This window comes from Budorcas taxicolor, chromosome X, assembly GCF_023091745.1.
Source record: "Budorcas taxicolor isolate Tak-1 chromosome X, Takin1.1, whole genome shotgun sequence".
Lineage (NCBI taxonomy): Eukaryota > Metazoa > Chordata > Mammalia > Artiodactyla > Bovidae > Budorcas > Budorcas taxicolor.
Window position 1 is genome coordinate 85,948,687 of NC_068935.1, and position 139,104 is coordinate 86,087,790.

Below are 139,104 nucleotides of genomic sequence, written 5' to 3' on the forward strand. Positions count from 1 at the left end.
CTCTCTCTTTCCTGAACCTGGGCAGGGCCAGACCATCTGCCCTGCCCTCATTTCCCACTATCCAGAGTTTTGTTTAGAAACTTTAGAATAACAAGAGATTTTAATATCTCCTGGTAGTTCGTAAGCCAGTCTCTGTGTCCACAAACCCAATTCCAAACCTCCGATGGTGGTGGGTGACAATGCAGCTTTACTTGGGGGTCGGGCTGCAGTACCCATTTGGAGTTGGTTGTGAAATAATGCACAGCGTGCTCGGTGGGTCCTCCTCTCTCAAGGGAGATATGACCTTGTGAAAGGGGTGCCAGCGACCCTGAGTCCTTCATCCAAGGCCATCAGATATATCGTTGTCACTTGCTTAGTACACTTTGACCAACTTCTGTATAATTATTGGTATCCTCCAGGCCAGAGGTGCTGCAAAAATGTTGCAATGAGGGAAATAGGTGATGTTTCCACTTTGGGACACTGAGGAGAGTTCAAGATGTCATGGCAATTATGCCCTTGCCCCTGCCCATCTTGTCCCACCCCTTACCATACCATGAGGTCCCAGCCCTTTCTGTCAGCCTTGGCTCCTGTCAGTGGATTCCTGGTCTACGTCTCCTGGCACCCCTCACCCCCCCAGACCTCCCATCCTGTCTCGTTTCCCTCCTCCCACTACCCTGCTCTGGGGATACCCTTTCCACCTGGCTCTGCCCACTGAATACCTGTAGGGTTGCCAGAAGAGGATTGAGACCTCTGCCACACCTGCCTTTGCCAGCCCTGGCCAGGCTAGTGGAGGTATGTCCAGTAAGGCTGTCTGTGGGCAATGGTATGCCTCAAATGAGAGAATTGAATTACTCTTCCTGTTCTTTTTATATTCACTAGTCCCTTAGAGTTTTGTTTTGTTTTAGTATTTTCCACTATTTTTTACCCAGGGACTCACACATTTCACCTAAATGTTTCAGGATGTGCTCTAGACTTACACCTCGTATTCTACCATAACTAGTATATTAGTTATCTAATGCACTACTTATCTGGTGCCATATCTCCTTTTTTATTCCTAGTATTGTTTTTTTTCTTTTTTTAACTTGATCATATTTTCCAGGAGCTAATCCCTATAAATAATTATAAGACTAGCTTTTAGTTTTATTTATACTCCCTAAGTTTATATTTATGTGAACTTTCATTTTATTAATTACCACCTTGATTTCTTTGTTTTCTGTTTCATTTTCTTTGTGTTTGCTTCTATTTGTTCTTTTTCTGACTTCTTGAATTGAATTCCTAACTTAAAGATTATGTTTTGGTTTTCCAGTCTTTTATAATAGTAAAGGAATTGAAACTATACACTTTTTTCTAATGTAGCTGTATCTCATAAATTCTAGTCTGAAAAGTGCAAGTTCACAATTGATTTCTCACTCTGATTCTAGCTATTGGGGAATGTTTCTTAGTTTCTAACTGGTTACAGTAGTTTTGGCTATCTTTTCTTTCTACTATTATAATTATGGTTTTACTGTGATCAGAGAATGTAGCTTGTTGAATCTGAACTCAAAATATTACTCAAGATTTTCTTTGTGGCCCAGATGACTCAAGTGAGTTTTGTAAAACTTTCATGGATGTAAGAAAATATATTTTCTGTTAGGTGCAGATTACTCATTAGGACTTTTCAATCTAGTTTGATGATTAACACTTCTTTGCTCTGACTTTTTGTCTTTTTGTCTGCTCCAGCTGTTACGTTATCAAAACATAGAATAAATGTTATAATAATTTATTTATTAATTTCTAAATATTTTTTAAATTAAATTTTTATTTTTACTTTATTTTACTTTACAATACTGTATTGGTTTTGCCATACATTGACATGAATCCACCACAGGTGTACATGCAATCCCAAACATGAACCCCCCTCCCACCTCCCTCCCCACAACATCTCTCTGGGTCATCCCCGTGCACCAGCCCCAAGCATGCTGTATCCTGCATTGGACATAGACTGGTGATTCGATTCTTACATGATAGTATACATGTTTCAATGCCATTCTCCCAAATCATCCCACCCTCTCCCTCTCCCTCTGAGTCCAAAAGTCCGCTATACACATCTGTGTCTTTTTTGCTGTCTTGCATACAGGGTCATCATTGCCATCTCTCTAAATTCCATATATATGTGTTAGTATACTGTATTGGTGTTTATCTTTCTGGCTTACTTCACTCTGTATAATCGGCTCCAGTTTCATCCATCTCATCAGAACTGATTCAAATGTATTCTTTTTAACGGCTGAGGAATACTCCATTGTGTATATGTACCACAGCTTTCTTATCCATTCATCTGCTGATGGACATCTAGGTTGTTTCCATGTCCTGGCTATTATAAACAGACAAATTTGTCCTTGTAGTTCTCTTTTTGCCTGGTAGAGGTGGGAAATCCTAAAATACGTATCTTAAACTATTTTGCACAATGCCACTATGTGTTTGTTTGTTTGTTTGTTTTCCTTGTTGAGTCCTTTTGACTTTGAATTTACTTTTCCCAAGTACATCACTGCTTCTTTTATTTTGCAGCCACTAACCTTATGTGTGGGTTTCCCAGGTGACTCAGTGGTAAAGAATCCACCTGCAATGCAAGAGAGATGGGTTCGATCCCTGGGTAGGGAAGATCCCCTGGAGTAGGAAATGGCACTCCACTCCAGTATTCTTGCCTGAAAAATTCCATGGACAGAGGAGCCAGGTGGGCTACCATCCATGGACCCTCAAAGAGTCAGACACGACTGAGCAACTGAGGATGCACAACCTTGTGTATCCTCGCCTAAACCTTATTTTGTATTTTTCTCTTTGTTTAAGATATGCTTCTTTCAACTATATATAAGTATATGTTTTTTTGCTCTCATCTCACACTGTGTCTTGAGATTCAGTCCATTTAAATTTGTATAAATATGATAATCTTATCTTTTGTATTCTATTCTCCTTATTATCAATTTTACTGTTTCCTAAATGCAACATTTTTTCTTTTCTTCTTCCTAATAACTTAATGATGTTTCTGTTCATTTTTGTCCCTCCCCCTTACCTCACTAATACTTTTTATGTTTACTAATTGTGCAATTATGTATTTTGTTATTTCTAATAGGTGTTATTTATGTTTTCTCTATTATTTGATCAGAATATAATTAACCTTACTTTGTAGAGAAGGATACTCTGTCTTCCATATTTGCATCAGGAAGATGAACAGTATTAATTTTGGGATTTTTCTAGAAACATTTAAACTCCTATTTGGAAGACTGTATTTTTCTTCAGTTCAGTTCAGTTCAGTTCAGTCACTCAGTTGTGTCTGACTCTTTGCAACCCCATGAATCGCAGCACGCCAGGCCTCCCTGTCCATCACCAACTCCCAGTGTTCACTCAAACTCAAGTCCATCAATTCTGTGATGCCATCCAGCCATCTCATCCTCTTCAACCCCTTTTCCTCCTACCCCCAATCCCTCCCAGCATCAGAGTCTTTTCCCATGAGTCAACTCTTTGCATGAGGTGGCCAAAGTACTGGAGTTTCAGCTTTAGTATGGTTAAGTCAATTCTGCTTTAAAAAACTTACTTAGTATTTGTACTCAAAGTTCCCAGTCATTTTATTTATCATAATTTGACTCTAGCTATATGAATGTGAACTTGAGGGTGTGTGTTTTACCACAACAGTTATTGCTAACCATTTTTTCACTCTCTTATCTTGAGATTTATCTTCTAATTCAGTATTCAATTATTTAGAAGACTTCCTTTAGTGTTAAAATCAAATAGAATAAATTGATGGAATAGTCTTCAAATTATTTAATGTCTGAACCTGTTGTTCCTTTGCTCTAAGGAATGTTGTCTTGGGAGGAGGTATAGGATCTCTGCATTAGAGTCCTTGTTTTTAATTACACTTTTTATTTTGTATTGGAATGTAGCAGATTAACAATCGGAGAAGGCAATGGCAACCCACTCCAGTACTCTTGCCTGGAAAATCCCATGGGTGGAGGAGCCTGGTAGGCTGCAGTCCATGGGGTCGCTAACAGTCGGACACCACTGAGTGACTTCACTTTCACTTTTCATTTTCACGCATTGGAGAAGGAAATGGCAACCCACTCCAGTGTTCTTGCCTGGAGAATCCCAGGGACGGGGGAGCCTGGTGGGCTGCCACCTATGGGGTCGCACAGAGTCAAACACGACTGAAGTGACTTAGCAGCAGATTAACAAGTTGTGATAGTTTCAGGTGGAAAACAAATGGACTCAGCCATACATATATATATGTATCCAAGAGTCCTTCTTTGTTGATGGCCTATGAGAAGTGGCTTCTAAGATGGCTCCCAATGATCCCGGACTCCTGGTATTCAAGGCTTTGTGTAATTCCTTCCATTTGTATAACTCACTTCTAAGCAGTAACATACCTTTGACATTGAGGAGATGCCACCTTCGTGATTAGCTGACAAGAGATTGTAGGTTCTGTCTTGCTAACAGGCTCTCTTCCGTGTGGACTTAGTGAACCAACCTGCCATGTTGGGGAGGCCTGTATAGCAAGGAACTCAGGATTGCTTTTGCAAATAGTATGAAACTGAGGCTGTCAGTCCAACAGCCCAAATGAACTGGATCCTGCAAACAACCACATAAATGAGCTTGGAAGAATATCCTTCCCCAGGTGAGCCTTCGGATGAGGCCCCAAGACTAGCTGAGACCTTGATTGCAGCCACATGAGAGACCCTGAAACAGAGGATCAAGCTATGCTGTGCCTAGGATTTTGACCCACATAAACACTGAGATAATCAGTGCATGTTGTTTTAGACAACTAAGTTTATAGGAATGTGGAGACAGGCAGATAGGGACTGTGGGGTCAGTAATTTTGTGAAAGATACTAGGTTGGTTTCTGAAATGAAAACCGTAGCATCCATCAGGCAAGTTCAGTGTTTGGCTGCTCCAGGAGTCAGTTTTAGAAACCCTGTGGGTCATCAATTGGCAGTCTGGGAAGACGGATAATTGGAAACCTGCATGGGATGTGGCACTGCTGTACTTGTGTTGGTTATTATTCAGTGTTGTCATAGTCATCACTGTGGATTAATAATATGAGAAGCCTGGCCATGCTAATGACTAGGGGACTTTGAAATGTCCTCTGGTAGTCCCTGTAGTCTAGCCATGGGTGGCTTCTGCTGGTCAGTGAATAGTTTGCAACCCTGGACATAGTCCCAGGGACCTGTGGGAAGCAGAGACCAACTTTTGTTGAGTTGGTCAGTCACTGGGGGACTTGGTGCACACCTAGTTTCCAGTGTCTAAGAAAGGAGTGGGGAGGGTTAGTTTGAATTTTCACCTCTGTCAGAAGAGGGAAGGCAAGGCAGGTTGTTGTGGATGTGCACTGAAATATGGAGAAGCTCAGTTTATGCCCACAAAATTTTGTCTTCCTTCAGCCTGAGCATTTTGAAGATGATGGAAAATAGGAATCTTGTTTACTGGGAGCTGACCCAGTATGGGGTTCAGAATCACAGACTGACTTTGGAGTCAACTGACTTGGCTTAAGTATTTCCTTGTTCTTCTACTGGCTAGCAGTGTAACCTTGGAGTACCTGACTTAGCCTCACTGTGCTTCGATAGCTTCTGCTGTCAAATGGTCCAAATGATAATCATTGTCATATAGCTGGGATGGAAGGGTGAGCACCACAGACTGTGTGACGGGGGGAGGTCCAGGGTATTTGCAGGCAGCAATGTCCAGGTAGGGGTGACCACCAGCCCCAGCTGGGGAGACATTGCCCCCTGATGTCCAGCACTCCCTACTGGCTCTGTGCATGCATTCAGCTGATTGCCACCAGTTTCATTTTTCCTGATCCTTGGGGATTTGCTGATTTCCCGTCTATCCTGATCTAGGCAGAAAAGTCCCTTTTTTTGGAACTTAGAGGATGGCAGGTTAGTACAGTCTCTAGAGTGAGCACAGTCTCTAGGGCCCTTCTAGTTCTTCTTCTTCCTCTAAAAGATGAATAAAGTGGCCTGAGAAGGTACATGACTTGCCCAGGCTCCTGGGGTTGTGAGTGACAGCGGTAGACTGGAGCCAGCCAAGACCAGCGTTCCCACTAAAAGTTCCCTGCAAATTCTGTAAACAGAGGAAGATGAGGGAGCCAGATGTTGCCCCACATTTCCCTCTTTCTGACTGTCCTGAATCTGCTGTCAACTCTGGAGACCGTCTGGTTGTCACAGCAGCTCAGTATGACAGTATGCATTAGAAAAGTGCATTGTTTTATTTTTGTTTATTATACAGATAGGGAGTAGTTATCTGTATTTTATATTTATATATATAAATACATATTTTTATAATTAAATATGTATAAATATATATTTATATATAAACATATTAAATAGTTTTATATTTGTAACAGGAAGTTATTGACTGTAAGTAGAAAGAATAAAATTGAAATGCCCTCTAACTCTATTATCTCCTATAATCAGTTCTATTGATTGATTATAACTCTATTATCTCCTAACTATCAATTCTATTAACATGTTGATGTTTTTGCTTTCAGACATTTTTTTCTGGGTATGTGCTTTAGTGTTTATGTTCATGAGTTTTCAATATATTAATACATGCACACTTAGTTTAAATGAAAACTAGAATTGTTTGGTTACCTTCTCTTTTTGCCTTGTACTCTAACTTAAATATTTTTTCATGCCAGAAAATATTTTGTACACAATTTTAACAGTTTTGTAATATTGAGTCTTAGGATATATCATAATTATTGTAAATAATATGATCATTGAAAAAGCAAGAGAGTTCCAGAAAAACATCTACTTCTGCTTTATTGATTATGCCAAAGCCTTTGACTGTGTGGATCACAACAAACTGTGGAAAATTCTCAAAGAGATGGGAATAGCAGACCACCTGATCTGCTTTCTGAGAAATCTGTATGCAGGTCGAGAAGCAACAGTTAGAACTGAACATGGAACAACAGACTGGTTCCAAATAGGAAAAGGAGTACATCAAGGCTGTAGATGTCACCCTGCTTATTTAACATATATGCAGAGTACATCATGTGAAATGCCAGGCTGGATGAAGCACAAGCTGGAATCAAGATTTCCAGGAGAAATATCAATAACCTCAGATATACAGATGACACCACCCTTATGGCAGAAAGTGAAGAACTAAAGAGCCTCTTGATGAAAGTGAAAGAGGAGAGTGAAAAAGTTGGCTTAAAACTCAACATTCAGAAAACTAAGACCATGGCTATCCCATCACTTCATGGCAAATAAATGGGGGAATAATGGAAACAGTGAGAGACTTTATTTTGGGGGGCTCCAAAATCACTACGGATGGTGACTGCAGCCACGAAATTCAAATTCACTTGCTCCTTGGAAGAAAAGATACGACCAACTTAGACAGAATATTAAAAAAGCAGAGGCACTACTTTGCCAACAAAGGTCCGTCTAGTCAAAGCTATGGTTTTTCCAGTAGTCATGTATGGATGTGAGAGTTGGACCATAAAGAATGCTGAATGCTGAAAAAATGATGCTTTTGAACTGTGGTGTTGGAGAAGATTTTTGGGAGTCCCTTGGACTACAAGAAGATCCAACCAGTCAATCCTAAAGGAAATCAGTCCTGAATATTCATTGGAAGGACTGATGCTGAAGCTGAAACTCCAATACTTTGGCCACCTGATGCGAAGAACTGATGCATTGGAAAAGACCCTGATGGTGGGAAAGATTGAAGGCAGGAGGAGAAGGGGATCACAGAGGATGAGGTGGTTGGATGGCACTGCTGACTCAGTGAACATGAGTTTGAGTAAGCTCCGGGAGTTGGTGATGGACAGGGAAGCCTGGCATGCTGCAGTCCATGGGGTTGCAAAGAGTTGGACATGACTGAGCGACTGAACTGAATAATGTTAGCAAACATGTATGAGAGAGTTTCGGTTTTGACAACACCACTGTAGTGAAATATCTGCATTTAAATCTTTGTGCATATACATGACTGTTTTCTAGAAATTGAAATCTTGCATCAGGATGTAAGGACAGATATTAAACAACTTAAGGAGGAAATAGTTGTACACTTCACTTGGTCCCAGTGAGAAACCTGCTTTTTCTAAGTGACACGAAGTCATATCAGTTACAGATGTATAGCTGTGGCCACAGAAGTGCGATGCTCCTTGGGTCTCCCCCAGGGTGGGACCCGCAGCTGAAGTGTGGGTCTTTCCAGACTGGTGGATCTGATCTCTACAACATTCTTGACTTCACAGACCTAAGCCCCTTCCCAATAAAAGCAGGAAGTAACCAAATTTTTAATGAGTTATCATTAATTCATGTATTTGTTTTTTTTGCACCCATTGCTTTCCCAGTGTCTTCCAGGAGCATTTAAGAATCCCTGTAGCAAAATGTCAAAATATGCTCTATAAATTTAGGTCAGAGAAGATATAGAGAGAATGAACAAAGTCAGCACCAGGATCTATTTTGACTGTAGGCATTTGTGCCTGATAGTCCTGCAGAGTAATTAAAATTGAGCTAAAAGTTTCTTTCTTACCTTCCTATCAGATGTAGCTGGAAAAGATATGCAGTCATTTGCAAGATTTACATTGGTCACAGGTCAAAAATATGTCGATTCTTCCAGGATAAATGTTTCCTGATAATCGAATTTCAAAAACAAGTTTGGTCTCCTTGTGGAGTGTAGATGAGTTAACTTTATACTTTATCATCTAATCAGGACATTTTAGAATGGGAAAGAGGCATCATTAATAATTATGCTGGGGGACTTCCTTCCTGGTGGTCCAGTGGTTAGGACTCTGTGGTCTCACTGCTGAGGATCTGGGTTCAGTCCCTGGGCAGGGAACTAAGACCTTGCAAGCTGTGTAATGCAGCCATTAATAATAGTAATATGGTTATACTGAACAACAGGTGTAAACTGGACAAGGGGTCAGCCTGATGAAAAAGACAGAGTGCTGTCTTTAGTAATCTTGTCATAAGTGTATTATGATATGGTTTGCTACAGTCATCCTCTAGGACAGTGGTTCTCACAGTATGTTCCTTGGACTAGCAGCAGCAGCAGCATTTCAGAGATTGGCAGAAATGCAAATTCTCAGGTCTTACACCTGACTTTTGAGTATGAAGTTCAGCAATATGTTTGCTGATAAGCCCTCTAGGTGTTCGGATACATGTTCAAGTTTGAGAACTGCTGGTTTAGAACCATCTAAAAGAAGCTGAGGGCATAGGGCCAAAGCAGAACTCAGAGGATATGGTTCTTCATGTGCACAACTCATCGACAATTTCATTTCATATAGGTGCAAACCATCCTACATTTGAATTTTTCTCTGGGACTTTTGATAGACACTACTTGGGCCTTAGGTAGGCCAAAGTGAAAAGACTATATCAAAACACCACACTGTATACCTTCAGTTCAGTTCAGTTCTGTCACTCAGTTGTGTCCGACTCTTTGCGACCCCATGAATTGCACCACGTCAGGCCTCCCTGTCCATCACCAGCTCCCGGAGTTCACTCAGACTCACATCCATCAAGTCGGTGATGCCATCCAGCCATCTCATCCTCTGTCGTCCCCTTTTCCTCCTGCCCCCAATCCCTCCCAGCATCAGAGTCTTTTCCAATGAGTCAACTCTTTGCATGAGGTGGCCAAAGTACTGGAGTTTCAGCTTTAGCATCATTCCTTCCAAAGAAATCCCAGGGCTGATCTCCTTTAGAATGGACTAGTTGGATCTCCCTGCAGTCCAAGGGACTCTCAAGAGTCTTCTCCAACACCACAGTTCAAAAGCATCAATTCTTCGGCGCTCAGCTTTCTTCACAGTCCAACTCTCACATCCATACATGACTACTGGAAAAACCACAGCCTTGACTAGACAGACCTTTGTGGACAAAGTAATGTCTCTGCTTTTCAGTATGCCATCTAGATTGGTCATAACTTTTCTTCCAAGGAGTAAGCGTCTTAATTTCATGGCTGCAATCACCATCTTCAGTGATTTTGGAGCCCCCGAAAATAAAGTCTGACACTGTTTCCACTGTTTCCACTGTTTCCCCATCTATTTCCCATGAAGTGATGGGACCGGATGCCAGGATCTTAGTTTTCTGAATGTTGAGTTTTAAGCCAACTTTTTCACTCTCCTCTTTCACTTTCATCAAGAGGCTTTTTAGTTCCTCTTCACTTTCTGCCATAAGGGTGGTGTCATCTGCATATCTGAGGTTATTGGCATTTCTCCTGGCAATCTTGATTCCAGCTTGTGCTTCTTCCAGCCCAGCATTTCTCATGATGTACTCTGCATATAAGTTAAATAAGCAGGGTGACAATATACAGCCTTGACGTACTCCTTTTCCTATTTGGAACCAGTCTGTTGTTCCATGTCCAGTTCTAACTGTTGTTTCCTGACCTGCATATAGGTTTCTCAAGAAGCAGGTCAGGTGGTCTGGTATTCCCATCTCTCTCAGAATTTTCCACAGTTTATTGTGATCCACACAGTCAAAGGCTTTGGCATAGTCAATAAAGCAGAAGTAGATGTTTTTCTGGAACTCTCTTGATTTTTCGATGATCCAGCAGATGTTTGCAATTTGATCTCTGGTTCCTCTGCCTTTTCTAAAACCAGCTTGAACATCAGGAAGTTCACGGTTCACGTATTGCTGAAGCCTGGCTTGGAGAAGTTTGAGCATTACTTTACTAGCGTGTGAGATGAGTGCAATTGTGTGGTAGTTTGAGCATTCTTTGGCATTGCCTTTCTTTGGGATTGGAATGAAAACTGACCTTTTCCAGTCCTGTGGCCACTGCTGAGTTTTCCAAATGTGCTGGCATATTGAGTGCAGCACTTTCACAGCATCATCTTTCAGGATTTGAAACAGCTTAACTGGAATTCCATCACCCATACCTTAAGTGTATATATAATTTTTAATTTGTCAGCCATTCCTCCATAAAACTGGAAAAAAAATTTAATGTTAAAAATTGGTCATAGAATATGCCATTTTCAGTCTGGACTTAAAATTCTGTGCAAGGACTCTGTGGTCAGTTCTTCTTTTAATTTTTTTAAAATCTCCATTTAAAATATGTTATCCTAAAATATAAAATACAATTGCAATAGTGAGTAGAATTCTTCCAGGATATAAAACTTAGTTCATATATTTTCCCTCCATATATAATCCCTCCATGGTGAGCCATTAGATCAAGGAAAAAAAATGCTTACTTTTTCTATGATGGAGTCCAGCTTTTGACCTCAGATTTTTAATTCATTTTGCTTCCCTAAATGTCACAAATACCCTTCTTTGAAATAGAGGTATGTGACATCAGGTTTTCTTTTTGTTTTTTTACCTTCTACACCTTTGCACTTTTCATCACATTACTTGTTATCCAGCTTAAGCTTCTCCAACACTGGCAGGTAAACTTACCCCGCCATGAGAATTTACCTTTCCTACCTACCTGTTTTTGTTTTTCACATTTTAGTGTTGCTACTGGGCGAGAGGTGTGTATAATATATTTCTCCCTACTCAGTTCCTAGCATAACATCTGGTACTCAACTGCGTAAGAAAGGTGTTTCTGGCAGTTCTCAAATTACCTGGAGGACTTGAGGGCTTAGTTTAGTTCTAATTTTTATCAATATTTTTTATTGAATTATAGTTGATTTATTAATACAATATTGTGTTAATTTCTGCTGTATGGTAAAGTGTTTCAGTTAAACAGATACATACATTTTAAAGAATTCTTTTCCATTATGGTTTATCACAGGATATTTGAATATTGTTCCCCATACTATGCAGCACGACTTTGTTGGTTGTCCATTTGATATAAAAATAAGTTTGCATCTGCTAATCCTAAATTCCAATCCATCCCTCCCCCTTCCCCTCTCTCTTGCCTAAGACAAGTCTGTTGTCTTATGTCTCTATGTGGGTCTGTTTCTATTTTGTTGGTAAGTTGATTTGTGTCATGTTCTAGATCCCACATATAAGTGACATCATTTGGTATTTGTCCTTCTATGTCTATTTCATTTAGCATAATAATCTATAGTTCCCTCCATGTTGCTACAAATGGCATTATTTCATTCTTTTTTGATGGCTGAGTACTATTCCATTTGGTATATATTTATATATCTCACATCTTCTCTCTTCATTCATCTGTCTGCATAGTCCTCATTTTTAGTAAATAATACAGTGAACATGGTGAACTGCAGAAACTTCAATTATATTTTCTCCTACAAAATGTTATATTATGTATTTGGCAATATGCATACTGTTTTATACTAGGATTTATTAAGGACTTCACTGGTGGCACAGTGGATAAGAATCCACTTGCCAATGCAGGGAACACAGGTTTGATCCCTGATCCAGAAAGATTCCTGGTGTAGGAGTAGGGGAATGTTGGATCTGAGCTATAGAGATCTGTGGTATGTATAGTGCCACAGTGATGCCCTCAGTTTGTGGCTTGGGAGCAAGACAGCGAAATTATCTCCTAAGTGACACAACTGTGGGAAAGGGTAAAAATTCAGGGTGGAAGAGTCCTCTTCTGAGATATACCACTGGAGGAATGGGTAAGTCAGGGAGATTCATAAGCTACCAATGATAAAAGAGCATTAGAGAAGAATGTGTGGTGTCAGACTGGTCATGAGGGAGTTCAGGATGTTTCAACACTCAGTACATACAGAGGGCTTCTCTCCAGTATGAACATTCAGGTGTACAATGAAGTGAGACTTCTGAGTAAAGATTTTCCCACAGTCACTGCATTCATATGGTTTTTCACCAGTATGAATTCTCTAATGTGTAATCAAGACTGACTTGTAAGTGAAGTCCTTTCCACATTCAGTATAAACATAATCTCTTTGTCCAGTCCAAGTCTTCTGGTGTATAAGGAGATCTGATCTTTAGGGAAGACCTTCCCTTGTGGCTCATTGGTAAAGAATCTGCCTGCAACGTGGGACACCTGGGTTTGATCCCTGGGTTGGGAAGATCCCCTGGAGAAGAAAGGCTACCCGCTCCAGTATTCTGGCCTAGAGAATCCCACGGACCGTATAGTCCATGGGGTCACAGAGTCGGACACGACTGTGTGACTTTCACTTTCCCACATCTTGTGTAGGTATGGGTTTTTTCCCTGTGTGAGTTTTGCTATGCTCATGCATTTGTGATTTGGAAGGGAAAGATGTCCCATAGTCACTGCATTCATATGGTTTCTCTCCACTATGAATTCTTTAATGTGCAATCAAGTGGGTCTTCTGGATAAAAGCCTGCCTACATTCAGTGCATATGCAGTGTTTCTCTCCTGTATGAATTCTGATGCAACCTCACTATTGACTGATGAGTGAAAGTTTCATCACATTCATTGCATTCATAGGGTTTTCCCACAGAATGACTAATCTGATGGACAAAGAGGTGTGGCTTCTGAGTGAGGACCTTTCCACATTCACTGCATACATAGGCTATCTTCCCAGTAAGAAATTTTCAATGAGGAATGTGTTCTTGTTTCTGGCTGAGGGCTTTCCCACACTGACTAGGTTCACAGAATTTCTCATTTAGATGAGAATTAACATAGTTAGTATAAGTAAAATTTGACTATAACCAATAATCTTCTCAAGGTTTTACTCATGGTACTTCTATTAGGACTTGTAAGTTTAACCTATACTTCAAACCATTTCCAAATGAATCACATTTAAGGCATTGTTCTTATGAACTAACTGTGGGCTCATGTAAGTTATTTTTCCAGTGTACTTATGTTCACAATCTCTATTATTCAATATGTTCTTATTTATCAAAGCAACATGACACAGAGATCTATTTTGGTTTTCTTTATGTTTACCTGGTCATCATATGACCAGTTTTTGTAAATTAAAAATGATTAATCATTTTAATTAAAATGAAACAAGGAATAATTCCTCTCGAATCTCATTGTGAAATGAAGCTTTTACAATAATTATAAACTGTAAGATTTCAATCCCATGCTTCTCTCCTAAAAGGAGAAAAAGAAGGCAAAATTCAAAAGTAAAACAGTTGTCAAATATAGAGGAGCTACATGCAACTTATCCAGGTTGTACACAGGGAATCCAGATGATGATAATGACAGAAAACACTCCTATGGTTCTTATTATATGCTATGTACTTATAGCTTTTAAGATATGCCAGGCACTGTTCTAAGTGACACTTAGCTATGTACATACATATAAATTCATTTAATTCTCACAGAAAACATATAAGATAGATACTATTATGCATATTTTTAAAAGAGGAAACTAAAGCCCAGAACAGGTAAATAATTTTTCCAAGGTGACAGAGGTCATATGCAGGAGAGATTAAAACAATGCAGCATGTCTCCACTTACATAGACTATCTGGTACCCATTTAGTCCTTCCAGCAGCTCAGCTTTACCCTAAATAATGTGCCAACTCACCTGGAAGGGGAAGTCTGGTGATTTGTAGAAGATGAAATACAATAGGTTTTTAACATTAAATAGAATGAATAAGTTATGCTATTAACCATATGCCAAATTTTAAAATACTGAGACTGATTGGATCATGAAATCCAGTCTGTGTTCCTCTTTTGGTTAGGCCAATATAGTGAAATCTAGAACTTGGTCTTATCCCTGCTAAACTTCACTATTCTTTCATTCCTATGCTGTACTCTTTATATCCACAAGCCTCACTTCATTTACTCTATAGATAGTAAGCATCCCAATTCATAGGCATGGATTGAGAACTTTTTCCAACTTTGTACTTCATTTAGTATATATGTACAAAACTCACCAGAGCCAAAAATATTTAATTATAGCTACCACTATTCAACGTAAAAAGTTAATACCTGTGCTGAAAATAATTATCTTTAACATTCTGAGCCCATAGAATTACTTATGAGCACATAAATAGAGTCATAAGTCTGGAAACATAGCTATGACTGTGAGTTTGCATTCTGCTAGTCATGAACATGCCTTCAAAATATCCAGTTTATTTCCCAATCCAATAATTATTCACATACACTTCTTCCATTAATTTGGCTCTTTGTGCTGTTTGTGCCAGTTCAAAATATATATGTGATTCATAGATCAGTTAAGAGCACAGTGCTCTGAAAATAGTCCACAGTCTCACCACAACTTTAGGGAGACATAATTTTCTCTGAATTTTAAAAGTGGACACTATCTATGTGGCCCACCTTGATGCATTTTGAGTACGAGTTGTCTGCTTCACTAGAGTGACTAATGAACAAGGCTGAATTCTTTTTTGTTTTCAAGCCATTTCCCTCCTTCCTACTAACAATCTGTTTCTTTGAACTCTTTTTGACACACTTAAAAAAATAAACCCACTGAAACATCTCCATAAAACTATTAATGGCAGTACTTGAACTGGTTTCTCCATTTTTCCACTAGAAAATTTAAGAATAAAATATATTACTGTTCTTATTCTTAAAGATTTTTCATAGATATGGGATGGAAAATAATCATATACCACCAATCTAAAAACATTTGTAGAGAAATATTTCTGGAAGGAAATTAATAAATGATTAACATTGGTAGTCCCTGGGGAAGAGAACTGGGGGCCAGAGGTGAGAGTGAGATATTTTACTGTGTACTCTTTCACAATTTTTGATCTTCAAAGTTTGTGAATGTATTATCTCTCAAAAATTTTTTAAATTAAAAATTAAAGGGGGAAAGTTTTTATTTGTTCTGAGTTTCTTGGGATGGTGGGGGTTAGAAAAGGAAAAGAATATTAGATATTGGAATGAATAAAGGCCCAATTTTGTTCTGAGTTTCTTGGGATGGTGGGAGTGAGAAAAGGAAAAGAATATTAGATATTGGAATGAATAAAGGCCCAATTTCATGGTACAGGTGAAGCCTGTGTCTAAATAGAGCTCTAAATAATCAAGAGCCTAGACACAGAGAGAAATTTCCTATGTAGGAAACAATAAGAAAGCTGGAGTTAAACATGAGTTGTGGAAGATATACAGATATGAATTTGAGTTGGAAATAAGGGGCCTGCTGTCATTAAGAGGAAAGTTTAATTATCATGTACTACATAATAGGGAATAACTGCAATTTTATTTCATAAGGCTAGTACAAGATAAATGTCATGGTTTAGGTGATGAAATCTGTCAGTAGCACCTAAAATGAACTTGTTAAAAAATGGAATCAGTTAATCCCATTAAGAACAGAATAATCCAAACATGATAAAATACGAATTTGCTTTTAGGTGACATATATGGAACTTGAAAAAAAAAAGGGCATTTAAATAATATTTTAAAGAGGAAAAAAATAGGATTGCAGAGTGAAGAATATTGAAGAGGAGAACAATATCTGATTTGGGCAGTGATGATTCCAGTTAATAATATATTAATATATTAAGAATGAAGGAACAGCACAGCTTTGAGAAATGTCACTCTACATAGGTAAAATATGGTACTAGGGTACAGTTATAATGTAAGGACTAAAGGTATCACTATATGCAGCAGTAAAATAGGGGGAAAAAAGTGTTCAGAATGGATGGAACATCCCCTTAAGGAAGGGAAGAGCAGAGGACAGTAGACAGGGCCTTTCAGTTAGAGGGAATGAAAGGAAAAAGGTTTGTAAAAAGAAAACAAGGTACTCATCAACAAGGAAAACACAAAATATCTACAGTTACAAATGGATAGAACAATAAGAACAAGCACTTCAAAGAATGGAATCCCATATGGATAACAAATACAATTAACATGCAAAGTAGCTGATTATAAGAGAAATTGAAACACAAACACCACAAAGTTAGCAGCTGAGGATGAGACAGGGTGATGAGCAACAGTATAGGATCTGATGTCAGTGTTGTCATTTGTGAAACGAAATGAATCTGGTTCTAGATGACAGCTGAGAAGCTGGAGAGGAAATGGAAAGGGATTGGCAGGAGCAAGAGCAGGACTTGGTGGTTTTGAAAGGAGGCAGATCCATGAAATCTGAGTACATAAGGACAAAAAGTATGCTGGGAGTGTGGCAGGACAGAAGAAGCACAAAATAGCAGGGAAGGAAAAAGTAACTAAGAAATCAAGGTGTTTGAGAAGGAAGCGTGGCAAATAATCTAAAGTACAGGAATAGGGGGAGAAGGGCAGATAGCTCTCCTGCCAAAAAGCCAAGCAAAGAAGACAGTGGATATTGGCAAGGGTCATACTAGGAGATCATGTTTAAATATTAAAGGGGTTTCTGTCAACTTTGTCTAAGCAACTGTAAAAGTTTAGAGAATTTTTTTTACAGAAGCAATTTGCAGTTTTTAATGAATCTGTAAATCAAAAAGCTCCCATTTCAAAATAAAAACAAATTCCAGATCATGTAGATGTTTACAGTGACTACGTTTATCTAAACATATATACATGTTCAGTTGTAAGATGTTAACTAAACTTCTGTGACAAATATGCTTTTTATTAATACCAAGAACATTATATAATTAATACAGAGTCCTAAGGATAATCTAGTCATCACTAAGTTTTATTTAAGTCTTCACTTAAGATGCTGTTATTTCTAGCACAAGTAAGCAGGCACAATCTTTCATATGCTCAAACACTGGAATTTTTGATTGCCACCATATCAGCTGGCTTGCAAACAAGAAGCCAACCATTTTAAGAATGTTTTAAGTGAACAACTTGCAAACCCCAGGGATGGATAAACCCTCAGGATGCATTTACAACCATCACAACTGTGGCTGAAGACTGTGCATGCCCTTCTTCTGATATGAGATCTCAAAGCAGTATAGTTCAAAATAAAAGATTTTAATGAAAAATTCTCATATGCACAATTTCTCCACCAATTTGTATGTGTCAACCATTTAGTGAACTTTTCCACTTGAAAAAAAGGAATAGAAAACTGGACACCATGTTTCACTATCTCAGTTAATATTCACAATTAGAGTGGCTACAGTTCAGGACATAACATCATCAATGCTGACCAGAGCCAGTTTATAGTGAAATTAAGTCCTTTACACCAAGTAAATGGTTGTCAACAAGCACAGGCTAGTGTACATATGAACTCAAATTTCTAGATTTGGGGAGAAACAAATGCTGATCCAATTATCTGCTCTGCTTCTTCTGTTCCTTGAATCATGCTTGGAAACCTGTCACTTTGCTTTTGGTTTTGTCAGTTTGCTTGCCTTTGGGGGTTTGGGCCTGCTGACCCTGCCCACTTGAAGAGGCTGCCTGCTGTGCTGCTTTCTGCTTTAACACTGTCCAATCAAATGCATAGTCATGTTGGTGATTCAGGGTCCTGAAAAGAAGGCGGAATAGCAGCCTCAAGTACATGTAGTCCGGGGCTTCCTCAAAGCACAGCCCACAACAATACTTTAAGTACATGGCAAATTCTACAGGAAATCGCTTACATAAAACATCAACAGGTGTGGCCATCTTCTTTTCGCAAATCTTTTCATATTTTTGTTTCATTGTTGCAGCCTTTACTTCTTGCCATGGCAGGCTGGCTCTATTAAAATACATCAAAACATACCCTAATGATTTCATGTCATCTCGCCAACTCTGTTCAATACCAAGATGTGTATTGATGCTAGCATAAGAACAGTGCCAGTGAGATTTTTACCTATTCTGTATGGTATGTGCTGTCTTGTACTGTTATCTAAGTACTTTTTGGCCAAACCAAAATCAATAAGGAATAACTTCTTCCACGATTGCCCAGTACCCATCAGGAAGTTACCTGGTTTAATGTCTCTGTGTATCAGATTTTTTGTATGCACATATTTGATTCTACTGATCATCTGGTCAGCTAACATAAGTACAGTTTTCGTTCTGAGGCTTCTTGAACAGAAATTGAAAAGATCTTCGAAGCTGGCTCCAAGAAGATCCATGATTAGCACATTATAGTCCGTTCCCTGACCATAGCACCGTATCTGGGGGATGCCAACCCCACCTTGAAGAATGTTATAGAGTTCGCTCTCATACAGTAACTGGGATTGCATCACCCTCTGAGATTCTAACTTCACTGCCACTTCCTCGCAGTTGGTAATGTTGATGGCCAAATAAATGTCCCCGACAGAGCCAGACCCAATCTTCTGTACCAGTTTATATCTCCCTCTGATGATGAAATCGGCCTTGGAGCCGCTGCAGCTTGCCATCCTGAGAGACAAAGATGGCGCTGGGGCTAAGTCCCGACACCTCTAAGGGGAGGATGGAGGCCTCTAGGTCTCGTCCACGGAGCAAGGCTGCGAAGGGCAGAAGGAAACAGAAAATGCTGGCTGTTTCTCAGCGTTACAGGACTCAGAATCAGCCAAGGGGAACATAGCCACGGCTACAGTCAGGTTTCTTTTCACTAGGCCACAAATTGTTGAGGGGGTTCTCACCGTTAGCAGGCTGAGCGACTTGTTTCTGGCGGTCGCCTTGGCCTCGCTTTCACGGCGACTTCGGGGGCTGGTAAAGGGGAGCCGTGAAATTAGGCTGGCGATACCACTGTCACAACTGCCACTGGCACCCGTCAGGAGGGACCCTGGTCACTCTGCCGACACCGCCGTCTTGTTACTCCAGCTCCAGCCAACACAAAATGCTCCCAGTTCCCAGAAGCCGCTTCATGGCACAGAACACTCTGGGAAAGAAATCATGGGCGCTCATAGAACCTTTAAGACAGGTTATCTTCACAGCCTTTAAAGGCATCAGCCTGTCCTAGAAAAAACAGATCTGCTCAGGTCATACTCACTCACCTAGCCAGCTGTGATGTGGGGTTTCCTCCTCCAATGTCCATGGGCCCTCTTCTTGCTCCAGCTTGAAGATGACCTCTGGTTTGGGAACTTGGTTCCCTGTGAACAGGACACGTTATAGAATTGGGTCCAGTTAACTGGGTTTCAGGGCCTTTCAATGACACTTCTATTGGCTCTTCAGGAAAGTAATCCCATTTCCCTGGGAATAGAGTAATAATCACAGAAGGGTAAAAGGACTGAAGTATCTCGGGCAAATCAAAGATGACACCATTACACACTTCAGATGCCCCAGAGCATTCAGCAGCTGAGAATGGAAGCAGCCTCTCTGAGGCCCCTGGCAGGTGCACGGGGCAGCTGTGCTTACTTACCCACTGCGCACAGGTGGCTGTAGGTCTCCAGTGTCACATCCTGGTACAGGCACCTCTGTACAGGGTCCACGTGCTGCTACTCCTCCCTGCTTAAGCCCATGGTGATGTCCTTGAATGACCCCTATAACAACACAGTCCTATTCAAGGTGACATGGTCAGCACTGGGGGATTGAGCAAAGAGGACTAGGAAGTTAGTTGTTTTAAATAATTTTCAACATGATATGGTATGCTTATCAAATACCTAGTTATACCTAATATTTTTCAGGATACAAATATCTGATAAATATTAATTTCTCTTATTCATCATGTGTTAAATTCAATCAGTAACTCATTATTCAGAAATTAAGATTAAATTCGCTTTTCTAAATCTTCTAGTTCTTTTAGGAAATACCTAGAATTTATTTCTTAAACAGGTAGGTACCAGACATGCTGGATTCTTTGGTCAGCGCTGTGTCCTGCTTTGCTTCAGTGGTGTCTGTTTGTGACCCCATGGACCGTAGCCTACCAGGCTCCTCTGTCCGTTAGAGTCTTCAGGTAAGAATACTGGAGTGGGTTGCCATTTCCTTCTCCAGGGGATCTTCCTGACCAGGGATCAGACCTGCATCTCCTGTATTGGCAGGCAGATTCTTATCACTAGCACCACCTAGGAAGCCCTTCTGAGACCTCAGCAAAAACACAGTTAACATTCCTATTTCTTCCACTGGTTTCTCTGAGGCAATCTAGACTTTTTCTATCAAGCACCTACAAATCTTTACAGCCTCTACCTGCTGCCCAATTCCAAAGCCCCTTCCACGTTTTTAGGTGTTTCTTATAGCACTCCACTTCCCAGTACAGAAAGCTGCAGTTTCCTAGGGCTGTTGTAACAAAGTACCACCAATAGGGTGGCTCCTAACAAGAGGAATTTCTTGTCTTGCAGTTCTAGAACCCAGGAGTCCAAAATCAAGATGTCAGCCAGGCCATGCTCTTTTTGAAGGTGGTAGGGAGGGGAGTGTTCCATGTCTGCTCACCTGTGGTGGCCTCAGGTATGTCTTGTCCTATAGAAGCATCACTCCAGTTACATGGTCATCTTTTCCTTGTGTGCCTCTGCATGGTCTCTCTTGTGTGTTTTTGTGTCTCTGTGTCTAAACTTCCCCTTTTTATAAGAATGCCAGTCATATTGGTTTAGGGCCCACCTAATGACCTTGTTTTAGCTTGATTACTTCTGGAAAGACCCTATTTCTAATTAAGGTCACATTCAGCTGATGGGGTTTATGTATGGATAAGTGTGAAAAGAAGGCTAAAGTGGCCCTGTTAAGCCAATTCAATGTACACTTGATCCTTGAACAACATGGTTTTGAGTCGTGTTGGTCCACTTTTATATGTCTTTAAAAAAAATCTATTGAAAAATTCTGAGGATTTATAATTTATTTGAAAAATTTGCAGATGAACCTAGAAATATTTAAAAACTTAAGAAAATGTAAGGTATGTTCTGAATTCATAAAATATGTGTAGATAATGGTCTCTTTTGCCATTTACTACCATAAAATATACACAAATCTGTTATAAAAAGTTAAAATTTATCAAAACTTAAGCACCTGCTTACTATACACGGCACTGTTCACAGTCAAGAGAAATGTAAGCACAAGGAAAAAGTCAGTAATATATTATAACTGCATAAATTTAACTGTGGCCCATACCATAAATGTCGTCATTTCATAGCTACCTCCTTTTGTAATTGCAATGAGCTCAAGAGATGCAGGTATCCACTTGAAACACCATGTGATATTAATCATCTCTGTGTGAGCAGTTTGTCTTTCCTAAATTGTGTATTGGAGTAATAAGCCAGTTCCTGTGGCTCTCATGTATTTTTCATCATGCTTAGTGCAATATTGTAAACTTGAATAACACCATGAACCAAACCAAACCACTAGTGACGCTGGAAGTGCTCCCAAGAAGCAAAGAAAAGCCGTGGTGTTACAATAAAAAATTGAATTCCTTGATATTTGCTATAGGTTGAGGCCTGCAGCTGTGGTTTCCCACCATTTCATGACAAATGAATCCATCATAAGGACTATTGCTTTAAAAAAAAAAGAAGATTGATGAAGCTGTCACTGCAGCTACACCAACAGGTGTGAAAACCTGGCACTTTTTGTGAAATACCATATCTCATTCTGAAAATGCAGCTTTAAGGTAGATGCAGGATTGTTCTGAGAAAGGCATACTAAAAAACTCTCATATGATTAAAGCAAAAGCAAAGTCTTTATACAACAACCTAAAGCAAACGGAAAGTGAAGAATCTAAAGCTGGAGAATGTAAGGTCAGCAAAGAATGGTCTGATAATTTTAAGAAAGAGGTTTGGCTTTTAAAATGTCTATTATACAAACTGAAGTAGTCAGAAAGAAAAACACCAATACAGTATATTAACACATATATATGAAATTTAGAAAGATGGTAACGATGACCCTATATGAAAGACAGCAAAAGAGACACAGATATAAAGAATAGACTTTTGGACTCTGTGGGAGAAGGCGAGGGTGGGAGGATTTGAAAGAATATCATTGAAACATGTGTATTACCATATGTGAAATATATCACCAGTCCAAGTTCAGTGCATGAAACAGGGCACTCAAAACCCGGGCACTGGGACAACCCAGAGATTTGAGATGGGGAGGGAGGTGGGAGGTGGGTTTGGGATGGGGGACACATGTACACCCATGGCTGATTCATGTCAATGTATGGCAAAACCCACCACAATATTGTAAAGTAATTAGCCTCCAATTAAAATAAATAAATAATTTTTTTTTAAAAAGTGATAGAGCAAGGCTTAAAAACTAAACAAAAAATTGTCAAGATAAGAGGAGAAGCAGCTTGTACCCACCAGGGGGCAGCAGATGAGTTCCAGATACCATGTAGAAAATATCACTGAGGAGAGGGGTATCTGCCTGAACAGGTTTCACTGAGGAGAGGGGTATCTGCCTAAACAGGTTTTGAATACAGACAAAAGTGCCTTATTCCGCTGGAAAAATGCCAGAAAGGACATTTATCAGTAAGGAAGAAAAGCAAGCACCAGGATTTAAGGCAGGGATGGATAGGCTAACTCTACAGTTTTCTTCAAACGCAGTTGATTTTATATCTATATAGCATCTATAAAGATGCTAACTCCTGAGCCCTGAGTGTGTTAGTTGCTCAGTTGCGTTTGACTCTTTGTGACACTATGGATTGTAGCCCTCCAGGTTCCTCTGTCCTTGGGATTCACCATGCAAGAATACTGGGGTGGGTTGCCACCTCCTTCTCCAGGGGATATTTGGGACCCAAGGATCAGACATGGGTCTCCTGCATTGCAGACAGATTCTTTGCCATCTGAGGCACAAGGCAAGCCTTGAAGGGAAAAGATAAACCAGCTGCTGGTCTTTTGACTGTACAACAAGAAGGCCTGAAGAACCAGAATTCTTTTCCTGGATTGGTTCCATTGAGGTCAGAAAGTACTTTGCCAGTAAAGGACTGCCTTTTAAAGTTGTTTTGACCTTGGACAATATCCCCTGGCCACTTGGAACCCAAGTGTTCAACCGGGAAGGAGTTAAAGTGATTTAAGTGCCCCCAAACAATATATCTCTAGGTCAGCCTCTAGATCAGGTTGCCATAAGGTCCTTTAAGGTTCATTACACCCAGTCCTCTATGGAAAGGATTGTCAGCACTATGGAAGAGAACTCCAACAGAGAGGACATCGTTAAAGTCTGAAAGGATTACACTATTGAAGATGACGTTGTTATAGAAAAAGCCATGAAAATCATCAAGCCTGAAACAATAAACTTCTGCCAGAGCAAACTCTCCAGATGTTGTGTATGACTTCACAGGATTTATGACAGAGCCCATCAAGGAAAGAGATTGTGGATGCCACACATACAAAAAAAAAGGCAGGTGATAAAGGTTTCAAGATACAGATCTTGGAGAAATTCAAGTGCTAATAGACACCACACCAGAGGAATTCACAGAAGACTACTTGATGGAGATGAGAGCTTCCCAACCAGTGCCTGACAAAGAGGAGGAAGAAGAAGCAGAGTCAGAAAACAGACTGACATTAGACAATCTGGCAGAAGTGTTCTGACTCCTCTAGACTACTTTTGACTTCTTTTATAACAGGGCTTCTTCTATGATACAGGCACTGAAACTAAAGCAAATGGTGGAAGAAGGGTTGGTACAGTATACAAACATTTTTGGAAAAATGAAAAAGCAAAAAAGTCAGATAGAGATCATGATGTGTTTCCATAAAGTTACACCATGTGTGCCTACCTCTCCTGCCTTCCCTTCCCCTTCCTTCACCTCTGCTGCCCTGGAGACAGAGACCAACTCCTCCTTTTCCTCCTCCTCCCCAACGTACTCAACACAAAGATGAGCATGAAAATCTTCATGATGATCCACATCCACTTAAGCAAAGAATCATCACTGAGCGACTTCACTTTCACTTTTCACTTTCATGCATTGGAGAAGGAAATGGCAACCCACTCCAGTGTTCTTGCCTGGAGAATCCCAGGGACGGGAAGCCTGGTGGGCTGCCGTCTATGGGGTTGCACAGAGTCGGGCACGACTGAAGTGACTTAGCAGCAGCAGCATCATGACTTATGGTTATGAAACATCTGATGTGTATGTGTTTTAAGTGTCTTCATGTGAAAATCTAATGACTGTATGACAAGACACATTTGGAGATGTTTCTGTGCGATTCTCATCTCCTAAGTATGCATCATATAGAATATTGTGGGCAAGATGTAGTGCAGTGGACAGCCTATCCTTACATATGCATAAGATGAGTGATATTTAATACAACATAATTAGTGTGTTAGCTTTCTTACTGTTTCACAACTTTGCTCTCAAAGAATTACATTATTGTATAGTATGCCTCCCTCACTCTCTTGTAAATGGAGAAACTGCATATGAGCTTGTCACCAGAGGTGTTTTTTAAAGTAAAAATGCTCCCAATACTGTATTAAGAATATGACTGTAATACTGTATGCCACAAAATTTTTATAACAATTCATTCGTGTATAGGCTAAGCTACCATGAAGCAATCATATGGATTACACGAGGCTACCATAAAGCAATCTTATTGCTGCTTCTTCATTATCAAGGCATGAATCATAACTGTAAAAAATATGAACTTTTTTACATTATCTTTTCATTTTTGATATCTAGTGTTAATAAAATATAAAACATCTATAGTGTTTTGGATCATATAAAACAATATAGATGTAGGTACTGACAGATAATTCCTCTTGTAAACAGATGACATAAATTACAGTATCAATAAATACAGGACAGTACTGTGAATGTATTTTCTCTTCCTTATGGATTTTTTTTGGATACTGCCTCGTTTCTTTATTCCAGGTTTCTGGAGGGACAGTGATGGCATTCCCTGCCTTGACAGAAGGCAACACCTGATCTTACAAATAAAGACTGTGCTAACTAACACTGCAAATCTAGAGGGACAGAACATCCAGGCACCCACTGTTGCTTCTGGAGGCTTCTCTGTAGCTACCCCAAGACAAGGCTGGAGGAGAGGCACAAGGTGGGAACAGCCTCTTTCCTGAGCTGTGTGGGTGGCGGCTCCAGTCCCCTTCTGCTCTTTACTGCTTTCCCAAGATGCCAAAACCACTCTCCTGCTGGCGGCCAGGGCACATGGAGGATACCCCCCCACACCAGACAGTCTCACAGGGGCGGGTTCTCCAGTTGGAGCACTTGATCGCCCTCCCCACCCCCAGTGATGGGAGACCACGATTTTGTACTACCTTATTCAACAACCTGTTCTACACATCCACCATCTTATCTGGCTGACTCGGTGGATTAATAGTGTATCAATACTTGGAATTGTCTCAGTGTGATGTGGATCCTAGTTTCCAAGCATCTAAAAAACACTACAGACACTTGGGTTGTTCGCCACACATCTGTGTCCTTGTGCATAATTTGTGAGGCAGAGATGACCTGCAATTTGAACTCAGAAACTGTGAAAATCAAGCTCCAAAGCAACCAAGCTATGAATAGCTCTTGTTGAGTGGGAAGCGGCTGGCAAGCCCAGACCTTCATATTTGACCTGCTACTTGTTTGGAAAATGACTTGTCTTTCTAGTGAGAATGGGAAGTCAGGTGGCCCAAGGAGAAGGCGAATGAGTCACGTGTTCAGAAAGGTCACCCTTCTTTATTTGGGGGACTGTTACCTCCTGAACTCATCACAAAATATAACTGACTGTTGCTGGCTGTGGCCATCTCAGGAAAGATAAAACTCTTGCTGCATGAAATGAACTTAGGGAGTCTGACACCAAAATCTCTTTTAAAAAGTGTAGGGCAGCAAAACCTCCTGCACCACAGCTGTAAGCTGCGTGTGCCTGAGCTTGCACAGTCGCATCTAACTCTTTGTGATTCCATGGACTGTAGCCCACCAGGCTCCTCTGTCCATGGGATTCTCCAGGCAAGAATACTGGAGTGAGTTGCCATTCCCTTCTCCAGGGGATCTTTCCAACACAGGGATCGAACCCACATCTCCTATGTCTCTTGCATTGCAGGTGGGTTCTTTACCTGAGCCTCCTGGTAAGCACCAACTCCTCTCCCCCAGGTAAATAAACAGCACCAAACCACAAAAGCTACCCAAGGGGCTGGTGGCTTGGGGTCAGAGAGTCAGACTCACAGTAGGGCAGAAGGAGCAGGTGTGAATGTGCTGGAAGGGTTGATTCTCCCACTTTGCCCCCTCAGGGCCTCCAGTTATAACACTGCCCTGGGTGGGTGTATCTATCCTCCCTGATACATAAGAGGTAGCGGCCGAACCCAACTCTCAGCTTCTTCTTGTGTTTCTCGTAGGGGAGGAAGGTGATGGCTTCAATCCCTCTGCCCCAGGTAAGAGGCAAAATTCTCTGAAACTCAGGCAGATGGGACATGTGGGAGGCGGAGCATCTTCTCTTTGTGGAGGATGAGTGCATGAACTCCTACAGAAAGTCAGTTCTCTGAGCACATGGTCCTGAAGCTTCTATCACCAACAGCTCACTGATTCTTGTCCCCTCTCCCTGATGAGGGGAGGGGGCCATGGAGGCCCATGAGCCCTTTCTGGCTTCCAGCCACCAGAAGTGTTCCCGGGAGAGGACGGGGACAGGTGTGGGCCCCACCCTTCTCAGGTTCTCTTCTCCAACCCCTGTCAGTGCAGCTGGATGAAAGCCTTCAGCTTTTAGGGAATGAAGCCCTTGTAGGGGATCTTGTTCTTATCCAGGTTGCAGGCCACAAGGCACTGTGGGCTCACATAGTTGAAGGGCTGAATGGTCCTCTTGGCCAGCAGCTTCTCATGTAGCAACTCATAAGCTGTCTTCTTTAAGGCACTCGTGGTGTCCACATGGGCCCCTGCCTCTATCAGGGTGTTCATGATCCCCAGGCAGTTGTTCTGCTTTGTGATGCACACTGGGGTGTTTGTTGTCAAATTCCTGACTGCCTGGGTCAACCCCACAGTCGAGAGCACCTTCACCACCTGGAGGGAGGGGAATCTGCCCACCTAGAAGTGGCCCAAGTTCGTGGTCAGTGGCCACTGTCATGTGCAGGAGTGAAGCCATTCTTCCTGCAAGGGGAGCAGTTGAGCAGACCGTCAGGTGCTTCATGTCCTCCTGGTGGGCCTGCACTCCACTTTCTCCAGCAGGTAGAGCAGGTGGAGAGTAATGGCCAGGGCTTTGGTGAACTGGGCTAAGTCCCTGGGCTCCTTCGGCCCACTCCACTTCCTAGACCCCTTTGCACAGCACCCACATTAGATCTGCAAAGATGATTGGCAAGCCCAGACTGCCCTTGGCCAAGCGATTCTGTAGCACTAAGGAAAAGAGTTTATCAAAGAATAGGAAGCTTCTGGAGGTCAGAGGCTTCAAGTTGTTCTGCTGCATGTCCAAGGCATTCTTCCACTAGTGGATATAGCGCTAGAAGCTGTCCAGGTTGGCCCAGTAACACATATAGTAGGAAGTGTCCAGATGGGAGGGACCCAGGACCACTCTCAGATCAACAGTGCCTGCATGCCTATCTCATACTGTTGAGTGATGAGCGCCTCTAATTCCTCAGCGGTGTTCACCTTCCTGGAAGAGTCAGAGGCGAGGACCAGCTGGGGACTCGGGTTTAGGCAGATACGTGCCCCCTGGTGATGTAGCTGCATGGCCCCTACCAAGAGTTTCAGGACTCTGAGCAGATCCTGCTTCTTAGCCATGTAGGTGGCTCCCAGCAACTCCAAGGCTGTCAGACGGCTTCCCGACTGGTGCTCAGGGGTTCCTCTACAGAGGAGCTGCAGCAGCAGGCACCCTGGGGCTGCACACATGCCTGGCTGGTGGAGGGGCCTTTTTGGATCAGTCCTGGCTGTGAGTCTTCACCAGCAGGCTGCTCCTGGCTGAGGTCCTCCACAATGCTGGTGTGGTCTGCTACGTGGGCCACCAGCAGCAGGGTCATGCCACAGCTGTCCCATTCCCTGTGGGCCTAGCACCTGAACAGCAGCTTCTGGACACCTGGGCTGCTGGCCTTAGTGCAGTCACACAGGGCCATGTTATGCTCGACGCTGCACAGGTGCACCTGGGTGCCCTGCAGTAATAGGTAGCGGGCGATCTGGCGGTGGCCTGTGTAACAGGAGATCATGAGGCACGTGTGCCCACACTGATTGGCCACCTCCAGGTCCACCTGGTGTTCGCTCGCTGAGTAGCACACCACCTCCAGGTGTCTACAGAAGCAGAGCACAGGGGCTTCGAGTAGCTGCACGTAGTGCAGCTCACCATGGCTCCACAGTGCAGCAGGCTCTGCGCCAGGTCCAGGTGGTCAGTGGCCGAGGTGGCTCAGGGCGGCTGTGCTCCCTCGATGGTCTCATCATTGTAAAGTGTACCAAGTTGCCCGCTTCCATGCTGGTGCCGCGCTTGTCCACTGGGTACTTGGCCACATCTAGGTGGCTGTAATGGGAGGTAATGACAAGTGGCATCCCCGCCTTAACCCCCCACCCCAGTCCTCTGCTCGCCAACTAGCCCATGAGCTCGTCTAGCTCCTCCCGGCTCCAGCCACTAAGCAGCATCTGAAGCATCTGAGACTTGTCACTGCGGACTGTGCTGTATATGGCAGTGTGGTGGTCCACCATTTGGGACTCCGCCAGGACATGAGCTGGCTGCTGGAAGGGTTGGGGGGACAGGGGATTGAGGACTAGAGCCCAGAGGGGCAGGCTGCAAATTTCACCATCTCTCCTGCTGCCATCCTAGGTGTGTCTCCTTATGAATTTTCTTAATAACATTTTTTTCTCTGGCTTACTTTAAGAATACAGTATTTAGGGCCTTCCTGGGTGGCTCTCTTCTTTTCACAGCTATTTGTAAGGCCTCCCCAGACAGCCATTGTGCTTTTTTGCATTTCTTTTCCATAGGGATGGTCTTGATCCCTGTCTCCTATACAATGTCACGAACCTCTGTCCATAGTTTATCAGGCACTCTGTCTATCAGATCTAGTCCCTTAAATCTATTTCTCACTTCCACTGTATAATCATAAGGGATTTGATTTAGGTCATACCTAAATGGTCTAATGGTTTTCCCCACTTTCTTCGATTTAAGTCTGAATTTGGCAATAAGGAGTTCATGATCTGAGCCACAGTCAGCTCCCGGTCTTGTTTTTGCTGACTGTATAGAGCTTCTCCATCTTTGGCTGCAAAGAATATAATCAATCTGATTTCGATGTTGACCATCTGGTGATGTCCATGTGTAGAGTCTTCTCTTGTGTTGTTGGAAGAGAGTGTTTGTTATGACCAGTGGGTTCTCTTGGCAAAACTCTATTAGTCTTTGCCCTGCTTCATTCCGCATTCCAAGGCCAAATTTGCCTTTTACTCCAGGTGTTTCTTGACTTCCTACTTTTGCATTCCAGTCCCCTATAATGAAAAGGACATTTTTGGGGGGTGTTAGTTCTACAGGGTCTTGTAGGTCTTCATAGAACCGTTCAACTTCAGCTTCTTCAGCATTACTGGTTGGGGCATAGACTTGGATTACGGTGATATTGAATGGTTTGCCTTGGAAACGAACAGAGATCATTCTGTCCTTTTTGAGACTGCATCCAAGTACTGCATTTCAGACTCTTTTGTTGACCATGATGGCTACTCCATTTCTTCTGAGGGATTCCTGCCCACAGTAGTAGATATAATGGTAATCTGATTTAAATTCACCCATTCCAGTCCATTTTAGTTCACTGATTCCTAGAATGTTGATGTTCACTCTTGCCATCTCGTTTGACCACTTCCAATTTGCCTTGATTCATGGACCTGACATTCCAGATTCCCATGCAATATTGCTCCTTTTGCATTGGACCTTGTTTCTATCACCAGTCACATCCACAGCTGGGTATTGTCTCTGCTTTGGCTCCATCCCTTCATTCTTTCTGGAGTTATTTTTCCACTGATCTCCAGTAGCATACTGGGTACCTACCGACCTGGGGAGTTCCTCGTTCAGTATCCTATTATTTTGCCTTTTCATACTGTTCATGGGGTTCTCAAGGCAAGAATACTGAAGTGGTTTGCCATTCCCTTCTCCAGTGGACCACATTCTGTCAGACCTTTCCACCATGACCCGCCCAACTTGGGTTGCCCTGCGGGCATGGCTTAGTTTCATTGAGTTAGACAAGACTGTGGTCCTAGTGTGATTAGATTGACTAGTTTTCTGTGAATATGGTTTCAGTGTGTCTGCCCTCTGATGCCCTATTGCAACACCTACTGTCTTACTTGGGTTCTCTTACCTTGGGCGTGGGGTATCTCCTCACGGCTGCTCCAGCAAATCGCAGCCGCTGCTCCTTACCTTGGACGAAGGGTATCTCCTCACTGCTACCCTTCCTGACCTTCAATGTGGGATAGCGCCTCTAGGCCCTCCTGCGCCAGTGCAGCCACCACTCCTTGGACGTTTGTTGCTCTTCCCGGCCGCCGCCCCTGGCCTCGGGTGTGGGGTTGCTCCTCCCGGCTGCCGCCCCTGGCCTCAGGCACAGGGTGGCTCCTCCAGACCATCGCCCCTGACCTTGGACGTGGGTTGGCTCCTCTGGGCCGCGCTTAGTCAGCCACCTGCGCTTAGTGTGCGGCTGTCACAGCTGTTTGCGCTTAGTGTGCCGGCCGTCGCAGCCTAGATAGCATATTCAAAAGCAGAGATATAACTTTGTAAACAAATGTCCATCTAGTCAAGGCTATGGTTTTTCTGGTGGTCATGTATGGATGTGAGAGTTGGACTGTGAAGAAAGCTGAGTGCAGAAGAATTGATGCTTTTGAACTGTGTTGTTGGAGAAGACTCTTGAGAGTCCCTTGGACTGCAAGGAGATCCAATCTGTCCATCCTAAAGGAGATCAGTCCTGGGTGTTCATTGGAAGGACTGATGCTGAAGCTGAAACCAATACTTTGGCCACCTCATGCGAAGAGTTGACTCATTGGAAAAGACCCTGATTCTGGGAGGGATTGGGGGCAGGAGGAGAAGGGGACGACAGAGGATGAGATGGCTGGATGGCATCACCAACTCGATGGACATGAGTTTGAGTGAACTCTGGGAGTTGGTGATGGACAGGAGGCCTGGCGTGCTGTGATTCATGGCGTTGCAAAGAGTTGGATATGACTGAACGACTGAACTGAACTGAACTGACTGGTGGCTCAGTCGTAAAGAATCTGCGTGGCAATTCAGGGGTGACTGGTTCCATCCCTGATCTGAGAATATCCCATGTGTTTTGGAGCAAATAAACCCACGTGTGCCACAACTATTGAGACAGTGTTCTAGAGCCTCAGAGCTTCAATGACTGAGCCCACACACCCTAGAAGCTGTGATCCACAACAGAAGCCACCACAATGAGAAGGGTGTGGCTCGCCACTAGAGAGTAGACCCCACACATCGCAACTAGAGAATACCCCCACGCAGCAACAAAGACTTAGCACAGCACCCCCCAACATAAAACAAATACAATTATTTTTTTAAAAGAATACAGTATATAAGGCATGAGTGGGTGTGCATTGTCAGTTGTGTCTGACTCTTTGTGGTCCCATGGAGTGTAGCCTGCCAGGCTCCTCTGTCCATGGGATTTCCCAGGCAAGAATACTGGAGTGGGTTGCCATTTCCTCCTCCAGGGGATCTTCCCCACCCAAGGATCAAACCCACATATCTTGTTCGTCTCCTGCCGCGGCAGTCGGATTCTTTACCTCTAGCGCCCAGGTAACGGATATAACATACAAAATATGTGTTAATCAACTGTTTATGTTAACCATAAGGCTGCCAGTCAACAATAAACTATTAGTAGTTAAGTTTTGGAAGAGTCTAAAGTTATACTTGGATTCTTGACTCAGACGGGTGTTGGTGCCCCTAACCCCTACATTGTTCAAGGGTCAACAGAACTGTCCTTGTTGCTTCCACGACCTAATACTTCCCTGGGACAGTGTTTTGCATGCTTGTTCTAGGAATGCTGGATAAAGACCAAAGGGAATTCTCCGACTGAGGGACTGCCGCGTGCAGAGAGACAACAGCAGAGTGTGCAATTCACTCCCTAACCCATCTCCCTATCCTCTCCCAGGTGTCTGAAGGGAAACAGCAGAGACTCCCTGGAGGACAAAGAGAAGTCACGGCCTTGACTAAGACTAAAATGCGGCAGGTAGATTACGACAGTAAAGCATCAGTATAATGGCCCAGTATGGCCGGTGGAAAAAACTAGCAGGGGGTACAGGCTCACGGTGGACTTCCGCCAATGGAATGTGTGTCGCTCCGGTGGCCCTGGCCATTCGAGACTCTGTGGCTGTAAATGAACACACAGCACAGACTGATGGCACTGCCTAGGCCTTCTTTACTGTCCCACTGGACTTGAAGACACTCCTCTATGGGTCTCTTGTGCTCCTACACATCTTGCTGAGTGTGACAGGAAAGCAAGGCCCCAAGTGCTCTTTCCCTGGCATTTCTCAGGCTTGTGCTTACAGCAAATGACTCCAAGGCTGGTTTCCAGGCTGCTCTTAGGCAGCAGGTTGCTCATGCTCAGGGTCCTTTCCTGTAAGGCAACTCGGTGCACATGCAGGCATTTGTCGAGGATGATCTGCGACACCTCTGTGGGAACTCAGGCTTAGGAAACTCACAGCCTTTTAAAACTCACAGCCATTTTTTAAAAAAATGGAATCTTCTCTGTTGCTATAAGAGAAAGAGACCTTTTCCTCCTTCCCTTTTCTTAGAATATTTCCTGGAGAAAACTGGTATTTGTAAACCCTTCCTCTGCCCCTTGGATACATATGTAAATCTTATAAGGGTAAATAAGCCTTCTGTCAGCAAAACAACCCAGAGTAATTTTCTTTGGGACTAGGAGCCATCTCCTTGAAATATAAACACCAAAGAAGATGGTGATCTATCACCCTGGGAGCTTAGCCTCAGGGCCTGGCTCTAAGCTGGAACTCAGTTCAGTCCCTCAGTCCTGTCTGACTGCTTGTAACCCCATGGGTTGCAGCATGCCAGGCTTCCCTGTCCATCACCAACTCCCGGGGCTTGCTCAAACTCATGTCCATCGAGTCAGTGATGCCATCCAACCATCTCATCCTCTGTTGTCCCCTTCTCCTACAGCCTTCAATCTTTCCCAGCAACAGAGTCTTTTCTAATGAGTCAGTTATTCGCATCAGGTGGCCAAAGTATTGGAGCTTCAGCTGCAGCTTCAGTCCTTCCAATGAATGTTCAGGATTCATTTCCTTTAGGATTGACTAGTTGGATCTCCTGGCAGTTCAAGGGACTCTCAAGAGTCTTCTCCAACACCAGAGTTCAAAAGCATTCATTCCCTGCCCTTCGGCTCTCTTTATGGTCCAACTCTCACATCCATACATGACTACTGGAAAAACCATAGCTTTGACTAGATGGACCTTTGTGGGCAAAGTAATGTCTCTGATATTTAATATGGTCTCTTGGATTGTCATAGCTTTTCTTCCAAGGAGCAAGCATCTTTGAATTTTGTGGCTACAGTCACCATCTTCAGTGATTTTGGATCCTAAGAAAATAAAATCATTCACCGTATTCATTGTTTCTCCATCTATTTGCCATGAACTGATAGGACCAGATGCCATAATCTTCATTTTTCGAATGTGGAGTTTTAAGCCAGATTTTCACTCTCCTTTTCCACTTTCATCAAGAGTCTCTTTAGTTTTTCTTTGATTTCTGCCAAAAGGGTAGTGTAATTTCCACATCTGAAGTTACTGATACTTCTCCCGACAATCTTGATTCCAGCTTATGCTTCTTCCAGCCCAGCGTTTCTCACGATGTACTCTGCATATAAGCTAAATGAGCAGGGTGACAATATACAGCCTTGACATACTCCTTTTCCTATTTGGAACCAGTCTGTTGTTCCATGTCCAGTTCTAACTGTTGCTTCTTGACCTGCATGTAGCTTTCTCAAGAGGCAGATCAGGTGGTCTGGTATTCCCATCTCTTTCAGAATTTTCCACAGTTTATTGTGATCCACACAGTCAAAGGCTTTGGCATAGTCCATAAAGCAGAAATAGATGATTTTCTGGAACTCTCTTGCTTTTTCAATGATCCAGCAGATGTTGGCAATTTGATCTCTGGTTCCTCTGCCTTTTCTAAAACCATCTTGAACATCCAGAAGTTCATGGTTCACATATTGCTGAAGCCTGGTTTGGAGAATTTTGAGCATTACTTTACTAGCGTGTGAGATGAGTGCAATTGTGTGTTGTTCGAGCATTCTTTGGCATTGCCTTTCTTTGGGATTGGAATGAAAACTGACCTCTTCCATTCCTGTGGCCACTGCTGAGTTTTCCGTATTTGCTGGCATAACGAGTGCAGCACTTTCACAGCATCATCTTTCAGGATTTGAATTAGCTCAGCTGGAATCCATCACCTCCACTAGCTTTGTTCGTAGTGATGCTGTCTAAGGCCCACTTGACTTCACATTCCAGGATGTCTGGCTCTAGGTGAGTGATCACACCATCGTGATTATCTTGGTCATGGAGCTCTTTTTAAAATAGTTCTTCTGTGTATTCTTGCCACCTCTTCTTAATATCTTCTGCTTCTGTTAGGTCCATACGATTTCTGTTCTTTATCAACTCCATCTTTGCATGAAATGTTCCCTTGGTATCTCTAATTTTCTTGAAGAGATCTCTAGTCTTTCCCATTCTGTTGTTTTCCTCTATGTTTGCATTAATCACTGAAGAAGGCTTTCTTATCTCTCCTTGCTATTGTTTGGAACTCTGCATTCAGATGCGAACATCTTTCCTTTTCTCCTTTGCTTTTCACTTCTCTTCTTTTCACAGCTATTTGTAAGGCCTCCTCAGACAGCCATTTTGCTTTTTTGCATTTCTTTTCCATGGGGATGGTCTTGATCCCTGTCTCCTGTGCAATGTCACGAACCTCTGTCCATAGTTCATCAGGCACTCTATCGGATCTAGTCCCTTAAATCTATTTCTCACTTCCTCTATATAACCATAAGGGATTTGATTTAGGTCATACCTGAATAGTCTAGTGGTTTTCCCCACTTTCTTCAATTTAAGTCTGAATATGGCAATAAGGAGTTCATGATCTGAGCCACAGTCAGCTCCCGGTCTTGTTTTCGCTGACTGTATAGAGCTTCTCCATCTTTGGCTGCAAAGAATATAATCAGTCTGATTTTGGTGTTGACCATCTGGTGATGTCCATGTGTAGAGTCTTCTCTTGTGTTGTTGGAAGAGAGTGTTTGTTATGACCAGTGGGTTCTCTTGGCAAAACTCTATTAGCCTTTGCCTTGCTTCATTCCGTACTCCAAGGCCAAATTTGCCTGTTACTCCAGGTGTTTCTGGGCTTCCTACTTTTTGCATTCCAGGACCTATAATGAAAAGGACATCTTTCTGGGGTGTTAGTTCTAAAAGGTCTTGTAGGTCTTCATAGAACTGTTCAACTTCAGCTTCTTCAGTGCTACTGGTTGGGACATAGGCTTGGATTATCGTGATATTGAATGGTTTGCCTTGGAAACGAACAGAGATCATTCTGTCGTTTTCGAGATTGCATCCAAGTACTGCATTTTGGACTCTTTTGTTGACCATGATGGCTACTCCATTTCTTCTGAGGGATTCCTGCCTGCAGTAGTAGATATAATGGTCATCTGATTTAAATTCACCCATTCCAGTCCATTTTAGTTTGCTGATTCTTAGAATGTTGACGTTCACTCTTGCCACCTCTTGTTTGACCACTTCCAACTTGCCTTGATTCTTGGACCTGACATTCCAGGTTCCTATGCAACACTGCTGTTTACAGCATCGGACCTTGCTTCGATCACCAGTCACATCCACAACTGGGTATTGTTTTTGCTTTGGCTCCATCCTTTCATTCTTTCTGGAGTTATTTCTCCACTGATCTCCAGTATCATATTGGGCACCTACCGACCCGGGGAGTTCCCCTTTCAGTATCCTATCATTTTGCCTCTTCATACTGTTCATGGGGTTCTCAAGGCAAGAATACTGAAGTGGTTCACCATTCCCTTCTCCAGTGGACCACATTCTGTCAGACCTCTCCACCATGACCCTCCTGTCTTGGGGGCCACACACGGCATGGCTTAGTTTCATTGAGTTAGACAAGGCTGTGCTCCGTGTGATCAGATTGGTTACAACTACTTTTTAAGGGAAGAACCCCTCCTCTGGACAACATGTGAAGGGAGCCAAGTTAAGTGGGAAAACTGTATGTCATTATTACATTATGCCAAGACACTGAAAGCCGGACTGGAGAAAGAGACTCCTGAGAATGCAGACCCTGCAGGAACAAGGGCATCAGGAAAGCCCAGGATGAAACCCTCAGCTAGGGAATAATAGGCAAAAGTCTCAAAGTCAACTGACTGAGGGAATCCTGGAGGTGGAAACTGATGAACCACAAGTTTCAACAACTTGCCCGGAGGCTAATCTATGCTTGCCTTTTCTGGTAAATATTCATACTGCAGAAGACTCTTGAGAGCCCCTTGGTCTACAAGGAGATCAGACCAGTGAATCCTAAAGGAAATCATCCCTGAATATTCATTGGAAGGACTGGTGATGGAGCTGAAGCTTCAGAGGCATGATGTGGACAGGATCAGGGGCAGGGTGGGCAAGATCAACGGCAGGATGTGGGTGGGCTCAGAGGCAAAAGTGGGTGAATTTGGGGCAGGGTTTGTATGAGGCACCACCAGAGAAGCCCACTTGGGTGGGATTGGGAGAAAGTGTGGCCTGAGTTCAGGGTGAAACCACCCTCCTCTTCATCTTTAGCACCTCACTTTCAATCTCTCCCCAGAGCCACAAGGCTCTTCTGTGATGTTTACAACCCACAGAGTAACAGGTACTGTAAGCAACTCCCGCCCCGAGCACTCAATGGACCCCAAGGTGAGACTTTTTCTTCTCTATCTCATGAGCTTTCAGTCCCAGCCCCCCTCCTCCCTACCTGACCACCTTCTTTGTCTGGTTCTCCGTGCTTGAATTGCCTCCTATTCCTTCTTCCCTCTGCCTGACTGCTTTCATACCTACTGACCAATCTCAGTGGGTCCCCTCCTCTCTTTCTGACCTCCCCTACACTCCCCCACCTTATTACTCAGTCATCTTCTAGTCTCACTTTTCTTTCTGTGTGGCTGCTGTTTATTGATAAGCTCCTTGCCTGACCACACCCCCCAACATTTCTCTTTCTGCCTGTCTCTCTCCTTCTGCCTGTCTAGCCTCCATTCCTCTGCTCCTCAGTATAATCATCCCCTGTTCCTCCTGTCTTCTTGCTGGCCCATCTGCTTTCTTCTCCCAGCCCCTGCCTGACATTCCACCCCAACCATCCCTGAAAGGACACCCTCAATTCCTCTCTTTTGAATTTCTGACTTCCCTTCATTTCTTTTTTATTCTTCCTGCCTCACTTCCCCAGTCATTCTCCCTGCTTCTCATCTCCAAAATCCCTCCTTCTTTGTTTGATCAGCCCTCATCCCTCCACACTCCTGACCCCATTCCTCACCTCCTTTATGTTTTACCAACCTCCATTCATCTACTGTGGTCCAGCTAGTAAAGAATCCACCCGCAATGCAAGAGACCTGGGTTCAATCCCTGGTTTGGGAAGATCCCCTGGAGAAGGGAAAGGCTACTTATTCCACTCTTCTGGCCTAGAAAATTCTGTGGGATCGCAAAGTGTTGGACATGACTGGGCGACTGTCACTCACGTTCATGTACTTCTCCCTGTCAGACCTCCCCTCCATCCCTCCTCTCTTTCCTGTTTGATCTCTTTCTATTCTTCCATCCATCCTACCCGATCACACTCTTTCCTACATCCCAGCTTAACTTCTTCCTCCATCCTCCATGCTTGATCATACCCCCTTTGACCCCTTCTTCTTTACCTAGTAATTACTGAATTCCTCTCTTCTTTCCTGCTAGTTCACTTCCCATCCCTCTCCTTCTGCCTGACTGCCCTCCAATCCCCCTCTTTCTCTCATTTTACCTGCCTGATCCCCCTCCATAGCCACCCCCTCCATACCTCATCATCATTCTTTCTGCCCACAGGTTCCAGATGATGAGGTGTGCAGTTGTCCACTAGTGCACAATGTCATTGAGGTCACTGATGATTTCTGTCATCTCTCCCAAAGGCCTTTGCAAACTCCACTATTGCTGGGAGAAGCTGAGGCGTGCTGAGGTGGACCTAGAGCATGTTCGTGCGGTTGGTTACAAGGCTGAGTGTGGCTGAGAGGCAGCATGGGATCCTAGAAGCCCCTTCTCACACTTACCCTCCACAGTTGCATGAGCTGGTTGAGCAGGCGCACAAGGTGTGCAAAGCCACGATGAATCGGACAGGGCTGCTGACCCTGATGCTTCACCAAGCAGTCCAGCATGATCCACTCAGCACTGACCGACGCTTCAGAGTAGACAGCTGAGCTCTGCTCAACTGAGGTCCTATGCCCAATACTTGGTGCAAGGGAGACACTACGAATTTCTCACACACCTATTCCTCTAACCATGTCTTTCTCAGGGCATCTCAAAGTTTCTCTGTGCTTCTCTGTTCCCCATTTAGTATCCTATCTCTACGCCTCCTTAAGGTGGACTGGTCTTTAAAATTTCCCCACTTCTGTCCTTTCTCTTATCCCCTGTCTCTCTCTTTCCTGAATCTGAGCAGGGCCAAAGGATCTGCCCTGTGCTCATCTCCCACTGGCCTGAGTTTTGTTTAGAAACTTGAGATTAGCAAGACATTTTAATATCTCCTGGTGGCCCCTAATCCAGTCTCTGTGCCCACAAACCCAATTCCAAACCTCCAATGGTGGTGGGGGACAGTGCAGCTTTACTTGGCTGGCAGGCCCATTTGCAGTTGGCTGAGAAGTGCTGCACACTCAGCTCAGTTTGTCCTTTTCTGTCAAGGGAGAGGTGAGGTTACAAAGTGGGTACCAGTGACCCTGAGTCCCCCCTCCCGGGCCATCAGGTCTGTCATTGTCACCTGATTAGTGCACTTTGACCAACTTCTGTATAATTGTTGGCATTCCCCGGGCCAGAGATGCTGGAAAAATGTTGCAATGGAGGGAAAAGGTGATGAGTCCATGTTGGGACACTGAGGAGAGTTCAAGGTTCAATGCAATCGGGCCCTTGCCCCTGCCCATCTTGTCCCACCCCTCAACATACCATGAGGTCCCAGCCCTTCCGTCAGCCTTGGCCCCTGTCAGTGCAGTCCTGGTCTATGCACATCCCCCCCCCCCAGCCCCCACCTCTGATCTTGTCTTGTTCTCCTATTCCCACTACCCTTCTCTGGGTCTACTCTTCCCAGCTGGCTCTGTCTACCTAATGCCTGTAGGGTTGCCAGAAGAGGATTGGGACCTCTGCTATATCTGCCTTTGCAAGGCCCTGCCAGGCCAGTGGAGGTGTATCCAGTAAGGCTGCCTGTGGGAACTCGTATGACTCAAATGAGAGACTTCAACCACTCTTCCTGTTCTTTTTATATTCACTAGACCCTCAGAGATTTTGTTGTTGTTGTTGTAATTTTCACTATTGTTTTTTCTGAATGGACTCAGATATTTCACCTAAATTTTTCAGGATGTTGCTCTAGACTTACACCTCGTATTCCACCATAACTAGTGTATCAGTTATCTAATGCACTACCTTGGAGAAGGAAATGGCAACCCACTCCAGTCTTCTTGCCTGGAGAATTCCATGGACAGAGGAGCTTGGCAGGTTGCAGTCCATGGAGTCACAAGAGTCGGGCATGACTTAGCGACTAAACCACCACCACCACCAATGCCCTACCTATCTGGTGCCATATCTCCTTTCTTTATTCCCAGTATTGTGTGTTTTTTTTTTTCTTTAACTTGATCATATTTTCCAGGAGCTAATCCATATAAATAATTATAAGATTAAATTTTAGTTTTAATTATACTCCCTATGTTTATATTTATGTAAACTTTCATTTTATTAATTGCCACTTTTTTTGTTTTGTTTCCTTTTTTGTGTTTGCTCCATTTTGTTCTTTCTTGAATTGAATTCCTAGCTTTATTAATTTTGTTTTCCAGTCTATTATAGTAGTAAAGCATTTGAAAATATACACTTTTTTCTAATGCAGCTGTATCTGATAAACTCTGGTCTGAAAAGTGCAAGTTCAGAATTGATTTCTCACTCTGATTCTACCTATTGAGGAATGTTTCTTAGTTTCTAACTGGTTAAGCAGTTTTGCTATCTTTCTTTTCTATATTTGTAATTATGCTTTTACTGTGATCAGAGAATATAGCTTGTTGAATCTGAACTCAAAATATTACTCAGGATTTTCTTTGTGGGCCAGATTACTCAAGTGAGTTTCATAAACTTTCATGGATGTAAGAAAATATATCTTCTGTTAGGTTCAGATTACTCATTAGGACTTTTCTGTCCCGTTTGACAGTTACTGCTTCTTTAGTCTGGAGAAGGCAATGGCAACCCACTCCGGTACTCTTGCCTGAAAACTCCCATGGACTGAGGAGCCTAGTAGGCTGCAGTCCATGGGGTCGCTACGAGTCAGACACAACTGAGCGACTTCACTTTCACTTTTCACTCTCATGCATTGGAGAAGGAAATGGCAACCCACTCCAGCATTCTTGCCTGGTAGGCTGCCGTCTATGGGGTCGCACAGAGTCGGACACGACTGAAGCGACTTAGCAGCAGCTTCTTTACTCTGACTTTTGTCTTTTTGTCTGCTCCAGCTGTTATGCTATCAAAAGATAGAATAAATGTTGTAATATTTTAAAACAAGTTTCTCTTTGCAGTTGTGTTTTTGGCAGGTAGAGGTGGAAAATCCTAAAGTACGTATCTTAGGCTGTTTTGCGCAATGCCCACTATGTGTTTTCTTTGTTTTGCTTGTTTAGTCCTTTTGACCTTGAATTTATTTTCCCAAGTACATCATCACTGCTTCTTTTATTTTGCAGCCACTAACCTGGTGTGTGGGTTTCCCAGGTGACTCAGTGGTAAAGAATCCACTCGCAGTGCAGGAGAGATGGGTTTGATCCCTGGGTTGGGAAGATTCCCTGGAGTAGGAAATGGCACTCCAAGCCAGTACTCATGCCTGAAAAATTCCATGGACAGAAGAGCCTTGGGGCTACAGTCCAGGACTTGCAAAGAGTCAGACACGATTGAGCAACTGAGCATGCACAACCTTGTGTATCTTTGCCTAAACCTTATTTTTCTCACTGTTTAACGTATACTTCTTTTCAAATATATATATATATATATATATATATATATTTTGCTCTCATTGCACACTTGTGTCTTCAGATTTAGTCCATCTGAATATGTATAAATATGATCATCTTGTCTTTTGTATTAAAATTTCCTTATCAATTTTACTGTTTCCTAAATGCTAAAATTTCCTTATTTCAATTTTACTGTTTCCTAAATGCAACCTTTTCTTTTCTTCTTCCTAATACTTTGATGCTTCTCTTCATTTCTGTGCCTCCTCCTTACATCATTAATGCTTTTTATGTTTACTAATGGTACAATTATATATTGTGCCACTTCCAACAGGCAAGATTGATGTTTTCTCTATTATTTGATCAGAATACAATTAACTGTTCTTTGTAGAGAAAGATATTTATCACCCATATTTGCCTCTGGAAGAGGAACAGTATTATTTTTGTGTTTTTCTAGAAATATTAAAGCTGCTCTTTGGAAGACTGTATTTTTCTTAGGTTAAGTCCATTCTGCTTCAAGAAAACTTACTTAGTATTTGTATTCAAAGTTCCCAGTTACTTTATTTGTCATAATTTAACTCTAGCTATGCTGCTGCTGCTGCTGCTGCTGCTGCTGCTAAGTCGCTTCAGTCGTCTTCGACTCTGTGTGACCCCATAGACGGTAGCCCACCAGGCTCCCCCGTCCCTGGGATTCTCCAGGCAAGAACACTGGAATGGGTTGCCATTTCCTTCTCCAATGCGTGAAAGGGAAAAGTGAAAGTGAAGTCGCTCAGTCGTGTCCGACTCTTAGCGAACCCTGCAATTGCAAGCGTATGTTTTACCACAACAGTTATTGCTAACCATTGTTTTGCTCCCTTATTTTGAGATCTATCTTCTCATTCACTGTTCATTTATCTACAATACTTCCTTTAGTGTTTCATCAAATAGAGTAAACTGGTGGGATAGTCTTCAAATTATTTAATGTCTGAACCTGTTGTTCTTTTGCTCTAAGGAGTGTTTTCTTGGGAGTGGGTATAGGATCTCTGCATTAGAGTCCTCCTTTTTAACTACACTTTTTATTTTTGTATTGGAGTATAGCAGATTAACAATCGGAGAAGGCAATGGCAACCCACTCCAGTACTCTTGCCTGGAAAATCCCATGGGCGGAGGAGCCCGGTAGGCTGCAGTCCATGGGGTCGCTAACAGTCGGACACCACTGAGTGACTTCACTTTCACTTTTCACTTTCATGCATTGGAGAAGGAAATGGCAACCCACTCCAGTGTTCTTGCCTGGAGAATCCCAGGGACGGGGGAGCCTGGTGGGCTGGCGTCTATGGGGTCACACAGAGTTGGACACGACTTAAGTGACTTAGCAGCAGCAGTAGCAGCAGCAGCAGCAGCAGATTAACAATGTTGTGATAGTTTCAGGTGGAAAACAAATGGACTCAGCCATACAAATACATGTATCCAAGAGTCCTTCTTTGTTGATGGCCTACGAGAAGTGGCTTCTAAGATGGCTCCCAATGAGCCCAGACTCCTGGTATCCAAGGCTTTGTGTAATTCCTTCCATTTGCATAACTCACTTCTAAGCAGTAACATACCTTTAACATTGAGGAGATGCCACCTTCGTGATTAGCTGACAAGAGATTGTAGGTTCTGTCTTGCTAACAGGCTCTCTTCCGTGTGGACTTAGTGAACCAACCTGCCATGTTGGGGAGGCCTATATAGCAGGGAACTCAGGATTGCCTTTGACAAATAGTATGAAACTGAGGCTGTCAGTCCAACAGCCCAAATGAACTGGATCCTGCAAACAACCACATAAATGAGCTTGGAAGAACATCCTTCCCCAGGTGAGCCTTCGGATGAGGCCCCAAGACTAGCTGAGACCTTGATTGCAGCCACATGAGAGACCCTGAAACAGAGGATCAAGCTACGCTGTGCCTAGGATTTTGACCCACATAAACACTGAGATAATCAGTGCATGTTGTTTTAGACAACTAAGTTTATGGGAATGTGGAGACAGGCAGATAGGGACTGGGGGCGGGGGATGGTCAGTGATTTTGTGAAAGATACTAGGTTGGTTTCTGAAATGAAAACCATAGCATCCAGCAGGCAAGTTCAGTGGTTGGCTGCTCCAGGAGTCAGTTTTAGAAACCCTGTGGGTCATCAATTGGCAGTCTGGGAAGACGGATAATTGGAAACCTGCATGGGATGTGGCACTGCTGTGCTTGTGTTGGTTATTATTCAGTGTTGTCATAGTCATCACTGTGGATTAATAATATGAGGAGCCTGGCCATTCAAGTGATTAGGGGACTTTGAAGTGTCCTCTGCCAGTCCCTATAGTCCATCCATGGGTGGATTCTGCTCGTCAGTGATTGATTGGCAGCGAGAGCAATCAGGGGTTATAGTGCCAGGGATGTGAGGTGTGCAGAGACCAATTTTTTTGAGTTGGTCAGTCACTGGGGGACTTGGTGCACACCTGGATTCCAGTGTCTAAGAAAGGAGGGAGGATGAGTTTGAGTTTTCACCTCTATCAGAAGAGGGAAATTTAGGCAGATTGCTGTGGATGTGCACTGAAATATGCAGAAGCTCAGTTTATGCCCACAAGATGGCCTCCTCCAGCCCGAGCATTTTGAGGACAATGGATAACAGGAATATTGTTTACTGGGAGCGGACCCAGTATGGGGTTCAGAATCACAGACCGACTTTGAAGTCACCTGATCTTGGCTTCAGTATTTCCTGGTCTTTTACTTGCTAGTAGTGTGACCTTAGGATAACTGACTTAGCCTCACTGTGCTTCAACAGCTTCTGCTGTCAAATGGTGCTAATGATAATCATTGTCGTGTAGCTGGCAAGGTTACAGTGAAAATTAAATGAGGTACCTGATATTGATCAGCAGGGCCTCAGGGCAGGGCAGGTGTGTCACAGGAGGGGCAGATTCCAGCCTTGTTGCCCCTGAGGTGAATCACCATTCCACTGTTGAGCATGAGTACCACCTGGATGGTGTCCCACGTCCAGAGCCCTGCCTATTTTAGTGAAAAATGTGATGTAGTTGATGGAGGAACAGTGGGATGAAGGGTGAGCCCCATAGCCTGGGAGAGGGGGAGGTCCAGGGTGTCTGCAGGCAGCAGTGTCCAGGTAGGGGTGACCACCAGCCCCAGCCTGGGAGACATTCCCCCCTGATGTCCAGCACTCCCCACTGGCTCTGCGCAAATGCTCAGCTGATCACCACCAGATCTTCCGTTTTCCTGATCCTTGGGGATTTGCTAATTTCCCCTCTACGCTGATCTAGGGCAGAAAATTCCCCTCCCTTTTTCGTTTTTTTTTTTTTTTTTGGAACTTAGAGGATGGCCAGGTAGTAGGGTGAGCACAGTCTCTAGGGCCCTTGTAGTTCTTCGTCCTCTTCTCAAAGATGAATAAAGTGGCCTGAGAAGGTACATGAGTTGGCCAGGTTCCTGGGGTTGTGACAGTAATGGACTGGAGCCAGGTCTCCTGACTGTGTCCTCCACCCTCCCCACACCCCAGCCAAGACCAGCTTTCCCACTAAAAGTTCCCCTTGAAATTCGCAAACAGAGGAGGATGAGGGAGCCAGACCCTGCCCCACAGCTCCCTTCTGACAGTCCTGAGTCTGCTGTCAACACGGGGACAGGCTGGTTGTCACAGGGGCTCAGTGAGACAGTATATATGATAAAACTGCATAACTTTATTTTATTATATGGATATGAAATAGTTAAATGTATTTTATGTTGTTATATAAATTCATATATGTATATAAAAATGTTAAAATGTATATTTTTATATATGGTTATATAAAAATAGTTTTATTTTTGTAACAAGAAGTCATATACTCTAAGTAGAAAAAAGAAAATTAAAGTGACCTCTAAGTCTATTATCACCTAACTATCAATTCTATTAACATTTTGATGTTTATGGTTTCAGACATTTTCTCTGGTATGTGCATGTGTGGCTATTCATGAGTGTTTCAGTTCAGTTCAGTCGCTCAGTTGTGTCCGACTCTTTGCGACCCCATGAATCGCAGCACGCCAGGCCTCCCTGTCCATCACCAACTCCCGGAGTTCACTCAGATTCTTGTCCATCGAGCCGGTGATGCCATCCAGCCATCTCATCCTCGGTCGCCCCTTTCTCTTGCCCCCAATCCCTCCCAGCATCAAAGTCTTTTCCAATGAGTCAACTCTTCGCATGAGGTGGCCAAAGTACTGGAGTTTCAGCTTTAGCATCATTCCTTCCAAAGAAATCCCAGGGCTGATCTCCTTCAGAATGGACTGTTGGATCTCCTTGCAGTCCAAGGGACTCTCAAGAGTCTTCTCCAACACCACAGTTCAAAAGCATCCATTCTTCAGCGCTCAGCCTTCTTCACAGTCCGACTCTCACATCCATACATGACTACTGCAAAAACCATAGCCTTGACTAGACGGACCTTAGTCGGCAAAGTAATGTCTCTGCTTTTGAATATGCTATCTAGGTTGGTCATAGCTTTTCTTCCAAGGAGTAAGCGTCTTTTAATTTCATGGCTGCAGTCACCATCTGCAGTGATTTTGGAGCCCCCCAAAATAAAGTTTGACACTGTTTCCACTGTTTCCCCATCTATTTCCCATGAAGTGATGGGACCGGATGCCATGATCTTCGTTTTCTGAATGTTGAGCTTTAGGCCAACTTTTTCATTCTCCACTTTCACTTTCATCAAGAGGCTTTTTAGTTCCTCTTCACTTTCTGCCATAAGGGTGGTGTCATCTGCATATCTGAGGTGATTGACATTTCTCCCGGCAATCTTGATTCCAGCTTGTGTTTCTTCCAGTCCAGCGTTTCTCATGATGTACTCTGCATGGAAGTTAGATAAGCAGGGTGACAATATCCAGCCTTGACGTACTCCTTTTCCTATTGGGAACCAGTCTGTTGTTCCATGTCCAGTTCTAACTGTTGCTTCCTGACCTGCATACAGATTTCTCAAGAGGCAGGTCAGGTGGTCTGGTATCCCCATCTCTTGAAGAATTTTCCACAGTTTCTTGTGATCCACACAGGCAAAGGCTTTGGCATAGTCAATAATGCAGAAACAGATGATTTTCTGGAACTCTCTTGCTTTTTGCATGATCCAGAGGATGTTTGCAATTTGATCTCTGGTTCCTCCGCCTTTTCTAAAACCAGCCTGAACATCAGGAAGTTCACGGTTCACGTATTGCTGAAGCCTGGCTTGGAGCATTTTGAGCATTACTCTACTAGCATGTGAGATGAGTGCAATTGTGCGGTAGTTTGAGCATTCTTTGGCATTGCCTTTCTTTGGGATTGGAATGAAAACTGACCTTTTCCAGTCCTGTGGCCACTGCTGAGTTTTCCAAATGTGCTGGCATGTTGAGTGCAGCACTGTCACAGCATCATCTTTATATTATTAATATATGCACACTTGGTTTATATGGAAACTAGAATTGTTTACCTTCATTTTTTGCTCTTTACACTAACTTAAACATATCTCCATGTCGGCAAATATTTTTGTATACAATTTTAACAGTTGGATAATATTGAGTTTTTGCACGTATCATCATTTTTGTAACCAACATACTGTTAATATAGGAATCATTTTAGGAATCAGTGAACCAGAACAGACTGGAATGGGTGAAGTTATCTCAGATGACCATTATATCTAACACTGTGGGCAGGAATCCTTTAGAAGAAATGGAGTAGCCCTCATAGTCAATGAAAGAGTCTGATGTGCAGTACGTGGATGCAGTCTCAAAAATGACAGAATCATCTCCGTTCGTTTCAAGGCAAACCAGTCAGTATCACAGTAATTCAAGTCTATGCCCCAACCAGTAATGCTGAAGAAGCTGAAGTCGAACAGCTCTATGAAGACCTACAAGACCTTCTAGAACTAATACCTGAGAAAGATGTCCTTCTCATTATAGGAAACTAGAACGCAAAAGCAGGAAGTCAAGAGATACCTGGAGTAACAGGCAAATTTGGCCGTGAAGGACAAAACAAAGCAGGGCAAAGCCTAGTAGAGTTTTGCCAAGAAAACTCACTGCTCATAGCAAACACACTCTTCCAACAACACAAGAGAGGACTTTACACATAGATATCACCGAATGGTCAATACCAAAATCAGATTGATTATATTCTTTGCAGCCAAAGATGAAGAAGCTCTATACAGTCAGCAAAAACAAGACCGGGAGCTGACTGTGGCTCAGATCATGAACTCCTTATTGCCAAATTCAGACTTATACGGAAGAAAGTAGGGAAAACCACTAGACCATTCGGGTATGACCTAAATCAAATCCCTTACGATTATAGAGTGGTAGTGACAAATAGACTCAAGGGATTAGATTCGATAGACAGAGTGCCTGAAGAACTATGGACAGAGGTTCGTGACATTGTACAGGAGGCACTGATCAAGACCATCCCCACGTAAAAGAAATGCAAAAAGGCAAAATGGTAGTCTGAGGAGAAAAGAAAAGAAGCTAAAGGCAAAGGAGAAAAGGAAAGATATACCCATTTGAATGCAGTATTCCAAAGAATAGCAAGGAGAGATAAGAAAGCCTTCCTCAGTGATCAACGCAAAGAAATAGAGGAAAACAAGAGAATGGGAAAGACTTGGGATCTCGTCAAGAAAATTAGAGATACCAAGAGAACATTTCATGCAAAGATGGGCACAATAAAGGACAGAAATGGTATGGACCTAAGAGAAGCAGAAGATATCAAGAAGAGGTGGCAAGAATACACAGAAGAACTATACAAAAAAAAAAAAGATCTTCATGAACCAGATAACCACGGTGGTATGGTCACTCACCTAGAGCCAGACATCCTGGAGTGTGAAGTCAAGTGGGCCTTGGGAAGCATCACTATGAACAAAGCTAGTGGAGGTGATGGAGTTCCAGTTGAGCTATTTCAAATCCTAAAAGATGATGCTGTGAAAGTGCTGCACTCAATATGCCAGCAAATTTGGAAAACTCAGTAGTGGCCACAGGACTGGGAAAGGTCAGTTTTCATTCCAATCCCAAAGAAAAGCAATGCCAAAGAATGTTTAAACCACTGCACAACTGCACTCATCTCCCATGCTAGCAAAGTTATGCTCGAAATTCTCCAAGCCAGGCTTCAACTGTACGTGAACTGTGAACTTCCAGATGTTCCAGCTGGATTTAGAAAAGGCAGACGAAGCAGAGATCATATTGCAACATCCGTTGGATCACAGAAAAAGCAAAAGAGTCCCAGGAAAACATCTACTTCTGCTTTATTGACTACGCTAAAGCCTTTGACTGTGTGGATCACAGCTAACTGGAAAATTCCTCAAGAGATGGGAATAGCAGACCACCTGACCTGCTCTCTGAGAAACCTATATGCAGGTCGAGATGCAACAGTTAGAACTGGACATGGAAGAACAGACTGGTTCCAAATCGGGAAAGGAGTACGTCAAGGCTGTATATTGTCACCCTGCTTATTTAACTTCTGTGCAGAGCACATCATGGGAAATGCCTGGCTGGCTGAAGCACAAACTAGAATCAAGATTGCCGGGAGAAATATCAATAACTTCAGATGCGCAAATTACACCACCCTTACGACAGAGGACGAGATGGCTGGATGGCATCACTGACTCGATGGACGTGAGTCTGAGTGAACTCCGGGAGTGGGTGATGGACAGGGAGGCCTGGCGTGCTGCAACTCATGGGGTCGCAAACAGTCGGACACGACTGAGCGACTGAACTGAACTGAACTGAGGCAGAAACCAAAGAGAAACTAAAGAGCCTCTTGATGAAAGTGGAAAAGGAGAGTGAAAAAGCTGGCTTAAAACTCAACATCTGAAAAATGAAGTTCATGGCATCCTGTCCCATCACTTCATGGCAAATAGATGGGGAAACAGTGGAAACAGCGAGAGACTCTCTTTTCTTGGGCTCCAAAATCACAGCCGATGGTGACTGAAGCCATAAAATTCAACGACGTTTGCTCCTTGGAAGAAAAGCGATGTCAATCCAAGAGAGCACATTAAAAATCAGAGACATTGCTTTGCCTACAAAGGTCCGTCTAGTCAAAGCTATGGTTTTTCCAGTAGTCAGTCATGTATGGATGTGAGAGTTGGACCATAAAGAGAGCTGAGGGGCAGAGAATTGATGCTTTTGAACTGTGGTGTTGGAAAAGACTCTTGAGAGTCCCTTGGACTGCCAGGAGATCCAACCAGTCAATCCTAAAGGAGATGAGTCCTGAATATTCATTGGAAGGACTGATGCTGCAGCTGAAACTCCAATACTTTGGCCACCTGATGTGAATAACTGACTCATTAGAAAAGACCCCGTTGCTGGGAAAGATTGAAGGCTGTAGGAGAAGGGGACAACAGAGGATGAGATGGTTGGATGGCATCACCAACTTGATGGACACGAGTTGGAGCAAGCCCCGGGAGTGGGCGATGGACGGGGAAGCCTGGTGTGCTGTGGTCCATGGGCTCACAGAAGTCGGACATGACTAGCAAATGAACTATACTGATACTGTTAGTAAGCATGTATGAAGGATAGTCTTGGTTTTGACAACTAATACCACTGTAGTTACATTTCTGCATTTAAATCTTTGTGCATATACATGACTGATTTCTAGAAACTGAAGTCTTGGGTCAGGGTGTAAGGAAAGATATCTAATGACTTAGGAGGGGACAGTTGGTACACTTGGTCCCAGTGAGAAACCTGCCTTTTCTAGGTGTCACACAATCATATCAGTTACAGATACACAGCTTGTGGCCATAGAAAGGTGGTGCTCCTTGGGTCTCCCACAGGGTGCGACCCCCAGCTGAAGTGTGGGTGTTTTCAGGCTGGTGGATCTGATCTCTACAATGCTTCTGACTTCACAGACCAAGCTCCTTCCCAATAAAAGCAGGAAATAATCAAGTTTTTAATGAGTCATCATTAATTCTTGTATTTGTTTGTTTGTTTGTTTGTTTTTGCACCCATTGCTTTCCCAGTGTCCTTAGGGGGCCTTTAAGAATCCCTGAAGCAAAATGTCCAGGTATGACTCTATAAATTTGGGTCAGAGCAGACATAGAGAGAATGAACAAAGTCAGCGCCAGGATCTATTTTGACTGTAGACATTTGTGCCTGATAGTCCTGCAGAACAAATAAAATTGAGCTATAAGTTTCTTTCTTACCTTCCTTTTAGATGCAGCTGGAAAAGAAATACAGTCATTTGCAGGATTTACATTGGTCACAGGTAGAAAATATGCCAATTCTTCCAGGGTAAATGTTTCCTGATAACTGAATTTCAAAAACATGTTTGATCTTCTTATGGAGTGTAGCTGAGTTATCCTTATACTTTATCATCTAAATCAGGACACTTTAAAATGGGAAAGGGGCATCATTAATAATTGTGGTGGGGGACTTCCTTCCTGGTGGTCCGGTAGTTAGGACTCTGTCTCACTGCTGAGGATCTGGGTTCAATCCCTGGTCAGGGAACTAAGACCTCACAAGCTGTGCAATGCAGCCATTAATAATAGTAATAATGGTTATACCAAACAACAGGTGTAAACCAGACAAGGGGTCGCCCTAATGAAAAAGACAGAGTGTTATCGATAGTAATCTTGTCGTAAGTGTGTTATAGTAAGATCTGCCACAGCCGTCTTCTAGAAAATGGTTCTCACATATATATGTATCTCACATATTCTCTATCCATTCATTTGCCTATGTAGTCCTCATTTTTAGTAAAGAACAACTGTTACTGCATGAACACTGAATTTCAGAAATTTCAATTATATTTTCTCCTACAAAATGTTACTTTAAATCCGATGTCAGAGTTGACATATGTAAAACAAAATGAGGTTGGTTTTGGATGACATTGAGAAGCTGGAGAGGAAATGGAAAGGGACTGGCAGGAGCAGGGGCGGAATTGGTACTTTTGAAAGGAAGCAGATCCATGAAATCCGAATACATAAGGACAAAAACTATGGTGGGGGCGGGGCAGGACAAAGGAAGCACAAAATAGTAGGGAAGGAAATAAATAACTAAGAAAGCAAGCTGCCTGAGACGGTAGTGTGGCATATGATCTAGAGTACAGGGATAGGGGGAGAAGGGCAGATAGCTCTCCTGCCAAATAGCCAAGCAAAGAAGACAATGGATACTGGCAAGGGCCATACTAGGAGATGGCATTGAAGCATTAAAGGGGCTTCTGTCAACTCTGCCTAAGCAACTCTAAAAGTTTAGAGACTTTTGTTGTTGTTGTTGACAAGCTCTCATTTCCAAATAAAAACAAATTCCAGATCATGTAGATGTTTATAGTGACTAGTTTATCTAAACATATATACAGGTTCAGTTGTAAGATGTTAACTAAAATTCTGTGACAAATATGCTTTTTCTTAAATACCAAGAACATTAGAGAATTAATGCAGAGTCCTAAGGATAATCTAGTAGTCACTAAGGTTTTCTTAAGTCTTCACTTGAGATGCTGTTATTTCTAGCACAGGTAAGCAGGCACAGTCTTTCATATGATCAAACACTGGAATCTTTGATTGCTACCATAACAGCTGGCTTGCAAACAAGTAGCCAACCATTTGAAGAATGTTTTACGTGAACAACTTGCAAACCCCACGGATGGATAAACCCTCAGAATGCATTAACAACCATAGCAACTGCACAGGCTATTCTTCTGAAATGAGATCTCTCAAAGCAGTATAGTTCAAAATAAAAGATTTTAATTAAAATGGGCATAGGCACAATTTTCCCACCAATTTGTGTGTGTCAAGCATTTAGTGACCTTTTCCACTTGAAACAGTGAAACAGAAAACCGGATGCCATGTTTCACTAATTACAGAGCCTTTAACTCAGGAGACAAGATCTCTGCTGACCAGAGCCAGTTGACAGGGAACTGAACTTGCTGCTCCGGTCTCCTGCTCTGTCTTTTGCTCCTTGATTCAAGTTTAAGAATGTTTCATTTCACTTTTGGTTTTGTCACGTTTGCCTGTGGGGGTTTGGGCCTGCTGACCCTGCCCACTTGAAGAGGCAGCCTGCTGTTCTGCTTTCTGCTTTAACACTATCCAATCAAATGCATAGTCATGTTGGTAATTCAGGGTCCTGAAAAGAAGGCGGAATAGCTGCCTCAGGTACGTGTAATCCGGGGCTTCCTCAAAGGACAGCCCGAGACAATACTTTAAGTACATGGCAAATTCTACAGGAAATCCCTGGCATAAGACATCAACAGGTGTGGTCATCTTCATTTCGCTAATCTTTTCACATTTTTGCTTCATTGTTGCACCCTTTAGTCCTTGCCATGGCAGGCTGGCTCTGTTAAAATACATCAAAACATATCCTAATGATTCCATGTCATCTCGGCGACTCTGTTCCGTACCAAGATGGGCACTGAGGCTAGCATAGGAAGGCGTGCCAGTGAAACCTTTACCGGATCTGTAGGGTATGTGTTGCCCTGTCTTCTTGTCTCTGTACCTCTTGGCCAAACCAAAATCAACAAGGAATAACTTCTTCCACTGCTGCCCAGTACCTATCAGGAAGTTATCTGGTTTAATGTCTCTGTGTATAAGATTCTGCCTGTGCACATATTCGATTCTACTGATCATCTGATCAGCTAACATAAGTACAGTTTTCATTGTGAACCTTCTTGAACAGAAATTGAAGAGGTCTTCAAGGCTGGGTCCCAGAAGATCCATGACTAGCACATTATAGTCCGTTTCCTGACCATACCACCGTATCTGGGGGATGCCAACCCCACCTTGAAGGATATTATAGCGTTCCCTCTCGCGTAACAACTGGGGATGCCTCACATTCTGTGGTTCTAGTTTTACGGCTACCTCCTCGTGGTTGGTGAGGTCTATCGCCAAATAAACGTGCCCAAAAGAGCCACACCCGATCTCCCGTACCAGTTTATATCTCCCTCCGACAAGGAAATCGGCCTCGGGTCCACTGCTGCTCGCCATCCTGAGAGACAAAGATGGGGGTGGGTTAAGGTCCGACACCTCTAAGGGGACGATGGACGCCCCTAGGGCTCGTCCACGGAGCAAGGCTGGGAAGACAGGCAGGAAACAGAAAACGCTGGCTGTTTCTCAGCGTTACAGGGCCCAGAATCGGCCAAGGGGAATCTGACCACCGCTACTGTCAGGTTTCTTTTCACCAGGCCACAGACTGTTGAGGGGGTTCTTACCGTTAGCAGGCTGAGCCTCTGGCTTCTGGCGGCCGAGGCCTCGCCTTCGCAGCGACTTCGGGGGCTGGTTCAGGGGAGCCGTGAAGTTATGGCGGCGATACCGCTGCCGCCACTGCCGCGGGCTCCCGCCAGGAGGGGCCCCCGGTCACTCCGCCGACGCTGCCATCTTGTTACAACGGCTGCAGCCAACGCAGAATGCCCCGCGTTCCAGGAAGGCGCTTCATGGCGCAGAGAACTCTGGGAAAGGAATCACGCGCGCTCTTAGAACCTTCAAGACAGATTATCTTCAGAGCCTTTCAAAGGCATCAGCCTGTCCTAGAAAAACAGATCTACTCCACGTCCCGCATCTACTCAGGTCACACGTCTGAGCAGCTGTGACGTGGGGTTTCCTCCTCCAATGTCCATGGGCCCTCTCCTTGCTCCAGCTTGAAGATGACCTCTGGTTTGGGAACTTGGTTCCCTGTGAACAGGACACGATACAGATTGGGTCCAGTTAATTGGGTTTCAGGGCCTTTCAACCACACTTCTGTTTGCTCTTCAGGAAAGCAATCCCATTTCCCTGGGAATAGAGTAATAATCACAGAAGGGTAAAAGGACTGAAGTATCTCGGGCAAATCAAAGATGACACCATTACACACTTCAGATGCCCCAGAGCATTCAGCAGCTGAGAATGGAAGCAGCCTCTCTGAGGCCCCTGGCAGGTGCACGGGGCAGCTGTGCTTACTTACCCACTGCGCACAGGTGGCTGTAGGTCTCCAGTGTCACATCCTGGTACAGGCACCTCTGTACAGGGTCCACGTGCTGCTACTCCTCCCTGCTGAGGTCCACACGGACGTCCTCAAATGACCCCTGTTACAATACAGTCCCATTCAAGGTGACACGGTCAGCACCGGGGGTTGGATGGAAGAGAACTAGGAAGTTAGTTGTCTTTCATGATTTTCGCCGTGATATGCTATGCTTGTCAAATACCTAGTTATACCTAACATTGTGCAGGGTGAGAATATCTAAAGCTGTGAATTTCTCTTACTCATCATGTGTTAAATTCAATCAGTAACTCATTATTCAGAAATTAAGATTAAATTCGCTTTTCTAAATCTTCTAGTTCTTTTAGGAAATACCTAGAATTTATTTCTTAAACAGGTAGGTAGCAGACATGCTAGGTTCTTTGGCCAGTGCTGTGTGCTAGTTCGCTTCGGTCCTGTCCGACTCTTTGTAACCCCATGAACTGGAGCCCGCCAGGCTCCTCTGCCCGTGAGATTCTCCAGGCAAGAAAACTGGAGTGGGTTGCCCTTTCCTTCTCTGGGGGATCTTCTTGACCCGGGGATGGAACCCGAGTCTCCAGCATCGGCAGGAGGAATCTTTACCACTAGCGTCACCTGGAAAGCCTATCTGAGACCTCAGCAAAAACACAGTTATTCCTATTTCTCCCACCAGTTTCTTCGAGGCAATCTAGACTTCTTCTATCAAGCACCTACAAATTTCTCCAGCCTCTACCCGCTGCCCAATTCCAAAGCCACTTCATCTCTTTTTAGGTGTTTCTTATAATAGCACTCCACCCCCAAATACAGAAAGCGGTAGTTTCCTAGGACTGTTGTAACAAAGTATCACAAACCGTGTGACTCAGAACAATAAGAATTTCTTGCCTTGCAGTTCTGAGGGCCAGAAGTCTAAAATCAAGGCGTCAGCCAGGTCATGCTCTTGTTGAAGGTGCTAGGGAGGGGTGTGTTCCACGTCCCTCTCCTGGTTTCTGGTGGCCTCAGGCACCTCTTGTCCTACAGAAGCATCACTCCAACCACACGGTCATCTACTCCTTGTGTGCCTCCACACGGTCTCTCTTGTGTGTTTGTGTGTCTCTGTGTCTACACTTCCCCTGTTTGTAAGAATGCCAGGCATATTGGAGTAGGGCCCACCTAACGACCTCGTTGTAGATTGATTACTTCTGGAAAGACCTGACAGGTTACTGCTGTGAGCCGTGTGCTACGCTGGGATTCGTGGTCTCTGGAGGAGAGACAGGAATTCGATCCAGGGCAAGACACGAGGCTTGCCCACTGGAACCTTTTGGGTAACAGAATTTTATTAAAGTATGAGAGAGAGAGAGAGAAAGCTGCTGACACGGACATCAGAAAGGGGCAGAAAGAATGCCCCCTTGCTACTTTCTGGCAAGGTGTTTTATGTCTGTTAGCAAGCTTATTAATCAGATAAGAGTGTCACCTCAAGGCTGAGGGGGTTTCACCAAGGCCCTCTCCCACAATATGCATTTTTGAGATAGGATGGCCCAAGGTGTGTCATCCCCCGGCCATAAAACTATTGGCATGAATACTGGTTTCTTGAGCCATTATCAGCCCGAGGGTTGAGAAAAGAAAAAAAAAAAAGTTATTCTTAGGCAGAACCATTTTGAAGAAAGGCAGGTTGCAAAGCAACTACATGGTTTCATTAACATAGCTGAAGAAAAACTTTTCCATAAGAAAGACATATTGGTTAGCTCATGGTAGAGCTAGGTGTCGTCAACACATATAGAGAAGGAGAGAAAAAGCGTCTGCCACTTACAGTTTATTGTCTCCTGCCGCTCTGAGACTTCTGGCCTTCCTCCCTGTTACCGTCTCAGGCCCTATTTTTAATTAAGGGCACATTCAGAAGTAGTGGGGGTTAGGACGTGGACACAATTTTACTCATAACAGAGTCCTCAAGAAGGAGGAAACAGACAGAACAGGCTCCATCTGGAAAGCAGGACTCCATCTTGGGCCGGACTGTGGACTTTGAGCTCTATGCCCAGTATCTATGGAAATGACATACCAACTGGAAAACCAGGCCCCCGGGATGGAAGAGCCCCAGGGCTCGTACCTAGACTCTCTGTTGCCTGAAAGAATACCCTAATTATCTGTGTAACCGAATAGAATCATAAATTCTATTATGCTTATTGGGGTATGACCACAGGCCTATTGACAATTGTCCACTGTTAACTACCTAGGCTTAAGGCATATGAACCACGGGTTAACTCTGAGTGTATCTTTCCTTCCCTTTCTTCAGACTAGTTTCAGGGAATTTGGGGAGGTGGGTTTGGGCACGTACACTTAGGGTATATAAGGTTTTCAGAAAAACTGGTCAGGGTCCTTGGCTAAGAGGAGACTCTGCCTTGGGCCCGCCGATGTAATAAACTGCACTCCACCATCTGCATTGTCCTTCTGAATGAGTGTGTTTCCCAGAACGCGTGGCTACAACACTCATAGATTCACAGGGTAGCTGTGCATACCCAGTGAGATGAGGTGGCTGTGGTTTTCGGCATCATGTCCTGGTACAGGAACCTCTGAGCAGAATCCAGGCCCTGCCACTCCTCTCTGCTGAAGTCCACGGTCATGCCCTCAAAGGACACTGACACCTGTAACAAACACCAAGGACACTGACACCTGTCAACACAGCCCCATTTGGGGTGACCAGGTCAGCACAGGGGGATAAGGGAAAGTTAGGAAATTGTTTTTAGTGATTTTTACCATAATGCCCCCCCTTTTTTTTAAAGTCACTCAGTCGTGTCCAACTCTTTGTGACCCCATGGACTGCAGCCCACCAGGCTCCTCAATCCATGGGATTCTCCAGGCAAGAATACTGGAGTGGGTTGCCATTTCCTTCTCCAGGGGATCTTCCCGACCCAGGGATCGAACCTGGGTCTCCTGCATTGGAGGCAGATGCTTTAACCTCTGAGCCACCAGGGAAGCTCATAATGCCCCATAGGCTATGCCTTTAAAGGCCTACTTACATGTAATGTATAAAATAAAAATATCTTGTCATAAATTTCTGCCACCCATTGTACATAACAGTCTTTCATTTTTGAAAATAATAATTTTTATTTGCTATCTATTTTATACATAGTAGTGTGCATACCTGACTCAGTTTGCTGTAGAGCAGAAACTAACACAGCAGTGCAAACCATCTATACTCCAATAATAAATAAATAAATGTGTGATTGAAAGGGGGGAAAATAATAATTTTGTCCAGGATTTGAAGTTTGTTCTACTTTGTTGCTCATGTTCATGGGAAATTTGTGTTTTATTCCTTTTTGAAAGAGGCACGTATACTTTATTAAAATTTATCTATGTATATATCTTTGTCTGTGCTGGGGCTTTGTTCCTGTGCGTGGGCTTTCTCTAGTTGTGGCAAGCAGGGGCTACCGTCTAGGTGTGGTGCGAGGGCGTCTCATTGCAGTGGCTTCTCTCGTTGCAGAACACAGGCTCTGGAGCACACAGGCTTCAGTGGTTGGGGAGCGCAGGCTCAGCAGTTTGGCTCCCGGGCTCGAGAGTGCAGCCTCAGTAGTTTTAACGCGCAGGGTCACTTGAACCAGCGGCCCCTGCCTTGACAAGCAGACTCTTAACCATTGGACCAGCAAGAAAACCCAGCATCTACACTTTTTTTTCTCAATAGCTCCCTCTACTGCTGCTTTCATTTAGTCTTCAAAAATACAGGCATTTTCTCTTGATGCCTTCTTTCTGGGTCAATTTTAACTTAATTCCATAGTTGTCGGAAAACGTACTCTGTCTGATTTCAACACATGGTCTATCTAGAAGAATGTTTCATGTGTCCCCAGAGAGAATGTATGTTCAGAAGGATGGGTGCAGTGTTCTCTAATATATAAGTCAACTTGATTGAGTGTTGTTGAACTTTTATATCACTTTACTCATTTGTCTTCTACTTGTACAACCAGTTCTTTGTCGACTTTTTGGTGAAAACTGAAACAGAGATGTTAGAAATTTATATTGCTATGCAAAGGAACTAGAATAAACAAAGCAGGGATTAGCACGGAGGATTTCTATTATGAAATGTTAGGACTTACTGTAACGCTACAATAATTCAGATAGTGTGGTATGGATGTAAGTACGGACACAGATATTAATGAAACAGAATCAGTTCAGTTCAGTTGCTCAGTTGTGTCCGACTCTTTGCGACCCCATGAATCACAGCACGCCAGGCCTCCCTGTCTATCACCAACTCCCGGAGTTCAATCAGACTCACGTCCACCGAGTCAGTGATGCCATCCAGTCATCTCATCCTCTGTCGTCCCCTTCTCCTCCTGCCCCGAATCCCTCCCAGCATCAGAGTCTTTTCCAAGGAGTCAACTCTTTGCATGATTTGGCCAAAGTATTGGAATTTCAGCTTCAGTATCACTCCTTCCAAAGAAATCCCAGGGCAGGTCTCCTTCAGAATGGACTGGTTGGATCTCCTTGCAGTCCAAGGGACTCTCAAGAGTCTTCTCCAACACCACAGTTCAAAAACATCAATTCTTCGGTGCTCAACTTTCTTCACAGTCCAACTCCACATCCATACATGACCACTGGAAAAACCATAGCCTTGACTAGACGGACCTTAGTCGGCAAAGTAATGTCTCTGCTTTTGAATATGCTATCTAGGTTGGTCATAACTTTTCTTCCAAGGAGTAAGCGTCTTTTAATTTCATGGCTGCAGTCACCATCTGCAGTGATTTTGGAGCCCCCCAAAATAAAGTCTGACACTGTTTCCACTGTTTCCCCATCTATTTCCCATGAAGTGATGGGACTGGATGCCATGATCTTTGTTTTCTGAATGTTGGGCTTTAAGCCAACTTTTTCATTCTCCACTCTCACTTTCATCAAGAGGCTTTTTAGTTCCTCTTCACTTTCTGCCATAAGGGTGGTGTCATCTGCATATCTGAGGTTATTGATATTTCTCCCGGCAATCTTGATTCCAGCTTGTGTTTCTTCCAGTCCAGCGTTTCTCATGATGTACTCTGCATATAAGTTAAATAAGCAGGGTGACAATATCCAGCCTTGATGTACTCCTTTTCCTATTGGGGACCAGTCTGTTGTTCCATGTCCAGTTCTAACTGTTGCTTCCTGACCTGCATACAGATTTCTCAAGAGGCAGGACAGGTAGTCTGGTATTCCCATCTCTTGAAGAATATTCCACAGTTTCTTGTGATCCACACAGTCAAAGGCTTTGGCATAGTCAATAAAGCAGAAATAAATGTTTTTCTGGAACTCTCTTGCTTTTTCCATGATCCAGCGGATGTTGGCAATTTGATCTCTGGTTCCTCTGCCTTTTCTAAAACCAGCTTGAACATCAGGAAGTTCACGGTTCACATATTGCTGAGGCCTGGCTTGGAGAATTTTGAGCATTACTTTGCTAGCATGTGAGATGAGTGCAATTGTTCGGTAGTTTGAGCATTCTTTGGCATTGTGTTTCTTTGGGATTGGAGTGAAAACTGACCTTTTCCAGTCCTGTGGCCACTGCTGAGTTTTCCAAATTTGCTGGCATATTGAGTGCAACACTTTCACAGCATCATCTTTCAGGATTTGAAATAGCTCCACTGGAATTCCATCACCTCCACTAGCTTTGTTCATAGTGATGCTTTCTAAGGCCCACTTGACTTCACATTCAAGAGCCCATTATATCAGTTCTGGATTAAAAAGGACTTGAGAGATTATTGGGAGACTATTCTCCACAAATCTCATATTTCTGTGTATCTTTCAAGCAGACTGAAGATTGCCTTTTTTCCAAACACTCTTTTTGAATATTTCTATAGTGAACAGCCTCAAAAGATAGAGTCTCCCTCTCCAGAGCAAAGGGCAAGTTATACTGGAAATTATGCTCAAGACATTTCTTCCTCAAGGCAAGGATCGGGCAAAGACTCAAGTCCCATAAGCTAGGAGTGCTTCTCCTGTAATGGAGCCTACTGCACACGCAGGATTTATCTGGTCTTCTGCAACACCCTGTGGGGACTGAGGCTTAGGGAACTCGTGGAAATGTTGATACTCTCACTGCCACTAACGCTGTGGGTGTTCAAGTCTTTGTCTCTGACCCAGGAGTCTCATGTTCTCCAACAGCAGCCATAACACCACGGCCAGCCAACTTGTTAGCTTTCACGGAGGAGAAAATATTAGACCCTATGCCTCAACTACGGAAGCCCACACACCTAGAGCCTGTTTTGGCAACAGAAGAAGCCTCCACAGTAAGTCCGCACACAACAACGAAGAGACGCCCCTGCTCGCTAAAACTAGAGAAAAGCCTACACACCAATGAACACCCAGCACAGACAAAATTAATAAAATAAATAAATAAATAAACGGACCCATACCTGCCAACATCTTGACTTTAGCCCAATGGGAGCCATTTAGGTCTTCAGAACTACAAGACTAACATTTTCTGTGGTTTTAAGCCAACGAGTTTATGGCAGTTTGCTACAGGAATGATAGAAAACGCACAGAGGCAAATTCAGGAGATCTGAGAGAAGTCTCTGGAATCAGGAGTGGAAATGTTGATCAAATTGTATGGTCAATAAACGGTCCTCCACTTTACTGCCAGTCAGTGAGGAGGAACTGAAGAAGTTATTGCATGCAAAGTACCCTGAAGTAGGTTTAAAGACAGCTGCCTCGACAGTGTTACAGTTGGTCTTAACTCTTCCAGGTGGGGGACTTCCTCACCAAACTGTGGTCAGTCTCAAGTGTAACTTATTGTACACACTCTCAAGCCTCTTATTGCAACAACTAGTACAGGCATACCTCAGGGATATTGTGGGCATGGCACACCACCACAACAAAGTGAATATTGCAATACAGTGAGACACAAATTTTTGGTTTCCCAATGCATGTAAAAGTAACCTTTATATCATATTGTAGTCTACTAAGTGTTCAACAGCACTGTATCTTAAAAACAATGTAAATTAATTAATTAAAAAACTTTATTCTTTCAGTGCTCCACAGGTGGCTGAATGGTAAAGAATCCACCTGCCAGCAGAGGAGACCCGAAAGACGGCGTGTCGATCCCTGGGTCAGGAAGATCCTCTGGAGGAGGAAATGGTAACCCTCTCCAGTGTTCTTGCCTGGAACATCGCATGTACGGAGGAGCCTGGCAGGTTACAGTTCATAGTGTTGCAAAGAGTCAAACACGACTGAGCACAGCACAGCACTTATGCCTAAATGAGGCTAACCATCATCTGAGTCTTAGGTGAGTCGTAATCATTTTGCTGATGGAGGGTCTTGCCTTGATGATGATGGCTACTGGTTGATCAGGATGGTTTTTGCTGAAGGTTGAGGTGGCTGTGGCAATTTCTTAAAATGAGACACAAATGAAGTTTGCCTCACCCACTCTTCTTTTCACAAACGACTTCTCTGCAGCATCTGATACTCTTTTGGAAAATATATTTTTGTATTGAAGGATGATTGCTTTACAGAATTTTGCTGTTTTCTGTGCTGACCTGCACTACCAAAAGAGTTCCTTAAGACAGAAGGCAAATGATACCAGATGGAAATCTACATCTACACAAAGGAATGAAGAGCATCAGAAATGGTAACTACATGGGTAACTATAAGTATTGTTCTCATTGTTTGGATCTCTTTAAAAGATCATCAGCTGTTTAAAATTAGAATATCAATGAATCATGCCACTTATAATATACTCAGATTTAAATATATGACAACAATAGCACAAAACGTGGGAGGGGCATGGAAGTATGTTGTTGTAAGGTTCTCGAATTATACATAAGATGGCATAATGGCACGACGTTAAATTGTAATAAGCGAATGATATCAACACTATAAACCCTAAAACAACCACTAAAATAAAACAAGGAAGTATTAAAGCTCTTAAACATAACAAAGAATATAAAATGGAAGCATAAAGAATAATTAATTCAAAATAAGACAGAAATAAAGGGGGAAAGGCCAAGGAATTGATAGAACAAATAGAAAACCAATAGCCATATGGTAGATTTAAACACAACCGCATCTGTAATCTTATTATATGTAAGTGGAAAATAGATTTTCAAGTGGGTAAAAAAAGCAAGAAATCCACTTTAAATATAAAGACAAGATTAGGTTAAAAGTAGAAGGATGGCAAAAACATGTACCAGGCTTTGCCAGGGGAAAGGGATATTTAGGGAGTTCAGTATGGACAGGTACACACTATTCTATTTAAAATAAATGATCAGTAAGGGCCTACTGTAGAGCACATGGAACTCTGCTCATTACGTGGCAGCTTGGATGGGAGGGGAGTTTGGGGGAGAATGGATACATGTATATGTATGGCTGAGTCCCTCTGCCGTTCACTTGAAACTATCACAGGATGGTTAATCAGGTATACCTCAATACAAAATAAAAAGGATTTTTTAAAAAAAACTTTGAATTTCCATACAAATTTTAGAATCCTCTTAGTCAATTTCTACAAAAAAAAAAAAAGCAAAAAAAAACATAGTGCACCATGCTAACACTAATCTGAAGAATCCAAACTAATCCTTAGTGCTTATGCATGTGATAATAGAGCTTCAAAATACATGAAGCAGAATTCAGGAAGCAATAAATGTTTTTCTTATTATTTGGATCTCTTATGTCAATGTATGGCAAAACCAATACAGTATTGTAAAGTAAAATAAAGTAAAAATAAAAATTAAAAAATAAAAAGATAATCAACTGTTTAAAACTGCAAGAATTAGAGAAGTCAACATTTATAATTGGAGATTTCAACAATACTCTAAGTAATTGATAGAAAAGTGGACAGAAAATCAATAAAGATACATAAGATCTGATCAACACTATTAAGCAAGTTGGCCTAATTGGCTTTTATAGAACACTCCACTAAATAACAGTAGAATACACATTCCTTTCCTTTTAAGTGCACACAGAACTTTTACAAAGCAGACTATAATCTTGCCCGTAAAAATACATCTCAATCAGTCTAGGTTCGATGCAGGATACAAGATGCTTGGGGCTGGTGCACTGGGATGACCCAGAGAGATGGTATGGGGAGGGAGGTTCAGGACTGGGAACTCATGTACACCCGTGGTGGATTCATGTTGATGTATCTCAAAACCAATATAGCATTGTAAAGTAAAATAAAGTAAAAAATATATATACATCTCAATAAGTATTAAGACATTCAAGTTATACAAACCACGTTCTCTAGCCACAGTAGAACTGAGTTAGAAACCAATAGAAAGGTAATTTCAAAATCCCTAAGTAACTGAAAACTGAATAACACACATCTAGATAACCCATGCATTAAAGAATAAATCGAAAGGGAAATTTAAAAAGTATTTTGAACTAGATGAAAATGAAAACACAATGTATTAAGTGTTGTTAGGGGCTTCCCTGGTGGTACAGTAGATAGGAATCTGCCTGTCAATGTAGGGAAATGGGTTCAGTTTCTAGTCTGGGAGGATTCCACATGCCCCAGAGCAGCTAAGACCATGTGCCACAACTCCTGAGCCCATGCTCTAGAGCCGGTGTGCCTCAACCACTAAGGCCTGCTCACCTGGAGCCTGTGCTCAGCAACAAGAAGCCATCGCAATGCGAAGCCCATGCACTGCAGCTAAGAGTAGTCCCCACTCGCTGCAACTAGAGAAAGTCAGTACACTAATTAAAAAAAATAAAACAAAACAAAACTCAGTATACTAGGAATAGAAGGGGATGTCCCCAACTTGGTAAAGGGCATCTATGAAAAACCTATAGCTAACATCATATTTAAGGGTGAAAAATGGAATGTTTTCCCCTTAGGATCAAGAACAAGTCAAGGATGTCCTCTTGGCACGTGTATTCAACATTGTATTAGAGATTCTAGCCAGTGCAGCAAGAACAAAAAAGAAAGAAAATGCATGCAGATTAGAAAGGGTGAAGTAAAACATGGTTGTCTCCATTGAAAATCCTTATTTATTTAAAAGCTACTCAAATTAATCAATAAGCTTAGTAAGGTTTCAAGACTCACAGTCAATTTATCAAAAATTGATTGCATTTCTATATACTTATATAATACCATTTATAACTGCATTAAAAATATCAAATACTTATGGAGAAACCTGACAAGAGACATGTAAGACTTATATACTGAAAACAGAAAACTTGCTGAGAGAACTTAGGGAATCCAAAGACTCTTAAAGATGTAAATAAATGGAGAGATGTATACTGTGTTCATGGATCAGCAAACACAGTATTGTTAAGATGTCAGTTCATCCCCAACTGATCTAGGCATTTAGCACATTGCCAATCATAGCGCCACCAAGCCTTTCTTGTCGAAATTGACTAAGATGACTCTAAAATTTAAATGGAAATTCAAAGGACCCAAATAGCCTAAACAGCTTTGAATAAAAAGACAGAGTTTTGCCTGACTTACACTCCCTGACTTTAAGACTTATTATTCAGTTCAGTTCAGTCGCTCAGTCGTGTCTGATTCTTTGTGATCCCATGGACTGCAGCACGCCAGGCCTCCCTGTCCATCACCAACTCCTGGAGTACACTCAAACTCATGTCCATTGAGTCGGTGATGCCATCCAACCGTCTCATCTTCTGTCGTCCCCTTCTCCTCCTGCCTTCAATCTTTTCCAGCATCAGGGTCTTTTCAAATGAGTCAGCTCTTTGCATCAGGTGGTCAAAGTATTGGAGTTTCAGCTTCATCAGTCCTTCCAATGAATATTCAAGATTGATTTCCTTTATGATGGACTGGTTGGATCTCCATGCAGTCCAAGGGACTCTCAAGAGTCTTCTCCAACAACACAGTTCAAAAGTATCAATACTTTGGCGCTCAGCTTTCTTTATAGTCCAACTCTCACATCCATACACGACTACTGGAAAAACAATAGCCTTGACTAGATGGGCTTTTGTTGGCAAAGTAATGTCTCTGCTTTTTAATATGCTGTCTAGGTCGGTCATATCTTTTCTTCCAAGAAGTAAGTGTCTTTTAATTTCATGGCTGTAGTCACCATCTGCAGTGATTTTGGAGCCCCCCAAAATAGTCTCTCACTGTTTCCACTGCTTCCCCATCTATTTCCCATGAAGTGATGGGACTGGATACCATGATCTTTGTTTTCTGAACGTTGAGCTTTAAGCCAACTTTTTCACTCTCCTCTTTCACTTGCCTCAAGAGGCTCTTTAGTTCTTCTTCACTTTTTGCCTTAAGGGTGGTGTCATCTGCATATCTGAGGTTTTTGATATTTCTCCCAGCAGTCTTGATTACAGCTGGTGCTTCCTCCAGCCCAATGTTTCTCATGATGTATAACTCTCATGAAGACTTATTATAAAGGTGCAGTAATAAAGACAGGGGTTTCCCTTGTAGCTTAGTCGGTAAGAATCTTCCTGCCATGCCAGAGACCTGGGTTCAATTCCTGGGTCAGGAAGATCCCCTGGAGAAGGAAATACTGGCAACTCACTCCAGTATTCTTGCCTGGAGAGTCCCATGGACAGAGGAGCCTGGCAGGCTACAGTCCGTGGGGTCGCAAGACAGTGCAATATTGAGATCAAGACAATTAAGTAGAGGGTGGATAAATAGCCCCATAGATGCAAAAGTACTGTGTTGTATTTTCTGTCCATTTTGTACTCTTCTGTCCAAAAGGTACATTCTTTTCAAAAATTGGAAATGCATGTACAAAAAAATTACATGAACTTGGATCTATATCTCATACAATATATGAATATTAGTTCAAAATGAATCATTGGCTTAAGTGTAAAATTATAAAACTTCTACAAGAAAACATAAGGGAAATTATTTGTGACCCTGAGTTAGGCAAAGAGTTGTTAGGTATGACACCAAAAAACATGGTCCATTAAAGGAACAAATTGATAGATTCTGGCTCATAAAATTAAGAACTTCTGTTTTTCAGAAGACAAGTTACAGACTAGGAGAAACTGTTTGCAAAGTACATTAATGATAATGGGCTTGTATCCAGAATATATGACAGTCTCTCAAAAATGCTACAAATAAGAAAACTACCTACCCAATTAATGGCCAAAGTGTATGCACAGATGCTTTATCAAAGATTATCTACAGATAGCAAAGAAGCACATGAAAAGATGTGCACAAGTCCTCTCCCCACTTCTCTTCCCTGAGGACAACCAATATTAATCATTTTTTGCTTTCTTTGCAGAAATATTTCTTTACAAATAATGCTTTTAGATTGCCTGGTATATGATTACTTTCCATCCTATATCTATGAAAAATCTTTAAGAATAGAGAAATAATATTTTATTCTTGAATTTTCTCATGGAAAATTGGAGAAACCAGGTCAAGTACTGACATTGATAGTTTTGTGGAGACGTTTCAGTGGGTTTTGTTTAAAGTGTGTGAAAAAGAGTTCAAAGAAACAGATGGTTAGTAGGAAGGGGGGAAATGGCTTGAAAACAAAACAGAAATTCAGCCTTGTTCAGTAATTACTCTAGTGAAGCAGACAACTCTCACTCAAAAAGCATCAAGGTGGGCAGCATAGAGTGTCTTCTTTCAAAATTCAGAGAAAATTACATCTCCCTAAAGTTGTGATGAGACTGTAGACTAATTTTCAGAGCATAGTGCTCTTAACTGATATATGAATCACATATATATTTTTTGAACTGGCATTATGGAGCAGAAAGGGCCAAATTAATGGAAGAAGTGTATGTGAATAATTATTGGAGTGGGGAATATGCTGGACTGTTTGAGGATATGTTCATGGCCAGCAGAATGCAAACTCACATCCAGAGCTATGGTTCCAGCTATGCTTATGTGATGACTCTATTTATGTGCTGATAGGGAAGTCTATGGGCTCAGAATGTAAAATTAATTATTTTTAGCACAGGCATTAACTTTTTGCATTAAATAGTGGTAGCTGTAACTAAATATTATTGGCTCTAGTGAATTTTGTACATATATACTAAATGAAGTAGAAAGTTGGAAAAAGTCCTAATCCATGCTTATGAATCGGAATGCTTAAGGTCTATAGAATAAATGAAATGAGGCTTGTGGATATAAAGAGTACAGCATAGGAGTAAAAGAATAGTGAAGTTTGGCAGAGACAAGATACAGTTCTGGATTTCACTATTTTAGCCTAACCAAAAGAGCAAAGCAAATTTGATGTCATGATCAGATCAAGCTCAGTATTTTAAAACTTGGTATAATGGGATAATAGCAAAACTTATTCATTCTACTTAATATTAAAAACCTATTGTATTTCATCTTCTGTACAAATCATTAGTGATTTCCCCTTCCAGAAGAACTAAATGGGTGCCAGATAGTCTATGTAAGTGGAGACATGCTGCCTTGTTTTAATCTCTCCTACACAAGACCTATGTCATCTTGAGAAAATTATTTACCTCTTCTAGTCTCCTCTTCTAAAAATATGTATAATAGTATCTAGCTCATATGGTTTCTGTGAGAATTCAATGCGTTTATATGAATGTACATAGTTATATGTCACTTAGAACAGGGCCTGGCATATCCTAAATGCTCTAAGTACATAGCAGGTAGTAAGAAACATAGGAGTGTTTTCTGTCATCATCATCATCTAGTTTCCCTTTGTCCAACCTGGATCAGCTGCATGTAGTTCCTCTATATGTGGCTAACTGTTCTAAGTTGAATTTTGCCTTCTTTTTCTCCTTTTAGGAGAGAAATGTGGGATTGAAATCATACAGTAGATAATGACTGTAAAAGCTTCATTTCAGAATGAGAAAGTAGGTGAATTTAAGAGAAAATATTCATTGTTTTTTTTAATTAAAACGATTACTCATTTAATTTTTTAAATTAATTTATTTTGTATTGAAGGATAATTCCTTTACAGAATTTTGCTGTTTTCTGTCAAACTTTAACATGAATCAGCCATAGGTATACATATTTCCCCTCCCTTTTGAACCTCCCTCCCATCTCCCTCCTCATCCCACCCTTCTAGGTTGATACAGAGCCCCTGTTTGAGGGGAAATCACTAATGATTTGTACAGAAGATGAAATACAATAGGTTTTAATATTCACTTCAGTTCAGTTCAGTCACTCAGTCATGTCCTACTCTAATATTAATATTTGAGCCATGCAGCAAATTCCCATTGGCTATCTATTTTACATATGGTAATGTAAGTTTCCATGTTACTCTTTCCATACATCTCACCCTCTCCTCCCCTCTCCCCATGTCCATAAGTCTATTCTCTATGTCTGTTTCTCCACTGTTGCCCTGTAAGTAAATGCTTCAGTACCATTTTTCTAGATTCTGTATATATATTTTAGAATATGGTATTTATCTTTCTCTTTCTCACTCACTTCATTCTGTATAATAGGTTCTAGGTTCAACCACCTGGTTAGAACTGACTCAAATGCGTTCCTTTTATGACTGAGTAATATTCCATTGTGTATATATACCACAAATTCTTTCTCAACTTATCCTTCAATGGAAATCTAGGTTACTTCCATGTTCTAGCTATTGTAAATAGTGCTGCAATGAACAATGGGATACATGTGTCTCTTTCAATTTTGGTTTCCTCAGGGTATATGCCTAGGAGTGGGATTACTGGGTCATATGGCAGTTTTATTCCTAGCTTTTTAAAGAATCTCCATACCATCTTCCACAGTGGTTATATCAATTTACATTCCCACCAACAGTGCAAGAGCATTCCCTTTTCTCCACACCCTCTCCAGCATTTATTGTTTGTTGACTTTTTGATGATGGCCATTCTGACTGGTGTGAGTTCAGAATGTGGTTTGCATTTCTCTGTGAAATAGATGGGGAAACAGTGGAAACAGTGGCAGACTTCATTTTTCTGGGCTCCAAAATCACTGCAGATGATGATTGCTGCCATGAAATTAAAAGACGCTTACTCCTTGGAAGGAAAGTTATGACCAACCTAGATAGTATATTCAAAAGCAGAGACATTACTTTGCCAACAAATGTCTTTCTAGTCAAGGCTATGGTTTTTGCAGTAGTCATGTATGGATGTGAGAGTTGGACTGTGAAGAAAGCTGAGCACCGAAGAATTGATGCTTTTGAACTGTGGTGTTGGAGAAGACTCTTGAGAGTCCCTTGGACTGCAAGAAGATCTAAACCGTCCATTCTGAAGGAGATCAGTCCTGGGTGTTCTTTGGAAGGAATGATGCTAAAGCTGAAACTCCAGTACTTTGGCCACCTCATGAGAAGTAACCCATTGGAAAAGACTCTCATGCTGGTAGGGATTGGGGGCAGAGGGAGAAAGGGACGACAGAGGATGAGATGGCTGGATGGCATCCCTGACTCGATGGATGTGAGTTTGAATGAACTCCAGGAGTTGGTGATGGACAGGGAGGCCTGGCGTACTGCAATTCATGGGGTCGCAAAGAGTCAGACACGACTGACTGACTGAACTGAACTGAATAATGAGTGATGTGGAGCATCTTTTCATGTGTTTGTGAGCCTTCTGTATGTCTTCTTTGGAGAAATGTCTGTTTAGGTCTCTTCCCCACTTTTTGATTGGGTTGTTTGTTTTCCTAGTGTTGGGTTGTATGAGCTGCTTGTATATTTGGAAATTAATCTTTTGTCAGTTGTTTCATTTGCTATTATTTTCTCCATTCTGAGGGTTGTTTTTCACCTCGCTTATAGTTTGCTTTGCTGTGCAAAAGCTTTTAAGTTTAATCAGGTCCCACTGGTTTACTTTTGTTTTTATGTCCTTTACTTCAGGAGGTGGGTCATAGAGGATCTTGCTTTGATTTATGTCATTGAGTGTTCTGGCTATGTTTTCCTCTAAGAGTTTTATAGTTTCTGGTATCACATTTAGGTCTTTAATCCATTTTGAGTTTATCTTTGTGTATGGTGTTAGGAAGCATTCTAATTTCATTCTTTTACATGTAGCTGTCCAGTTTTCCCAGCACCATTTATTGAAGAGGCTGTCTTTGTCCCATTGTATATTCTTGCCTCCTTTGTTAAAAGTAAGGTACCCATAGGTGCATGGGCTTATTTCTGGGTTTTCTATCTTGTTCTATTGGTCTATAATTCTGTTTTTGTGCTAGTACCATATTGTCTTGATGACTGTAGCTTTGTAGTATGATCTGAAGTCAGGAAGCTTGATTCCTGCAGCGCCTTTCTTCTTTCTCCAGAATGCTTTGGCTATTTGGGATCTTTTGTGTTTCCATATGAATTTTGACATTTTTTGTTCTAGTTCTGTGAAAATGTCATTAGTAATTTGATAGGGATCACGTTGAATCTGTAGATGCATCTGGTAGTAGAGTCATTTTCACAATATTGATTCTTCCTACCCAAGAACTTGGAATATCTCCCCATCTGTTTATGTCATCTTTGATTCTGTTCAGCAGTGTCTTCTAATTTTCTGTGTACAGTTCTTTTGTCTCCTTAAGTAAGTTTATTCCTAGACATTTAATTCTTTTTGTTGCAATGGTCAATTGGATTGATTCTTTAATTTCTCTTTCTGATTTTTCATTGTTAGTATATAGAAAGGCAAGTGATTTCTATGTATTGATTTTGTATCCTGCAACTTTGCTAAATTCACTGATTAGCTCTAGTAATTTTCTGATACTATCTTTAGGGTTTTCCATGTGCACTATGATGTCATCTGCAGACAGAGCTTTACTTCTTCTTTTCCAGTCTCAATTCCTTTTCTTTCTTTTTCTTCTCTGATTGCTGTAGCTAGGACTTCCAGAACTATGATGAATAATAGTGGTGAAAGTGGTCACTCTTGTCTTGTTCCTGATCTTAGGGAGAATTTAAAAAGTTGAAATCATTTCAAGTATCTTTTCTGATCTCAGTGCGGTAAGATTAGATGTCAACTACAGGAAAGAAAAACTATAAAAACACAGTCATATGCAGGCTAAACAACACTCTTCGGAATAACTAACAGATCATGGAAGAAATAAAAAAAAGAAATCAAAATATGCATAGAAACAAATGAAAATGAAAACATGACACCCCCAAACCTATGGGGTTCAGTGAAAGCAGTGCTAAGAGAGAGGTTCATAGCAATACAAGCCTACCTCAAGAAACAAGAGAAACATTAAATAAACAGCCTACCTTTACACATAAGGCAAATAGAAAAAGAAGAACTCCAAAGTTAGTGGAAGGAAAGAAATCCCCAAACTCAGAGCAGAAATGAGTGAAAAAGAGATGAAGGAAACTGTAGCAATGATCCTGTGGCTGATTCATTCAATGTATGGGCAAAACCAATACAGTATTGTAAAGCAAAATAAAGTAAAATTAAAAATTAAAAAAGAGAATATTAAAAAAAAAACTAAACTAAAAGCTGGTTCTTTGAGAAGATAAATAAAATAGACAAACCATAAGCCAGACTCAACATGAAAAAAAAGAGAGAAGAATCAAATCAATAAAATTAAAAATCAATATGGAGAAATCACAACAGACACAGAAATACGAAAGATCATAAGAGACTACTATGAACAATTATATGCCAATGAAATGGACAACTTGGAAGAAAGGGACAAATTCTTAAAAAAGTATAACCTTTCAAAACTGAACCAGGAAGAAATAGAAAATCTTAACAGACCCATTACAAGCATGGAAATCGAAGCTGTAATCAAAAATCTTCCAGCAAACAAAAGCCCAGGATCAGATGGCTTCACAGGTGAATGTGACCAAAAATTTATAGAAGAGCTAACACTTATCCTACTCAAAATCTTCTGGAAAACTGAAGAGGAAAGTAAACTCCCAAACTCATTCTGAGAGGTCACCATCACGCTAATACCAAAACCAGAAAAGATGCCACACAAAAAAAGAGAAAACTACAGGCAAATATCAATGATGAACATAGATGCAAAAATCCTGAAATAATTAAACGGAAAAAAAATCCAACAACATATTAAAAAGATGACTAAGTGGGCTTCATCCCAGGGATGCAAGGATTCCTCAATATTTTCAAATCAATCAATGTGATACACCATATTAACAAAATGAAATATAAAAATTATTTGATTATCTCAATAGTTGCAGAGAAAGCCTTTGACAAAATGCAACACGCATTTATGGTAAAAACTCTCCAGAAAGCAGGCATGGGAGGAACATATCTCAACATAATAAAAGCCATATATGACAAACACACAGCAAGCATTATCCTCAATGGTGAAAAATTGAAAGAATTTTTTCTGAAATCAGGAGCTAGACAAGGGTGCCCACTTTAACCACTACTATTCAACATAGTTTTGGGAGTCCCAGCCACAGCAATCAGAGAAGAAAAAGAAATAAAAGGAATCCAGATTGGAAAAGAAGCAGCAAAACTTTCACTTTTTGCAGATTATTCTATACTCTACATAGAAAACCCTAAAAATACCACCAGAAAATTACTAGAGCTAATCATGAATATAATAAAGCTGCAGGATATACAATAAATACACAAAAATCCCTTGCATTCCTATACACTAACAATGAGAAAGCAGAAAGACCAATTAAGGAAACAATCCCATTCACCATTGCAATGAAAAGAATAAACTGCTTAGGGATAAACTTACCTAAAGAAACAAAGACCTATATATAGAAAACTATAAAACACGGATGAAAGAAATTAAAGATGAAACAGATAGATGGAGAAATATACCATGTTTCTGGATTGGAAGAATCAATACAGTGAAATTGAGTATACTACCCAAAGGAATCTATAGATTCAATGCAATCCCTATCAAAGAACCAATGGTATTTTTCACAGAACTAGAGCAAATAATTTCACAATTTGTATGGAAACACAAAGAACCTCAAATAGCCAAAGCAATCCTGAGAAAGAAGAATGGAACTGGAGGAATCAATCTTCCTGACTTCAGACTATACTACAAAGCTACAGTCATCAAGCCAGTATGGTACTGGCACAAAGACAGAAATATAGATCAATGGAACAAAGTAGAAAGCCCAGAGATAAATCCACACACCGAAAGACACCTTATCTTTGACAAAGGAGGCAAAAATATACAATGGATAAAAGAGAATCTCTTTAACAAGTGGTGCTGGGAAACTGGTCAACCACCTGTAAAAGAATGAAAGTAGAGCACTTTCTAACACCACACACAAAAATAAACTCAAAATGGATTAAAGATCTAGATGTAAGACCAGAAACTATAAAACTCTTAGAGGAAAACGTAGGCAGAACACTCTCTGACATAAATCACAGCAAGATCCTCTATGACCCACACACAGTGTAATGGAAATAAAAACAAAAATAAACGGGACCTAATTAAGCTTAATAGGTTTGCACAATGAAGGAAACTATAAGCAAGGTGAAAAGGCAGCCTTCAGAATGGGAGAAAATAATAGCAAATGAAACAAATGCCAAAGAATTAATCTCCAAAACATACAAGCAGCTTATGCAGCTCAATACCAGAAAAATAAGTGACTCAAACAAAAAATGGGCCAGAGAACTGAACAGACATTTCTCCAAAGAAGACATACAGATGGCTAACAAACACATGAAAAGATGCTCAACATTACTCATTATCAAAGAAATGCAAATCAAAACCACAATGGGGTACCGTCTCATGCCAGTCAGAATGCTGCTGCTGCTAAGTCACGTCAGTCGTGTCCAACTCTGTGCAACCCTGTAGACCGCAGCCCACCAGGCTCCCGTCCCTGGGATTCTCCAGGCAACAATACTGGAGTGGGTTGCCATTTCCTTCTTCAGCACATGAAAGTGAAAAGTGAAAGTGAAGTCGCTCAGTTGAGTACGACTCTTTGCGATCCCATGAACTGTAGCCTACCGGGCTCCTCTAACCATGGGATTTCCCAAGTAAGAGTAATGGAGTGCGTTGCCATTGCCATCTCCAGCCAGTCAGAATGGCTGCCATCAAAATGTCTACAAGCAATAAATGCTGGAGAGGGTGTGCAGAAAAGGGAACCCTCTTACACTGTTGGTGGAAATGCAAACTAGTACAGCCACTTTGGAGAACAATGTGGAGAGTCCTTTAAAAATTGAATGTACAAATGCCATATGACCCAGCAATCCCACTGCTGGGCATACACACCAAAGAAACCAGAATTGAAAGAGGTACATGAACCCCACTGTACATTGCAGCACTGTATACAATAGCTAGGGCATGGAAGCAACTTAGATGTCCATTGGCAGATGAATGGATAAGGAAGTTGTGGTACATATGCACGATGGAATGTTACTCAGCTATTAAAAGGAATGCATTTGAATCAGTTCTAATGAGGTGGATGAAACTGGAGCCTATTATACAGAGTGAAGTAAGTCAGAAAGAGAAACACCAATACAGTATATTAACATATATATGGAATTTAGAAAGAAGGTAATGACGACCCTATATGCAAGACAGCAAAAGAGACACAGATGTAAAGGACGGACTTCTGGACTATATGGGAGAAGGCGAGAGAGGGACGATTTGAGAGAATAGCACTGAAACATGTATATTCCCATATGTGAAATAGATGACCAATGAAAGTTCGATGCATGAAGCAGGGCACTCAAAGCTAGTTCTCTCGGACAACCCAGAGGGATGGGATGGGGAAGGAGGTGGCAAGTAGGTTCAGGATGGAAGCCACATGTATACCAGTGGCTGATTCATGTTGAGGTATGGCAAAAACCACCACAATATTGTAAAGTAATCAGCCTCCAATTAAAATATATTAATTTTTTATATTGAAAAAAAAATAGTGTATGGCAGCAAAACCTCCTGCACCACAAACGTAAGCTGCTTGTGCCTGAGTGTGCGCAGTCACATCTAACTCTTTGGACCCCATGGACTGTAGCCCACAAGGACCCTCTGTCCATGGGATTCACCAGGCAAGAATGCTGGAGTGAGTTGCCATACCCTTCTCCATGGGATCTTCCTGACACAGGGAACAAACCCGCATCTCCTGTGTCGCTTGCATTGCAGGTGGATCCTTTACCACTGAGCCACCTGGTAAGCACCAACTCCACTTTGCCAGGTAAATAAACATAACACCAAACCACAAAGGCTATGAAAGGGGCTGGTGGCCCAGGGGCAGAGAGTCTGACCCACAGCAGGGCAGAAGGAGCAGGTGTGAATGTGCTGGAAGGGTGAATTCTCCCACTTTGACCCCTCAGAGCCCCCAGTCCTAACACTGCCCTGGGTGGGTGTATATATCCTGTCTGATACATAAGAGGTAGAGGCTGTATCCAACTCTCAGCTCCTTCTTGTGTTTCTAGTAGGAGAGGGAGGTGATGCTTTCCCTCTGCCAGGGGTCAGAAGGCAAGAGTCTCTGCAACTAGAGCAAACGGGATGTGTGGGAGGTTGAGCATCTTCTCCTTGTGGAGTATGGGCGTGTGGACTCCTAGAGAAAGCCAGTTCTCTGAGCACGTGGTCTGGAAGTTTCTACTACTGACAACTCATTGATTCTTGCCCCTCTCCATGATGAGGGGAGGGGACCTTGGAGGCCCCGTGAGCTCTTCCCCAGTTTCCAGCCACCAAAAGAGGTCCTCAGAGAGGGCAGGGACAGGTGCGGGCCCCGCCCGTCCTGGGTTCTCCTCTCTGACCACTTTCAGTACAGCCGGAGGAAAGCCTCCAGCTCTTAGGGAATGAAGCCCTTGTAGGGGATCTTGTTGTTGTCCAAGGTGAAGGCCACAAGGCACTGTGGGGTCACGTAGTTGAAGGGCTGAATGGTGATCTTGGCCAGCAGTTTCTCATGAAGCACCTAGCAGGCCGTATTCTTGAAGGCACTGGTGGCGTCCATGTGGGTCCCTGCCTCTGTCAGGGCATTCACGATCTCCAGGCAGTTGTTCTGCTTCGCGATGTGCACTGGGGTGTTGTTGTCAAAGTCCCAGCTGTCTGGATCGACCCGGAAGTTGAGACCACCTTGACCACTTCGAGTAAGGGAATCTGCCCCCGAGAAGTGGCCCACGTTCTTGGTCCAAATCCACCGCCACGTGCAGGAGTGGAGCCATTCTTGCTGAGAGGGGTGCAAACCCTCACCCTCTGGGGTTTCATGTCCTCCTGATCAGGATGACACTCCACTTTCTCCAGCAGATAGAGCAGGTGGAGGATGATGTCCAGGGCCTTGGTGAGTCCTGGGCTGAGTCCCTGGGCTCCTTGGGCTTGCTCCACTTCCCAGTGCCCTTTGCACAGCACCCACATGAGATCTGCAAAGCCAGTTGGCACGCCCAGGCTGCCCCTTGGCCAAGGGTTTCTGGAGCACTTAGGAGAAGAGTTCATCAGAGGATAGGAAGCTGCTGGCAATCAGAGGCTCCAGGTTGTTCTGCTGCATGTCTAGGATGTATTTCCATGAGGGGATGCAGAGCTAAAAGCTGTTCCAGTCGGCCTACACAGCATCCTGGTAACGCACAGGGTAGGAAATATCCGGGTGGGAGGGACCCAGGACCACTCTCAGGTCAGCAGTGCCTGCTTGCGCATCTCATCACACTGCATTTTGAGCGCCTCCAATTCCTTGGTGGTGTTCACCTCCCTGGAATAGTCAGACCGAGGACCAGCTGGGACTCAGGTTTTGGCAGATACGTGTCCCCTGGTGACGCAGCTCCATGGCCCCTCCCAAGAGTTTCAGGACCCTGAGCAGATTCCGTTTCTTAGCCATGTAGGTGGCTCCCAGCAACTCCAAGGCTGTCAGACGGCTTCTCAGCTGGTGCTCAGGGGTTCCCCTGAGGAGGAGCTTCAGCAGCATGAGCCCTGGGGCTGCGCACATGCCTGGCTGGTAGACAGACCTTCTCAGGCCAGCCTTGGCTGCGTCTCCTCTCCAGCAGGCTGCTCTTGGGTGAAGTCCCCCGTCATGCTCCTGTGGTCCGTCATGTGGGCCGCCAGCAGTGGGGTCATGACATAGCCATCCCGTTCCCCGTGGGTCTGGCACCTGAACAGCACCTGCTTGACACCCAGGCTGCCGGCCTCGGTGAGGTCACGCAGGGCCTTGTTGCCCTTGACATTGCTCAGGTTCAGGTGGGAACCCTGATCTAACCAGTAGATGGTGATATGGCGATGGCCTGTGTAAGGGTAGATCAGGAGGCATGTGTGTGCCTGCGCTGGTTGGCCTCCCCCAGGTAGCCTGGTGCTCGCCCTCTGAGTATCGCTCCACATCCAGTTGCCCATCAAAGCAGGCAGCATGCAAGGGCTTCGAGAGGGTGCATGTGGTGCGGCTCTCCAAGTCCCCGCAGCACAGCAGGCTCTGCACCAGGTCCAGGTGGTCAGCGGCTGAGGCGGCCCACAGTGGCTGTGCACCCTTGATGGTCTTGTCACTGAAGTATACTGAGCCACCCGCCTCCAAGCTGGCGCCGCCATCGGGTACTTGACCACATCTAGGTGGCTGTAATGGGAAGTGATGACAAGCGGATTCCCCACCCTCAGCCCCCCACCCCCATCCCCTTTTACCACTTTGCTCTTCTCAAGTACTACCTCGATAGCTCTCACTCTCCAAATTCTAGATTTTCTTTTTGAGTAAGCATGCATAATACAGGACCTAAAAGTCCATCAGAGTCATCATCAGCTTTAATGGTGGGAAAGATGGGAAGCCAGATCTTACTTGCAAATCTTTTCTCTCAAATGACCAATACAGCTCAATATGACATTTGGAAGGGAATCCATCTGAAAGGAAAATGCAGTCTTACATTGGCCTGAGGACGCTTCCATTAATTTGGATGAATTAACATATATGGTGGTTCTTAGAAGAACCTCTTCTTGGTAGCTCAGACAGTAAAGAATCTGCTTGCAACGCAGGAGACCCGGGTTTGACCCCTGGGTCAGGAGATCCCCTGGAGAAGGGAATGTCAACCCACTCCAGTATTCTTGCCTGGAGAATCCCACGGACAGAGGAGACTGGCTGGCAACTGTCCATATTGTTGCAAAGAGTTGGACATGACTGAGTGATTACAATTGCACTTTCATCCCCAGCAAAGGAATTACTAATGTTTACAGGATGCATATCACCCTAAGAAGAAGGTAAAAAATCATTTGGGAAGATGGAGCAAAATGGAAGAGGAAATGGGAGAATTAAAGTCTCTTTCTCTTTCTCCAAACCCTCCTCCTCCTTTCTCTGCTGTCTCCCCTCCTTTTGCTCCCTTTCCATGGCAGCTCTTCATCTTCACGCCTCAATCTGACTCCTAGTAAGGGCGAAGCTATGATCTTCAAGATGGGCGGTTAATCAGTAGATTTCCCTGCAAAGAAGGACAAGGAGACAATGATGAATTATCTCCCTGTGTGAGGTGTGTGTTTGTCATGCCCTAGCTCTGATTTCATTTCATGCTTAGCCTAGATTTTGACCTCCAAGAATATTTTCTTATCCACAAACTATACAGCTGGGAAAGCAGAGATGATAAAGCAATATTATTAAGGAATAACTGGGAAAGGAAACCCAGGAGTCATCTAATTCTACATTTTTCCTGAAGACAGCTAGCCTTCCCTAACCACTTTGCCAATAAAGCAGATGCCATCACGTAGCTACCCAGGGTTGAAACAGTACAACTCTACATGCTGTTCAACTCCCCTACATTATTCACTGAGGGCTCCTTTTCCTGAGCCCAGGGAAGACCACAGAAGCTTGCGCAAGTAGCTGGCATGTGTTTTCAGTTTACAGCCCTTCATATGTGCAATGGTAGTTGCACAGAATTCTGCAAGCAGCAGCTTTGGTTGTTTGATGGAGCAGGCATGTCAGGACTGGAATGTGACCTACCACATCAGGGGCAATGTGGCCAAAATAATGTGTCTATATGCAAAATCCACTACAATATTGTAAAGTAATTATCTTCCAATTAAAATAAATTAATTACTTTAAAAAAAGAAAAAAAAAAAGACTCTGACTCTATGCCACCTCCCACATAATGGAAGAACTAAATGCTCGAGGGACCCACTGAGAGGGCCTGCAAATGGCCATAGCTGAAGTCCTTCTAAGAAAAGTGAGCTGGGAGAAATCACAGCAGTGTATCCAGAAGACTAGTGATTTCCCAGTTGATTTCCATCGGCAGTTTGTTGAGGCTTCCCAAAATTTACCATCATGGATCCAGGAGTAGTTCAAAATCACCCACTGGTCTTATTTACTTTGTGTCAACCTTGGAGAAGGAAATGGCAACCCATTCCAGTGTTCTTGCCTGGAGAATCCCAGGGATGGGGGAGCCTCATGGGCTGCCATCTGTGGGGTCACACAGAGTCGGACATGACTGAAGCGACTTAGCAGCAGCAGCAGGACCGAATACTACATAAAACCTAGCAGGAGCTGCTCAATTTTGGGACAATGTAGAGAAAGAGGAAGGAGAAAAGAAGCAGTTAAATATCACTGTGTTAGCCACTTGGTTACAACTATTTTCTGAGGGAAGAAGCCCTACTCTGGACAACATGTGAAGGGAGCCAAGGTAGATGGGAAAACCGTATGTCATTATTACATTATGCCAAGACACTGGAAGAGGGACTGGAGAAAGAGATTCCTGAGAATGCAGACCCTGCAGGAACAAGGGAATCAGGAAAGCCTAGGACGAAACCCTCGGCTAGGGAATAATAGGAAAAAGGCTCAAAGACAACTGATTGAGGGAATCTTGGACGTAGAACCTGGTGAACCACAAGCTTCAATAAGTGGCCCTCAGGCTAATTATGCTTGCCTTTTCTGGTAAATATTGGTGCTGGAGAGGGCTCTTGAGAGTCCCTTGGACTGCAAGGAGATCAAACCAGTAAATTCTAAAGGAAATCATCCCTGAATATTCATTGGAAGGACTGATGATGAAGCTGAAGCTTCAAAGGCATGATGTGGACAGGAGCAGAAGCAGGGTGGGCAAGATCAAGGGCAGCATGTGGGTGGGCTCAGAGGCAGAGGTGGGTGAATTAGGGGCATGGTTTGGGTGGGGAGCCACCAGGGAAGCTCACTTGTGTTCCTCCCCGCGATCTCTCCTGTGTGTTTGTGTGTCTCCGTGTCTACACTTTCCTTTTTTGTAAAAATGCCAGACATATTGGATTAGGGCTCATGTAATGACCTCATTCTAGCTTGATTACTTCTTGAAAGACCTGATAGGTTACTGCTGCAGTCCCTGTGCTACACCAGGATCTGTGGCCTCTGAAGGAGAGGAATTCAATCCAGTGCCAGAGATACGGCTTGCCCACTGAAATTTTTTGTGTAACAGAATTTTGCTAAAGTATAAGAGAGATAGAGAAAGCTTCTGACATGGACATCAGAAAGGGACAGAAAGAATGCCCTCTTGCTAGTTTTTTAGCAAAGTGTTTTATGTCTGTTAGCAAGCTTATTAATCAGATAAGAGAGACACCCCAAGGCTGAGGGAGTTTCACCAGGGCCCTCTCCCACAATATGCATTTTTGAGATAGGATGGCCCAAGTTGTGTCATCCCCCAGCCATAAAACAATTGACATGAATACTGGTTTCTTGAGCCATTATCAGTCCAAGGGTTGAGTAAAGAAAAAAAAAAGTATTCTTAGGCAGAACCATTTTGAAGAAAGGTAGGTTACAAAGCAAATTCATGGTTTCATTAACATAGCTTAAGAAAAACTTTTCCATAGGAAAGATATTGGTTAGCTCAATTCTGAACCAGGTGTCGTCAACACAGAATTAAAATTGGAGAAGGAAAGTGAATGTCTGCCACTTGCAGTTTATTTCTCCTGCCGCTCTGGGACTTCTATGCTTCCTACCTGTTACCCTCTCAGACCCTATTTCTAATTAGGTCACATTCAGAAATAGTGGGGGTTAGGACATCAACATATTTTCTGGATGGATACAATTTTACTCATAACAGGGTCCTCAAAATTCACAGGGTAGCTGCACATACCCAGTGAGAGGAGGCGGCTGTAGTTTTCAACATCATGTCCTGGTACAGGAACCTCTGAGCAGAGTTCAGTTGATGCAAATCCTCTCTGCTGAAGTTCACGGTCATGTCCTCAAAGGACACTGACACCTGTAAACACAGCCCCATTTGGGGGTGACCAAGTCAGCACAGGGGGACAAGAGAAAGATAAGAAATTGTTTTTAGTAAGTTTTACCATAATACTTCATGGGCTATGATTTTTATATTGTCACCCTACTTATTTAACTTTTTTGCAGAGTACATCATGAGAAATGCTGGGCTGGAGGAAGCACAAGCTGGAATCGAGATTGCTGGGAGAAATATCAATAACCTCAGATATGCAGATGACACCACCCTTATGGCAGAAAGTGAAGAAGAACTAAAGGGCCTCTTGATGAAAGTGAAAGAGGAGAGTGAAAAAGTTGGCTTAAAGTTCAACCTTCAGAAAACAAAGATCATGGCATCTGGTCCCATCACTTCATGGCAAATAGATGGGGAAACAGTGGAAATAGTGGCTGACTTTATTTTTCTGGGCTCCAAAATCACTACAGATGGTGATTGTAGCCATGAAATTAAAAGATGCTTACTCCTTAGAAGGAAAGTTATGACCAACTTAGACAGCATATTAAAAAGCAGAGACATTACTTTGTCCACAAAGGTCCATCTAGTCAAGGCTAAGGTTTTTCCAGTAGTCATGTAAGGATGTGAGAGTTGGACTATAAAGAAAGCTGAGCACCGAAAAATTGATGCTTTTGAACTGTGGTGTTGGAGAAGACTCTTGAGAGTCCCTTCGACTCCAAGGAGATCCAACTAGTCCATCCTAAAGGAGATCAGTCCTGGCTGTTCATTGGTAGGACTGATGTTGAAGCTGAAACTCCAATACTTTGGCCGCCTGGTGCAAACAGCTGACTCATTTGAAAAGACCCTGATGCTGGGAAAGATTGAGGGCAGGAGGAGAAGGGGGCGACAGAGGATGAGATGGTTGGATGGCATCACCGACTCAGTGGACATGGGTCTGGGTGAACTCCGGGAGTTGGTGATGGTCAGGAAGGCCTGGCGTGCTGTAGTTCATGGGGTTGCAAATAGTCGGACATGACTGAGCGACTGAACTGAATTAAACTGAACACATAATGTATAGAATAAAAAAATCTAGTCATAAATTTCTGCCATCCATTGTACATAGTAGTCTTTCATTTAAAAAATAATAAATTTCATTAGCTATCTACTTTATACATAGTAGTGTGTATACCTGATTCAGTTTGCTGCAGAGCAGAAACTAACACAGCAGTGCAAAGCAACTATACTCTAATAATAAATAAATAAATAACGTGATTGAAAGGGGAAAAAAATATTTTTGTCCAGGATTTGAAGTTTATTTTATTTTGTTGCTCATGTTAATGGGGAATTTGTGTTTTATTCTGTTTTGAAGGAGGCATGTACACTATATAAAATTTTATTTGTTTATTTATCATTGGCTGTGGTGGGGTCTTTGTTCCTGTGCATGGGCTTTCTCTAGTTGTGGCAAGCGGGGGCTACCATCCAGGTGCAATGCGAACGCGTCTCATTGCAGTGGCCTCTCTTGTTGCAGAGCACAGGCTCTGAGCACACAGGCTTCAGTGGCTGGTGTGCATGGGCTCTGAGGTTGGTTCCTGGGTTCTAAAGTGCAGCCTCAGTAGTTTTAGTGCACAGGGTCACTTGAACAGGAGGCCTTTGTCTCGAAAGTGGGCTCTTAACCGTTGGACCACCAGGAAAGCCCAACATCAACACTTTTTTCTCAATTTACATAGCTCCCACTGCTGCTGCTTTCATTTAGTCTTCAAAAATACAGGCATTTTCTCTTGATGCCTTTTGTTCTGGGTCAATTTTAACTTAATTACATAGTTGTTGGAAAATGTTCAATTCAGTTCAGTCACTCAGTCATGTCCGACTCTTTTGTGACTCCATGGACTGCAGCACACCAGGCTTCCCTGTCCATTACCAACTCCTGAAATTTGCTCAAAATCATGTCCATCGAGTCGGTGATGCCACCTAACCATCTCATCCTCAGTCAGCCCCTTCTCTTCAATCTTTCTAGCAACAGGGTCTTTTCCAGTGAGTCAGTTCTTTGCATCAGGTAGTGAAAGTATTGGAGTTTCAGCTTCAGCATCAGTCCTTCCAATGAATATTCAGGAATCATTTCCTTTAGGATGGACTGGTTGGATCTCCTTGCAGTCCAAGGGACTCTCAAGAGTCTTCTCCAACACCACAGTTCAAAATCATCAATTCTTAGGCACTCAGCTTTCTTTTTAGTCCAGCTTTCAAATCCATACATGACTACTGGAAAAACCATAGCTTTGACTAGACGGACCTTTGTAGGCAAAGTCATGTCTCTGCTTTTCGATATGCTGTCTAGGTTGGCTTTTCTTCCAAGGAGCAAGCATCTTTTAATTTCACGGCTGCAGGCAACATCTGCAGTGATTTTGGAGAATAAAATAAAGACTTTCACTGTTTCCACTGTTTCCCCATCTATTTGCCATGGGACTGGAAGTAATGGGACTGGATGCCATGGTCTTGGCTTTCTGAATGTTGAGTTTTAAGCCAGATTTTTCACTCTCCTCTTTCACTTTTATCAAGAGGCTCGTTAATTCTTCACTTTCTGCCATAAGGCTGGTGTCATCTGCCTATCTGAGGTTATTGATATTTCTCCCGGCAATGCTGTTTCCAGCTTGTGCTTCCTCCAGTCCAGCATTTCTCATGGTGTACTCTGCATATAAGTTAAATAACCAGGGTGATAATATACAGCCTTGTTGTACTCCTTTCACAATTTGGAACCAGTCTGTTGTTCCATGTCCAGTTCTAACTGTTGCTGCTTGACCTGCATACAGGTATCTCAGGAGGCAGGTTAGGTGGTCTGGTATCCCCATCTCTTGAAGAATTTCCCACAGTTTGTTGTGATCCACACAGTCAAAGGCTTTGCTGTTGTCAATAAAGCAGAAGTAGATGTTTTTCTGGAATGCTCTTGCTTTCTCAGTGATCCAACGGATGTTGACAAGTTGATCTCTGGTTCCTCTGCCTTTTCTAAAGCCAGCTTGAACATCTGCAAGTTCACTGTTCACGTACAGTTGAAGCCTGGCTTGGAGAATTTTGAGCATTACTTTGCTAGTGTGTACCGTGAGTACAATTTTGTGGCAGTTTGAACATTCTTTGGCATTGCCTTTATTTGGGAACAGAATGACAACTGACCTTTTAAAGTCCTGTGGCAACTGCTGAGGGTTTCAAATGTGTTGGCATATTGAGTAAAGCACTTTTACAGCATCATCTTTTAGGATTTGAAATAGCTCAACTGGAATTCCATCACCTCCACTAGCTTTGTTCATAATGATTCTTCCTAAGGCCCACTTGACTTCACTTTCCAGGATGTCTGACTCTAGGTGAGTGATCACACCATTGTGGTTATCTGGGTCACTAAGATCTTTTTCATATAGTTCTTCTGTGTATTCTTGCCACTTCTTCTTAAGAGCTTTTGCTTTTGTTAGGTCCCTAACATTTCTGTCCTTTATTGTGCTCAGCTTTGCATGAAATGTTCCCTTGGCATCTCTAATTTTCTTGAAAAGATCTCGAATCTTTCCCATTCTATTGCTTTCCTCTATTTCTTTGCATTGATCACTGAACAAGGCTTTTTTATCTCTCCTTGCTATTCTTTGGAACTGTGGATTCAAATGAGTGTATCTTTCCTATTCTCCTTTGCCTTTAGGGTCTTTTCTTTTCTCAGTTATTTGTAAGGCCTCCTCAGACAACTGTTTTGCCCTTTTTACATTTCTTTTTCTTGGCAATGGTCTTGATCACTGCCTCCTGTACAATGTCATGAACCTCCATCCATAGTGTTTCAGGCATTCTATCAGATCTAATCCTTTGAATCTATTTGTCACTTCCACTGTATAATCATAAGGAATTTTATGTAGGTCATAACCGAATGGTCTAGTGGTTTTCCCTACTTTCTTCAATTTAAGTCTGAATTTGGCAATCAGGAGTTTTTATCTGAGCCACAGTCAGCTCCCAGTCTTGATTTTGCTGACCATATAGAGCTTCTCCATCTTTGACTGCAAAGAATATAATCAATCTAATTTCTGTATTGACCATCTGGTGATATCCATATGAAGTCGTCTCTTGTGTTGTTGGAAGAGGGTGTTTGCTATGATGAGTGTGTTCTCTTGGCAAAACTCTATTAGCCTCTGTCCTGCTTCATTCCGTACTCCAAGGCCAAATTTGCCTGTTACTCCAGGTATCTCTTGACTTCCTGCTTTTGCATTCCAGTTCCCTATAATGAAAAGGACATCTTTCTTGGGTGTTAGTTCTAGAAGGTCTTGTGGGTCTTCATAGAACTGTTCAGCTTCAGCTTCTTAAGCATTACTGGTTGTTGACTAGACTTGGATTACTGTGATTGAATGCTTGGCCTTTGAAACAAACAGAGATCATTCTGTTGCTTTGAAATTGCACCGAAATACTGCATTTCGGACACTTTTGTTGACTATGAAGCCCATGAAGAGTTGGAAAACGTACTCTGTCGGATTTCAACACATGGTCTATCTCGAAGAATGTTTCATGTGTCCCAAGAGAAGAATGCATATTCAGCCAGGGATGGGCACAGTGTTCTCTAATATATGTCAACTTGATTGAGTGTTGTTGAAATTTTATATCACTTTACTCATTTGTCTTCTACTTGTTCAACTAATTATTTGTCATCTTTTTGGTGAAAACTGAAATGGAGATGTTAGAAATTTATATTTCTATACAAAGGAACTAGAATACACAAAGCAGGGATTATCATGGAGGATTTCTATTATGTAATGTTAAGACTTACCTTAAATCTACAATAATTAAGACAGTGTGTTACTGATGTAAGTACAGACACATATATTAATGAAACAGAATAGAGGTCCAGAAACAGATTTGCACACATATGGACAACCAATTTATAAAAAAAGTTAAAGTATTTCAATGGGGAAAAGGAAAGCCTTTTTAAAAAAACTGTGCTAGAACAAGTAGATAAACATTTTGGAAGAGAAAACAAACTGTGATCCACAATGCACACCATATACAAAAATTAACTTAAGTATTCACACCACACACACACACACACACACACACACACACAAAGTAACTCTGTGAGGTGATGAGTGTGCTGACAAACTTGATTGTGGTATGAAAACAGATATACAGGTCAATGGAACAGATAAACCCACACATTGATGGTCAATTGATTTTTACCAAAGGAGCCAGGAAAATGAAAATGGAAGGGCAATCTCTTCAATTAATGGTTCGGGAAAACTGGACAGCCACATGCAATAGAATGAAGCTGGAACACTCTCTTACACCACACATCAGAGTTAACTCAAAATGGATTAAAGACTTGATCATAAGACCTGCAACCATAGAAGTTCTGATAAAATCATAGGGTGGTAAGCTCCTTGACATAACGTGTGGAGATAAATTCTTGGATTTGACACCAAAATCAAAGGCAACAAAAACAAAAATAATCAAGTGGGAATATACCAAACTAAAAAGTTTATGCATAGCAAATGAAACCTTCCACAGAATGACAAGGCAGTATACTGAATGGGAAAAATTATTTGCAAATTGTATGTCTGATAAGTGGTTAATATCCAAAATATGTGGGGCTTCCCTGATGGTTCAGATGATAAAGAATCTGCCCGCAATGCAGGACACCCTGCTTAGATCCCTGGGTGGGAAGATCCCCTGGAGAAGGAAATGGATTTAAGGAAATAGAATTCAAATCCATAGATTTAAAATCTGTGGATTGGGTTGACAACAATTCAATACACCGAGAGAGATAGCCAGGCATTACGTGCCACCTGGAGGGATGAATTAACAAGCATTCAATACCACTTCTGAAGTATGTTTGCCTAAAAATTGAATCTGTATTGATCAAACCTCTAAAATTATCAGTTCATGTTAACATAGGGACATGGGAACTATGAAGTAACACCACAAGAATACAATTAGAAAATTCCAAAAGGTGGAACATAGTTCAGGGCAAATGGCCCAGTTGCTTCAACAAAAATGTAACTGGGGTAGAGAGCATTACATCAGTTCCAGATTAAAAGGAACTTCAGAGATTATTGCGAGAGAATTCTTCACAAATCTCAATTTCTGTATATCTTTCAAGCAGACCCAAGATTGCCTTTTTTCCAAACTATATTTTCAAAGATATTTATATAGTGAACAGCCTTAGAAGATAGAGTCACCCTCTCTAGGACAAAGGGCAGGTTATACTAGAAATTGTGCCCAAGACATTTCTTCCTCAAGGCAAGATTCAGGGAGGCTTACTACCCTTTATGAAAGACTCAATCGATGCCCATTCACTACAGGTGCTTCCCCTATGATGGAACCTAATGCACATGCAGGTATCATCTGGCCTTCTGCATTCCCCTGTGGGAACTGAAGCTTGGGGAACTGGTGAAAATGTTCATACTCTGGTTACCACTAATGCTATGAGTATTCAAGTCATTGGACTCTGTCCCAGGAGTCTCATGTCTTCTATCAGCAGCCATAACACCGTGGCCAGCTCACTTGTTAGGTTGGATGTAGGATAGAATCTTGGACCTTTCACAGTTCTTGGAAGTTTTGGTGATTAGGATGTGCTGTGCACAGATATGTGGCTTTCTGGAAAAGGAAATGTAAGGGACTTGTGGACATCCCTGCCCCAGAGATGTCCACATCCTAGTCTCTGCAACATGTGGATATGTTGTACTACATGGCAAGGGGAAATTAAGGCTGCAGATGGAATTAAGGTTGCTAATCAACTGACCTTAAAACAAGGATACTATTTTGGCCTTTCTGGGTAGGGCCAAGGTAAAGAGTCCTTAAAAGTGTAGGAGTGAGGTAGACAAGAAGGCTAGAGTAATGTAGCATGAGAATATCCAACCCGCTGTTGCTGGTATTAAGGATGAAGTGAACCATATCAAGGAATATGTGTGACCTCTAAAAGCTAGAAAGGGCAAAGCAATTGATTCTTCCCTTGAGCCTTCAGAAAAGAACACATCTGGATTTCCCTGGTGGCTCAGTGGTGAAGAATCTGCTTGCCAATGCAGGAGACAAGGTTTGACCCCTAATCTGGGAATATCCCACATGCCACGGATCAACTAAGTCCATGTACCACAGCTACTGAGCCCACGCTCTAGAGCCTGGGAACCGCAAATACTGAGCCCATGTGCTGCAACTACAGAAGCCCAGACACCTAGAGCCTGTGCTCTGCAGCAAGAGACGCCTCCACAATAAGTCCACATACAGCAACAAAGAGTCACCCTCGCTCGCTGCTACTAGAGAAAAGCCCACGCACCAACCACCAACGAAGACCCAGCACAGACAAAAGTAATGAAATTTTTAAAAAATGAACCCATATCTGCCAACATCTTGACTTTAGCCCAGTGGGAGTCATTTAAGACTTCAGAACTACAATATTAAAATTTCTGTTGTTTTAAGCCACTGAGGTTATGGCAGTTTGTTACAGGAATGATAGAAAACGGACAGAGGCAAATTCAGGAGATTAGAGAGAAGTCTCCGGAATCAGTAGTGGAAATGTTGATCAAACTGTATGGTCAATAAATGGTCCTCCGCTTTACTGCCAGTCAGTGGGGAGGAACTGAAGAAGTTATTGCATACAAAGTACCATGAAGTAGGTTTAAAGACAGCTGCCTCAATAGTGTTATGTAAGGTTGGTCTTAATTCTTCTAGATGGGGGACTTCCTCACCAAACTGCGGTCAGTCTCAAGTGTAACTTATTGTACACACTCTCAAGCCTCTTATTGTGCAGGCCTTGTGAAATTTGCCTCATTATGCCTCTTATGTACAGGCAATACCTCAGAGGTGGGTGTTCCAGACCACCACAATAAAGTGAGTATCACAAAAAAGTGAGACACAAATTTTCGGTTTCCCTGTGCATATAAAAGTTACCTTTATATCATATTGTAGTCTTTAAGTGTTCAGCAGCATTGTATCTTAAAAAGCAATGTAAGTTAATTAATTAAGAAATTATTCCTAAAGGGCTTCTCAGGTGGCACAGTGGTAAAGAATCTGCCTGCCAGAAGAGGAGATGCAAGAGATGGTGGGTCGATCCCTGGGTCAGGAAGATCCCCTGGAGTAGGAAATAGCAACCCATTCCAGTATTCTTGCCTGGAAAATTCCATGTACAGAGGAGCCTTGAGGGCTACAGTTCATGGTGTTGCAAAGAGTCAAACACGACTGAGCACAGAACAGCACTTAGGCCTAAAAGATGCTAACCATCATCTGAGTCTTTGGTGAGTCGTAATCATCTTGCTAATGGAGAGTCTTGCCTTGATTTTGATGGCTACTGGTTTTGATGGGTACTAAGATGGTGGTTGCCGAGGGCTGGGGTGACTGTGTCATTTCTTAAAATAAGACAGAAATGAAATTTGCCTCACTATCTCGTCCTTTCATGAACAGCTTCTCTGCAGCATCTGACATTGTTTGATATAGCATTTTACCCACAGAAGAACTTTTATCAAAATGTGAGTCAGTCCTCTCAAACCCTGTTTTATCAGCTAAGTTTATGTCATATACAGAAATCTTCATAGCATCTTCACCTGTAGTAGAGTCTATTTCAAAAAACTATTTTTTTGCTCACACATAAGAAGCAGCTGCTCATCTATTCAAGCTTACAATGAGACTGCAGCACTTAAGTCACATCTTCAGGCTCTACTTCAAATTCTAATTCTCTTGCTATTTCTGACATCTGCAGTTACTTCCTTCAGTGAAGTTCTAAAACCCTCAATATCATCCATGAGAGTTGAACCCACTTCTTCCAAACTCCTGTTAATGTCAATATTTTGACATCCTCCCATGAGTCATGAATGTTCTTAATGGCATCTAGAATGGTGAAACCTTTTCAGAATGTTTTCAATTGCCTTTGTCCAGATCTATCTGAGGAATCACTACCTATGGCAGCTAAAGCATTATGAGATGTATTTCCTAAATAATAAGACTAAAGCTGAAATTACTCCTTGATCCATGAATTGTAGAATGAATAAGGTGTTAGCAAGCATGAGAACAACATTTATCTCATTGTACATCTCCGTTAGAGCTTTTGGGTGACTGGTCCATTGCCAGTGAGCAGTAATATTTTGAAAGCAATCTTTTTATCTTTCTGAGCAATATGTCTCAAGAACAGGCTTAAAATATTCAGTAAACCATGCAGTAAACAGATGTGCTGTCATCCAGGCTTTGTTGTTCCACTGACAGAGGATAGGTAGAGTGAAAGTGAAAATGTTAGTCTGTCAGTCATGTCCAACTCTGTGACCCCATGGACTGTAGCCCACCGGGCTCCTCTGTCCACGGGATTCTCCCAGGCAAGAAGACTGGAGTAGGTTGCCATTCCCTTCTCCAGGAGATCTTCCCTACTCAGGCATCGAAACCAGGTCTTCTTCACTGTCATCATAGTCAGATTCTTTACTGTCTGAGCCACCAGGGAAGCCCATTTACAAAGGACAGGTAGAATAGATTTAACCTAATTCTTAAGAGCCCTAGGATTTTCAGAATGCTCAATGAGCGTGGGCTTCTTTCTTAAAGTTACCAGCTGCATTAGCCCCTAAAAGAGAGCCAGCTTGTCCTTAGAAACTTTCAAGTCAGGTATTGAATTTTCTCTAACTATGAAAGTCCTAGATGACATCTTCTTCTGATATAAAGCTGTTTCACTACAGTGGAAATTTGTTGTTTGGTGTAGCCACTTTTATTAGTTATTTTAACTAGATCTTCTGGATAAGTTTCTGCAGCTTCTACATTAGCACTTGCTAATTCAACTTGCACTTTTATGTTTTGGAGACAGCTTTCATTAACCCTCACGATCCAACCTCTGCTAGATTCAGACTCTTCCTTTGCAGCTTCATTCAACTCTCTCAGGCTTCACAAAACAGAAGAGTTACAGCCTTGCTCTGAATTAAGCTTCGGCTTAAGGACATGTCGTGGCTGGTTTGATCTTCTCTCCAAAGCATGAAAATCTTCTCTGTATCAGCAGTAAAGCTGTTTCTCTTTCTTATCATTTATGTGTGTACTGGAGCATCACTTTTAATTTCCTACAAGAACTTTCCCTTTGCATTCACAACTTCAGTAACTGGTATAAGAGGCCTAGCTTTCAGCCTGCCTCAAATTCCGATGCACCTTCTTCACTAAGTGTAATCATCTCTAGATTTTGATTCGAAGTGAGAGACTCTTCTTTTCACTTTAACACTTAGAGGCAAATTGTAAGTTTATCAACTGGCCTAATTTTCAATATTATTATGTCTCAGGGAAAGAGAGGCCTGAGGAGAGGGAGAGGGACAGGAAGCAAGGCAGTTTGAAAACATACATTTACCATCTAAGTTTGCCAATCTAGAGTCATGGATTAGTAGTAACGTCAAAGATCACTGATCATAGATCATCATAACAAGTATAATAATAATGAAAAGTTTGAAATATTGCAAAAATTACTGTAATGAGTCACAGAGACAGGCAGTGAGCAAATGTTATTGGAAAAATGGTGCCAACAGACATGCTGAATGCCCAGTTGCCTACAAACTGTCAATTTGGTTTTTTTAAAAAACAAACCCACAGTACAGAAGCAGACTCGTAGACACAGAAAGCAAACTTAATGGTTACCAAAGCAGGAGGTGTTAACTGGGGGTATGGAATTAACAGATGTACATTACCATATATAAAAGACATGTGTACCCCAGTGTTCATCACAGCACTGTTTATAATAGCCAAGACATGGAAGCAACCTAGATGTCCATCAGCAGATGAATGGATAAGAAAGCTGTGGTACATATACACTGTGGAATATTACTCAGCCATTAAAAAGGATACATTTGAATCAGTTCTAATGAGGTGGATGAAACTTGAGCCTATTATACAGAGTGAAGTAAGCCAGAAAGAAAAACACCAATACAGTACACTAACGCATATTATGGAATTTAGAAAGATGGTAATGATAACCCTATATGCGAGACAGAAAAAGAGACACAGATGTATAGAACAGTCTTTTGGACTCTGTGGGAGAGGGCGAGGGTGGGATGATCTGAGAGGATAGCATTGAAACATGTAGATTATCATATGTGAAACAGATCGCCAGTCCAGGTTCGATGCATGAGACAGATGCTCAGGGCTGGTGCACTGGGATGACCAGAAGGATGGGATGGAGAGGGAGGGGGGAGGGGGGTTCAGGATGGGGAATACATGTACACCCATGGCTGATTCATATCAATGTATGGCAAAAACCACTACAATATTGTAAAGTAATTAGCCTCCAACTAAAATAAATAAATTTAAAAAATTAAAAATAAAAATTGGGTGGGAGAGAAGAGGGAAAGGGTGAGATAAACGGAGAGAGTAGCATGGACATGAGGGTAACACATGCAAATACAGTACACATACAAACACATACAGTAACACATGCAGATAGATAGCCAATGGGAATTTGCTGTATGACTCAGGGAACTCAGACTGGGGCTCTGTAATAACCTAAAGGGGTGGGAATAGGTGGGAGGTGGGAGGGAGATTTAAAAGGGAGGGAGCATATGTATACCTATGGTTAATATATGTTGGTGTATGACAGAAATCAAACTAATATTGTAAAGCAATCATCAAACAAGTAAAATAAATAAATATTTAAAAATTGAAAAAAATAAAAGTTTACCATATATAAAATAGATAAACAACAAGCACCTACTATATAGCACAGGGAACTATATTCAATATCTTGTAATAAACTATAATGGAAAAGAATTGAAAAAAAGAAAAAACTCATGATATCTGTAAAGCACAATAAAGCAAAGCACAAGTAAAGTGCAGAAAGTCTGTACTAAGATTTGGGGGAGGGCAGATGTGGCTCGCAACACTTCTTCAGACAATAGCTTCAGAGGTGAGCATCTATACTCAGGGAAAAAGGACAGAAACTCATGAGCAGTATGGGCAGAAGCCAGGCACATGGTGACAGCTTTGGCTGGTTGGTTGAGCGAGGAGCAGGAGGGGATGTGAAGATTGCTGCAACCGAAGCTGAAATGTCTTATGGCTCAGTTCATCTACTGTCTACCATGCCTACCACAGATCCATTGAGAAACCACAGCCAAAGGACTCAGATGTTTCTGCAGTAGATCCTGCCTGCTATAGTTCAGCTTCTTGGGGAGATTTCACCAAGACAAACTTCTATAGGAAACCACTGATGAGGCAATGACTGGCATCAGGGCTCTACTGCCCCATACTGGATCTATCATGCTGATGAAGACGACCTACTGCCAAGAGAGAAACTGACCCGAAAAATTTCTAGATAAATTCTTAAAAAAAAAAAAATTCTAGATAAATTCTTGAGGTCAGCCCCACTGCCCTGAAAAATTTCCCTAGCCTTTATCTTAAAAGTGAGAAAAAACTTAAGATATAGAGGTATAGATGGGCTTCAGGATGTGCTACCCCCAAACATGGCACCTTGGTGAATAGAATACTCTAAGCTGAAAGACTTTGAGAAAACAGCTGAAGCAGTGAGGTCACTCCAACCTTCCCCCTTGCCCTTCTTCCCTGAAGCAGGTCATTGAGCCCTCAGATGAGTGGTTCCCTGGCTACACCCAGACTAAAAGAACATCCTTATCTCAGAAAACAAAGGGACCCTACGAAACAGTTTGTGCTAAGTCTCTCCCAGTTACTAAATTTACGTCACACTCTCTGACTTATCATATTCCTCCACAACCATCCAGTCTTCATCTCACCCAGCATAGAACTCCTCAGGTCTAACTGTTCCTTCGTGTCTTCATTCCCTTATAAAGGCTCCCACAACTTGTAAAACTTACAAACAAATGTGTATGCTTTCCTTCTCTTAATCTGTCTCTGTCAGTTTAAATTTCCGATTCAGCCAGGGACCCTAAGAAGTCAAGAAAACCTTTTTCTTCCCCTACTATAAAGAAAATGGGTAGCACATGCCCTGAATTGAGGTGAACATCTTTAAAAGTTGCTACTGCTCTAGTCTTCCTTTCAGGGATCACACACCATATTGAGAGTCCCTTGGACTGCAAGGAAATCTAACTAGTCAATGTTTAAACAAATCAACCCTAAATACTCATTGGAAGGACTGATGCTGAAGCTGAAGCTCCAATACTTTGGCAACCTGATGCGAAGAGCTGACTCATTGGAAAAGACCCTGATGCTGGGAAAGACTGAAGAAAAAAGGAGACGGGGGCAGCAGAGCATGAGATGAACAGATAGCACCACCGACTCAATGAACAAGAATCTGAGCAAACTCTGGGAGATAGTGAAGGACAGAGGAGCCTGGCATGCTGCAGTCCATGGGGTCACAAAGAGTCGGATACGACTTAGTGACTGAACAACAGGAACAGCTGCACCAGTGATACCTGAGCTAGCCAATGGGCACAACTAGAAAGCAATATGGCCACGGCTGCAGAATCAAGGCATCCTCAAATCTGAAAGATGCATCTGTCACAAGGACCTTGCTGCCCAATACAGAGCTCTGGGCATACTGAAAACATGAGATCCTTTGGTTGAGGCCCAAGCAGCTGAGACCCAAGCAAGACCCAAGACTTGCCTTCTGGCATGGAACCGCACTTTTACTCTACATGTTGTCTCTCCCTTCCCTTGTATTCTGAAATTGGCCATTTTGAAGCAATGATTGGGGTGGAACGGGGGCTCCCTGTTCCCAAGAGTGACCAAAGGCCATACACCCCTCTCTGAGTATTCTGGAGAACTTTGGAGAAGGGAGAGACTTGGACTTTTAAGGATCTGTTGGATACATGCACCTAGGCCATTCTATCTGATCTCAAGAGATAAGAAAGCACCCAGATTCAGCTGATGGGGTTTAGGTATGGATAAGTGAAAAGGAATCTAAAGTCGCCCTGTTAAGTCAATTCAACGTACCCTTGACCCCTGAACAACATGGTTTTGAGTTGTATGGGTCCAATAATGCATATATTTTTTTCAAAAAATCTACTGAAAAAATTTTGGGGATTTGTAACAATTTATTTGAAAAATTTCACAGATGAATCATTTAACCTAGAAATATCGAAAAAAATTAAGAAAATGTTAGGTACATCCTGAATTCATAAAACACATGTAGATAACGGTCTCTTTTGGGATTTACTACCATAAAACATACACAAATCTATTATAAAAAGTTAAAATTTATCAAAACTTCAAGCACACATTTACAATACACAGCGCTGTTAACAGTCAAGAAAAATTTAAACAATGGAAAAAGTCAGTAATACATTATAACTGCATAAATTTAACTGTAGTCCATACCTACTGCTGCAATCATTTCATAGCCAGCTCCTTTTGCAATTGCCGTGAGCTCAAGACATGCAGGTATCCACTTAAAACACCGTGTGATATTAATCATCTCTGTGTGAGTGGTTTGTTTTTCCAAAAAAAATTGTGTGTTGAAATAATAAGCCATCTCCCATGGTTTTCATGTATTTTTCATTGTGCTTAGTGCAATATTGTAAACCTTGAATGACACCATGAACCAAACCAAACCACTAGCGATGCTGGAAGTGCTCTTAAGAAGCAGAGAAAAGCCACGGCATTACAACAAAAAATTGAACTGCTTGATATTTGCTATAGGTTGATGGACAGGGAGGCCTGGCGTGCTGCGGTTCATGGGGTCACAAAGAGTTGGACACAACTAGCGACTGAACTGATCTGAGGTCTGCAGCTGTGGTTTCCCACCATTTCAAGATAAATGAATCCATCATAAGGACTATTGCTTTTAAGAAAGAAAGGAAATTGGTACAGCTGTCCTTGCAGGTATACCAACAGGTCTGAAAACATTGCACTTTTTGTTAAACACCGTATCTAATTTTGAAAAATGCAGCTTTAATGTAGATGCAGTATTGCTCTGAGAAAGGCATACCAAAAGCCTCTCTATATGATTCAAGGAAAAGCAAAGTCTTTCTACAACAACCTAAAGCAAAAGGAAGGTGAAGAATCTAAAGCTGGAGAATGTAAGGTCAGCAAAGAAAAGTCTGATAATTTTGAGAAAGAGGTTTGGCTTTTAAAATGTCAAGATAAGAGGAAAAGCAGCTTGTACCCACCAGGGGGCAGCAGATGAGTTCCAGATAGCATGTAGAAAAATCACTGAGGAGAGGGGTATCTGCCTGGCAGAGGTTTTGAATCCAGACAAAAGTGCCCTATTCTGCCAGAGAAGGCAATGGCACCCTACTCCAATACTCTTGCCTGGCAAATCCCATGGACAGAGAAACCTGGTAGGCTGCAGTCCATGGGTCGCTAGGAGTCAGACATGACTGAACGAGTTCACTTTCACTTTTCACTTTCATGCATTGGAGAAGGCAATGGCAACCCACTCCAGTGTTCTTGCCTGGAGAATCCCAGGGACGGGGGAGCCTGGCGGACTGCTGTCTATGGGGTTGCACCGAGTCGGACACGACTGAAGCGACTTAGCATTCTGCCGGAAATATGTGAAAAAAGACATTTATTAGTAAGGAAGACAAGCAAGCACCAGGATTGAAGGCAGGGACGTCAGGATTGACTGACGGACGATCAGTCGTGTCCGACTCTCTGGAATTCTCCAGACCAGAATATTGGAGTGGGTAGACTTTCTCTTCTCCAGGGGATCTTCCCAACCCAGGGATCGAACCCAGGTCTCCCACATTGCAGGTGGATTCTTTACCAGCTGAGTCACAAGAGAAGCCCAAGAACACTGGAGTGGGTAGCTTATTCCTTCTCCAGCGGATCTTCTCGACCCAGGAATCGAACCAAGGTCTCCTACACTGCAGGTGGATTCTTTACCAACTGGACTATCAGGGAAGCGTTAAAATGTCAAGATAAGAGGAGAAGCAGCTTGTACCCACCAGGGGGCAGCAGATGAGTTCCAGATACCATGTAGAAAAGCACTGAGGAGAGGGATATCTGCCTGAACAGGTTTTTAATACAGTTAAACGTGCCCTATTCTGACAGAAATATGTGAAAAAAAAAGACATTTATTAGTAAGGAAGAGAAGCAAGCACAGAATTGAAGGCAGGGATGGATAAGCTAACTACTATTTTCTTCAAATGCAGTCGAGTTTATGATCTGGACTGCCCTTATCTATAAAGATGCTAACTCCCGAGCCCTGAGTGTGTTAGTCGCTCAACTGCGTCTGACTCTTTGCGACCCTACGGATTGTAGCCTTCCAGGTTCCTCTGTCCTTGGGATTTACAAGGCAAGAATACTGGAGTGGGTTGCCATTTCTTTCTCCAGGGGATCTTCCCAACCCAGAGATCAAACATGGGTCTCTGGCATTGCAGACAGATTCTTAGCCAACTGAGCCAGAAGACAAGCCTTGAAGGGAACAGATAAACACCAGCTGCTAGTCTTTTGATTGTACAACAAGAAGGCCTGAAGAACCAGAATTCTTTTCCTGGATTGGGTCAATCAATGCTTTGTCTCTGAGGTCAGAAAATATCTGGCTGGTAAAGGACTGCCTTTTAAAGTCGTTTTGACCTTGGACAATATCCTTGGCCACCCAGAGCTCCAGCTGTTCAACACTGAAGGCATTAAAGTGATTCAAGTGCCCCCAAACAATATATCTCTAGGTCAGCCTCTAGATCAGGTGGTCATAAGGACCTTTAAGGCTCATTACACACAGTCCTCTATGGAAAGGATTGTCAGCACTATGGAAGAGAACTCCAACAGAGAGGACATCGTTAAAGTCTGAAAGGATTACACTATTGAAGATGTCATTTTTGTTATAGAAAAAGCCATGAAAATCATCAAGCCTGAAACAATAAACTTCTGCCAGAGCAAACTCTCCAGATGCTGTGTATGACTTCACAGGATTTATGACAGAGCCCATCAAGGAAAGAGATTGTGGATGCCACACATACAAAAAAAAAAAAAAAGGCAGGTGATAAAGGTTTCAAGATACAGATCTTGGAGAAATTCAAGTGCTAATAGACACCACACCAGAGGAATTTACAGAAGACTACTTGATGGAGATGAGAGCTTCCCAACCAGTGCCTGACAAAGAGGAGGAAGAAGACAGAAGAAGCAGAGTCAGAAAACAAACTGACATTAGCCAATCTGGCAGAAGTGTTCTGACTTCTCTAGACTACTTTTGACTTCTTTTATAACAGGGCTTCTTCTATGATGCAGGCTGAAACTAAAGCAAATGGTGGAAGAAGGGTTGGTACAGTATAGAAACATTTTTGGAAAAATGAAAAAGCAAAAAACTCAGAGATCATGATGTGTTTCCATAAAGTTACACCATGTGTGCCTGCCTCTCCTGCCTTCCCTTCCACTTCCTTCACCTCTGCTGCCCTGGAGACAGAGACCAACTCCTTCTTTTCCTCCTCCTCTCCAACCTACTCAACACGAAGATGAGCATGAAAACCTTCATGATGAATCTACATCCATTTTAGCAAAGAATCATCATGCCTTATGCTTATAAAACACATCTGATGTGTATGCGTTCTGAGTGTCTTCATGTGAAAATCTAACAACTGTATGACAAGAAACACATGGAGATGTTTTTGTGTCAATCTCATCTCCTAAGTATGCATGATATAGAATATTGTGGGCAAGATGTAGTGCCCTGGATAGCCTGTCCTTAAATAGCCATAAGATGAGCAATATTCAATATAAAATTATTAGTGTGTTAGTTTTCTTACTGTTTCACAACTTGTCTCTTAAAGAATTACATTATTGCACAGTATGAGTCTCTCACTCTCTTGTAAATTGAGAAACTGCATAAGAGCCTGTTATCAGAGGTGTTTTTTTTAAGGTAAAAATGCTTCCAAAACTGTATTAAGAATATGACTGTAATACTGTATGCCACAAAAAGTTTCTAAAAGTTCATTCATTAGTGTATAGGCTAAACTACCATGAAACAATCATATCGATTACTTGAGGCTACCATAATGCAATGATATTGCTGCTTCTTCATTATCAGCGCATTAGTCATCATAACTGTAAATAAATACAAATTTCTTTTTCACTTTATTTTTTTCATTTTTTTAATTGAAGGATAATTGCTTTACAGAGTTTTGTTGTTTTCTGTCAAACCTCAACCTGAATCAGCCATAGGTATACATATATCCCCTCTCTTTTGAACTTCCCTCCCTTCTCCTCTCCATCCCACCCCTCTAGGTTCATACAGAGCCTCGATTTGAGTTTCTTAGCCATACGGCAAATTCCCATCGGCTATCTATTTTACATATGGTAATTTAAGTTTCCATGTTACTCTTTCCATACATCTCACCCTCTCCTCCCCTCTACCCAAGTCCACAAGTCTATTCTCTATGTCTGTTTCTCCATCGCTGCCCTGTGAGTAAATTCTTCAGTACCGTTTCTCTAGATTCCATATATATGCATTAGAATATGATATTTATCTTTCTCTTTCTGACTCATTTCACTCTGTATAACAGGTTCTAGGTTCATCCACCTCGTTAGAACTGATTCAAAGGCATTCCTATTTATGGCTGAGTAATATTCCACACATGGACATCACCAGATAGTCAACACTGAAATCAGATTGATTATATTCTTTGCAGCCAAAGATGGAGAAGCTCTATACAGTCAGCAAAAACAAGACTGGGAGCTGACTGTGGCTTGGATCATGAACTCCTTATTGCCAAATTCAGACTGAAATTGAAGACAGTGGAGAAAACCACTTGACCATTCAGGTATGACCTGAATCAAATCCCTTATGACTATACAGTGGAAGTGAGAAATAGATTGAAGGGACTAGATCTGATAGACAGGGTGCCTGATGAACTATGGATGGAGGTTCGTGACATTGTACAGGAGACAGGAATCAATACCATCCCTGTAAGGAACAAGGTATAAGGAAGGTTGAGAAGTGCTTGCAAACGAAACTCTCAACCAGGGCTGAACATTCTTGCAAACGAGATGTTCAGCTAAGAATCCTCTGTTTGTTCCCGTGGGAAAAGAACATTTCTTGCACACAAGGATGTTTCTCTGATTCCTCAAAAGGAACAGACCCAGGGACAAAACGGATTCTAAGTTGATAAGGAAGTTCCCCAAAACAAAGTCTTAGCTGCAGTAAATAAGTCAAGGTAAAGGTTATCTCGCCCTGCGCCTGCGCACTGTATAGTCTCTGAATCACAGTGCTTGGCAGCTTGCCCTGTAGGTTGTTGTGCAAGGGATATAAAATAAAGCAGCTGTAAGAAGCAAGTGTTAAAATATAAAGATTCAAACCACTCTGCAGTGTTGGTGTTTCATTCCGTCGCCAGCAATCCCCAAGAAAAAGAAATGCAAAAAAGCAAAATGGCTGTCTGAGGAGGCCTTATAAATAGCTGTTAAAAGAGGGGAAGCAAAAAGCAAAGGAGAAAAGGAAAGATATACCCATTTGAATGCAGAGTTCCAAAGAATAGCAAGGCGAGATAAGAAAGCCTTCCTCAGCCATCAATGCAAAGAAATAGAGGGAAACAACAGAATGGGAAAGACTAGAGATCTCTTCAAAAAATTAGAGATTCAAGGGAATATTTCATGCAAAGATGGGCTCAATAAAGGACAGAAATGGTATGGACCTAACAGAAGCAGAAGATATTAAGAAGAGGTGGCAAGAATACATGGAAGAACTATACAAAAAAGATCTTCACGACCCGGGTAATCACGATGGTGTGATCACTCACCTAGAGCCAGACATCCTGGAATGTGAAGTCAAGTGGGCCTTAGGAAGCATCACTACGAACAAAGCTAGTGGAGGTGTTGGAATTCCAGTTGAGCTATTTCAAATCCTGAAAGATGATGCCGTGAAAGTGCTGCACTCGATATGCCAGCACATTTGGAAAACTCAGCAGTGGCCACAGGACTGGAAAAGTTCAGTTTTCATTCCAATTCCAAAGAAAGACAATGCCAAAGAATGCTTGAACTATCGCACAATTGCACTCATCTCACACACTAGTAAAGTAATGCTTAAAATTCTCCAAGCCAGGCTTCAGCAATACATGAACGGTGAACTTCCAGATGTTCAAGCTGGCTTTAGAAAAGGCAGAGGAACCAGAGATTAAATTGCAAACATCCGCTGGATCATTGAAAAAGCAAGAAAGTTCCAGAAAATCATCTATTTCTGCTTTATTGACTATGCCAAAGCCTTTGACTGTGTGGATCACAATAAACTGTGGAAAATTCTGAAAGAGATGGGAATACCAGACCACCTGACCTGCCTCTTGAGAAACCAAAATGCAGGTCAGGAAGCAACAGTTAGAACTGGACATTTGCAACAGACTGGTTGCAAATAGGAAAAGAAGTCCGTCAAGGCTGTATATTGTCACCCTGCTTATTTAACTTCTATGCAGAGTACATCATGAGAAATGTTGGGCTGGAAGAAGCACAAGCTGGAATCAAGATTGCCAGGAGAAATATCAATAACTTCAGATATGCAGATGACACTACCCTTATGGCAGAAAGTGAAAGAAAACTAAAGAGCCTCTTGATGAAAGTGAAAGAGGAGAGTGAAAAAGTTGGCTTAAAGCTCAACATTCAGAAAACTAAGATCATGGCATCCCGTCCCATCTCTTCATAGCAGATAGATGGGGAAACAGTGGCTGACTTTATTTTGGGGGGCTCCAAAATCACTGCAGCTTGTGATTGCAGCCATGAGATTAAAAGATGCTTACTCCTTGAAAGGAAAGTTATGACCAACCTAGACAACATATTAAAAAGCAGAGACATTACTTTGCCAACAAAAGTTCGTCTAGTCAAGGCTATGGTTTTTTGAATGGTCATGTATGGATGTGAGAGTTGGACCACAAAGAAAGCTGAGTGCTGAAGAATTGATGCTTTTGAACTGTGGTATTGAAGACTCTTGAGAGTCCCTTGGACTGCAAGGAGATCCAACCAGTCCATCCTAAAGGAGATCAGTCCTGGGTGTTCATTGAAAGGACTAATGCTGAAGCTGAAACTCCAATACTTTGGCCACCTCATGCAAAGAGTTGACTCATTGGAAAAGACCCTGATGCTAGAAGGGATTGGGGGCAGGAGGAGAAGGGGAAGACAGAGGATGAGATGGCTGGATGGCATTACTGACTCAATGGACATGAGTTTGGGTGAACTCCGGGTGTTGGTGATGGACAGGGAGGCCTGGCGTGCTGGGATTCAAGGGGTTGCAAAGAGTCAGACACGACTGAGTGACTGAATTGAACTGAACTGAATCGTAAATGGGTGCTGAATTTTCTCAAAGGATTTTTCTGCATCTATTGAGATCAGCATATGGTTTTTATCTTTCAATTTGTTAATATGGCGTATCACATTGATTGATTTTGCATATATTGAAGAATCCTTGCATCTCTGGAATAAACCCAACTTGGTCATGAGCTTTTTGTGTTGCTGAGTTTTATTTCCTAAAATTTTGTTGAGGACTTTTGCATCTATGTTCATCAGTGATATTGGCCTGTAGCTTTCTTTTTTCTTATTTATTTAGTCAATAAATTTATTTATTTTAATTGGAGGCTAATTACTTTACAATATTGTATTGGTTTTGCCATACATCAACATGAATCCACCACGAGTATACACATGTTCCCCATCCTGAACCCCCCTCCCACCTCCCTCCCCATACCATCCCTCTGGGTCATCCCAGTGCACCAGCCCCGAGCATCCTGTATCATGCATCAAACCTGAAAGCGTTTTAAGATAGGCATTACTTCTTTTCTGAATGTTTGATAGAATTCTCCTGTGAAGCCATCTGGTCCTGGGCTTCTGTTTTTTGGGAGATTTTGATCAGAGCTTCAATTTCACTGCTTGTAATTTGGTTGCTTATAATTTATATTTCTTGGTTCAGTCTTGGAAGATTAAACTTTTGAAAGTTGGAACTTGGAACTTGGAAAATTCAATCTGTCCATTTCTTCCAGGTTACCCATTTTATTGCCATTAGTTCTTCACAACAGTCTCTTATTATCCTTTGTATTTCTGCATTGTCTGTTGCAACCTCTCGTTTTTCATTTCTAATTTTGTTGATTTGATTCTTCTATCCTTTTTCCTTGATGAGTCTGGCCAAAGGTTTGTCAACTTTGTTTATCTTCTCAAAGAACCAGCTTTTCATTTTATTAATCTTTACTATTGTTTCTTTCATTTCTTTTTCATTTATTTCTGCTCTGATCTTCACTTCAGAGTTCTTCGGCTCTGATCTTTCTACTAATTTTGGTGTTTTTGTTTTTTTTTTTCCTTTTCCCAGTTGCTTTAGGTGTAGTTAGGTTGTCTATTTGGTGTTTTTCTTGTTTCTCGAGGCAGGATTGTATTGCTATAAACTTCCCTCTTAGAACTGCTTTTGCTGCATCCCATAGGTTTTGAGTTGTCGTGTTTTCATTGTCATTTGTTTCTAGGAATTTTTAAATTTCCCTTTCGATTTCTTCAGTAACCTGTTGGTTATTCAAAAACGTGTTGTTTAATGTGTTTGCATTTCTTACAGTTTTTTTTTATTATTGTAATTGATATCTAGTCTCATAGCATTGTGGTCAGGGAAGATGCTTGATATGATTTCAATTTTCTTAAATTTACTGAGGTTTGATTTGTGACCCAAGATGTGGTCTATCCTGGAGAATCTTCCATGTGCCCTTGAGAAGAAGGTATATTCCTCTGCATTTGGATGGAATGTCCTGAAGATATCAATGAGCTCCATCTCATCCAGTGTATCATTTAAGACTTGTGTTTCCTTATTAATTTTCTGTTTTGATGATCTGTCCATTGGTGTGAGTGGGTAAAGTCTCCTACTATTATTGTGTTACTGTCAATTTCTCCCTTTATGTCTGTTACTATTTGTCTTATGTATTGAGGAGCTCCTGTGTTGGGTGCATAGATATTTACAATTGTTATGTCTTCTTAGGTTGATCCCTTGATCATTATGTAGAATCCTTCCTTATCTCTTATAACCTTCTTTATTTTAAGGTCAATTTTGTCTGATATGAGTATTGATACTCCAGCTTTCTTTTGCTTCCCATTTGCAGAGAATATATTTTTCCATCCTCTCACTTTCAGTGTATATGTATCTTGAGGTCTGAAGTGGGTTTCTTGTAGACAGCATATATATGGGTCTTGTTTTTGTATCTATTCAACCAGTCTGTGTCTTTTGGTTAGAGCATTTAATCCATTTACATTTAAAGTAATTATTGATATATATTTCCTATTGCCATTTTCTTGATTGTTTGGGGTTGATTTTTGTAGATTTTTTTTTACTTCTCTGTATTTCTTGACTATATAGGTCCCTTTAACCTTGTTTGTAAAGCTGGTTTGGTTGCACTGAATTCTCTGAACTTCTGCTTGTCTGAAAAACTTTTGATTTATTCATCAATTTTGAATGAGATCCTTGCTGGGTACAGTAATCTTGGTTGTAGATTTCCCTTTCAATACTTTAAATATATCCTGCCATTCCCTTCCGGCCTGCAGAGTTTCTGCTGAAAGATCAGCTGTTAAAAGTATGGAGTTTCCCTTGTATGTTATTTGTTGCTTCTCCCTTGCTGCTTTTAATATTCTTTCTTTGTGTTTAGTTTTTGTTAGTTTGATTAGTACACGTCTTGGCCTGTTTCTCCTTGAGTTTATCCTATATGGGACTCTGTGCCTCTTGGACTTGATTATTCCGTTTCCATATTGGGGAAATTTTGAACTATAATCTCTTCAAAAATTTTCTCATACCCTTTCTTTCTCTCTTCTTCTTCTTCTGGGACCCTTATAATTTGAATGTTGGTGCATTTGATATGGTCCCAGAGGTCTCTGAGACTGTCCTCAGTTCTTTTCTTTCTTTTTGCTTTATTCTGCTCTTCAGAGGTTATTTCCACCATTTTCTCTTCCAGCTCACTGATTTGTTCTTCTGCTTCAGATACTCTGCTATTGATTCTTTCCAGAGTATTTTTAATTTCAGTAATTGTGTTGTTTGTATGTTTATTCTTTAATTCTTCCAGGTTTTTGTGAATTGATCCTTGAATTTTCTCTATTTTGTTTTCAAGGTTTGTGATTATCTTACTATCTTGATTCTGAATTATTTTTCAGGTAGTTTGCCTATTTCCTCTTCAGTTCAGTTCAGTTCAGTTGCTCAGTCGTGTCCAACTCTTTGCGACCCCATGAATCGCAGCACGCCAGGCCTCCCTGTCCATCACCAACTCCCGGAGTTCACTCAGACTCATGTCCATCGAGTCAGTGATGCCATCCAGCCATCTCATCCTCTGTCGTCCCCTTCTCCTCCTGCCCCTAACCCCTCCCAGCATCAGAGTCTTTTCCAATGAGTCAACTCTTCGCATGAGGTGGCCAAAGTACTGGAGTTTCAGCTTTAGCATCATTCCTTCCAAAGAAAACCCAGGGCTGATCTCCTTCAGAATGGACTGGTTGGATCTCCTTGCAGTCCAAGGGACTCTCAAGAGTCTTCTCCAACACCACAGTTCAAAAGCATCCATTCTTCGGTGCTCAACTTTCTTCACAGTCCAACTCTCACATCCATACATGACCACAGGAAAATCCATAGCCTTGACTAGACGGACTTTAGTCGGCAAAGTAATGTCTCTGCTTTTGAATATACTATCTAAGTTGGTCATAACTTTTCTTCCAAGGAGTAAGCATCTTTTAATTTCATGTCTGCAGTCACCATCTGCAGTGATTTTGGAGCCCAAAAAATAAAGTCTGACACTGTTTCCACTGTTTCCCCATCTATTTCCCATGAAGTGATGGGACCAGATGCCATGATCTTTGTTTTCTGAATGTTGAGCTTTAGGCCAACTTTTTCACGCTCCTCTTTCACTTTCATCAAGAGGCTCTTTAGTTCCTCTTCACTTTCTGCCATAAGGGTGGTGTCATCTGCATATCTGAGGTTATTGATATTTCTCCCAGCAATCTTAATTCCAGCTTGTGTTTCTTCTTTGGATTCCTGCACTTCTAATTTGTTCCTTCATTTGTGTAGTATTTCTCTGCCTTTTCATTATATATGTATATATATGTAAACTATTGTGTTTGAGGTCCCCTTTTCCCAGGCTTCAAGTTTGAATTCTTTCTCCCTTTTGGTTTCTGCCCTCCTAAGGTTGGTCCAGTGGTTTGTATAAGTTTTGTATATGGTGAGATTTGTGCTGAGTTTTTTGTTTGTTTGTTTCTTTCCGTTTCCTCTGATGGGCAAGGCTGAGTGAGGTGATAATCCTGTCTGCTGATAATTGGGTTTGTATTTTTATTTTGTTTGTTGCTTAGATGAGGCATCCTGCACAGGGTGCTACTGGTGTTGGGTGATGCCGGGTCTTGTATTCAAGTGGTTTCCTTTGTGTGAGTTCTCACTATTTGATACTCCCTAGGGTTAGTTCTCTGGTAGTCTAGGGTCTTAGAGTCAGTGCTCCCACTGCAAAGGCTTGATCTCTGGTCAGGAACTAAGATTCCACAAGTGGTTTGTTATGGCATTAAGTGAGATTAAAACAAATACCCAAAAATGAGAAACCAAAGATGAACCCCAGACAAATCAGGCAAATAATAATTAAAATAATGGAATATACACATGTACATATACACCCATAAGCAAAGTCAAAACAGTCCAACTAAAATAAAGTACAGTAGACTGACCCAGTGAACAAAGGAAATCAAATATCATATTTACCAGTTAAGACTAGAACTATCTAAAGCACAAACCAGAAAACAAAAGTAGAGCAAGGTGCCAAGTGGGGAATAAATCAATGAAAAGAAAACTAAGAAATATGTTGTGAGGAAAGGAATGAAAGAAAAGAAAGGAAGAATAGATATGCAAAGTTAAATAGAGGTAGATAAAGAAATTTATATGCATTAAATATTAACTGAAAGGGGAAAAAACAGTAGGAAAAGCAAACAAGGGAATAAATGTAGAGAAAATAATATAGGTTTAAAAATTAAAATTATAAAAAGAGAAAAGAAAGGGAAAAAATGGAAAACTCCATAGAACGGCAAAAGCCTGACATAGAGGCAGAGGTTTATAACAACAAATAAATTGTGATTGAGGGGGGGAAAAGAAGCTCAAAGGCTTAATTAGGTTTCATAGTGCCAATAAAATTGACAACTGCAATGGGTGGGGTGAGGGGAGGAAAACAAAAAAAGAAAAAAAAATCCAAAAGGATATATAGAACAAGTCAAAACATAAGAATAATAGATGCTTTTCTTGAGTCACTGCTGTCAGAGTCCTTTCCCTTGCTGGGAGTCACAGTTCACCTCACCTCCCTAGGATGCCCTCCCACTCTGTGCTGATCTCTGGACCTGCTGTGGGGGCAGCTCAGATTCTAGTCTGGCCCTACTCCTGTGTATTCTTGTCTCCAGTGTCCACAGTTATTAGAACTAGTGTGTTTTCTTTTGTGGGCGCTCTCAATGTCATTTTATATATTTGATAGACACAGAGTCTGCCTGGTTGATCATGTGGATTTAATCTGCAGCTTGTACAGTTGGTGGGAAGGTTTTGAGTCTTCTTCCTTAGCCACATTGCCCCTGGGTTTCAACTGTGGTTTTATTTCCACCTCTGCATGTGGGTTGTCCACTGGGAATTGCTCCTGAGGCTGCCCTGGAGGATTTGGGTTTGCCCCTGTGAGGGCCAGGTGTGGAGGTGGTGCAGCTGCTTGAGTCACAGGTGTTTCTATCAGCACCAGCTACTCAGGGGAGTTGGCAGCTAGGGCAGCAGGAAATATAGTGCTCTAGAAGGGTGTGGAAACCAGTATTGTCCAATACACTCCAGCATTCTTGCCTGGAGAACCCCCTGACAGAGAAGCCTGGCAGGCCACAGTCTACAGGGCTGCAAAGAGTTGGACATGACTGAAGCAACCTTGCGTGCATAGATGCAAGATTTCTTTGCCTGTAGCAGTTCTGCCTTCGTGAGCGTTGAGCGTGAAGGTGGCGCAGCTGCTTGGCTTGCGGGGACCCTGGCGGTGCAAAGTGTGGAGGGACACGGACTGCCTCTGCCCCCAGGAGTTATGGCCCTATCAGTCTTTTTTCGAGCCTCTTGTAGCTGGTGACCAGAAGGCTTCTTTGGCCAGTCTTTCTCTGTAGCTCCGCCGGTTCAGGCACTTAGAGGGATTCCTTGCCTGGGGCCCTTCTCTGTTGTTTGGCACATCAGGCACATAGAGGGGTCCCCCTGGCTGGGGGTCCTACTCTGCAGATCGGTGCATCAGGCACTTAAAGGGGCACCCTGGGTGGGGTCCTACTCTGTAGTCCAGTGTGTCAGGTGTTTGATGGGCCAGCCTCTCTATTGTTCAGCTGCCGGTGCTGGCGAGTGGGGAGAGAGAGGCTATGATGGTGGCTCTACTCCCTATGCGTGACTCAGCAGTATTGCCTTGCTTCCAAGGCTGCCCGGCTTTCCTCCACAGGCATTTCCCACCACAATCTCTTCCCTCGATCACTCTCTCTGTGGTCAACAGCAGCCCTCGCCCTTGGATTGCTCCACAATCCCTAAACTCCAGCTCCCAGCCGAGCACCTTCCAGGGGACCTGCGTCCCTGTCCAGGATATGTATGGCTCTGGCAAGGACTGTATAATTCTCCTTCCATTTAGGCTGCCACAGATCAGCTGGTTCACTCTCAGCCTTAAAAGTCTCCTCTGACTCAGACAGTTGCCCCAATGTGGGGATTGGACCCCTGCTTCAGTTCCCCCACCCGCTGAGGGCAGGTCCAGTCCTACTAACACTTCTGTTTCTCCCCCTAGTTCCTTCATCCTACCGAGTTTTGCGTGGGTCTATATATTCTTTTCTGCTGGTCAGGTCCTCCTGTCCGCTCTCAGCTGGTGTTCTGCATGCGCTACTGTGTCTGAAGGTGTATTCCTGATGTATCCATGGAGAGAGATGTACTCCATGCCCACCCACTCCTCTGCTATCTTGTTCTCCTCTTTTCATTTTTGATATCTAGTGTTGATAAAATGTGAAACATCTATAGTGTTTTGTATCATATAAAACAATGTGGATAAAGGTACTGACAGATAATTCCTCTTGTAAACAGATGACATAAACTTACACTATCAATAAATATAGGTCAGTACTGTGAATGTATTTTCTCTTCCTCATGGATTTTTTTGGGGGGACACTGCCTTGTTTCTTTATTCCAGGCTTCTGGAGGGACGGTGATGGTGTTCCCTGCCTTGACAGAAGGCAACACCTGGTCTTGTAAATAAAGACTGTGCTAACACTGCAAATCTAAACGAGACTTAGTTCCCTCGGAGGGACAGAACATCTAGGCACCCACTGTGGCTTCTGGAGTCTTCTGGGTATCTGCCCTGAGATAAGCCTGCAGGAGAGGCGCAGAGTGGGAATGGCCTCTTTCCTGAGCTGTAGGGGTGGCGGCTCCAGTCCCTTTCTGTCCCTCACTGCTTTCCCAACGGGCCAAAACCACTCTCCTGCTGGCGGCCAGGGCACATGGAGGATACCCCCCACACCTGACAGTCTCTCAGGGGCAGGTTCTCTAGAAGGAGCACTTGATCACCCTCCCCACCCCCAGTGATGAGAGACCAAGATTTTGTACCACTGTAGTCGACAACCTGTTCCAGACATCCACCATCTTATCTATCTGGCTCAGTGGGTTAATGGTGTGTCAATACTTGGAATTATCTCAGGGTCACCTGGATCCTGGTTTCCAAGTGGATTGTTCGCCACACACCTGTGCCCACTTGTGTGATTTGTGAGGCAGAGGTGACCTGCAGTTTGAACTCAGAAACTGTGAAAATCAAACTCCAAAGCAACCAAACTATTAATAGCTCTTGTTGAGTCAGAAGTGGCTGGCAAGCCCAGCTCCTTTGGTATTTGGCCTGGTCCTCCTTTGGAAAACGACTTCTCTTTCTAGTGAGAATGGGAAGTAGGGCAGCCCAAGTAAAAGGCAAGTGAGTGAAGTGTTCAGAAATGTATGGTCACCCTCGTTTGGGGGACCTTCATGAACTTGTCACAAAATATAGCTCACTCTAGCTGGCCGTGGCTGTCTCAGGCAAGATAAAACCCTTGTTGTGTGAAATGAACTTAGGGAGCCTGACACCAAAATCTCTTTTTTTTTTAAGTGTATGGCAGCAAAACCTCTTGCACCACAGCTGTAAGCTGCCCGTGCTTGTACGTGCACAGTCGCATCTAACTCTTTGCGACACCATGGACTATAGCCCACCAAGCTCCTCTCTCCATGGTATTCTCCAGGCAAGAATACTGGAGTGAGTGGCCATTCCCTTCTCCAGGGGATCTTCCCGACACAGGGATCGAACTGGCATCTCCTGTGTCTCTTGCATTGAAGGTGGATTCTTTACCACAGAGCCACCTGGTGAGCACTAACTCCCCTCCCCCAGGTAAATAAACAGAACACCAAATCACAAAAGCTACCCAAGGGGCTGGTGGCTTGTGGGCAGAGAGTTGGACCCACAGCAGGGCAGAAGGAGCAGGTGAGAATGTGCTGGAAAGGTGGATTCTCCCACTTTGCCCTCTCAGGGGCCGCAGTTCTAACACTGCCCTGGGTGGCTGGGTCTATCCTTTCTGATACGTCAGAGGTAGAGGCTGAACCCAACTCTCAGCTTCTACATGTGTTTCTAGTAGGGGAGGAAGGCAATGGTTTCAATCTCTCTGCCCCAGGTCAGAGGCAAGATTCTCTGAAACTCAGGCAGACAGGACATGTGGGAGGTTGAGCATCTTCTTGTGGAGGATGAGTGCGTGGACTCCTATAGAATGTCAGTTCTCTGAGCACGTGGTCTGGAAGCTTCTACCACCAAGAGCTCATTGATTCTTGGCCCCTCTGCCTGATGAGGGGAGCGGGCCACGGAGGCCCATGAGCTCTTCCCTGGTTTCCAGCCACCACAAGTGTTCCCTAGAGAGGGCGGGGACAGGTGTGGAGGCCCATGAGCTCTTCCCTGGTTTCCAGCCACCACAAGTGTTCCCTAGAGAGGGCGGGGACAGGTGTGGGCCCCGCCCATCCTGGGTTTTCCTCTCCCACACTTTTCCGTGCAGCTGGATGAAAGCTTCCAGCTCTTAGGGAGTGAAGCCCTTGTATGGGTTCTTGTTCTTGTCCAGGGTGCAAGTCAGTGCACTACTGGGTCACATAGTTGAAGGGCTGAATGGTACTCTTGGCCAGCAGCTTCTCATGCAGCGGCTCGTAGACTGTCTTCTTGAAAGATCTGATGGCATCCATGTGGGCCCCCGCCTCTATCAGGGCATTCATGATCCCCAGGCAGTTGTTCTGCTTTGCAATGTGCACTGGCGTGTTGTTAGCAAAGTCCCAGCTCTCTGGGTCAGCCCCACAGTTGAGTGTACCTTGACCACCTGGAGGGAAGGGAATCTGCCCACCTAGAAGTGGCCCTCGTTTGTGGCCTATGTCCACTACCATGTGCAAGAGTGAAGCCATTCTGGCTGTGATTCTTGTGGCTCACCAAGACCCCCTGGCACAGCAGGCTCCGCACCCAGGTGATCAGCTGCCGAGGCAGCCCACAGCAGCTGTGTGCCCTCGATGCTCTCGTCATTGAAGTGTATGGAGCCGCCGGCATCCATGCTGGCGCCGCTCCGGTCCACTGGGTACTCAACCACATCTAGGTGGCTGCAATGGGAGGTGATGACAAGCAGTGTCCCCACCTTAACCCCCCACCCCTGTCCCCCGCTGGCCAACTAGCATGTCAGCTCGTCCAGCTCCTTCCTGCTCTGACTGCTAGGCAGCCTCTGAAGCATCTGAAGCTTGTCAACATGGACTGTGTTGTATACGGTGGTTTAGAGGTCTACCATTTGGACCTCTGCCAGGACATGGACTGGCCGCCGAAGGGTTGAGGGGACTGGGGACCGAGGACTAGAGCCCGGAGGGGCAGACTGCAAATTTCACCATCTCTCCTGCTGCCATCCTAGGTGTGTCTCCTTAATAATTTTCTTAATAACATTTTTTTCTCTGGCTTACCTTAAGAATACAGTATTTAGGGGCTTCCCTGGTGGCTCAGTGGTAAAGAATCTGCCTGGCAATTCTGGAATGACTGTATCCATCCCTGATCTGAGAATATCCCATGTGTTGCGGAGCAAATAAACCCACGTGTGCCACAACTATTGAGGCAGTGTTCTAGAGCCTCAGAGCTTCAACACTGAGCCCACACACCCTAGAAGCTGTGATCCACAACAACAGAAGCCACCACAATGAGAAGGGTGTGGCTCGCCACTAGAGAGTAGACCCCACACATCGCAACTAGAGAATACCCCCATGCAGCAACAAAGACTTAGCACAGCACCCCCCAACACAAAACAAATACAATTATTTTTTTTAAAAGAATACAGTATATAAGGCATGAGTGGGTGTGCATTGTCAGTTGTGTCTGACTCTCTGTGGTCCCATGGAGTGTAGCCTGCCAGGCTCCTCTGTCCATGGGATTTCCCAGGCAAGAATACTGGAGTGGGTTGCCATTTCCTCCTCCAGGGGATCTTCCCCACCCAAGGATCAAACCCACGTATCTTGTTCGTCTCCTACCCTGGCAGTCGGATTCTTTACCACTATTGCCCAGGTAACGGATATAACATACAAAATATGTGTTAATCAACTGTTTATGTTAACCATAAGGCTGCCTGTCAACAGTAGACTATTAGTAGTTAAGTTTTGGGAGAGTCTAAAGTTATACTTGGATTCTTGACTCAGACGGGTGTTGGTGCCCCTAACCCCTACATTGTTCAAGGGTCAACAGAACTGTCCTTGTTGCTTCCACGACCTAATACTTCCCTGGGACAGTGTTTTGCATGCTTGTTCTAGGAATGCTGGATAAAGACCAAAGGGAATTCTCCGACTGAGCGACTGCCGCGTGCAGAGAGACAACAGCAGAGTGTGCAATTCACTCCCTAACCCATCTCCCTATCCTCTCCCAGGTGTCTGAAGGGAAACAGCAGAGACTCCCTGGAGGACAAAGAGAAGTCACGGCCTTGACTAAGACTAAAATGCGGCAGGTAGATTACGACAGTAAAGCATCAGTATAATGGCCCAGTATGGCCGGTGGAAAAAACTAGCAGGGGGTACAGGCTCACGGTGGACTTCCGCCAATGGAATGTGTGTCGCTCCGGTGGCCCTGGCCATTCGAGACTCTGTGGCTGTAAATGAACACACAGCACAGACTGATGGCACTGCCTAGGCCTTCTTTACTGTCCCACTGGACTTGAAGACACTCCTCTATGGGTCTCTTGTGCTCCTACACATCTTGCTGAGTGTGACAGGAAAGCAAGGCCCCAAGTACTCTTTCCCTGGCATTTCTCAGGCTTGTGCTTACAGCAAATGACTCCAAGGCTGGTTTCCAGGCTGCTCTTAGGCAGCAGGTTGCTCATGCTCAGGGTCCTTTCCTGTAAGGCAACTCGGTGCACATGCAGGCATTTGTCGAGGATGATCTGCGACACCTCTGTGGGAACTCAGGCTTAGGAAACTCACAGCCTTTTAAAACTCACAGCCATTTTTTAAAAAAATGGAATCTTCTCTGTTGCTGTAAGAGAAAGAGACCTTTTCCTCCTTCCCTTTTCTTAGAATATTTCCTGGAGAAAACTGGTATTTGTAAACCCTTCCTCTGCCCCTTGGATACATATGTAAATCTTATAAGGGTAAATAAGCCTTCTGTCAGCAAAACAACCCAGAGTAATTTTCTTTGGGACTAGGAGCCATCTCCTTGAAATATAAACACCAAAGAAGATGGTGATCTATCACCCTGGGAGCTTAGCCTCAGGGCCTGGCTCTAAGCTGGAACTCAGTTCAGTCCCTCAGTCCTGTCTGACTGCTTGTAACCCCATGGGTTGCAGCATGCCAGGCTTCCCTGTCCATCACCAACTCCCGGGGCTTGCTCAAACTCATGTCCATCGAGTCAGTGATGCCATCCAACCATCTCATCCTCTGTTGTCCCCTTCTCCTACAGCCTTCAATCTTTCCCAGCAACAGAGTCTTTTCTAATGAGTCAGTTATTCGCATCAGGTGGCCAAAGTATTGGAGCTTCAGCTGCAGCTTCAGTCCTTCCAATGAATGTTCAGGATTCATTTCCTTTAGGATTGACTAGTTGGATCTCCTGGCAGTTCAAGGGACTCTCAAGAGTCTTCTCCAACACCAGAGTTCAAAAGCATTCATTCCCTGCCCTTCGGCTCTCTTTATGGTCCAACTCTCACATCCATACATGACTACTGGAAAAACCATAGCTTTGACTAGATGGACCTTTGTGGGCAAAGTAATGTCTCTGATATTTAATATGGTCTCTTGGATTGTCATAGCTTTTCTTCCAAGGAGCAAGCATCTTTGAATTTTGTGGCTACAGTCACCATCTTCAGTGATTTTGGATCCTAAGAAAATAAAATCATTCACCGTATTCATTGTTTCTCCATCTATTTGCCATGAACTGATAGGACCAGATGCCATAATCTTCATTTTTCGAATGTGGAGTTTTAAGCCAGATTTTCACTCTCCTTTTCCACTTTCATCAAGAGTCTCTTTAGTTTTTCTTTGATTTCTGCCAAAAGGGTAGTGTAATTTCCACATCTGAAGTTACTGATACTTCTCCCGACAATCTTGATTCCAGCTTATGCTTCTTCCAGCCCAGCGTTTCTCACGATGTACTCTGCATATAAGCTAAATGAGCAGGGTGACAATATACAGCCTTGACATACTCCTTTTCCTATTTGGAACCAGTCTGTTGTTCCATGTCCAGTTCTAACTGTTGCTTCTTGACCTGCATGTAGCTTTCTCAAGAGGCAGATCAGGTGGTCTGGTATTCCCATCTCTTTCAGAATTTTCCACAGTTTATTGTGATCCACACAGTCAAAGGCTTTGGCATAGTCCATAAAGCAGAAATAGATGATTTTCTGGAACTCTCTTGCTTTTTCAATGATCCAGCAGATGTTGGCAATTTGATCTCTGGTTCCTCTGCCTTTTCTAAAACCATCTTGAACATCCAGAAGTTCATGGTTCACATATTGCTGAAGCCTGGTTTGGAGAATTTTGAGCATTACTTTACTAGCGTGTGAGATGAGTGCAATTGTGCGTTGTTCGAGCATTCTTTGGCATTGCCTTTCTTTGGGATTGGAATGAAAACTGACCTCTTCCATTCCTGTGGCCACTGCTGAGTTTTCCGTATTTGCTGGCATAACGAGTGCAGCACTTTCACAGCATCATCTTTCAGGATTTGAATTAGCTCAGCTGGAATCCATCACCTCCACTAGCTTTGTTCGTAGTGATGCTGTCTAAGGCCCACTTGACTTCACATTCCAGGATGTCTGGCTCTAGGTGAGTGATCACACCATCGTGATTATCTTGGTCATGGAGCTCTTTTTTAAATAGTTCTTCTGTGTATTCTTGCCACCTCTTCTTAATATCTTCTGCTTCTGCTAGGTCCATACGATTTCTGTTCTTTATCAACTCCATCTTTGCATGAAATGTTCCCTTGGTATCTCTAATTTTCTTGAAGAGATCTCTAGTCTTTCCCATTCTGTTGTTTTCCTCTATGTTTGCATTAATCACTGAAGAAGGCTTTCTTATCTCTCCTTGCTATTGTTTGGAACTCTGCATTCAGATGCGAACATCTTTCCTTTTCTCCTTTGCTTTTCACTTCTCTTCTTTTCACAGCTATTTGTAAGGCCTCCTCAGACAGCCATTTTGCTTTTTTGCATTTCTTTTCCATGGGGATGGTCTTGATCCCTGTCTCCTGTGCAATGTCACGAACCTCTGTCCATAGTTCATCAGGCACTCTATCGGATCTAGTCCCTTAAATCTATTTCTCACTTCCTCTATATAACCATAAGGGATTTGATTTAGGTCATACCTGAATAGTCTAGTGGTTTCCCCCACTTTCTTCAATTTAAGTCTGAATATGGCAATAAGGAGTTCATGACCTGAGCCACAGTCAGCTCCCGGTCTTGTTTTCGCTGACTGTATAGAGCTTCTCCATCTTTGGCTGCAAAGAATATAATCAGTCTGATTTTGGTGTTGACCATCTGGTGATGTCCATGTGTAGAGTCTTCTCTTGTGTTGTTGGAAGACAGTGTTTGTTATGACCAGTGGGTTCTCTTGGCAAAACTCTATTAGCCTTTGCCTTGCTTCATTCCGTACTCCAAGGCCAAATTTGCCTGTTACTCCAGGTGTTTCTGGGCTTCCTACTTTTTGCATTCCAGGACCTATAATGAAAAGGACATCTTTCTGGGGTGTTAGTTCTAAAAGGTCTTGTAGGTCTTCATAGAACTGTTCAACTTCAGCTTCTTCAGTGCTACTGGTTGGGACATAGGCTTGGATTATCGTGATATTGAATGGTTTGCCTTGGAAACGAACAGAGATCGTTCTGTCGTTTTCGAGATTGCATCCAAGTACTGCATTTTGGACTCTTTTGTTGACCATGATGGCTACTCCATTTCTTCTGAGGGATTCCTGCCTGCAGTAGTAGATATAATGGTCATCTGATTTAAATTCACCCATTCCAGTCCATTTTAGTTTGCTGATTCTTAGAATGTTGACGTTCACTCTTGCCACCTCTTGTTTGACCACTTCCAACTTGCCTTGATTCTTGGACCTGACATTCCAGGTTCCTATGCAACACTGCTGTTTACAGCATCGGACCTTGCTTCGATCACCAGTCACATCCACAACTGGGTATTGTTTTTGCTTTGGCTCCATCCTTTCATTCTTTCTGGAGTTATTTCTCCACTGATCTCCAGTATCATATTGGGCACCTACCGACCCGGGGAGTTCCCCTTTCAGTATCCTATCATTTTGCCTCTTCATACTGTTCATGGGGTTCTCAAGGCAAGAATACTGAAGTGGTTCACCATTCCCTTCTCCAGTGGACCACATTCTGTCAGGCCTCTCCACCATGACCCTCCTGTCTTGGGGGCCACACACGGCATGGCTTAGTTTCATTGAGTTAGACAAGGCTGTGCTCCGTGTGATCAGATTGGTTACAACTACTTTTTAAGGGAAGAACCCCTCCTCTGGACAACATGTGAAGGGAGCCAAGTTAAGTGGGAAAACTGTATGTCATTATTACATTATGCCAAGACACTGAAAGCCGGACTGGAGAAAGAGACTCCTGAGAATGCAGACCCTGCAGGAACAAGAGCATCAGGAAAGCCCAGGATGAAACCCTCAGCTAGGGAATAATAGGCAAAAGTCTCAAAGTCAACTGACTGAGGGAATCCTGGAGGTGGAAACTGATGAACCACAAGTTTCAACAACTTGCCCGGAGGCTAATCTATGCTTGCCTTTTCTGGTAAATATTCATACTGCAGAAGACTCTTGAGAGCCCCTTGGTCTACAAGGAGATCAGACCAGTGAATCCTAAAGGAAATCATCCCTGAATATTCATTGGAAGGACTGGTGATGAAGCTGAAGCTTCAGAGGCATGATGTGGACAGGATCAGGGGCAGGGTGGGCAAGATCAAGGGCAGGATGTGGGTGGGCTCAGAGGCAAAAGTGGGTGAATTTGGGGCAGGGTTTGTATGAGGCACCACCAGAGAAGCCCACTTGGGTGGGATTGGGAGAAAGTGTGGCCTGAGTTCAGGGTGAAACCACCCTCCTCTTCATCTTTAGCACCTCACTTTCAATCTCTCCCCAGAGCCACAAGGCTCTTCTGTGATGTTTACAACCCACAGAGTAACAGGTACTGTAAGCAACTCCCGCCCCGAGCACTCAATGGACCCCAAGGTGAGACTTTTTCTTCTCTATCTCATGAGCTTTCAGTCCCAGCCCCCCTCCTCCCTACCTGACCACCTTCTTTGTCTGGTTCTCCGTGCTTGAATTGCCTCCTATTCCTTCTTCCCTCTGCCTGACTGCTTTCATACCTACTGACCAATCTCAGTGGGTCCCCTCCTCTCTTTCTGACCTCCCCTACACTCCCCCACCTTATTACTCAGTCATCTTCTAGTCTCACTTTTCTTTCTGTGTGGCTGCTGTTTATTGATAAGCTCCTTGCCTGACCACACCCCCCAACATTTCTCTTTCTGCCTGTCTCTCTCCTTCTGCCTGTCTAGCCTCCATTCCTCTGCTCCTCAGTATAATCATCCCCTGTTCCTCCTGTCTTCTTGCTGGCCCATCTGCTTTCTTCTCCCAGCCCCTGCCTGACATTCCACCCCAACCATCCCTGAAAGGACACCCTCAATTCCTCTCTTTTGAATTTCTGACTTCCCTTCATTTCTTTTTTATTCTTCCTGCCTCACTTCCCCAGTCATTCTCCCTGCTTCTCATCTCCAAAATCCCTCCTTCTTTGTTTGATCAGCCCTCATCCCTCCACACTCCTGACCCCATTCCTCACCTCCTTTATGTTTTACCAACCTCCATTCATCTACTGTGGTCCAGCTAGTAAAGAATCCACCCGCAATGCAAGAGACCTGGGTTCAATCCCTGGTTTGGGAAGATCCCCTGGAGAAGGGAAAGGCTACTTATTCCACTCTTCTGGCCTAGAAAATTCTGTGGGATCGCAAAGTGTTGGACATGACTGGGCGACTGTCACTCACGTTCATGTACTTCTCCCTGTCAGACCTCCCCTCCATCCCTCCTCCCTTTCCTGTTTGATCTCTTTCTACTCTTCCATCCATCCTACCCGATCACACTCTTTCCTACATCCCAGCTTAACTTCTTCCTCCATCCTCCATGCTTGATCATACCCCCTTTGACCCCTTCTTCTTTACCTAGTAATTACTGAATTCCTCTCTTCTTTCCTGCTAGTTCACTTCCCATCCCTCTCCTTCTGCCTGACTGCCCTCCAATCCCCCTCTTTCTCTCATTTTACCTGCCTGATCCCCCTCCATAGCCACCCCCTCCATACCTCATCATCATTCTTTCTGCCCACAGGTTCCAGATGATGAGGTGTGCGGTTGTCCACTAGTGCACAATGTCATTGAGGTCACTGATGATTTCTGTCATCTCTCCCAAAGGCCTTTGCAAACTCCACTATTGCTGGGAGAAGCTGAGGCGTGCCGAGGTGGACCTAGAGCATGTTCGTGCGGTCAGTTACAAGGCTGAGTGTGGCTGAGGGGCAGCATGGGATCCTAGAAGCCCCTTCTCACACTTACCCTCCACAGTTGCACGAGCTGGTTGAGCAGGCGCACAAGGTGTGCAAAGCCACGATGAATCGGACAGGGCTGCTGACCCTGATGCTTCACCAAGCAGTCCAGCATGATCCACTCAGCACTGACCGACGCTTCAGAGTAGACAGCTGAGCTCTGCTCAACTGAGGTCCTATGCCCAATACTTGGTGCAAGGGAGACACTACGAATTTCTCACACACCTATTCCTCTAACCATGTCTTTCTCAGGGCATCTCAAAGTTTCTCTGTGCTTCTCTGTTCCCCATTTAGTATCCTATCTCTACGCCTCCTTAAGGTGGACTGGTCTTTAAAATTTCCCCACTTCTGTCCTTTCTCTTATCCCCTGTCTCTCTCTTTCCTGAATCTGAGCAGGGCCAAAGGATCTGCCCTGTGCTCATCTCCCACTGGCCTGAGTTTTGTTTAGAAACTTGAGATTAGCAAGACATTTTAATATCTCCTGGTGGCCCCTAATCCAGTCTCTGTGCCCACAAACCCAATTCCAAACCTCCAATGGTGGTGGGGGACAGTGCAGCTTTACTTGGCTGGCAGGCCCATTTGCAGTTGGCTGAGAAGTGCTGCACACTCAGCTCAGTTTGTCCTTTTCTGTCAAGGGAGAGGTGAGGTTACAAAGTGGGTACCAGTGACCCTGAGTCCCCCCTCCCGGGCCATCAGGTCTGTCATTGTCACCTGATTAGTGCACTTTGACCAACTTCTGTATAATTGTTGGCATTCCCCGGGCCAGAGATGCTGGAAAAATGTTGCAATGGAGGGAAAAGGTGATGAGTCCATGTTGGGACACTGAGGAGAGTTCAAGGTTCAATGCAATCGGGCCCTTGCCCCTGCCCATCTTGTCCCACCCCTCAACATACCATGAGGTCCCAGCCCTTCCGTCAGCCTTGGCCCCTGTCAGTGCAGTCCTGGTCTATGCACATCCCCCCCCCAGCCCCCACCTCTGATCTTGTCTTGTTCTCCTATTCCCACTACCCTTCTCTGGGTCTACTCTTCCCAGCTGGCTCTGTCTACCTAATGCCTGTAGGGTTGCCAGAAGAGGATTGGGACCTCTGCTATATCTGCCTTTGCAAGGCCCTGCCAGGCCAGTGGAGGTGTATCCAGTAAGGCTGCCTGTGGGAACTCGTATGACTCAAATGAGAGACTTCAACCACTCTTCCTGTTCTTTTTATATTCACTAGACCCTCAGAGATTTTGTTGTTGTTGTTGTAATTTTCACTATTGTTTTTTCTGAATGGACTCAGATATTTCACCTAAATTTTTCAGGATGTTGCTCTAGACTTACACCTCGTATTCCACCATAACTAGTGTATCAGTTATCTAATGCACTACCTTGGAGAAGGAAATGGCAACCCACTCCAGTCTTCTTGCCTGGAGAATTCCATGGACAGAGGAGCTTGGCAGGTTGCAGTCCATGGAGTCACAAGAGTCGGGCATGACTTAGCGACTAAACCACCACCACCACCAATGCCCTACCTATCTGGTGCCATATCTCCTTTCTTTATTCCCAGTATTGTGTGTGTGTTTTTTTTCTTTAACTTGATCATATTTTCCAGGAGCTAATCCATATAAATAATTATAAGATTAAATTTTAGTTTTAATTATACTCCCTATGTTTATATTTATGTAAACTTTCATTTTATTAATTGCCACTTTTTTGTTTTGTTTCCTTTTTTGTGTTTGCTCCATTTTGTTCTTTCTTGAATTGAATTCCTAGCTTTATTAATTTTGTTTTCCAGTCTATTATAGTAGTAAAGCATTTGAAAATATACACTTTTTTCTAATGCAGCTGTATCTGATAAACTCTGGTCTGAAAAGTGCAAGTTCAGAATTGATTTCTCACTCTGATTCTACCTATTGAGGAATGTTTCTTAGTTTCTAACTGGTTAAGCAGTTTTGCTATCTTTCTTTTCTATATTTGTAATTATGCTTTTACTGTGATCAGAGAATATAGCTTGTTGAATCTGAACTCAAAATATTACTCAGGATTTTCTTTGTGGGCCAGATTACTCAAGTGAGTTTCATAAACTTTCATGGATGTAAGAAAATATATCTTCTGTTAGGTTCAGATTACTCATTAGGACTTTTCTGTCCCGTTTGACAGTTACTGCTTCTTTAGTCTGGAGAAGGCAATGGCAACCCACTCCGGTACTCTTGCCTGAAAACTCCCATGGACTGAGGAGCCTAGTAGGCTGCAGTCCATGGGGTCGCTACGAGTCAGACACAACTGAGCGACTTCACTTTCACTTTTCACTCTCATGCATTGGAGAAGGAAATGGCAACCCACTCCAGCATTCTTGCCTGGTAGGCTGCCGTCTATGGGGTTGCACAGAGTCGGACACGACTGAAGCGACTTAGCAGCAGCTTCTTTACTCTGACTTTTGTCTTTTTGTCTGCTCCAGCTGTTATGCTATCAAAAGATAGAATAAATGTTGTAATATTTTAAAACAAGTTTCTCTTTGCAGTTGTGTTTTTGGCAGGTAGAGGTGGAAAATCCTAAAGTACGTATCTTAGGCTGTTTTGCGCAATGCCCACTATGTGTTTTCTTTGTTTTGCTTGTTTAGTCCTTTTGACCTTGAATTTATTTTCCCAAGTACATCATCGCTGCTTCTTTTATTTTGCAGCCACTAACCTGGTGTGTGGGTTTCCCAGGTGACTCAGTGGTAAAGAATCCACTCGCAGTGCAGGAGAGATGGGTTTGATCCCTGGGTTGGGAAGATTCCCTGGAGTAGGAAATGGCACTCCAAGCCAGTACTCATGCCTGAAAAATTCCATGGACAGAAGAGCCTTGGGGCTACAGTCCAGGACTTGCAAAGAGTCAGACACGATTGAGCAACTGAGCATGCACAACCTTGTGTATCTTTGCCTAAACCTTATTTTTCTCACTGTTTAACGTATACTTCTTTTCAACTATATATATATATATATATATATATATATATATATATATATATATTTTGCTCTCATTGCACACTTGTGTCTTCAGATTTAGTCCATCTGAATATGTATAAATATGATCATCTTGTCTTTTGTATTAAAATTTCCTTATTATCAATTTTACTGTTTCCTAAATGCTAAATTTCCTTATTTCAATTTTACTGTTTCCTAAATGCAACCTTTTCTTTTCTTCTTCCTAATACTTTGATGCTTCTCTTCATTTCTGTGCCTCCTCCTTACATCATTAATGCTTTTTATGTTTACTAATGGTACAATTATATATTGTGCCACTTCCAACAGGCAAGATTGATGTTTTCTCTATTATTTGATCAGAATACAATTAACTGTTCTTTGTAGAGAAAGATATTTATCACCCATATTTGCCTCAGGAAGAGGAACAGTATTATTTTTGTGTTTTTCTAGAAATATTAAAGCTGCTCTTTGGAAGACTGTATTTTTCTTAGGTTAAGTCCATTCTGCTTCAAGAAAACTTACTTAGTATTTGTATTCAAAGTTCCCAGTTACTTTATTTGTCATAATTTAACTCTAGCTATGCTGCTGCTGCTGCTGCTGCTGCTGCTGCTAAGTCGCTTCAGTCGTCTTCGACTCTGTGTGACCCCATAGACGGTAGCCCACCAGGCTCCCCCGTCCCTGGGATTCTCCAGGCAAGAACACTGGAATGGGTTGCCATTTCCTTCTCCAATGCGTGAAAGGGAAAAGTGAAAGTGAAGTCGCTCAGTCGTGTCCGACTCTTAGCGAACCCTGCAATTGCAAGCGTATGTTTTACCACAACAGTTATTGCTAACCATTGTTTTGCTCCCTTATTTTGAGATCTATCTTCTCATTCACTGTTCATTTATCTACAATACTTCCTTTAGTGTTTCATCAAATAGAGTAAACTGGTGGGATAGTCTTCAAATTATTTAATGTCTGAACCTGTTGTTCTTTTGCTCTAAGGAGTGTTTTCTTGGGAGTGGGTATAGGATCTCTGCATTAGAGTCCTCCTTTTTAACTACACTTTTTATTTTTGTATTGGAGTATAGCAGATTAACAATCGGAGAAGGCAATGGCAACCCACTCCAGTACTCTTGCCTGGAAAATCCCATGGGCGGAGGAGCCCGGTAGGCTGCAGTCCATGGGGTCGCTAACAGTCGGACACCACTGAGTGACTTCACTTTCACTTTTCACTTTCATGCATTGGAGAAGGAAATGGCAATCCACTCCAGTGTTCTTGCCTGGAGAATCCCAGGGATGGGGGAGCCTGGTGGGCTGCCGTCTATGGGGTCACACAGAGTTGGACACGACTTAAGTGACTTAGCAGCAGCAGTAGCAGCAGCAGCAGCAGCAGATTAACAATGTTGTGATAGTTTCAGGTGGAAAACAAATGGACTCAGCCATACAAATACATGTATCCAAGAGTCCTTCTTTGTTGATGGCCTACGAGAAGTGGCTTCTAAGATGGCTCCCAATGAGCCCAGACTCCTGGTATCCAAGGCTTTGTGTAATTCCTTCCATTTGTATAACTCACTTCTAAGCAGTAACATACCTTTAACATTGAGGAGATGCCACCTTCGTGATTAGCTGACAAGAGATTGTAGGTTCTGTCTTGCTAACAGGCTCTCTTCCGTGTGGACTTAGTGAACCAACCTGCCATGTTGGGGAGGCCTATATAGCAGGGAACTCAGGATTGCCTTTGACAAATAGTATGAAACTGAGGCTGTCAGTCCAACAGCCCAAATGAACTGGATCCTGCAAACAACCACATAAATGAGCTTGGAAGAACATCCTTCCCCAGGTGAGCCTTCGGATGAGGCCCCAAGACTAGCTGAGACCTTGATTGCAGCCACATGAGAGACCCTGAAACAGAGGATCAAGCTACGCTGTGCCTAGGATTTTGACCCACATAAACACTGAGATAATCAGCGCATGTTGTTTTAGACAACTAAGTTTATGGGAATGTGGAGACAGGCAGATAGGGACTGGGGGCGGGGGATGGTCAGTGATTTTGTGAAAGATACTAGGTGGTTTCTGAAATGAAAACCATAGCATCCAGCAGGCAAGTTCAGTGGTTGGCTGCTCCAGGAGTCAGTTTTAGAAACCCTGTGGGTCATCAATTGGCAGTCTGGGAAGACGGATAATTGGAAACCTGCATGGGATGTGGCACTGCTGTGCTTGTGTTGGTTATTATTCAGTGTTGTCATAGTCATCACTGTGGATTAATAATATGAGGAGCCTGGCCATTCAAGTGATTAGGGGACTTTGAAGTGTCCTCTGCCAGTCCCTGTAGTCCATCCATGGGTGGATTCTGCTCGTCAGTGATTGATTGGCAGCGAGAGCAATCAGGGGTTATAGTGCCAGGGATGTGAGGTGTGCAGAGACCAATTTTTTTGAGTTGGTCAGTCACTGGGGGACTTGGTGCACACCTGGATTCCAGTGTCTAAGAAAGGAGGGAGGATGAGTTTGAGTTTTCACCTCTATCAGAAGAGGGAAATTTAGGCAGATTGCTGTGGATGTGCACTGAAATATGCAGAAGCTCAGTTTATGCCCACAAGATGGCCTCCTCCAGCCCGAGCATTTTGAAGACAATGGATAACAGGAATATTGTTTACTGGGAGCGGACCCAGTATGGGGTTCAGAATCACAGACCGACTTTGAAGTCAGCTGATCTTGGCTTCAGTATTTCCTGGTCTTTTACTTGCTAGTAGTGTGACCTTAGGATAACTGACTTAGCCTCACTGTGCTTCAACAGCTTCTGCTGTCAAATGGTGCTAATGATAATCATTGTTGTGTAGCTGGCAAGGTTACAGTGAAAATTAAATGAGGTACCTGATATTGATCAGCAGGGCCTCAGGGCAGGGCAGGTGTGTCACAGGAGGGGCAGATTCCAGCCTTGTTGCCCCTGAGATGAATCACCATTCCACTGTTGAGCATGAGTACCACCTGGATGGTGTCCCACGTCCAGAGCCCTGCCTATTTTAGTGAAAAATGTGATGTAGTTGATGGAGGAACAGTGGGATGAAGGGTGAGCCCCATAGCCTGGGAGAGGGGGAGGTCCAGGGTGTCTGCAGGCAGCAGTGTCCAGGTAGGGGTGACCACCAGCCCCAGCCTGGGAGACATTCCCCCCTGATGTCCAGCACTCCCCACTGGCTCTGTGCAAATGCTCAGCTGATCACCACCAGATCTTCCGTTTTCCTGATCCTTGGGGATTTGCTAATTTCCCCTCTACGCTGATCTAGGGCAGAAAATTCCCCTCCCTTTTTCGTTTTTTTTTTTTTTGGAACTTAGAGGATGGCCAGGTAGTAGGGTGAGCACAGTCTCTAGGGCCCTTGTAGTTCTTCGTCCTCTTCTCAAAGATGAATAAAGTGGCCTGAGAAGGTACATGAGTTGGCCAGGTTCCTGGGGTTGTGACAGTAATGGACTGGAGCCAGGTCTCCTGACTGTGTCCTCCACCCTCCCCACACCCCAGCCAAGACCAGCTTTCCCACTAAAAGTTCCCCTTGAAATTCGCAAACAGAGGAGGACGAGGGAGCCAGACCCTGCCCCACAGCTCCCTTCTGACAGTCCTGAGTCTGCTGTCAACACGGGGACAGGCTGGTTGTCACAGGGGCTCAGTGAGACAGTATATATGATAAAACTGCATAACTTTATTTTGTTTATTATATGGATATGAAATAGTTAAATGTATTTTATGTTGTTATATAAATTCATATATGTATATAAAAATGTTAAAATGTATATTTTTATATATGGTTATATAAAAATAGTTTTATTTTTGTAACAAGAAGTCATATACTCTAAGTAGAAAAAAGAAAATTAAAGTGACCTCTAAGTCTATGATCACCTAACTATCAATTCTATTAACATTTTGATGTTTGTGGTTTCAGACATTTTCTCTGGTATGTGCATGTGTGGCTATTCATGAGTGTTTCAGTTCAGTTCAGTCGCTCAGTTGTGTCCGACTCTTTGCGACCCCATGAATCGCAGCACGCCAGGCCTCCCTGTCCATCACCAACTCCCGGAGTTCACTCAGATTCTTGTCCATCGAGTCGGTGATGCCATCCAGCCATCTCATCCTCGGTCGTCCCTTTCTCTTGCCCCCAATCCCTCCCAGCATCAAAGTCTTTTCCAATGAGTCAACTCTTCGCATGAGGTGGCCAAAGTACTGGAGTTTCAGCTTTAGCATCATTCCTTCCAAAGAAATCCCAGGGCTGATCTCCTTCAGAATGGACTGTTGGATCTCCTTGCAGTCCAAGGGACTCTCAAGAGTCTTCTCCAACACCACAGTTCAAAAGCATCCATTCTTCGGCGCTCAGCCTTCTTCACAGTCCAACTCTCACATCCATACATGACTACTGCAAAAACCATAGCCTTGACTAGACGGACCTTAGTCGGCAAAGTAATGTCTCTGCTTTTGAATATGCTATCTAGGTTGGTCATAGCTTTTCTTCCAAGGAGTAAGCGTCTTTTAATTTCATGGCTGCAGTCGCCATCTGCAGTGATTTTGGAGCCCCCAAAAATAAAGTTTGACACTGTTTCCACTGTTTCCCCATCTATTTCCCATGAAGTGATGGGACCGGATGCCATGATCTTCGTTTTCTGAATGTTGAGCTTTAAGCCAACTTTTTCATTCTCCACTTTCACTTTCATCAAGAGGCTTTTTAGTTCCTCTTCACTTTCTGCCATAAGGGTGGTGTCATCTGCATATCTGAGGTGATTGACATTTCTCCCGGCAATCTTGATTCCAGCTTGTGTTTCTTCCAGTCCAGCGTTTCTCATGATGTACTCTGCATGGAAGTTAGATAAGCAGGGTGACAATATCCAGCCTTGACGTACTCCTTTTCCTATTGGGAACCAGTCTGTTGTTCCATGTCCAGTTCTAACTGTTGCTTCCTGACCTGCATACAGATTTCTCAAGAGGCAGGTCAGGTGGTCTGGTATCCCCATCTCTTGAAGAATTTTCCACAGTTTCTTGTGATCCACACAGGCAAAGGCTTTGGCATAGTCAATAATGCAGAAACAGATGATTTTCTGGAACTCTCTTGCTTTTTGCATGATCCAGAGGATGTTTGCAATTTGATCTCTGGTTCCTCCGCCTTTTCTAAAACCAGCCTGAACATCAGGAAGTTCACGGTTCACGTATTGCTGAAGCCTGGCTTGGAGCATTTTGAGCATTACTTTACTAGCATGTGAGATGAGTGCAATTGTGCGGTAGTTTGAGCATTCTTTGGCATTGCCTTTCTTTGGGATTGGAATGAAAACTGACCTTTTCCAGTCCTGTGGCCACTGCTGAGTTTTCCAAATGTGCTGGCATGTTGAGTGCAGCACTGTCACAGCATCATCTTTATATTATTAATATATGCACACTTGGTTTATATGGAAACTAGAATTGTTTACCTTCATTTTTTGCTCTTTACACTAACTTAAACATATCTCCATGTCGGCAAATATTTTTGTATACAATTTTAACAGTTGGATAATATTGAGTTTTCGCACGTATCATCATTTTTGTAACCAACATACTGTTAATATAGGAATCATTTTAGGAATCAGTGAACCAGAACAGACTGGAATGGGTGAAGTTATCTCAGATGACCATTATATCTAACACTGTGGGCAGGAATCCTTTAGAAGAAATGGAGTAGCCCTCATAGTCAATGAAAGAGTCTGATGTGCAGTACGTGGATGCAGTCTCAAAAATGACAGAATCATCTCCGTTCGTTTCAAGGCAAACCAGTCAGTATCACAGTAATTCAAGTCTATGCCCCAACCAGTAATGCTGAAGAAGCTGAAGTCGAACAGCTCTATGAAGACCTACAAGACCTTCTAGAACTAATACCTGAGAAAGATGTCCTTCTCATTATAGGAAACTAGAACGCAAAAGCAAGAAGTCAAGAGATACCTGGAGTAACAGGCAAATTTGGCCGTGAAGGACAAAACAAAGCAGGGCAAAGCCTAGTAGAGTTTTGCCAAGAAAACTCACTGCTCATAGCAAACACACTCTTCCAACAACACAAGAGAGGACTTTACACATAGATATCACCGAATGGTCAATACCAAAATCAGATTGATTATATTCTTTGCAGCCAAAGATGAAGAAGCTCTATACAGTCAGCAAAAACAAGACCGGGAGCTGACTGTGGCTCAGATCATGAACTCCTTATTGCCAAATTCAGACTTATACGGAAGAAAGTAGGGAAAACCACTAGACCATTCGGGTATGACCTAAATCAAATCCCTTACGATTATAGAGTGGTAGTGACAAATAGACTCAAGGGATTAGATTCGATAGACAGAGTGCCTGAAGAACTATGGACAGAGGTTCGTGACATTGTACAGGAGGCACTGATCAAGACCATCCCCACGTAAAAGAAATGCAAAAAGGCAAAATGGTAGTCTGAGGAGAAAAGAAAAGAAGCTAAAGGCAAAGGAGAAAAGGAAAGATATACCCATTTGAATGCAGTATTCCAAAGAATAGCAAGGAGAGATAAGAAAGCCTTCCTCAGTGATCAACGCAAAGAAATAGAGGAAAACAAGAGAATGGGAAAGACTTGGGATCTCGTCAAGAAAATTAGAGATACCAAGAGAACATTTCATGCAAAGATGGGCACAATAAAGGACAGAAATGGTATGGACCTAAGAGAAGCAGAAGATATCAAGAAGAGGTGGCAAGAATACACAGAAGAACTATACAAAAAAAAAAAAGATCTTCATGAACCAGATAACCACGGTGGTATGGTCACTCACCTAGAGCCAGACATCCTGGAGTGTGAAGTCAAGTGGGCCTTGGGAAGCATCACTATGAACAAAGCTAGTGGAGGTGATGGAGTTCCAGTTGAGCTATTTCAAATCCTAAAAGATGATGCTGTGAAAGTGCTGCACTCAATATGCCAGCAAATTTGGAAAACTCAGTAGTGGCCACAGGACTGGGAAAGGTCAGTTTTCATTCCAATGCCAAAGAATGTTTAAACCACTGCACAACTGCACTCATCTCCCACGCTAGCAAAGTTATGCTCGAAATTCTCCAAGCCAGGCTTCAACTGTACGTGAACTGTGAACTTCCAGATGTTCCAGCTGGATTTAGAAAAGGCAGACGAAGCAGAGATCATATTGCAACATCCGTTGGATCACAGAAAAAGCAAAAGAGTCCCAGGAAAACATCTACTTCTGCTTTATTGACTACGCTAAAGCCTTTGACTGTGTGGATCACAGCTAACTGGAAAATTCCTCAAGAGATGGGAATAGCAGACCACCTGACCTGCTCTCTGAGAAACCTATATGCAGGTCGAGATGCAACAGTTAGAACTGGACATGGAAGAACAGACTGGTTCCAAATCGGGAAAGGAGTACGTCAAGGCTGTATATTGTCACCCTGCTTATTTAACTTCTGTGCAGAGCACATCATGGGAAATGCCTGGCTGGCTGAAGCACAAACTAGAATCAAGATTGCCGGGAGAAATATCAATAACTTCAGATGCGCAAATTACACCACCCTTACGACAGAGGACGAGATGGCTGGATGGCATCACTGACTCGATGGACGTGAGTCTGAGTGAACTCCGGGAGTGGGTGATGGACAGGGAGGCCTGGCGTGCTGCAACTCATGGGGTCGCAAACAGTCGGACACGACTGAGCGACTGAACTGAACTGAACTGAGGCAGAAACCAAAGAGAAACTAAAGAGCCTCTTGATGAAAGTGGAAAAGGAGAGTGAAAAAGCTGGCTTAAAACTCAACATCTGAAAAATGAAGTTCATGGCATCCTGTCCCATCACTTCATGGCAAATAGATGGGGAAACAGTGGAAACAGCGAGAGACTCTCTTTTCTTGGGCTCCAAAATCACAGCCGATGGTGACTGAAGCCATAAAATTCAACGACGTTTGCTCCTTGGAAGAAAAGCGATGTCAATCCAAGAGAGCACATTAAAAATCAGAGACATTGCTTTGCCTACAAAGGTCCGTCTAGTCAAAGCTATGGTTTTTCCAGTAGTCAGTCATGTATGGATGTGAGAGTTGGACCATAAAGAGAGCTGAGGGGCAGAGAATTGATGCTTTTGAACTGTGGTGTTGGAAAAGACTCTTGAGAGTCCCTTGGACTGCCAGGAGATCCAACCAGTCAATCCTAAAGGAGATGAGTCCTGAATATTCATTGGAAGGACTGATGCTGCAGCTGAAACTCCAATACTTTGGCCACCTGATGTGAATAACTGACTCATCAGAAAAGACCCCGTTGCTGGGAAAGATTGAAGGCTGTAGGAGAAGGGGACAACAGAGGATGAGATGGTTGGATGGCATCACCAACTTGATGGACACGAGTTGGAGCAAGCCCCGGGAGTGGGCGATGGATGGGGAAGCCTGGTGTGCTGTGGTCCATGGGCTCGCAGAAGTCGGACATGACTAGCAAATGAACTATACTGATACTGTTAGTAAGCATGTATGAAGGATAGTCTTGGTTTTGACAACTAATACCACTGTAGTTACATTTCTGCATTTAAATCTTTGTGCATATACATGACTGATTTCTAGAAACTGAAGTCTTGGGTCAGGGTGTAAGGAAAGATATCTAATGACTTAGGAGGGGACAGTTGGTACACTTGGTCCCAGTGAGAAACCTGCCTTTTCTAGGTGTCACACAATCATATCAGTTACAGATACACAGCTTGTGGCCATAGAAAGGTGGTGCTCCTTGGGTCTCCCACAGGGTGCGACCCCCAGCTGAAGTGTGGGTGTTTTCAGGCTGGTGGATCTGATCTCTACAATGCTTCTGACTTCACAGACCAAGCTCCTTCCCAATAAAAGCAGGAAATAATCAAGTTTTTAATGAGTCATCATTAATTCTTGTATTTGTTTGTTTGTTTGTTTGTTTGTTTTTGCACCCATTGCTTTCCCAGTGTCCTTAGGGGGCCTTTAAGAATCCCTGAAGCAAAATGTCCAGGTATGACTCTATAAATTTGGGTCAGAGCAGACATAGAGAGAATGAACAAAGTCAGCGCCAGGATCTATTTTGACTGTAGACATTTGTGCCTGATAGTCCTGCAGAACAAATAAAATTGAGCTATAAGTTTCTTTCTTACCTTCCTTTTAGATGCAGCTGGAAAAGAAATACAGTCATTTGCAGGATTTACATTGGTCACAGGTAGAAAATATGCCAATTCTTCCAGGGTAAATGTTTCCTGATAACTGAATTTCAAAAACATGTTTGATCTTCTTATGGAGTGTAGCTGAGTTATCCTTATACTTTATCATCTAAATCAGGACACTTTAAAATGGGAAAGGGGCATCATTAATAATTGTGGTGGGGGACTTCCTTCCTGGTGGTCCGGTAGTTAGGACTCTGTCTCACTGCTGAGGATCTGGGTTCAATCCCTGGTCAGGGAACTAAGACCTCACAAGCTGTGCAATGCAGCCATTAATAATAGTAATAATGGTTATACCAAACAACAGGTGTAAACCAGACAAGGGGTCGCCCTAATGAAAAAGACAGAGTGTTATCGATAGTAATCTTGTCGTAAGTGTGTTATAGTAAGATCTGCCACAGCCGTCTTCTAGAAAATGGTTCTCACATATATATGTATCTCACATATTCTCTATCCATTCATTTGCCTATGTAGTCCTCATTTTTAGTAAAGAACAACTGTTACTGCATGAACACTGAATTTCAGAAATTTCAATTATATTTTCTCCTACAAAATGTTACTTTAAATCCGATGTCAGAGTTGACATATGTAAAACAAAATGAGGTTGGTTTTGGATGACATTGAGAAGCTGGAGAGGAAATGGAAAGGGACTGGCAGGAGCAGGGGCGGAATTGGTACTTTTGAAAGGAAGCAGATCCATGAAATCCGAATACATAAGGACAAAAACTATGGTGGGGGCGGGGCAGGACAAAGGAAGCACAAAATAGTAGGGAAGGAAATAAATAACTAAGAAAGCAAGCTGCCTGAGACGGTAGTGTGGCATATGATCTAGAGTACAGGGATAGGGGGAGAAGGGCAGATAGCTCTCCTGCCAAATAGCCAAGCAAAGAAGACAATGGATACTGGCAAGGGCCATACTAGGAGATGGCATTGAAGCATTAAAGGGGCTTCTGTCAACTCTGCCTCAGCAACTCTAAAAGTTTAGAGACTTTTGTTGTTGTTGTTGACAAGCTCTCATTTCCAAATAAAAACAAATTCCAGATCATGTAGATGTTTATAGTGACTAGTTTATCTAAACATATATACAGGTTCAGTTGTAAGATGTTAACTAAAATTCTGTGACAAATATGCTTTTTCTTAAATACCAAGAACATTAGAGAATTAATGCAGAGTCCTAAGGATAATCTAGTAGTCACTAAGGTTTTCTTAAGTCTTCACTTGAGATGCTGTTATTTCTAGCACAGGTAAGCAGGCACAGTCTTTCATATGATCAAACACTGGAATCTTTGATTGCTACCATAACAGCTGGCTTGCAAACAAGTAGCCAACCATTTGAAGAATGTTTTACGTGAACAACTTGCAAACCCCACGGATGGATAAACCCTCAGAATGCATTAACAACCATAGCAACTGCACAGGCTATTCTTCTGAAATGAGATCTCTCAAAGCAGTATAGTTCAAAATAAAAGATTTTAATTAAAATGGGCATAGGCACAATTTTCCCACCAATTTGTGTGTGTCAAGCATTTAGTGACCTTTTCCACTTGAAACAGTGAAACAGAAAACCGGATGCCATGTTTCACTAATTACAGAGCCTTTAACTCAGGAGACAAGATCTCTGCTGACCAGAGCCAGTTGACAGGGAACTGAACTTGCTGCTCCGGTCTCCTGCTCTGTCTTTTGCTCCTTGATTCAAGTTTAAGAATGTTTCATTTCACTTTTGGTTTTGTCACGTTTGCCTGTGGGGGTTTGGGCCTGCTGACCCTGCCCACTTGAAGAGGCAGCCTGCTGTTCTGCTTTCTGCTTTAACACTATCCAATCAAATGCATAGTCATGTTGGTAATTCAGGGTCCTGAAAAGAAGGCGGAATAGCTGCCTCAGGTACGTGTAATCCGGGGCTTCCTCAAAGGACAGCCCGAGACAATACTTTAAGTACATGGCAAATTCTACAGGAAATCCCTGGCATAAGACATCAACAGGTGTGGTCATCTTCATTTCGCTAATCTTTTCACATTTTTGCTTCATTGTTGCACCCTTTAGTCCTTGCCATGGCAGGCTGGCTCTGTTAAAATACATCAAAACATATCCTAATGATTCCATGTCATCTCGGCGACTCTGTTCCGTACCAAGATGGGCACTGAGGCTAGCATAGGAAGGCGTGCCAGTGAAACCTTTACCGGATCTGTAGGGTATGTGTTGCCCTGTCTTCTTGTCTCTGTACCTCTTGGCCAAACCAAAATCAACAAGGAATAACTTCTTCCACTGCTGCCCAGTACCTATCAGGAAGTTATCTGGTTTAATGTCTCTGTGTATAAGATTCTGCCTGTGCACATATTCGATTCTACTGATCATCTGATCAGCTAACATAAGTACAGTTTTCATTGTGAACCTTCTTGAACAGAAATTGAAGAGGTCTTCAAGGCTGGGTCCCAGAAGATCCATGACTAGCACATTATAGTCCGTTTCCTGACCATACCACCGTATCTGGGGGATGCCAACCCCACCTTGAAGGATATTATAGCGTTCCCTCTCGCGTAACAACTGGGGATGCCTCACATTCTGTGGTTCTAGTTTTACGGCTACCTCCTCGTGGTTGGTGAGGTCTATCGCCAAATAAACGTGCCCAAAAGAGCCACACCCGATCTCCCGTACCAGTTTATATCTCCCTCCGACAAGGAAATCGGCCTCGGGTCCACTGCTGCTCGCCATCCTGAGAGACAAAGATGGGGGTGGGTTAAGGTCCGACACCTCTAAGGGGACGATGGACGCCCCTAGGGCTCGTCCACGGAGCAAGGCTGGGAAGACAGGCAGGAAACAGAAAACGCTGGCTGTTTCTCAGCGTTACAGGGCCCAGAATCGGCCAAGGGGAATCTGACCACCGCTACTGTCAGGTTTCTTTTCACCAGGCCACAGACTGTTGAGGGGGTTCTTACCGTTAGCAGGCTGAGCCTCTGGCTTCTGGCGGCCGAGGCCTCGCCTTCGCAGCGACTTCGGGGGCTGGTTCAGGGGAGCCGTGAAGTTATGGCGGCGATACCGCTGCCGCCACTGCCGCGGGCTCCCGCCAGGAGGGGCCCCCGGTCACTCCGCCGACGCTGCCATCTTGTTACAACGGCTGCAGCCAACGCAGAATGCCCCGCGTTCCAGGAAGGCGCTTCATGGCGCAGAGAACTCTGGGAAAGGAATCACGCGCGCTCTTAGAACCTTCAAGACAGATTATCTTCAGAGCCTTTCAAAGGCATCAGCCTGTCCTAGAAAAACAGATCTACTCCACGTCCCGCATCTACTCAGGTCACACGTCTGAGCAGCTGTGACGTGGGGTTTCCTCCTCCAATGTCCATGGGCCCTCTCCTTGCTCCAGCTTGAAGATGACCTCTGGTTTGGGAACTTGGTTCCCTGTGAACAGGACACGATACAGATTGGGTCCAGTTAATTGGGTTTCAGGGCCTTTCAACCACACTTCTGTTTGCTCTTCAGGAAAGCAATCCCATTTCCCTGGGAATAGAGTAATAATCACAGAAGGGTAAAAGGACTGAAGTATCTCGGGCAAATCAAAGATGACACCATTACACACTTCAGATGCCCCAGAGCATTCAGCAGCTGAGAATGGAAGCAGCCTCTCTGAGGCCCCTGGCAGGTGCACGGGGCAGCTGTGCTTACTTACCCACTGCGCACAGGTGGCTGTAGGTCTCCAGTGTCACATCCTGGTACAGGCACCTCTGTACAGGGTCCACGTGCTGCTACTCCTCCCTGCTGAGGTCCACACGGACGTCCTCGAATGACCCCTGTTACAATACAGTCCCATTCAAGGTGACACGGTCAGCACCGGGGGTTGGATGGAAGAGAACTAGGAAGTTAGTTGTCTTTCATGATTTTCGCCGTGATATGCTATGCTTGTCAAATACCTAGTTATACCTAACATTGTGCAGGGTGAGAATATCTAAAGCTGTGAATTTCTCTTACTCATCATGTGTTAAATTCAATCAGTAACTCATTATTCAGAAATTAAGATTAAATTCGCTTTTCTAAATCTTCTAGTTCTTTTAGGAAATACCTAGAATTTATTTCTTAAACAGGTAGGTAGCAGACATGCTAGGTTCTTTGGCCAGTGCTGTGTGCTAGTTCGCTTCGGTCCTGTCCGACTCTTTGTAACCCCATGAACTGGAGCCCGCCAGGCTCCTCTGCCCGTGAGATTCTCCAGGCAAGAAAACTGGAGTGGGTTGCCCTTTCCTTCTCTGGGGGATCTTCTTGACCCGGGGATGGAACCCGAGTCTCCAGCATCGGCAGGAGGAATCTTTACCACTAGCGTCACCTGGAAAGCCTATCTGAGACCTCAGCAAAAACACAGTTATTCCTATTTCTCCCACCAGTTTCTTTGAGGCAATCTAGACTTCTTCTATCAAGCACCTACAAATTTCTCCAGCCTCTACCCGCTGCCCAATTCCAAAGCCACTTCATCTCTTTTTAGGTGTTTCTTATAATAGCACTCCACCCCCAAATACAGAAAGCGGTAGTTTCCTAGGACTGTTGTAACAAAGTATCACAAACCGTGTGACTCAGAACAATAATTTCTTGCCTTGCAGTTCTGAGGGCCAGAAGTCTAAAATCAAGGCGTCAGCCAGGTCATGCTCTTGTTGAAGGTGCTAGGGAGGGGTGTGTTCCACGTCCCTCTCCTGGTTTCTGGTGGCCTCAGGCACCTCTTGTCCTACCGAAGCATCACTCCAACCACACGGTCATCTACTCCTTGTGTGCCTCCACACGGTCTCTCTTGTGTGTTTGTGTGTCTCTGTGTCTACACTTCCCCTGTTTGTAAGAATGCCAGGCATATTGGAGTAGGGCCCACCTAACGACCTCGTTGTAGATTGATTACTTCTGGAAAGACCTGACAGGTTACTGCTGTGAGCCGTGTGCTACGCTGGGATTCGTGGTCTCTGGAGGAGAGACAGGAATTCGATCCAGGGCAAGAGACGAGGCCTGCCCACTGGAACCTTTTGGGTAACAGAATTTTATTAAAGTATGAGAGAGAGAGAGAGAGAAAGCTGCTGACACGGACATCAGAAAGGGGCAGAAAGAATGCCCCCTTGCTACTTTCTGGCAAGGTGTTTTATGTCTGTTAGCAAGCTTATTAATCAGATAAGAGTGTCACCTCAAGGCTGAGGGGGTTTCACCAAGGCCCTCTCCCACAATATGCATTTTTGAGATAGGATGGCCCAAGGTGTGTCATCCCCCGGCCATAAAACTATTGGCATGAATACTGGTTTCTTGAGCCATTATCAGCCCGAGGGTTGAGAAAAGAAAAAAAAAAAGTTATTCTTAGGCAGAACCATTTTGAAGAAAGGCAGGTTGCAAAGCAAATACATGGTTTCGTTAACATAGCTGAAGAAAAACTTTTCCATAAGAAAAACATATTGGTTAGCTCATGGTAGAGCTAGGTGTCGTCAACACATATAGAGAAGGAGAGAAAAAGCGTCTGCCACTTACAGTTTATTGTCTCCTGCCGCTCTGAGACTTCTGGCCTTCCTCCCTGTTACCGTCTCAGGCCCTATTTTTAATTAAGGGCACATTCAGAAGTAGTGGGGGTTAGGACGTGGACACAATTTTACTCATAACAGAGTCCTCAAGAAGGAGGAAACAGACAGAACAGGCTCCATCTGGAAAGCAGGACTCCATCTTGGGCCGGACTGTGGACTTTGAGCTCTATGCCCAGTATCTATGGAAATGACATACCAACTGGAAAACCAGGCCCCCGGGATGGAAGAGCCCCAGGGCTCGTACCTAGACTCTCTGTTGCCTGAAAGAATACCCTAATTATCTGTGTAACCGAATAGAATCATAAATTCTATTATGCTTATTGGGGTATGACCACAGGCCTATTGACAATTGTCCACTGTTAACTACCTAGGCTTAAGGCATATGAATCACGGGTTAACTCTGAGTGTATCTTTCCTTCCCTTTCTTCAGACTAGTTTCAGGGAATTTGGGGAGGTGGGTTTGGGCACGTACACTTAGGGTATACAAGGTTTTCAGAAAAACTGGTCAGGGTCCTTGGCTAAGAGGAGACTCTGCCTTGGGCCCGCCGATGTAATAAACTGCACTCCACTATCTGCATTGTCCTTCTGAATGAGTGTGTTTCCCAGAACGCGTGGCTGCAACACTCATAGATTCACAGGGTAGCTGTGCATACCCAGTGAGATGAGGTGGCTGTGGTTTTCGGCATCATGTCCTGGTACAGGAACCTCTGAGCAGAATCCAGGCCCTGCCACTCCTCTCTGCTGAAGTCCACGGTCATGTCCTCAAAGGACACTGACACCTGTAACAAACACCAAGGACACTGACACCTGTCAACACAGCCCCATTTGGGGTGACCAGGTCAGCACAGGGGGATAAGGGAAAGTTAGGAAATTGTTTTTAGTGATTTTTACCATAATACCCCATAGGCTATGCCTTTTAAAGGCCTACTTACATGTAATGTATAGAATAAAAATATCTCGTCATGAATTTCTGCCACCCATTGTACATAACAGTCTTTCATTTTTGAAAATAATACTTTTTACTTGCTATCTATTTTATACATAGTAGTGTGTATACCTGACTCAGTTTGCTGTAGCAGAAACTAACACAGCAGTGCAAACCATCTATACTCCAATAATAAATAAACAAATAGTGTGATTGAAAGGGGGGAAAATAATAATCTTGTCCAGGATTTGAAGTTTGTTCTACTTTGTTGCTCATGTTCATGGGAAATTTCTGCTTTATTCCTTTTTGAAGGAGGCACGTATACTTTATTAAAATTTATTTATGTATATATCTTTGTCTGTGCTGGGGCTTTGTTCCTGTGCATGGGCTTTCTCTAGTTGTGGCAAGCAGGGGCTACCATCTAGGTGTGGTGCGAGGGCGTCTCATTGCAGTGGCTTCTCTCGTTGCAGAACACAGGCTCTGGAGCACACAGGCTTCAGTGGATGGGGAGCACAGGCTCAGCAGTTTGGCTCCCGGGCTCGAGAGTGCAGCCTCAGTAGTTTTAACGCACAGGGTCACTTGAACGAGCGGCCCCTGCCTTGACAAGCAGACTCTTAACCATTGGACCAGCAAGAAAACCCAGCATCTACACTTTTTCCCTCAATTGACATAGCTCCCTCTACTGCTGCTTTCATTTAGTCTTCAAAAATACAGCATTTTCTCTTGACACCGTCTTTCTGGGTCAATTTAACTTAATTCCATAGTTGTCAGAAAACGTACTCTGTCTGATTTCAACATATGGTCTATCTGGAAGAATGTTTCATGTGTCCCCAGAAAAGAATGTATGTTCAGCCAAGGATGGGTGCAGTGTTCTCTAATATATAAGTCAACTTGATTGAGTGTTGTTGAAATTTTATGTCACTTTACTCATTTGTCTTCTACTTGTTCAACCAGTTCTTTGTCGACTTTTTGGTGAAAACTGAAACAGAGATGTTAGAAATTTATATTGCTATGCAAAGGAACTAGAATACACAAAGCAGGGATTAGCACGGAGGATTTCTATTATGGAATGTTAGGACTTACTGTAACGCTACAATAATTCAGACAGTGTGGTATGGATGTAAGTACAGACACATATATTAATGAAACAGAATAGAGGGTCTAAAAAACAGATTTGCACACATATGGACAACTGTTTTATGAAAAAAGTGACAAAGTACTTCAATGGGGAAAAGGAAAGACTGTTTTAAAAATTGTGCTGGAACAAATGAATGAAGTCACTCAGTCGTGTCCGACTCTTTGCGACCCCATGGACTGTAGCCTACCAGGCTCCTCTGTCCATGGGATTTTCCAGGCAATGGTACTGGAGTGGATTGCCATTTCCTTCTCCAGCGGATCTTCCCAACCCAGGGATCGAACCTGGGTCTCCCGCATTGTAGACAGACGCTTTACCGTCTGAGCCACCAGGGAACAAATAGATAAACATTTTGGAGGAAAAAGCAAACCGTGATCCACACCGCACACCATATACAAAAGTTACCTTAAGTGTTCTCACCGCACACACAAACACACACACGCACACACAACGTAACTCTGTGAGGTGAAGAA

At 43.0% G+C, this 139,104-nt stretch overlaps 3 protein-coding genes, 1 non-coding gene and 4 pseudogenes across 4 annotated transcripts; 2 read left to right on the forward strand and 6 right to left on the reverse strand.

Annotated features, from left to right (window-relative positions):
* Positions 1–17,960: 17,960 nt before the first annotated feature.
* Positions 17,961–18,979, reverse strand: LOC128069547 (casein kinase I-like). The gene is given in 2 exon segments (XM_052662699.1): positions 17,961–18,424; positions 18,427–18,979. Coding segments are annotated over 2 exon segments (1,017 nt in total).
* An 8,096-nt stretch (positions 18,980–27,075) lies between these two features.
* LOC128069549 (protein fem-1 homolog A-like) lies at positions 27,076–29,019 on the reverse strand (annotated as a pseudogene).
* A 7,887-nt stretch (positions 29,020–36,906) lies between these two features.
* On the forward strand, positions 36,907–38,744 carry LOC128069550 (CXXC-type zinc finger protein 1-like; annotated as a pseudogene).
* Positions 38,745–52,383: 13,639 nt separating this feature from the next.
* Positions 52,384–53,394, reverse strand: LOC128070474 (casein kinase I). Its single transcript, XM_052663781.1, has one exon. The coding sequence runs from the start codon at positions 53,392–53,394 to the stop codon at positions 52,384–52,386; it is 1,011 nt and encodes a 336-aa protein (XP_052519741.1).
* A 3,859-nt stretch (positions 53,395–57,253) lies between these two features.
* On the reverse strand, positions 57,254–57,325 carry TRNAW-CCA (transfer RNA tryptophan (anticodon CCA)). The gene has a single exon. It is a non-coding gene; the product is annotated as a tRNA-Trp (tRNA).
* An 18,470-nt stretch (positions 57,326–75,795) lies between these two features.
* LOC128069551 (protein fem-1 homolog A-like) lies at positions 75,796–111,685 on the reverse strand (annotated as a pseudogene).
* Positions 111,686–112,905: 1,220 nt separating this feature from the next.
* LOC128069552 (CXXC-type zinc finger protein 1-like) lies at positions 112,906–119,098 on the forward strand (annotated as a pseudogene).
* Positions 119,099–132,741: 13,643 nt separating this feature from the next.
* Positions 132,742–133,752, reverse strand: LOC128070472 (casein kinase I). The gene has a single exon (XM_052663779.1). It carries the CDS (start codon positions 133,750–133,752, stop codon positions 132,742–132,744), a length of 1,011 nt encoding a protein of 336 aa, XP_052519739.1.
* Positions 133,753–139,104: the final 5,352 nt, after the last annotated feature.

What these genes read in the sequence shown, in the direction of transcription:
- LOC128070474 (XM_052663781.1), bottom strand. Translation starts at nt 53,394, where the DNA reads ATGGCGAGCAGCAGTGGACCCGAGGCCGATTTCCTTGTCGGAGGGAGA.
- LOC128070472 (XM_052663779.1), bottom strand. Translation starts at nt 133,752, where the DNA reads ATGGCGAGCAGCAGTGGACCCGAGGCCGATTTCCTTGTCGGAGGGAGA.